A 121,896-nucleotide genomic window follows, 5' to 3' on the forward strand; every position below is an offset into this window, starting at 1 on the left:
ATGAAGCATTAACAAACATTGTCAATATACACGACACTGACAAGCCAACATCGATGTAACCACATGAGTCGGCGTTGTGTCGGACACAGGATATGCCTTCAATGTGAAGTGTCTATGCTATACATAATCCATTAAAACTACTGAATATAAATTTTTCCAAAATACCTGCAAGTGTCTTTGACTTCAATCTCTTGACTTTAGGATCAAGATCAGCAGGCTCAGCAAATTCCTCCTACCAAACCGAAAAATTAAGACTAAAATTAAATCACTTAAATTTGAAATGCATAGGGCCAGTTTGGATGAACTTATTTGAGCTTATCTACTGACATAAGTTTTCGGAGACTGTTTGGCAGAATTTATAAAAAATAAATAAATAAAAAAAACAGCTTATTACATTTTATATGAGCTTTTGTCAGCTTATGAAAACAACTTATAGCATATACAAAAAAAAATTAATAATTTTATCTGATGTTATAAAAAAAGCTTATTACATTTTCTAAGTGCTTATCATGATAAGTGATTGTGATATAAGCTGCAAAAAAGTTGTGTTTCCAAATAGGACCTAAAAATATTACAGAGAAATGGAATCACTTATTTCTCCAATTCAATTCAGCAACATTGAACACTGACACACACACTCTATCTTAAACTCGAACAAATTTGGATAAAAAAGTTCAAAACTTTCAATACCAAATTCATAAAACCACTTCAATTTTTCAATTGAAAACTCACAAATGATAAATTCATCGCGGAATTTAAATATAAAATAGTAAAATTTCATCATGGGAAGTGAAATTGCAAAACTCACATCATCAGAGAACCAATCTTCATCATCATCATCATCATCTTCATCTTCATCATCATCTTCGTCGTCCATTTCATCATTTTCTTCATCGGAATCGTACGGCGAGAGGGTTTTTCCATAAATTGATTTTCTGTTGGTTTTAAGAATTTTGGGATTGGAATGAGAGGAAAGAACAATGAATTTGGTTCGTCGCAAAAACGAAGAAGCAAAATGATAATTTGAGGAAGAAGTTGGAACGAAAAGCATAGGATTGTAAGGGTAAAGAGATGAAAATGTAGCCATTTTTGAAATTTGAAAGAAGAGAGAATCTACTGAAAAACCCTAATTATGTAATCCATAGAATAGAATCTAGAAATCTAGAATCTAGAAATCTAGAAATTGTTACAACCAGAGGTTTATTTTCTTTCAATTTTGACTTGGATTTGAATTTTCTTATAAAGAAACCTTGCTAAACGGCGTCGTTGTAAAGTGGATAGTGGTACTATTGACTATTTGAGACATTATTTTTTAGATAAAGTGATAAATGCACCGAAAAATTTGAGATCCAAAGTTCAAACTCGGGTCACGATATTCGGTCTAATAATTTTGACATTTTTTGTAAGTTGAACTTCTTATGGGATGATACGTTCAAAATTTTTTTTCCCTACACATTCATCCCATTAAGTTATGACTTAAACTTTCAAAAGATTTTGTCTTTCGTGTAAAAAGTGTAAAACAAAATTAAATAAAAAATAAAAAATTTTAAGAGGTTTGATCAATTGGTATTGAGACAGATTTTGGATTGAAAGTCGATATTATATAGATCATTAATGTCAAATTTTTAAAAAATTGAAAATTATTTGATGTGTCATTGAGACCCATCAAATACCGTTAATCTTTATAGGTCTCAATGACATATCAAACGATTTTTTCAATTTTTTTAAAAATTGATATGGATGATCTATATGATACAAACTTTCAATCCAATGGTGGATTTTGCAAAATTCGTATTCGTTAGAGTGATATCACGAACTTGTGCACCATACAACACTTAATATGGTTATGCATGTTAGACAAAACCTTTTTTCATACGCTTTAGTCGGAAATTGAACCCATAATTAAATTGTTAAGGGGTCTAAATATCTATAATTTAATTTGTGTCACACTATGTCAAGGGAAGTAAATGTAGAAAATTTGTAAACTCTAAAGTTTTAACTATTTTTTGTTGTAAATTGGGTATTCACTACGCGCAACTGCAAAAATTAATCCCTCGAGTTTTGTGAGATCCAAATGGATGGTAAATTCTCCCTAAGAGTTTTAACGATACTACATGCCCAAGGCATAGATCAAACCTAGTACATTGTGATTAAACTAGAAGAGATTCACGTCATCTCAATTAAGTGCTCTCGATAAAGTTTTCACTATTTTGGAGTAATATTGAGACAAATTTTGAATACATACGATCTATAACCTTTTTATTAATGTCATTAAGCGGAAGTGAATATAGATAATTTTAAAAGTGATTTTTAAACTCTAATCTAAATTTTTTTATGAAGAAATTATTTTTTGACCAAAAATAAATCATATTCATTCATTCAAATTAATACTCTCTTTGACCTAAATTATAAATAAATATTGACTTTTTAGATTTATTGAATATTTGATATTTTTAACCTATATTAAATAACCCTTACCAAAAACCTATATTAAATATCAGATAGATAGATCAGTTATATAATAAATCTAAAAAAAAAATTATTTACTTATAATTTAAAGGTCGGAGATTACTGTAACCAAAAAAAAAAAGGTCGGAGATTACTAAAAACAAAATCTAAATTATGGCATATGAATATTTAAATATTTTTTAAGCAATTATTTAAATATTTTAGGAATTATCTACAAAAGTTAAGTATACCGTTAATGCACTGAAATTAATCTAAATTAAAATTATTTTTATATTTGAATTTCTTACAAATATAAATTTTACCTTAGTTATTGATAATTTGCTTAGTCCCTATAATTTTTTTGTTTTTTTTTTTAAAACTATAAATTTTTTGTTAGGGACTATATATTATTCAGCATTTGATTTCCATTCATCCAATATTAACTAATTTCAATGTGAACAAATTTTACAAAGACTAAAAAATTTACCATGACTAAAAATAAAATAATTTTTTTTAGGAGGCAAGAAACAAAATTTGATATAATACAAAAGAAAATAATTATAGTGTGTGGTGGCGTGAGGATGTGACCATGTGGGCTGAAAAAGCCCACGTAGCATTTTCATAACATTTTGGTTATTGTTGTGAGTTTTGTGAGCTGAAAAGGGGTTTGAATGTCAGTTGTTTGTTAAGTTATTATGGAAGCATTAGTTTGTTGTTCTCTACCTTCCTTGACTACTGCAAAAGCTAGAAACATAGTTACACATAATTGTTGTTCCTTAACATTGACTAAAACCTCTAATTTTTGGGTTAAGAATCCAAAAATAACAAGAAGAAGCACAAGAACAAGGGTAGGTGTTGTGTCTATGAATGATGTCACCACAGTAGTACTTGACCCAGCTCCAGCTGAAATCACATGGCAAATTGTTGTTGGGACTATAGGTAATTAATATCTCTCAAATAGTTTTGTGTTCACTTAATTTATTTATTCGTTTAACCTTTCCATTTGCCAAAGTAATCGACTCTGGTAATCCTGAGTTTGACCGTTTATTGAAGTATAGTTAAAAATTGTTTCAGTCAGAATTTGACTTTTTATTTTGTGTGAATTTTGTAGCTGGGATTACACCTTTTGTGGTGGCAGGGATTGAATTTAGTAAGAGAATTGTAAGTCATTTTTTCAGAAGATTAATGATTAGTTCATAAATTATGAATCTCATTCTTATGTGTTCTTTTGTCTTCATTTTGAATATTTGTTACACAGATAGCTCAAAAAAAATGTGAGACATGTGGAGGTTCAGGACTTGTTTTTGTAGAAAAGAATTATTTTCGTTGCCCAGAATGTGGTATGTTATGTTTATTGCATCCTAATCATCCTAATTACTGTATAAGTTATACTTATTATGTGATATTGATTAATTATATTACCTCATAAGTAATTCTTCATATGCTATCTATTTTAGGTGGATTTCTTCCTTGGCAGTCCTGGAAAAGATTCTTCTCTGGTTAATGTATATTATACAACATTGTACAAATAGTACTTTGCAATTGCTTTTTTAGCACAAAATCTATGTGTAAAGATATTAGTACAAACTTTATTAGGAACATCATACACACCATGGGATAATTGAAATTTTATTTGATACATTTATTTCAGTAGTACTAGCTACAAAACTTAAATACTTTGTGAACATGTTTGTTCAAGAAATTGTTATCAAAGACGACGACGAGTAATAGGAATCAAGCATAGGTCATGTTTTCTTCCTACGGTCATTCCAAATGACTCGGTCATATTTAGTTCTTCATTCTTGATTTCGTTGGGCAGTTTCCAATCAAAATGGTAAAGTAACTTAGCAAGTGGTAACTCAACATTGGGTAAGGCAAATGCGATACCTGGACACATTCTCCTTCCGGCACCAAATGGTATTAATTCAAAATCAGTGCCTTTGAAATCAATTAGGCTATCCACAAACCTCTCAGGTTTAAAGCTCTTAGGTTCAGCCCAATATTTTGGATCTCTTCCAATGGCGTAAGCATTGATAAGAACCCTCGTCTTAGATGGGATATCATACCCATTGATTTCGCATCTCTCCCTACTTTCTCTTGGAACTAACAATGGTGCAATAGGATGTAACCTCAATGTTTCTTTGATCACAGACTTTAAGTATATCAATCGGTGCAACTCTGTCTCGTCGACATACCCATTTTTATCAAACACTCTTCTTACTTCAGCTTGTGCTTTTTCCATTATATTTGGATTCTTTACCATCTCAGACATCACCCATAACACCGCATTTGACGATGTTTCAGTACCAGCACTAAACATGTCCTGCAAATATAGATTAACATTATCTATTGTATAAACCAACATGCATTCTCTCCCATAGAATAATACTATTATTAGTCAAATTGATAAACTAGTCTTTAAATTATGAAATAAATTAATATGTCAACATGTTTGATTGTAGACTAACCTGAATGATTGATTTCAAATTATCATCAGTCAAGGGAAGTTGTGACTGATCATTTTCCTGTTGAATCTTGAGAAGAACATCAACTAGATCAAGATCTTCATCCTTGTTTGCTTCCTTGTGAACACTTTTGTGATCGTCGATGATGTCTTGCAATATCATATCGATCTCTCTATGAACCTTTTCAATCTTGGTCTTCGTCCTATTCACCCTTTGAAGTATTTTAACTGAAGGGTACAAATCAGCAATACAAAATCCTCCCAACAAACGTGCTATTTCCTGTATTGCTAATTTGAACGATCGTTGGTGTTTGCTCTTTTTACCAAAAGCCGCACGCATTGTTATCCCATATGTCATTGACAAAATCTTATCAGTAAGATTAACTACAGATCCTTCACTTGCAAAGATTGATTTAACAAGATTTGAAACCTCTTCTTCTCTTATGTACCTAAATGATTGAACACGCTTTACACTTAATAGCTCTATAACACATATCTTTCGTATTTGCCTCCAATGTTCTCCATATGGAGAGAATATAATATCAGTATTGTTGTAACTCCATATTGTAGACAAAAGAAGGTTTGGCCTATCACAAAAGGTAAGGTCATGTGTTTTCATAATCTCTTTGGCCATTTCTGGTGAACTAACTATTATGTATGGTACTTCTCCTAGTTTTATATGCATTAATGGTCCATATTTTTCTGCCAAATTTTTCAAGGAATGATGAGGAAGTGAGCGGCTGATAATCTGGTGTATGTTTCCTATGAGGGGCAGTGTCCATGGTCCTGGTGGTAAATTGGTTATGGAATTTTTAGAAGTACTCCATTTTTTAACTATTATGAATAGCATAAAGAGGAAGAGAAAAGTTGCCATGAAAGTAAAATTAGAAAAATGGCTTTGAAGCTCCATGGTTGGTGCTTGGTCTAGATGAAGGATTTCTATACAAAAGACTCAATACAAGTGCAATATTAACACAACAAAAGACAGCCACACGTTCCTAAAAATATAGATAATAAATTGTTTTTCCCCTCCACAAACCACATGTTCAATTTCCTTTCTTTTTTTAACCAAAGAAAGCATAACAGTGGGCTATGCCTTACAATATATAAACAAAAACAAGAGAGAGAAAAGTAGGACGGGCACAAGAACCAAAACCTCCTTAAAAATTGATAAACTTATAGTTATGTAAACCAAATTTGTTCCTAAAGAAATTATCTTTGATCTCGGTAAATCAAACCAAATAGTAGGGTTAACCAAATTCAAACCTATTCTTGCTAAACTATCAGCACAACTATTACCCTCTTTAAAAATATGTGATACAATAACATTCATATTTCGAAGAAGACCATTGCAATTGGACCACCTGTTCCTAAGCTTCCAAGAGATGAATCTATTTCCATCCATAAATGATGCCAATGAAATCTGTGTGCAATTTCGATTGCAGCCATTGCACCACAAAGCACTGCATTAAATGAAGATCCTTGACCAGTATTATGAGCAAAACCACAAACTCAATCTGCCAAATTGATCCTGAAAATACCACCACAAGAAGAAGATACTAAGATAGCAGCACCATCAGTATTGCACTTGATCCATCCGACTCATATCAAGGAAGTCATTTGGTGTTCTCCTTCAGTCGGATAGATCAATTTCCTTTTATTATTAGGCTAAATTGTCGTTTTGGTCCCTCACGTTTTTTAATTGTGCGATTTTGGTCCCCCTAGTTTCAAACGAGCGATTTTGGTCCCCCACGTTTCTTAATTGTACGATTTTGGTCCTCATAGTTTCAATCGAGTGATTTTGGTCCCCCACATTTGCCCCCTTTTACATTTCTTGGTCCCTGTTGACTATTTTGACCAAAAAAATTGTCGACATTGATTTTTTTGACACATGTGTTAATTATATTTGACAACTTATAATTTTTTTTAATATGTTTTTTTTTATAAAAAAAAAACAAGGAAGGGTCACCCGAGTCTGTTGAAACTAGCTGCGACCTGCATACAATGTTCCTTGCCATGCCAGATGCAAGAGCTATTTTCATTAAATTGGCAGATCGATTACATAATATGATGACGCTAGATGCATTGCCAGTTGCCAAGCAGTAGAGGTTTGCAAATGAGACTTTGAAGATTTTTGTATCTTTGGCCAATCGCTTAGAAATATCTAATTGAAGGAACAATTTGAAAACTTATGTTTTAAGCATCTCAACCTAGTGCAACACAAGGAGCTTTCGTCGAAGCTTCTGCAATTGAGAGATTAGAGCAAAGATGATGACATTTTTTAAAAAAATTCACATGACCTTTACTTGGTTTTTTTTTTCAAAAAAAAAACAATAAAAAAGAAATTATAGGTTTTCCAATATAATTTAAACACGTGTCAAAAAATTCAATGTCAACAGTTTTTTGTCAAAATGGTTAACAGGACCAAAAAATGCAAAGGGGGGCAAATCTGGGGGACTAAAATCGCTCGTTTGAAACTAGGGGGACCAAAATCGCACAATTATGAAACATGGAGACCAAAATCGCTTGTTTGAAACTAGGGCGACCAAAATCGCACAATTATGAAACATGGGGACCAAAATCGCTCGTTTGAAACTAGGGGGACCAAAATCGCACAATTATGAAACGTGGGGGACTAAAACTGCAATTTAGCCTTATTATTATTCTATCTAGCTTTAATTATAAGCAAATATTAAATCGAAAAAAAATTTCTTATAATTAAAGTCGACGATGGAGGAAGTGTTATTTTGAAAACACAAAGCTATTTAAATTTTGTGTTAAGAATATTGATAATTAGCTAGAGTATCAATTACTCCATTCGTACAAAATTATAAGTTATTTTGAGAAAAAATTGTACCAAATTATAAATCACTTTACATTACTAATGAAGTATTTAATGTTATTTTTTCCATTATACCGTTAACTATTTATTACTCTATCTTCTTTCAATTCTTCAATGTATCTTTCATATACCATTAATGAATGACAATTTTGTAAACTAACTCATAATTATTTTTTTTCATACAACATTAATTACATTTTTTTTTAAGGAGAATGTTAACATGTGCCCTTAAGGCACATGTTAAGGAAACAAAAATAGAAACCATTAAATGCTAATTTGTGCTTTTTAACATTTGAAGCATTAAATTTCTAGCATCATTAAATGTTGAGTTTCTATATTTGGATATCTTAACATGTGCCCTTAAGGCACATGTTAACAAGATCCTTTTTTTAATTTGTTTAATTTGGCCAAAATGGAGGAAGTAGTTAATTAGTCTTTCTATTAGTTTGTTAGGAGTGTTAATGAGTGTTTCACTCAACACTCTTTTTAACACTCACATTCACATTTAATATGAATATGATCTATGTTGAAACACTCTCTAACACTCCTTTATGAGGGACCTTGTTTGTATAATATGAATGATCTATGTTGATTTCAAAACTCTCTAACACCACTTTATGAGAAACCTATTTCATTTTAACACTACATTATGAGGGACCTATTTCTAAAGTAAATGATCCACATCGATTTCAAAACTCTCTCTAGCACTACTTTTTGAGGAACCTACTTCAAAAGTGAATAACTCACATTAATTTCAACTAATTAAGTAAGTGTTAGAGACAGAGAGAGTCTTGAAAATAGAATATTTGTCTAGATAATTTAGATATTTAGGTTAGATGTAGAATTTAATTATATTTTGGACTTTTATTTTGAATTATATATAATATATTCTACAATAATTAGGATTTTTACAGCCAAGTAATTTTTAATTATTTTGAATATTAATTTCAAACATTTTGTGAAGTCTAGCAAATTAAGAAAAAAATAAATAAATGTGAAAATATTGAATTTTGTTGATATTAGTATTGATGTTAATTCTTTTTAATTGGATAATTCTCGTAGTTTTTATTCTTTCTTGATTTATAGATCAACAGAAAAAATTGTTGAAGAACACTGACACGTACTCAAAAAGTTACATAAGATTAATCTAAAAAAGAAGTGAAATCTGACAGCATTCATTTCATTACATTATATATAATGCAACATGTTGCAAACTTACAACTTATTTCACACCAACTTCGATTCAACAAAACAAAAGAAAATCCACAAATCACACAATTTTTATTTAAAGTAGAAATACAATGCATAGAAGACTAAAATTGATGCTCAAATTGGCACGGGATCAACAAGCAAAGCTTTGATGAATTTTTTCATTTCTCCTTCAGGATGTGTAAAATTATCTTTATCTTTATAAACCACATCCATAAAACGTGAGAGGTTGAGAATTCGGGTAAGAAACGGCATTGGAACTTCATATGGCCTAAGACATTCCTTATTCATATCTTTCCAAGCATCGGAAATTCTCTTTCGGCCTTCTTGAATGGCAGCTTCCCTTGAGATATTATATTGCTTCATGTAGCATTCCAAGAATGAGGAAATATGTTCTCTTTTCTGTTCAAACTATATACACAAATAATAATAAATCAAGTAAATGCTTGCATCATCTGAATTAAAACAAGGGCTGAATGTGTTTTTCTAGTATCTCTAAACATATCAATTTTTATTTTTAGTCTCTCTAAAATTTTCTTTTGAATTGGTCCTTCTAAATGTTTAATTTTAGTCTCTACCATTATACAAAAGTTCATGAAGTATTTATGATGACAGTCAATTATATGATATTTTTAATAGTAATTTAGGTAGTTTTAATAGCAGTTGAAGCCCAAAAACAAGCAAATACCTGGAAAAGTGAAGTTATTTGGCCCAGAAGCAAGAAAAGTGGAAAAGGAAACAAAAAAGGTCAAAAACGTAATAAACAGCGCGCACCATATCGTACCCACAATATGAGAACATTGAGAAGACGGTTAAATTGAAGAAAATCTGCAACAAATCTTTTCCATCGTACCACGATGACTTGTCATCGTGGCACGATGATGACTTCAAAAGAACGCAGAAACTCCTGAGAAGATCTTCCATCGTACCACAATATGATCCATCGTGGCCACGATGAGGCGAAAATACACGTCATCGTGGCCACGATGGGTGCGATGGACGCGCAGAAAAGCCCAGAACCCGACTAAAAAATTATAAATAGAGCATTCTTCCTCCAATATTATTCATTCCAAAAAATATTGAGAATATTCAATATTCACTCTAGAGTTAGGAGAACTCTAAGGAGGAGGCCAAGGAACTCCAAGGTCAATAAGGTTCTTTTCTTTCGGTCTTTGTAATTTATTTTTCCTAGGTTAGGTGGAGTCGAGGAACCCCCTTATGAATGCTTGGTTTTGTATAATTTGGGTATAAATTCAATTGTTTCTACTTTCAAACTCTTTTATTTTCTGGTTTTATATTTATTTTAATACTGATCACATTAGAATAAAATCTAAGGACCTAGTGGATATCGCATAGGAAACGAAACTAGTAATCCCGAACGAAGGACGGTGTGCTATGCCCAAGATGAGACCATTAAATTCAGTATCTGGGGTCTTAATATAGGTTTAGAACGAACGATAATTTCTACCTAAGGCAGAGTTAGGACTAGTTAGAGGCACACGTGACAGCTTGTGACACGTGGAGCCACTAAGGTAATGATACCAACGTTTGTAACAAAAAAGTGGAACCTGGGGCGATGATACTTAAACATAGTAAGGGTAACCATTAACTAGGCTCTGAGCAGTTTGTAATAGAAATAGGGAACGAGTGCTTCTGAACCTATTTTTAATAGTCTAAGTCCTGATAGAGGGAAACAAAGGAATAACCACCAAGCAGGAGTAAGGGAGGGATCCGACCACATTTAACCACCCCGTGTGGTCACACACACAATATTTATGTTTCTGTCATTTAATTTATGTCTTTAATTTCCTGTGATTTACTATTACCCGCAAAGATACCTTTCAAACAAACAAAGCGAAGGCAGCTACCCATATTCCTAAGCGAAACTAATAATTTGGCACAATCCTTGTGGAGAACGATAAACTTATCACTTTATTACTTGGTAACGATTATGTGCACTTGCAGAACCACCGTCAATTTACTTAAAATAATTAAATATCATAAAAAATATTATTATTTTAATAACTGGTCCTTCTAAATGTTTAATTTTAGTCTCTACCTTTATACAAAAGTTCATGAAGTATTTACTTAAAATAATCAAATATCATAAAAATATTATTAGTTTAATAATTGGTCCTTCTAAATGTTTAATTTTAGTCTCTACCTTTATACAAAAGTTCATGAAGTATTTACTTAAAATAATTAAATATCATAAAAATATTATTAGTTTAATAATTTAATTATTTATTTTTCAAAATAAAGATTAAATATATTTAGAGACTATAATTGAAAATTGAGAATTTAGAACCAAAGTTCGAAATTTGTTTTTGAAAAAACTAAAAATTAATATATTTAAAGCAACTAAAAACATATTCACAGTAACTCTTAAAATAAATATATTCTTAATTTCAAAAAAAAAGAAATTCTTGGAATTATACTCCCTCCGTCCTAAAATATAAGCAAAAATTGGTCAATGAAAGTTGATGTATTTGGTTTAAAATTTAGTCCAGATACATTCACTTTTGTTGACCTTCTTTTGCTTATATTTTGGGACGGAGTAGTATATGTATACCTCGTTGGATACAATGTCATCCATTAGCCTACAAAGGACAATAGCTGCATTAATAATTTTTGGCTCATTTGATACCCACTTGAAAATTTCCTCAGTAGCTATGTCTCCCATACCAATGTAACAAGTTGTTGTCGCAAGTGCATAACCAGATGACTCTGTTGATACACGAATGTATTCTTCTAATGTCGGTTTATAATTATTGTTTAACCACCTTGCCTCGGTCATATATGCTTGAACATATTTTATGAACTGCCAACAAAATAAAATATAATAAGAATTTTTTTTTAAGTAGCTTAGTTGGTTAGAATTCACCTTTAAGATAAATAAATAGAGTATTAGAAATTTGAATTATAACTTCTACATATAAAATGTGATATCTATAACTAAAGTAAACTCACGGAACCAAACATAATAAGAAATTTTATCTATGCCCTCGGTATAATTGGATCATTGAATTGATGTTAAGGGATATAAAACTTTTTTTGTATACCGAAACACTTTGTTGTATACCGGAACACTTTTTTGTATACCGGAATACTTTGAAAAGTGTTCTGGTATACAACAAAACACGTTTATATATACCGGAAAGCTTTGTTATATGCCGAAACACCTTTTGTATACCGGAACACTTATAAAAGTGTTCCGGTATACCACACAACCGTTTCTGGAAAATTGTAATACCGGAACGATTTTGAAAATTGTTCCGGTAATAAACTGGAAATTTAACAAACCGGAACACTTTGAAAAAGATTTCCGGTAAATTCGACAAACCTGAAAAAAAAACGTACCGGAACACTGGGTGATGGGTGTAAACAGTCTACCAAAAAAGTTACAAACTAACAAAGTGAAAAATAATAAAATATATTTAAATTTGATAAGGGTATAATGGGAATATTGGAAAAAATATTGGGGTAGATAGAAGATTGTTGGGGTAGAAAAAAAAAATTCTAAAACTTTTCATCAATTTGTAGACGTTCTACATAAATCAGACGTTATGCTTAATCAAATTAATTAAATTGATATCTTTGTTCAAAATAGCTGGCTAAATTAAATTAAAAAATATAGAATATAAGCAAATTGTAACTCATCCTTGTTAATTAAATAATATATATTTCATAATAAAATAAAAGACGAAAACTCATACTTCTTTTACGTAGTATTTTAGAGCATATATTCTTCCTTCCTTTTTCATTTCCTTCTCTATTTCTTCGTAAAGATCTAAGATTATTCTATAGAGAAACTTCATGTAATTCGGAAGATTATCCATGCAGCTAACATCCCACCTGAAAATCACTTTCGTTAAAAATTAGAGTAAAACATATATATATATATATATATATATATGTATGATGTGTTAACTCAAACCTTTCAATTGCTTTCGTAAAAAGTTCTAATTCATCGATTGTTCCGTATGCATCATATGTATCATCGATCATAGTTATTATGACAACTAATTTTGTCATAAATTTTCTTGCCATAGAAAATTTGGGCTCAAAATATACCCCCAAACCCCAAAAGCAACTTTCCACAATTCTATGTCGTGCAAATGGTAATTTACCGGGCACATCCAATGCCTTCCACCATCTATAAAGACCAAAAACAAAAATATTAAATACAAAGTTGGAAATCATATTAATTGCTATATCCGTTCTTTTTTATTAGAGACAAGTTATTTTTTAGATATTAATTGAATAATTGATATATTTGGTCTATAATATAGAACAAATACATAATTGAATTATAGACCAAATTATCTGGTCAATAAATAACTAAAAAATGACTTGTCTCTTATAAAAAAAAAAACAGAGGTAGTATTGTTTTTTTTACTTTTCTAGTGTTGATTGAAGTCCTTACTTGCAAAAGTTACCAAATTCCTTTTGATGTAGACTTTGGAGCATATTGAAATCTAATTTTGCAAGATTGAGTAAATTTTTATTATGGGAAGGATCTTGCTCGTATATGGAAATGTAGCTCCGTGCCTCCAACCTAGGATAGTTCTTATGGAGAGTTTGCCTTAAGCTATGTTTGACTTGTATTGCATGAGGATGGCTTAATTGCTTGGCAATGGACTCAAGGTGAGTTGTAGTGAAAGCCAATGCCACTTCCAAAATGTCTTCTCCCTTAATCATTAAATGTGTGGCTTCATACAATCTTAACATTCCATCAACATCACTTGTAAGTTTTTCACTAAAGTTTCCTTGCTCATCCTTGAATTTGTTGAATACATCTAGTATTTTTATCAATCAACCACAATATTGAAGAAATCGTCAGAGACAATACAATTTAAAAAACTAAATAAAGGGGTTAAAGTTTAAAAGAGAAAATAAATAATGCATTGGTGATTGGTGGTTTAAGTAGTAGAATGAGTTAAAAAATTTTGAAAGATTCATAAGTTAAAAATATTACCTGAAACAAATTATACCACATCTTATATATTAATATTTGTATTTTATTTATTAATGAAAAATATTGTCAAATAAATTATGAAAATAGTGGAGAAAGTCAAAATGTAACACTTAAAATGAAACGGAAAAAGTAACAATATGTTAAAAAGTTTTACAAAGATATCTAATTAAATATCACAATTGCATCATATCATAAAAAATATCTAAAAGAAGAGATTATTTTTTTAGATATTCATCTAATTAAATGAAGAGATATGATTAAACGTTTGTAATATAAAAATTATTTATATTATATTGATGGATACAACTAGTTTCTAATATAAAATTAAGTACTAATGTTTGTAGCTTATTATTATTATTATTATTATTATTATTATTATTATTATTATTATTATTATTATTATTATTATTATTATTATTATTATTATCATCACAATTGTATTAAGAGTAAGATGAATTGAAGTTTAGTAGAAAAATAAACCGCCGTAAATAAGTTGAAGACATACTTGGTGAAACATGAATTCCTTGTTGCCTCAACAACCTAAATAGTGTAGCAATAGTGCCAAGGTTGTCTTCAATAGTTATCTCTCCATTTTCAACATAATTATTATGAATATGTTGCAAAATTTCTTCAATCTCATGTTCAAAATGATAGCTCACACCAGAGCGGCATATTGAATCAATCAAGTAGATTTTTACCAAAGGGTTCTCTGTCTTTGAGACAAGCATGTTCTTCACATCATTTTTTAGTGTCTCAATTTGTGCTACCATATTTTGATCAAATTCCTGCAGGGTATTGAACAAAAACTTATTCCAGTAATCAAAATAGATGCCCTTGATTTTAAAGGGTGCATTATCTAGTACGGGTCTCAAAAAATGAGTTTAAAGATAAACTCTTATTATTTTAATATATTTTAATAAAATTTTATATATCTTTTAATAAAATAATAAAATTTTATGAAAGGGAATAGCTCAACTAGTTTGAGCGACGGGTTAAAAAAATTAATAGATCATGGTCCAGTTTTGATAAAGAAAAAAAATACTGACATTAACAATTAATTAATAAATTTGACCATTTTTAAAATTAAATACTTCCTTCATCTCAAATTATAAGACAAACAAAAATCAAAACATAATAATTTGAAGTTCATTTTTTTCTTCTTGAAATTAGTTGCATAAGAATATGTAAATTATATATGCAACTTTTATAATTTAGGTTAAGAAAATGATTTTTTTTCTTTTATATTTTAGGATAGAGAGTACTAACATAACAACTAATTTAAAAAAAAAAAAAAAAAAACCAACCTGACAATTAATAAAGTTTATTATTTTACATTGGTCAAGACTTTTTTTTTTTTGATAATGACATTGGTCAACACTTTATTTAGAACCTCTTTGGTGGTTCATATTTAATACATTAGGTTCACTTATATATTCTGGTATTCATTGCATGCATGACCATGAGGAACAATAAAACGCACCAAGTAGCAACATAAATAATCAATATTTCGTACCATAGATTCTGAAGTATATTGAAGGAAATAATCTCCCCAAACGCTAGGTTGAAAATCTGCAACATTTCTATGCAAGTCAGATTTGGTGGCCTCATGATTTAAGCAAGCTACAGCAGACATAGTTAAATATTAATATCACTGTCTCTTTTCCTTCAACTTGATTCAAAGGTTGAGTTGGGAAAGATGTCTAAATATGTAACATATTTATAGTAAATCTTTAATGATTTTTTTTTTTCAAAAATCAAAATATTTTATAATAAAATCAGTCAAGGAGCCAGCCAAATGACAAAGATGCAAAGATGCAATTACAACTAAAGTTTATAAAGCACGCAGTACGATACAATGAATGTAGTTCAAATGGTAGCTACAAAGAATATTATTAGAGTGGTCGGAGTTCGAATCCCGGATTCCACATTTCTCTATATTTAAATGTGTGAGAGTTTAGTCACTAGACTACTTACAAAAAAAAAAGTTTATAAAGGATGCATGTGTTAAATATGGTTGGATCTTAACCCCAAAAGCTAGCTCAACAGAGCCCAAAAATCTAAGTGATGTGAGACTTCAAACAAACTTCAACGACACAAACACATATTCAACAACATGTGGTGTCTCTGTCTGGATGTATTGGTTCTATTGCGTGGTAGTATTTTTTTTTTTGGTAGCTGCTTTAAGTGGTTTTCGTTGTTTGTTGCTTTTCGGAGTCCTTTTGGTGTTTCTTATGTATTTTGTTATTGAGTATATCTGATACTCATACTCTGTATTTTGACCGTTTTAGCTGTTATATATATTTATCTATTTATCATTAGAAAAAAGTTTATAAAGGGATTTGGCAAATTTTACGCTCTTAATAAATCTTTAAGACAGAATAATTTGCATATACAATTATCCCGCCTAAATTAACCTCATTTATTAGACCTTTTGTTTAGATATGTGTCAGTGAGCAAATATAATTTTTCTACATAAAATGTAACCCAAAAAAAAAAACTACCTAATTACATACTTCCTTCTTCTCAAAATAAATAACTCAAATCAAATTAAAAAAAAAATTCTAAAATACTTAACATATTCAACTTTTAATACAACTAGAATTTTGACTCATGTGGTGCATGAGTGTAATTAACTGTAATATGTAACGATAAAAAATAAAATATAAAAATTTTAAGAGCATCTTCAATAAGAGTATCATAGAGAATTTCATAGACTAATTATTCTATATTTGTTTATGTGCTTATTTTATATTTTATATTTTTTTAAAATAATTTTGGAACCCGTCGTTTTGTTTACTTATTTAAAAAATTTGCTGATAATTAAAGGTTAAAAAAAATTAACGACACAATCGACATAAACTTAAGTAGACGGTCATAAATAAATAAAAATTGTGATTAATTTTGTCGTTCAAATTTATTGAAAACTGAATTAACATATTATGATTCCTAACTTCTATCACAATTGAAGCACTTGTTTTAGTGGTTGAAACTTGAAAGACTTTATTGTAAGTAAGGGATGCAGATTCGATTTTCATCGTAGACAAATTTGTATTGCTTTAATATAAAGCTGCAATAAAAAAAAGAAAAAATGAGAGGGAAAAGAATTATGTTTAAGGTTTGCTTATGTTAGCAAGCTTATAATATAAAAGAGATAAGAGATTATCGGTTTTTACTTGTTTAAATTGTGCAATGAAAATTGATGGTGCTTAATTGTCGTATGAAATTTTTCCTATGAAAATTGATGGTGCTTAACACTTTGTGGACATAATTAAATCACAATTGGTCTACTTGCTATAGTGATTGAAATGTTGTATTGCAATGAGAGGTTGCGGGTTCGAATCCTAGTCAAGACAAAATTGTATTTCTTTTAATAAAAAACTGCAATATAAAAGTGGAGGGAAAACAAATTAGGTTTAGGTTTGCTGTATACAAGCTTATATTATAAGAGATATTTTACAATTTTTTTTTTACAACTTTTAATCATTACTACTTTCATAATTTTTAAGTAAGTCATCTATACTTTTAAAGGGACAATTAAATATTTTTAAAGGGCAATTAAGTAAAAGTCATAATTTCCTCTTTTTAATTATTGCATTTTTCTTAAACCGTATGAAATGGGGGGTAAGGTCTAGTCCCCCAATGTACATTTTTATTTATTTATATTATTATGAGCTATATGTATACGATGTGAATGTTAAAATCACTACAAGAAAACATCAATTTATCGACGAATTCAATTAATATTTATTGGCGGTTAAAACACTCTATAAGTTTCTGACGGCCTAAGTCCCCAATAAATGGAACAAACCCTCAAAAACTTCAAAGATGATAATTAAGGGACAGTCTTTAAACTTACCGGCAGCTTCAGCCGTGGCAAACTTGCAGAACAATTAGTGACGGTCTAAGCCGCCACAAACTGTAAGGATACTAGCGGCCACAGCCGTGTATAACTTGAAGGGAATTAAAAAAATATATCCATTTATCTTTCATTCACTCACGTGACTCCATCCTCAATTCATATTGTTATTTACCCATTCTCTCTCTTCTTTCATTCTCTATTTCTCTTTCTAAAAGAACATGATAAGTCATCTTCCTCACCCAAAAAATCAAGCTACCATAGATTTCTCAAGATTATATAATCAGTCATTTTTACCCAAATAGATTACAATAGTTTCATCTTCTCATTTTTCTCTATGTTTCTATCTAAATAGATGTTTAAAAGGAGCTGGCTTGAAAATATGGGTCACTCTCCTCTTCTTTGAATCTAACTTCTTTACCACAAAACTCCATTTTCGGTCAACAACTTTGAGGCATGAGTTAACCATCAGATCAGTAACCTTGCTCCCATATACTTTCTTTTAAACCTATTTGTTACATGTTTTCGGCAACTTCTCCAGTTCTGAGAGGAAATAAAAATCGAAATGATGGAGAAGCTCAAGATGTTCAAGAAGCTCATAAGAGGAATTTGAACATGTTGTTCAAGAACTTGTAGTTAGTTGCTCAAGATGTTAGAAATTGAACTCATTTGCATTTTTTCTATTAAAAAAAGAAGACTGAATAAAAAATAAAAAATAAAAAAGAAAGTAAAAGAATCATGTGCTCCTTGGTATCCGGACTGCACACTGCACAACACAACTGTACAACACTTGGACCGCCAATAAGTCTTAAGGCTTGATATGACCGTTGCTTGCTTAGTGGCAGTCCTAGCTGCTAATAAATGTCGTCACGTAATTTTCTGGCGGTTTTAGCCGCCACAACGTTTATCAACGCCTCATTTCTTGGCGTTTTGAGGCGTTAGTAAATAGAAAGAAAGTGGCGGTTTTTGCCACTTATAGAGAGTTTTTGACCCTCAATAAATTGCTGATTTCTTGTAGTGAATGATCCAACCTAGTTGGATGTCTACTCACTCTTTGATGCCGAGATGTTTTTAGCTTATCAAAAAACAAAACCGTATGAAATGATTAAATAAATCATTTAAAATGGAACAAAGGGAGTATTATAGTTTGCAAAAAATTCAAGTGATTGTGTCTATTACGGTTTTGGAATATCCAATTTTTTATCTCATGTTGGTCATATTGTAGTAATTTTAACCATTTATTTACTTTTTTCTCTCTTTTCTTAATTTTTTTTATAAGCAAAATGAAATATATTAAATAAAAATGAAAAGATACAAATACTGGGGGGGACATTAAACCTGACGCAGCTACAACTCAAACAGGAATACATCGCGATCATACAAACCAGGTAAAAATAGCCCTAATCAAACCTAACAAAATTAGCACTCATCACGAGCACAACCCAGCGAACCCGCGTATGGGCGCGAAATTAAGTTGCAAAAAAAGATGAAGAGTGAGAATTAGCAAGGATAAAAACGGTTCAAGACTGGCGAATGGACCAACCGCCAACACGGAAAAAGATCCATGTACCAACAACCCCCTAAACAAGCAACAGGCATAAAAGCTCTTTCGAGCAAAGCAATCCAAACAAAGCCAAATAAGAAAGCGGTACTAGAGGGAGGTATACATGATGCCTTGAGACCTGCAGATCTCAACAAACCTGGAATAATCAGAGAATCGAAAGGCACAAGAACACCACAACCACCAAAAACCAAGAACCGACGTGCTTGAACCCAGATCGAGGGATGAGTCCAACATGTTAGAAACCACACAACCCTTACGGGTAAATAGAAATGGATCCCAAACGATTTATGAAACCAAGAGGCCAACGCACCCACCCAATCTCTGATCAAGCATAAAATAGATAAAACATAACAACAAACGGTAAGAAAACATAACAGTAGAAACACAAGGAGATCGGTACCACCACAAAGAACCACTGGCCGCCACCGCAAGGGTGGCAGTAATGGCTGAAACAGAACCTGTCCAAAAGAAGCAGCAGGAAAAAAAGGAAAAACAAACCGACCAACCTAGATCTGTAGAGCAAACAAAACAACAAAATCCCAACTCTGAACGGCGAAGCAAGAATCACCACCACTCACCGAGCCGCCGCAAAACAAAAAGAAGATGAGGATGATGGCCACGAACTGAGAGAGAACACCACGAACACAAGCTCCAATGCCGATCTGGCCTGAGGTGGTGCGGAGGGCAAGCGCCACTCAACACACCACCATGATACACCTAAAAATGTGCTATTTATTTAGTTAAATTATTATTATATTTTATATGTTTTTATTTCAATTTCGAAGTTTTACTATATAAATAGTTACTTATTCCTTGTATTTTAAATAAACAGATAAAAAGTGTACGAGTTGAAGAAAGGAGCGAAAATGGACTGAAAATGAGCAAAAATGGACAAAAAAAGGCAACACAAGTGCAATCAAGCCACACAAGTGCAGCCCAAGCAACACGTGCAGCCCAGCCCAGCAGCAACGCAGGTGGCGCTCTCCAGCAAGGGCTCAGTGGCGGTCGCCACAAGGCCAATCATGGCCGTCCCTCAAATTCCAATTGTGTGGCGTTCGCCACACTTAATTTTGTCCCACATCGGCCAAATCAAGTGGTTTACCCACTTGTTTTACACTATAAATATGTGTCCTTTCTTACACTTTTAAAGACACACCAATTTGTAACAGTTGAGGAAGAGAATTGAGACTTAGATTTATTCTTAGTTTCTTCTCTTAGTTTAAATTTTTATTGATTTGCGCTGTCGGTGTCCGTACTCAAAGCTTTCTTTTATTAATTCAGGTTCTTTATTTTATTTTATTTTATTTTCTTTTGTTTTATTTTCTTTTCTTTTCTTTATTTTATTTTTCTGTTTTTATTTTATGTCTTTATTTTTATTTATTTATTTTATGTCTTTATTTTTAGTTATGTCTAGCTAAATTTAGCATTGCTAGGATGTGTAGTTAGTAGCTAATAGAGGTTCAGTAGTTGATTCGTGCAAGTAGTTTTCAACCACCAGTTTTAAATAATACATTTTCAAACAATTTGTCATGAGAGTGAGAATTGTTTTAAAGACAATAAACCAACATTAACAAGAGTTGAGGTTTAGGGCCGGATAGTTAAAATTGAGCGTTAGTTCTAAATTCCGCGAGAGCTATTTAGGATTGATGAGTTTTATATTGATTTTCAAAGGTACTTTTATAAGTAAGTGAGCGCGTGAGAGCTGAGCATTTATTTTATCTAAGTATAACGCTAGTCAAGATTTGCGAGAGCTGAGATTAGTGTTTTTAAATCAAATATAATTCTTGAAAACATTTACCTGGCAACTATTTTGTTTTCTTAAGCAGTTTTTAATTTAACGTTGATTATAATTTGTCACGAGAGTGAGAATTAATTAAAGTAAAAATCAATAGAGCGAGAGCGTGGGATTTCTACTAGATAGTAAAAACTGAACATTAACTCTAATCCACAACGAGAGTTGGGATTAGAGTTAATTAAATTATATTGCTTTTCAAAAAATATTTTATTAGCGGATGTGAGAACGAGAGTTAAGCATCACCTTTATATTATATAATGCTAGTCAAGATTTGCGAGAGCTAAGATTAGTATTTTTAAATCTATATAGTTTCGAAAATTTAACAGTTTGCTTAGCACGAATTAAATATTGAACCCCCTGAAGCAACTAATAGCACGTCCTAGTAGTATTTTATTCATATATTAAAAATCTAAAAAATATATTTCTTTAATTTTAATTATTCAAAATTCTTTAAATCATTAGCCTTAGATTTACAAAGCGACACTAGATAACGGTAGGTCGATTATTGGTCCTTTGGGTTCGATAATCTCTTAAAACTACGCGATGCAACTGTATACTTGTAGTTAGGTTGATAAACACGCGATCAAGTTTTTGGCGCCGTTGTCGGGGACCAATTAAGTCGATATCGTAACTCCAATGTTGAACCGTAGAGACTAAGGCACTTTTATTTTAAATTTTAAGTAATGGATCACACATATTTCCTCTACGACTACCACTCCCAATATTATGAGGAACCACAAAATCACCATAAATCTAATCTCGAAATATTAATGGAGGATTTCATTGAGGCACAAACACTCTCTAGGCTAGATTTTAAGATGGCGAGGTTTGTGGAAACACAAACTCTCTTAAATAAAGAAGTCAATGAAGCTTTCATGTAGTTGAACACTAAGGTCAAGTCCCTCGAGGCTGACAACAAGGCAATAGAGACTCAAATCTCCTTGCTTGCACAAACATCTCTAGGATCGTTCACTAAGAGTCATGTAGACGTCATAACAACTAATGAAAGTCAAATTAAAAATCCTAAGGAGAGTGATAATGAAATCAATGAGAAATCTAATGAGAAAAGAGTAGAGATTGCGAAAATTCCACCGACACCGCCTAAAGAGGAGGTTGTCAAAGAGGTAGAGAAGGAAGCAACTTACATTCTTCCTCCTCCTTACAATCCACCGATCCCTTTCACCCAAAGGCTTGTGGAAGCCAAGGTAGAATCCCAATCTAAAAGGGATGTAGAAGAGTTGAAAAACATAAACACTAATGCCCCTTTGTATGAAATCCCGTATAAAAAGAGAAATTTAGAGGACAATAGGGAAATTATTAGTGTTAAAAAGGGGAGAGTAGACTTTGAGGTGGCGAATGAAGAAATTAAACCCAAACCCGAAAAACTGCTAATAAAGATTGATCCAGAACCACCACCACACGTTCAGACCTCTGAACCTCCCTATAGGAAAAAGAAAATAAAAAGTGAAGGGTATGGGAGATGGGTTGATAAGTGGTGATGGAAACCGAAATTTATTAAGAGTTTAATCGGAGATTCATTCTCGAGAAAACCACCCTTAGTGCTTACACTCCTGAACCGTCAAGCTATAGACGTTAAACAAAAGCGCTACGTGGGAGGCAACCCATGACTTTTATCTTTTTCTTTTATTTTTGCTTTCTTTTTCTTTGAATTGTCACTAAACTCGTATGACTACACCTATGCAAATTCAGATCTTAATTTTTAACAAAAAAATGGCGTATTGCGATAACCAAATCGTTCGTATCAAGAGTGAAATCCAGCGACAACGCTTCGAGGACTTGTTCGAACGAGAGATGTCGTTCCAAAATTTCCCTCATAATAACACGATGATTTCTTTAGGTATCGCCGAGAGTGTCAACTTTATGATCAACCAGTTGGGGTGGGACGCCTTGAACCTTTAAACCCTCCCTACTTACCGTAATTTAACCCTCGAGTTCCTAAGCTCTTTCAAAAACTCCCTCAACCATGGATATACCATCCATCGAAGCCAAACTAAGTTTAGACTATTCGGTGTTGACTATACCTACACCCACCGCAACGTTGCTGAATTTATGAAGGTACATAATGGCCTAGATGCTGTAATCAAAACTCAAGAAGATGAATTCATGGACTACGAATTGTGCAACTTTTGGGGAAGTATTTCTGGAGAGCCCAACTCTGACCCGGCTGACCGAAACAACCTAAAGATCCATAATCCCGCCATACGCTACTTTCACATGATATTAGCCCATACCATCTTTGGAAAGCAAGAAAATGACACTACTGTTTCTAAGGATGAATTATTTATCATGTTCATAGCTCTTTCTTCTCGTCTTTTCACAACGATTATGGCAGAGTCTTCCAACTTCGCTCAACCATCGATTCCAAAGTTCGATGGTTATTATGAACATTGGTCAATGCTCATGGAGAATCTTCTCCCATCTAAAGAATATTGGAGTCTCATAGAGAATGGAGTAGTCACGGCTCCGGTGAATGCAACGGTAGAACAACAAAGAACTATGAATGAAAGCAAGCTTTGTGACATGAAGGTAAAGAACTATCTCTTTCAATCCATTGATAGATCTATCTTAGAAACGATTTTGATCAAAGAAACATCAAAAGATATCTGGGATGTAATGCGACGTAAGTGTTTGTTGAGACAAAATCCATTTTAGTGTTTTAATGACAACAAACCTTATGGAATAAATGTTAAGTTTTATGAATGGTGATCTGCTGATGTTTGCACTTGAGTTTTTGTTGAAAGATAGATATTAGCAAAAGTGGACGAGCTAGAAGTCACTCACATCAACAAGTGCATTTATATACTCAAACAATGAAAGATTTGGAGTATCATCAGATAATTACAACAGTAGTATCACAAGCATCAAGAAGATTTTTTAAAGACTGTTGTTTACGAGGATTGATTTAAGGTTCAAGCAAAGAAAGTAAACTTCATGATTAATAGTCTTCATCTTCATCACAATGTTTACAATGAAAATTAAATATTCAAGGAAGATTATGATGATCGTAGTTGAAGAATCATAATGGGAAAACTTGCATCACAAGCTACAAAAGAATATACTATGGATAGATGTTAAAAAAGGATTATAAGCTACAAAAGGATCGATGTTGTGTGACAAAACTCACATTGAGTTTTGTACTACATGCTTTGAGGATTTACTACTGCAATTAACATCAAAGTATCATCCTACCAAAGCTTCTCAAGATGAACAATGTTTGAGAATGATTTTCCATGAGTTTTACAAAGGAGCTTTTGCACAAGGCATAAAGGTTTTAATCATTCTCATTATGAGTACACTCACGCCTGTACTGAAGAATCTCAAAGATACTCAATGAACATACAACAATGTGTGAAAACATCAAAAGAAATTATGGGAAGTTTTGCAACAACAAGATTATATGTCCCACTCCTTAAGAAAAGTGTTGAATATTGTTTCAAGCATGATCCGAGAACATTCTCCAATTCAAGGAATAAACTCTTCCAGGTTAGTACTTCAACACAAGCACTTATTGTGATCTAACAAGTGCTCTTGAGTGATTAATATAGACAGGAATTAAAGCTCATTCATTATATATCACTCTACTTGAAATTGTTGAAAACTGCAAGTTTATGAGAATGATCAGAGAACATTCTCCAGTTTGCACTTTTTCTCACGTGCAAAGCTATACATCAACAATAAGCAGGGCCGGCCCTGTGGGTGTGCAAGGTGAGCCACCGCACAGGGCCTCAAATTGTTTATATCGGTCTATTAAAAAATTTATATATGTAAAAAAAAATAATGACTTTGTTACTACTAAAAATATTTTAGTACTAGAAAAAAAAATTAATAGACACACTCTTAATTTTATAAGTAACTTGCGGTTGATTGTAAAAAAAGAAACTAACATTTCAAGAAAGTTTTTGTTCCCGAAGGAACCGTAAGTTGATAATGATATTAGATTGAAGATGTATTTTAATGTTATTGATTAAAATATGTCGCTTTTAGATGTTATTTACTATGATGACTATTTTTTATGTTATTTACGATTCAAATAGAGAATAACTTTTAAAAAAAATTGTATTTTTTATTAAAAATCTATTTTAAATTTTCAAACAGGGCCTCCAAATACTCGGGACCGGCCCTGACAATAAGCACTTAATTGATATCATCTGAACAAGAGACAAATAAACACTTTTGCAAAGGACTTCATTGAAGAGAATCCCTACAGGATATAAGTCATTTAAGGCAAGGATTAAATGATAGCAAAAGAAAGCTTCCTATTTGGTCATGTTTAAGGAATAAACATGAACATGTCTTTGACAATTTATTTCTCAAGCTCACATGCTCTATTCAAAGATTATTTGAAGACATTTATGGACCAATGAAAAGGAGACAACAAGTTTGAAATGGTACTTCTCAAAGGACTTCATAAAATAAATTCTACTATGTTCTTGATCTACAATGGAGAGCTACTTGTACTTTTGCAAGTACACATGAATAGTAAAAGGATAAGAAGACCTGCTATCATCATATGATCATCATGAATATCTTGAGGCCCACGAAATCAAAACAAGCAAAGCATACCTCTCTATCTGATCTAGGCCAAGAAACAGAAAATACTCTGGGAGAACGATCTAAGAACGTTCCAGAATCAAGCAAATTTCCTACTCTTGATCGAAAGATTCTCTCCAGTTGTATCCAGCTGTTATAATTGATCTCCCAAGGCTTCAACAGTGCTTGTTCGTGGAGAACAAGTTTATACAGCTCAAAGATGCTCAAACTCACGCCCCTCTTGACATCATCATTCTAAGAACATTCTCAAGAAGCATCTTCTCTCTCATCAAATATTATTTGAATAATATTTGATCTGAACTTTGGCAACACTCCAACTTGATTGGAGACCACAAAACAAAGGACAAACAACATCTATAAATAGCACACTTAGGTGCTTTGAAGACTTGAGAGCTCACACTACAACATTCATTCTATACTTGTCTTTTCCGTATAAGGTACCAAACTCTTCTTTCATCACTCATACTCAAGCTCTCCATTCTCATCAGTACTTCTGAGTATTTTAAGTGTTTTGATTTGCTTCTCAAATTAACCTTTGAGTTTTTCAACAAGCAAATATCTCAAGAGTTTCTTTCAGTGTCAAGCCAGATTATAAGCCTAAGACCTGAAAAACAAATATTTTTACCCTCTTTGAAGTTAGGTAGAGATCTAGTTCTCTTGTCTTGGCAACATTTTAAGTGTGGAGTTGCTCCTGGAATTAGCAACGTCTAAGTGTGGGGTGGTATACAAGAGAACTATCACAAAGAAAAAAATAAAATAAAAAGGGACAGAATACATCAAAAGTTCCATAAAAAAATAGTCGCTTCAAAAAAATTAATATAGAAAAGTGATAGAATAAGGACCACACAAAGACACATCCGGTCCAAAAATAAAAAATTTCTCTTGTATCTCATAAAAAAGGTTCTACAAGGTAACATGTTGCACCTAAATAAGGACAAGTAGTCATACTTAACTCCAATTTTTAAACAACCTACTTTCCCAAAAATATCTTACCTTTACCTAAGCCACCTTACAACCCATAAAGACCTTTAAAACTGCGTATTTGTTTTACCTTTGAATCCTTGCAAGCCTATGGTAAAATGGCAGGTCTCACGTTGATTGAGAGATACCCTTTCAATAATGAGCGAAAAATGTGAGAGAGAAAAAGTTGAACTATGGACTCTCGTGGACATCTGTTGTACTTGCTAATATTGACGTATCTTGGACCAAGCGCTGATTGGGCATGATCGTTGCAGTGAAGATCAGTGGCACCATTACCGACTAAATAATAAAGGTTGTGAATTGTCTGTCATCTAAGTTATGTGTTGTTTCGCTGACAATTTTGCTTGGCAGACGTGTTACTCTAGGACGAGCAACAGTTTAAGTGTGGGGTTGTGATGACATCCAATTATATGACGTTTTTAGTAATAGATTAGAGTAGTTTTTCTAGTAAATAAAGACTAAAAGCAAGGAAATATCAGGAAAAGTAAAGACACAGGGACCAGAAGCAAGAAAAGTGGAAAAAACAGCAAAAAAGGACAAAAATGGAATAAAGAAGCGCATCATCGTACCCACGATGAGTCTGGGCGTGGCGCGATAAGAAGAATGATAAAATTGAAGAAAATCTGTTGAAAATCTTTACCATCGTGGCACGATGGCTTGTCATCGTGGCACGATGATGACTTGAAAAATAAGTAGAAAATCCCGAGTAAATCTTCCATCGTACCACGATAGGATCTATTGTAACAACCCAAATTTATTATTCACTATGTAAGTGTTTATTTATTTGGTGATGTGACTTTTAAGTAAGATAGTAACTTTAAGTTATTATCGAGAGATTTAGTTAACACGCGAGTTAGTGAGAGTTAACACGAGTTGGGCCAAGAAATTAGGCTTGAGGCCCAATGGGCCTTGTCTCATGAGTGGGGGCGCTACTTAAGCCCAAGGTAGAGAGAGAAGTTCATTTTTCTTTCTTTTGTGATCAAGAAGCAAGAGAGAAGGAGGAGAGCTTGAGAAGAGAGAAAGCTAGGGCTAGAAGAGGAAAAGCTTGAGATCAAGAGAAGGACTCGAGATTTCGTCGGATTTAAGGTACGAGAGTTAGATTTCATATTCATGAGTGGTCATAAAGAGGGGAGGATATCGATTCCTCCATTCCCAAACTCTTTCACTAATTTTCGTTTTGGGTTGTGGGATTTTCTTAATGAAAGTGAAATATATTGATCATAACATGTTTAATAAACTCTTAACAAGTTGTATGAACGAATTTAATAGGTACAAATGGGAATTTGTGGATGTTTGATCCAAGAACAATGTGTTTAATGAGTTTTGAGTAAAATGCATAGATCTCTTACTTTATGACGTGTGTTGATGTAGATCTGAGAATCAATCCGTCCTTTTGTGTTTATATATATGTTATGTACATGAAAACAAACTTATTTTGGATTTATAACATAAAAAATGAAGTTTTTGGGTCAAAATGAGTGATTATTGATCATTTTTCGTAAAAAAATCAGAAACAACATTTTGCACTACGCCCCCAGCGTGGCCTTTCACGCCCGGCGTAGTTGTTTTTCTGGACATCGCGCGCGGCGTGATCCTTTTCACGTGCGGCGCAATTTCCTGGGCTGGCCATCACGCGCGGCGTGACCCTTTCACGCCCCCAGCGTAGTTCATTTGGAGTTTTATGTTACAATTATATAATTAATGAATTTTTACCATTAATAAGGATATTTAATAAGTATAATTAATCTCCGTTATAGAAAATGTAAATTATCTTGGCTTAAATACAGTTGTGGTCCACCTATTTTAATTTTTTGAAATTTTGGTCTAGCTATTTTAAAATGAGTTTAATTATTGTGCACTGTCGGTGTAAAGATTCGTTACACATACATCCAATAATGTGTTGACATATTATTTATTGAATGTGACACATCATGTATTTTTAAATATCATACATGATGTGTCAGTATATTATTGGATGCATGTCTAAAATAAATTTACATTGACGGTGCATATAAATTAAATTCTTTTAATATCTAACTTTTTTATCCCCTATTTCAATATTTTTTAACTTTTGATCCCCCACTTTAATTTGAAATAAATTTTAATGATGTGGTTAAATCAATTATGATGTGCTCGATACCGATACTCGTTCGATACTAAATTTTAATGATGTGGTTAAATCAATTTTAATGATGTCGCAAAAATTTATCATTAGTCTACTTGTCAGTCTTATCGCTGTGCTGTGAAGACCCGATACTTCAAAAATGGCAAAGTATCATGCCCGATACGTACTCGATACCGATACTCGTTTGATACTTTTCGATACACATATCGGTATCGTGTCATATATATGAGCTTCATAGTCGCTGTGTAATCTTGAAAATGCATGAGATAGTATGGTAAATTATAATATGGAGCACTTCATCAAGTGGTTTATGGCGGATCGGTATTTAAAAAATATTGAAAATATTATCGATAATATACGTTGTTGTTTGAAAGTATGATTTAATGATTATTTTTATTTTTATGATTAAAATAATAACTTTAATTGACACCGGTTTGATTAAAACAACATATAATAAAGATGTGACTCATACTGAATTGACGTTAATAATTTCATTTTTATAACTGTAAAAATGTGAAGGGTCATAACTTTAATTTTTAAAGAAATTATCGACGATCGTTAGAATTTATGATAATTTTAATCATTGGTCCACGGTACATCACTTGTTAAACTGGTGCAGCATAACATTGTGCGAGATAGTATAGGGTATGCAAATTATTATTGTGTAAGTAAAGATAAACCAATCACATTTTGAAGCAAAGTCACACGACACAAGAGAAAAGAGCCAAATCATTATATACCCCCATAAATGAAAAACAATAACATTATTAAAGAGAAATGATGTTTAAACATAAAAAATTTGTTGTCAATTATTTTTATGTTACAATATCTTTTTAAATAATGTACCAAAAAAAAACTTTTATAATCAGCAAGCCAGCTGTATGCGTTTCACAAATCACAACAAATAAATAGTAAGCGAAAATAAAAATAGTACTCCCTGAAAAACAACCCACACAACACAAGTGTCAGCCCCATTTGCACAAGATCACTGTGAAGTGTGAACAAACATCGCAAATTGTCATATCAAAATACACTAGTTGTACTTGTGACACCTCTTATCAAAATACTTATCATTGGTCACCTTGTCGGTCTATTTTTGCTTCTTAGTGTGTCGGTCTATTTTTGCTTCTCATTGTACTGTACTGTACTTGTTGTTGGGTCACGAAGGACAGTCAGGAATCATTTATATTGGGTTTAAGAATAACTTTAGAAGCGAGTTGGACACTACACTCTTACTCAAAACCTATGTTTATGAGTCATCTCACTTATAAAGTGTTCAACCTCCACTTTTCTAAACAATGTGAGATTTAACTCACACTTGCCACAACAATCTATCCCTCAAGTGTGAGTCCATCCATTTTTGGATATGCTCCCCCTCAAACCGAAGCTTCTTCAGCTACACTACACTTGTACCGCCGTTGTCGCTGCTCAACAGGACCCGTCGCCTGAACACCGTTTCCAGGAAGACTTTCGATACAAGGAGCCGGTCAAATCCTTCGTCGAACCATCGACTCTGATATAACTGTTGGTTCATCACGAGGGGACAGCCGAAAGATCATCCACATTGGGTTCAAGAACAACTCTACAAGTGTGTTGGACACCACACTCTTATCCAAAACCTTAAGGTGTTAAGTTTATGGATTATCTCACTTATAAAGTGTTCAACCTTCACTTTTCTAAGCAATGTGAGACTTAACTCACACTTATTACAACACTTGTGATCATCTTGTTGGCTAAATTTATAAGATGTCAAATACAATTTTAATATTTTTATGTTAAAAAATAACATATTTCTTTTAAAGTCGTCATCAAACTTTTATGCGTTTTAAATTAATTTTTTTTAATGACAAATATTATTATATATAAATAAAACCAAAAAATTATAAAAGAACCTTTAGAAAAACAAAATGTACCAAAAATACATTCACAAGAATCTAACTATCTTTAAACAACCCACACATGTGTCAGCTCCACTTGCACAAAACCACTGTTTAAATACATGACTCATAAGCACACACAAGTTGTAGTTGTGATCCACGGAAGCAGATTTCCTGTTGTAATATTCCACAAAGTTTTCACGCAGTTTTAATTGTGAATCGTCCGATATGTTATGTATGGTTGTGATTATTTTGTTGGATTTTATAGCTGATTTGATCAGATCCATCCGATCAAGAAGCAATGACTGAGATTGAAACTGCGTGAAACTGTGTGATTTTATTACTGTAGCAAATCCGGATCCGTGATCCACCATTATTTTTGGTCTTAGTGTACTGTAATTCTAATCTTCTTGTTGGAAATTTTACTTTTCGCGCCCCAGACATCTATGAGCGATTTCCGATATTACGAAATTACCTTTCTCGCTATTTAGAAAACGAGTGTGTAAATATCAAAAATTGGAAGGGAAAGAGTTCGCTTTCTAGATAGCAAACTGCAAACTGAGTTCGCTTTTTAGGATACAAACCTTATAAAAATCAAATTTTTTTTGTTATCTTCATCTTTCTCTGATAGCAAACTGAGTTCACTTTCTAGAAAGCGAGTGTATAAAATAACAATTCATTAACCGAGTTCTCTTTCGTTTCACCATAAATGATATTATTGTAGTGATGATTTTTCCATCACCTTTTCAAATTATTTTCTATCATTCCCTTAATTTGTGCTTCAGTTAGTTAATTAATCATTAACAGCCCAACAATTATCATTATAGCCATTACTAAAATCAAGTAAGAAAAAAGTTGTTATTTAAATTCCTATTAATTATTTTATTTATTTAGCAACAATTGCCATGCAAGCTGTTTGAATACATGACTCATAAGCACACGCAAGCTGTAGTTGTGATCCACCATTATTTTTGCTCCTTAGTGTACTGTACTTGTGATCTATTTGATGGTCTTATTATACTGTAGATTCTAAACAAGGACAACTTGTGATGAGTAGTTGCACGTAAATTTCCTTATCGGTGTTGGATTTCTCGGTTGGTGCAATGGAAAATAATTATTCATTGTGTGCGGATATGAAATAAAATGAAATTGTACAAAAATATAAAAAAAAAATAAAATGAATAAGTAGTCATAATTATGTAAAGTTTCTCCGGTGTAATCCTCACCGTTCAATTTTTTTTTTGTTAGTGGTTTAATTAAAATAAAGTAAAATCGGAAGGTTGAGATCCACACTTTATTCTCTGCAGTGGAATTGTTAGAGTTGTTAAATGGGCTAACCCGGCCGAATCCGACCTGGCCCGGTGGTCTAGACTTTAAATGTGGCCGGTCTGGCCCGGCCCAATTATTTTTGGGCAACACATTAAAGAAAAAGTTTCGACTGTTCGCTTTTTCCTTGCTGCGACGTCAGTAAAATCTGGTCAATAAATTATTTTACCCAATGATCGAAAACGGATTCTCCCAAAATCAATCTTTTTGGTGAAACTCATTAAGAACTTGAGCACAATGAGTTAGTTGGATCAAGGAGTTTTATGTTACAATGATATAATTAATGAATTTTTTTTTTCTCATTACTTTTAATTTTGCATTCTTCTGTAATAAAAAAAAGGTCAGGGCATTTAAATGTGTAAAATTAAGGAATATTGAATTATTATTTATATATTTTTATTTATATATTAATTTAAATATATATTTAATAAAAAATGATTCGATCTGATTAAATCTCGATCCGGTTCTAATTATCTTATGTTAACATAATTGAGACACCTTATATGTTACCTCAGTATCCTTCCATTGTATCATAAAAGACAAAATGTGAATAGTTGTACTTGTGATCCACCATAATTCAATTTTATCGTACCTCTTTCATAAAAATTTGTCATTACTTGTCGGTCTTATCGCTGTGTAATCTTGAAAATGCATAATAGTATAATAGTATGATAAATTTTAATATGGATCACTTCATTAAGTAGTTTATGGTGAATTAGTATTTAAAAAATATTTAAAATACTATCGATAATATACGTTATTATTTGAAAGTATGATTTAATGATTATTTTGATTTTTATGATTAAATTAATAATTTAATTAACACCGATTTGATTAAAATAATATATAATAAAAATGTCACTCGTACTAAATTGACGTTAATAATGTCATTTTTCTAACCGTAAAAATGTAAAGGTAGTAATTTATATCGATAAAAATATTAAGCTTAAATAGTTAAATGGTCCCTTAAAGACATTTTAGGTTTCACAATGATCCCTTAAAAAAAAGGTCTGAATTGGTCTCTTATTGATATCACCGTTACTCACATACGTCCCTTCCATTAATTTTTAAACAAAAACATTAACTTAAAAAAAAATATATCTTCATCGTCCTCTCTCTCTTTCTCTCACCCAGAACAAACAACTTACCAAAATCTCACCCAGAACAAACAATTTGACCAAAAAAAAAACCTAATCCCATTGTGCTGTTATTTTGACTTGAATCTGATTTTATATAGGATAAAAAGAGTTTTACACATAATTTGATTTGGTTGCACATGATGTGGTGTTGTTGTCCTAAAATCCAGCGGTTTGAATTGCGACCTTATCACCGGCGGCGGTTGCAAAAATGAGTTCATGAACGACGATTGTGACAATTGTGGTGGTGCTTTTAATGAAAGTAGTGGTGCCGGAAGTGAACGTGGAGATTGAGCTATTCCCCCTGGTCCTTATTATAAGAAAAAAAATTACTTTTTAGATTCATAGAATGTTCAATGTATCTAGTAAAAAATATGGACCAAATACATTGAACATTCTATAAATCTAAAAAGTTAACTTCTTCTTAAAATAAGGACCAGAGGGAGTATAAGCCAATTAGGTGGTTCCGGTGCGGAACTGTTGCAGCAACTGTTTTAATGGGTCTTCTTCAGCTCCTTAATTGGGATCTATTTTTGTTTCGATTTTTGCAATTTTGAGTTTTGTTTTCTTCCTTTTTCTGGGTTTGTTTCAATTTTTCTGGATTTGGATGAATAAGTTGATGAAGATGAACAGGGAGGAGAGGGAAGAAGATGAAAAAATGGAAGAAAAAATTAGTTGTTGATGGTGTATTGCTAAATGTGGTAGACATACAAAATCCAATGGTTACATTTTTGACAAAAGAATTAAATGATTAAGATTAAAAAATGTATTGAGGTATACGATGGACTACCTATAATGTTGGTCTACCTAATACATTTGGAGTTAAAAAAATTAACGGAAAGAACCTATGTGGATAACGGTGATATCAACAAGAGACTAATCCAAACATTTTTTTTCTTTAAAAGACCATTATAAAACCTAAAATATTTTTAAGGAATCATTTAACTAAGCCAAAATATTAACTCCCTCAAAAACAACCCACACAACAAAATTGTCATCCCCATTTGCACAAAATCACTGGCAAATTGTCATAACCACACACTAGTTGTACTTGTGACACCTCTTATCACAATACTTATCACTGGTCACCTTGTCGGTCTATTTTTGCTTCTTAGTGTAATGTACTGTAGTTGTGATCTTCTTGTTGGTCTTATCATAGATTCTAACAAGGATGGGTTAGAATGTTACATGTATAATTCAACCGGTTAAGTTACTTAAACAAATTATCAAAGAGTTAGACATTCAAAGTTAAGTCCTTAAAAAAACATTATATTGTAATATATTAACAATTTGACATTTAAAAAAATTATTCATCTCGTGGTGCAATGGAAAAAATTATTCATCTCATTGATCTCGCAATTTTTTTTTTTAATCTTTTGGTTCTTAGGAGAAGGGGATCTAGTAGTTTAGAGTTCGGCTGCGAAGTAAGTAAAACTTGGTCAATAAATTATTTTACCCAATGATCGAACACGGATTCTCCCAAAATCAATTTTTTTGGTTAAACTCATTAAGAACTTGAGCACAATGAGTTAGTTGGATCACGGAGTTTTATGTTACAATGATATAATTAATGAATTTTTACCATTAATAAGGATATTTAATAAGTATAATTAATCTCCGTTACAGAAAATGTAAATTATCTTGGCTTACGGTTGTGGTCCACCTATTTTTAATTTTTTAAAGTTTTGGTCTAGCTATTTTAATATCTAACTTTTTGGTCCCCTATTTCAATATTTTTTAACTTTTGATCCCCCGCTTTTTTTTTATAGGTAAGATTTGAATTATAAGGAGTACAAGAGGTACTCAACCCTTACAATTCATGAACAACCTCCTTAGCTACAAAGAAAACAACCTAAGGGATTGTTACACCAGTCAGGAAAAGCCAAATTAACAGTGCTCCCTAAACGACCTATGAACCAAAGCCAAGCGATATACATAATTTGGTTCACTAGAGAGGAAACATTAAAAAAATCACTTCTAAATAAAATATTATTACGTGTACGCCAAATGCTCCATGTTATTGTTAACCAAATAATGTGCCAGATCTTTTTGCTAGTATTTCCGTGTAATGAGTCTCCATGTTGCTATATATTTAATTAAAAATGATTAAATCCGATTGAACTCCGATCCGACAAATTGAACGTTAAACGGATAACCTCGCCCGTTCAATAACCGGTTCAATAACCGGTCCGGTTCTGATTATCTTAATAGACACATTAAATGTCATCTCTGTATCCTTCCATTGCATCATAAAAGACAAAATGTGAATAGTTGTACTTGTGATCCACCATAATTCAATTTTATCAAACTTCTTGTCGCAAAAATTTATCATTAGTCTACTTGTCGGTCTTATCGCTGTGCTGTGAAGACCCGATACTTCAAAAAATGGCAAAGTAACGTGTCCGATACGTACTCGATACTGATACCCGTTCGATACTTTTCGATACACGTATCGGAAGAGTATCGGCAATTAATATTATTTTTTTATAAAAAAAATATAACTGATACGTGTCAGATACTTTTCCGATACGCGTATCAGGAAAGTATATAGCAATTAATGATCTTTGTTTATATATTGTGCACTTATATATTTAATGTTTAAATAACGTATCCCGGACGTATTGTATCGGAAATTTTGAAAATTTTCTCATATCACCGTATCGGTATCGTGTCACATATATGAGCTTCATAGTCGCTGTGTAATCTTGAAAATGCATGAGATAGTATGGTAAATTGTAATATGGAGCACTTCATCAAGTGGTTTATGGTGAATCAGTATTTAAAAAAATATTGAAAATATTATCGATAATATACGTTGTTGTTTGAAAGTATGATTTAATGATTATTTTTATTTTTATGATTAAAATAATGACTTTAATTGACACCGGTTTGATTAAAACAATATATAATAAAGATGTGACTCGTACTTAATTGACGTTAATAATTTCATTTTTATAATAGTAAAAATGCGAAGGGTCACCTTGTCAAAAAAAAAATGCGAAGGGTCATAACTTTATTTTTTAAAGAAATTATCAACGATCATTAGAATTTATCATAATTTTAATCATTGGTCCACGGTAGATCACTTGTTAAACTGGTGCAGCGTAACATTGTGAGAGATAGTATAGGGTATGCAAATTATTATTGTCTAAGTAAAGATAAACCAATCACATTTTGAAGCAAAGACACGACACAAGAGAAAAGAGCCAAATCATTATATACCCCCATAAATGAAAAACAATAACATTATTAAAGAGAAATGATGTTTAAACATAAAAAATTTGTTGTCAATTTTTTTTATGTTACAATATCTTTTAAAATAATGTACCAAAAAAAAACTTTTATAATCAGCAAGCCAGCTGTATGCGTTTCACAACAACTAAATAGCAAGGGAAGATAAAAATAGTACTCCCTGAAAAACAACTCACACAACACAAGTGTCAGCCCCATTTGCACAAGATCACTGTGAAGTGTGAACAAACATCGCAAAATGTCATATCAAAATACACTAGTTGTACTTGTGACACCTCTTATCAAAATACTTATCATTGGTCACCTTGTCGGTCTATTTTTGCTTCTTAGTGTGTCGGTCTATTTTTGCTTCTTAGTGTAATGTACTGTAGTTATTGTTGGGTCACCAAGGGGTGTCGGGGATCATCTATATTAGTTTCAAGAATAATTCTACTAGTGAGTTGGAGACTACAGTTTTACCCAAAACCTTAAGGTGTTATGTTTATGGGTCATCTCGCTTATATAGTGTTCAACCTCTACTTTTCTAAACAATGTGAGACTTAACTCACACTTGCCACAAAAATCTATCCCTCAAGTGTAAGTCCATCCATTCTTGGATATGCTCCCCCTCAAACGGAAGCTTCTTCAGCTACACTACACTTGTACCGCCGTTGTCGCTGCTCAACAAGACCCGTCGCCTGAACACCGTTTCCAGGAAGACTTTCGATACAAGGAGCCGGTCAAATCCTTCGTCGAACCATCGACTCTGATACAACTGTTGGTTCATCACGAGGGGACAGCCGAAAGATCATCCACATTGGGTTCAAGAACAACTCTACAAGTGTGTTGGACACCACACTCTTATCCAAAACCTTAAGGTGTTAAGTTTATGGATTCTCTCACTTATAAAGTGTTCAACCTTCACTTTTCTAAACAATGTGAGACTTAACTCACACTTATTACAACACTTGTGATCATCTTGTTGGCTAAATTTATAAGATCTCAAATACAATTTTAATATTTTTATGTTAAAAAATAACATATTTCTTTTAAAGTCGTCATCAAACTTTTATGCGTTTTACATTAATTTTTTTTAATAACAAATATTATTATATATAAATAAAACCAAAAAATTATAAAAGAACCTTTAGAAAAACAAAATGTACCAAAAATACATTCACAAGAATCTAACTATCTTTAAAATAATATATAAAAACAAACAAGCAAATAGTACCTCCAATTCAAGGATAGATGAAAATAGTAACTCCCTGAAAAACAACCCACACATGTGTCAGCTCCACTTGCACAAAACCACTGTTTGAATACATGACTCATAAGCACACACAAGTTGTAGTTGTGATCCACCATTATTTTTGCTCCTAAGTGTACTGTACTTGTAATCTATTTGATGATCTTATTATATTGTAGATTCTAAACAAGGACAACTTGTGATGAGTAGTTGCACGTAAATTTCCTTATCGGTGTTGGATTTCTCGGTTGGTGCAATGAAAAATAATTATTCATTGTGTGCGGATATGAAATAAAATGAAATTGTACAAAAATATAAAAAAAAATAAAATGAATAAGTAGTCATAATTATGTAAAGTTTCTCCGGTGTAATCCTCACCGTTCAAATTTTTTTGTTTGTTAGTGGTTTAATTAAAATAAAGTAAAATCAGAAGGTTGAGATCCACACTTTATTCTCTGCAGTGGAATTGTTAGAGTTGTCAAATGGGCTAACCCGGCCGAATCCAACCTGGCCCGGTGGTCTAGACTTTAAATGTGGCCGGTCTGGCCCGGCCCAATTATTTTTGGGCAACACATTAAAGAAAAAGTTTCGACTGTTCACTTTTTCCTTGCTGCGACGTAAGTAAAATCTGGTCAATAAGTTATTTTACCCAATGATCGAAAACGGATTCTCCCAAAATCAATCTTTTTGATGAAACTCATTAAGAACTTGAGCCCAATGAGTTAGTTGGATCACGGAGTTTTATGTTACAATATAATTAATGAATTTTTTTTTCTCATTACTTTTAATTTTGCATTCTTCTGTAATAAAGAAAAGTCAGGACATTTAAATGTGTAAAATTAAGGAATATTGAATCATTATTTATATATTAATTAAAATATATAATTAATTAAAAACGATTCGATCTGATTAAATCTCGATCCGGTTCTAATTATCTTATGTTAACATAATTGAGACACCTTATATGTCACCTCAGTATCCTTCCATTGTATCATAAAAGACAAAATGTGAATAGTTGTACTTGTGATCCACCATAATTCAATTTTATCGTACCTCTTTCATAAAAATTTGTCATTACTTGTCGGTCTTATCGCTGTGTAATCTTGAAAATGCATAATAGTATAATAGTATGATAAATTTTAATATGGATCACTTCATCAAGTAGTTTATGGTGGATTAGTATTTAAAAAATATTTAAAATACTATCGATAATATACGTTATTATTTGAAAGTATGATTTAATGATTATTTTCATTTTTATGATTAAATTAATAATTTAATTGACACCGATTTGATTAAAATAACATATAATAAAAATGTCACTCGTACTAAATTGACGTTAATAATGTCATTTTTCTAACCGTAAAAATGTAAAGGTAGTAATTTATATCGATAAAAATATTAAGCTTAAATAGTTAAATGGTCCCTTAAAGACATTTTAGGTTTCATAATGATCCCTTAAAAAAAAGATCTGAATTGGTCTCTTATTAATATCACCGTTACTCACATATGTCCCTTCCATTAATTTTTAGACAAAAACATTAACTTAAAAAAAATAAATATCTTCATCGTCCTCTTTCTCTCACCCAGAACAAACAACTTACCAAAATCTCACCCAGAACAAACAATTTGACCAAAAAAAAAACCTAATCCCATTGTGCTGTTATTTTGACTTGAATCTGATTTTATATAGGATAAAAAGAGTTTTACACATAATTTGATTTGGTTGTACATGATGTGGTGTTGTTGTCCTAAAATCCAGCTGTTTGAATTGCGACCTTATCACCGGTGGCGGTTGCAAAAATGAGTTCATGAACGACGATTGTGACAATTGTGGTGGTGCTTTTAATGAAAGTAGTGGTGCCGGAAGTGAACGTGGAGATTGAGCTATTCCCCTAGTCCTTATTATAAGAAAAAAAATTACTTTTTAGATTCATAGAATGTTCAATGTAACCTTTACCAAAAAAAAAAAAAAGAATGATCAATGTATCTAGTAAAAAATATGGACCAGATACATTGAACATTCTATGAATCTAAAAAATTAACTTCTTCTTATAATAAGGACCAGAAGGAGTATAAGCCAATTAGGTGGTTCCGGTGGCGGAACTGTTGCAGCAACTGTTTTAATGGGTCTTCTTCAGCTCCTTGGGATCTATTTTTGTTTCGATTTTTGCAATTTTGAGTTTTGTTTTCTTCCTTTTTCTGGGTTTGTTTCAATTTTTCTGGATTTGGATGAATAAGTTGATGAAGATGAACAGGGAGGAGAGGGAAGAAGATGAAAAAATGGAAGAAAAAATTAGTTGTTGATGGTGTATTGCTAAATGTGGTAGACATACAAAATGCAATGGTTACATTTTTGACAAAAGAATTAAATGGTTAAGATTAAAAAATGTATTGAGGTATACGGTGGACTACCTATAATGTTGGTCTACCTAATACATTTGGAGTTAAAAAAATTAACGGAAAGGACCTATGTGGATAACGGTGATATCAATAAGAGACTAATCCAAACATTTTTTTTCTTTAAAAGACCATTATAAAACCTAAAATATTTTTAAGGGACCATTTAACTAAGCCAAAATATTAACTCCCTCAAAAACAACCCACACAACAAAATTGTCATCCCCATTTGCACAAAATCACTGGCAAATTGTCATAAGCACACAGTAGTTGTACTTGTGACACCTCTTATCACAATACTCATCACTGGTCACCTTGTCGGTCTATTTTTGCTTCTTAGTGTAATGTACTGTACTTGTGATCTTCCTGTTGGTCTTATCATAGATTCTAACATGCATGGGTTAGAATGTTACATGTATAATTCAACCGGTTAAGTTAGTTGAACAAATAATCAAAGAGTTAGACATTCAAAGTTAAGTCCTTAAAAAAACATTATATTGTAATATATTAACAATTTGACATTTAAAAAAATTATTCATCTCGTGGTGCAATGGAAAAAATTATTCATCTCATTGATCTCGCAATTTTTTTTTTTAATCTTTTGGTTCTTAGGGGAAGGGGATTTAGTAGTTCAGAGTTCGGCTGCGAAGTAAGTAAAACCTGGTCAATAAATTATTTTACCCAATGATCGAACACAGATTCTCCCAAAATCAATTTTTTTGGTTAAACTCATTAAGAACTTGAGCACAATGAGTTAGTTGGATCACGGAGTTTTATGTTACAATGATATAATTAATGAATTTTTACCATTAATAAGGATATTTAATAAGTATAATTAATCTCCGTTACAGAAAATGTAAATTATCTGGGCTTAAATATGGTTGTGGTCCACCTATTTTTAATTTTTTGAAGTTTTGGTCTAGCTATTTTAATATATAACTTTTTGGTCCCCTATTTCAATATTTTTTAACTTTTGATCCCCCGTTTTTTTTTTATAGGCAAGATTTGAATTATAAGGAGTACAAGAGGTACTCAACCCTTACAATTCATGAACAACCTCCTTAGCTACAAAGAAAACAGCCTAAGGGATTGTTACACCAGTCAGGAAAAGCCAAATTAACAGTGCTCCCTAAACGACCTATGAACCAAAGCCAAGCGATATACATAATTTGGTTCACTAGAGAGGAAACATTAAAAAAATCACTTTTAAATAAAATATTATTACGTGTACGCCAAATGCTCCATATTGTTGTCAACCAAATAATGTGTCAGATCTTTTTGCTAGTATTTCCGTGTAATGAGTCTCCATGTTGCTATATATTTAATTAAAAACGATTAAATCCGATTGAACTCCGATCCGACAAATTGATCGTTAAACGAATAAGCTCGCCCGTTCAATAATCGGTCCGGTTCTGATTATCTTAATATCATCGTAGTTGAGACACATTAAATGTCATCTCTGTATCCTTCCATTGCATCATAAAAGACAAAATGTGAATAGTTGTACTTGTGATCCACCATAATTCAATTTTATCAAACTTCTTGTCGCAAAAATTTATCATTAGTCTTCTTGTCGGTCCTATCGCTGTGCTGTGTAGACCCGATAATTCAAAAATGGCAAAGTAACGTGTTTGATACGTACTCTATACTGATACTCGTTCGATACTTTTCGATACACGTATTGGAAGAGTATCGACAATTAATATTATTTTTTTTAAAAAAAATATAACTGATACGTGTCAGATACTTTTCCGATACGCGTATCAGGAAAGTATATAGCAATTAATGATCTTCGTTTATATATTGTGCATTTATATATTTAATTTTTAAATAACGTATCCCGGACGTATTGTATCGGAAATTTTGAAAATTTTCTCATATCACCGTATCAGTATCGTGTCACATATATGAGCTTCATAGTCGCTGTGTAATCTTGAAAATGCATGAGATAGTATGGTAAATTGTAATATGGAGCACTTCATCAAATGGTTTATGGTGAATCAGTATTTAAAAAAATATTGAAAATATTATCGATAATATACGTTGTTGTTTGAAAGTATGATTTAATGATTTTTTTATTTTTATGATTAAAATAATGACTTTAATTGACACCGGTTTGATTAAAACAACATATAATAAAGATGTGACTCCTGACCAAAAAAAAAAAAAAAAGATGTGACTCGTACTTAATTGACGTTAATAATTTCATTTTTATAACGGTAAAAATGCGAAGGGTCATAACTTTATTTTTTAAAGAAATTATCAACGATCGTTAGAATTTTTGATAATTTTAATCATTGGTCTACGATAGATCACTTGTTAAAGTGGTGCAACGTAATATCGTGCGAGATAGTATAGGGTATGCAAATTATTATTCTGTAAGTAAAGATAAACCAATCACATTTTGAAGCAAAGTCACACGACACAAGAGAAAAGAGCCAAATCATTATATACCCCCATAAATGAAAAACAATAACATTATTAAAGAGAAATGATGTTTATATTGGGGAGTCCGGGGGAGCTCGAGAGAAACAATGAGCCAATGCTTCAGGACCACACAAGAGAGGGAGACGCCACATCCCAACCCAAAACCTTAAGGTATTAAGTTAATGGGTCACCTCTCATAAATCCAACATTCTTCCCACACATAGTCGATGTGGGACTTAAACACTCACACTTGAAACCCAACATTCTCCCCCAAGTGTGAGTTTCCCCACATACTATAGTTGATCCAAACCAGGATCCCCTCCTGCTCCCCCACCAAGCCGAACCTAGGCTCTGATACCACTGTTAGGGAGTCCGGGGAAGCTCGGGAGAAACGATGGGCCAATGCTCCAGGACCACACAAGAGAGGGAGACGCCACATCCCAACCCAAAATCTTAAGGTATTAAGTTAATGGGTCACCTCTCTTATAGATCCAACATTCTTCCCACACATAGTCGATGTGGAACTTAAACACTCACACTTGAAACCCAACAGTTTAAACATAAAAAATTTGTTGTCAATTTTTTTTATGTTACAATATCTTTTAAAATAATGTACCAAAAAAAAAACTTTTATAATCAGCAAGCCAGCTGTATGCGTTTCACAACAACTAAATAGTAAGGGAAGATAAAAATAGTACTCCCTGAAAAACAACCCACACAACACAAGTGTCAGAAACAACATATAGTTGTACTTGTGACACCTCTTATCAAAATACTTATCATTGGTCACCTTGTCGGTCTATTTTTGCTTCTTAGTGTGTCGGTCTATTTTTGCTTCTCATTGTACTGTACTGTACTTGTTGTTGGGTCACGAAGGACAGTCAGGAATCATTTATATTGGGTTCAAGAATAACTTTACAAGCGAGTTGGACACCACACTCTTACTCAAAACTTATGTTTATGGGTCCTCTCACTTATAAAGTGTTTAACCTTCACTTTTCTAAACAATGTGAGACTTAACTCACACTTGCCACAACAATCTATCCCTCAAGTGTGAGTCCATCCATTCTTGGATATGCTCCCCCTCAAACGGAAGCTTCTTCAGCTACACTACACTTGTACCGCTGTTGTCGCTGCTCAACGGGACCCACCGCCTGAACACCGTTGCCAGGAAGACTTTCGATACAATGAGCCAGTCGAATCCTTCGTCGAACCATCGACTCTGATACAATTGTTGGGTCATCGCGAGGGTGCAGCTGAAAGATCATTCATATTGGGTCCAAAAACAACTCTACAAGTGAGGTTGACACCACACTCTTATCAAAAACCTTAAGGTGTAATGTTTATGGGTCCTGTCACTTATAAAGTATTCAACCTCCACTTTTCTAAACAATGTGTGACTTAACTCACACTTGCCACAACACTTGTGATCATCTTGTTGGCTAAATTTATAAGATGTCAAATACAATTTTAATATTTTTATGTTAAAAAATAACATATTTCTTTTAAAGTCGTCATCAAACTTTTATGCGTTTTACATTAATTTTTTTTAATGACAAATATTATTATATATAAATAAAACCAAAAAATTATAAAAGAACCTTTAGAAAACCAAAATGTACCAAAAATACATTCACAAGAATCTAACTATCTTTAAAATAATATATAAAAACAAACAAGCAAATAGTACCTCCAATTCAAGGATAGATGAAAATAGTAACTCCCTGAAAAACAACCCACACATGTGTCAGCTCCACTTGCACAAAACCACTGTTTAAATACATGACTCATAAGCACACACAAGTTGTAGTTGTGATCCACGGAAGCAGATTCCCTGTTGTAATATTCCACAAAGTTTTCACGCAGTTTTAATTGTGGATCGTTCGATATGTTATGTATGGTTGTGATTATTTTGTTGGATTTTATAGCTGATTTGATCAGATCCGTCTGATCAAGAAGCAATGACTGAGATTGAAACTGCGTGAAACTGTGTGATTTTATTACTGTAGCAAATCCGGGTCCGTGATCCACCATTATTTTTGGTCTTAGTGTACTGTAATTCTAATCTTCTTGTTGGAAATTTTACTTTTCGCGCCCCAGACATCTATGAGCGATCTCCGATATTACGAAATTACCTTTCTCGCTATTTAGAAAACGAGTGTGTAAATATCAAAAATTGGAAGGGAAAGAGTTCGCTTTCTAGATAGCAAACTGCAAACTGAGTTCGCTTTCTAAGATGCAAACCTTATAAAAATCAAATTTTTTTGTTATCTTCATCTTTCTCTGATAGCAAACTGAATTCACTTTCTAGAAAGCGAGTGTATAAAATAACAATTCATTAACCGAGTTCTCTTTCGTTTCACTATAAATGATATTATTGTAGTGATGATTTTTCCATCACCTTTTCAAATTATTTTCTATCATTCCCTTAATTTGTGCTTCAGTTAGTTAATTAATCATTAACAGCCCAACAATTTTCATTATAGCCATTACTAAAATCAAGTAAGAAAAAAGTTGTTATTTAAATTCCTATTAATTATTTTATTTATTTAGCAACAATTGCCATGCAAGCTGTTTGAATACATGACTCATAAGCACACGCAAGCTGTAGTTGTGATCCACCATTATTTTTGCTCCTTAGGGTCTGTTTGGTTCGGGGGTTTTGGAGGCGAGGGGAGGGGAGGTGAGGGGATATTTTAAATTAATTGTGTTTGGTTCAATTTTTAGGAGGGGAGGGGAGGTGAGAGGAGGTGAGCAAAATACCTCCAAATCCCAATTTTTGCTTCCCCCCAAATTGGGGGAATTTGGAGGGGAGGGGAGGGAAGGGAAGGAGAAAGATATCATTACCATTTAATTATTTTGACATAATTGTCTTCATAATTATTTTAAGGGTAAATAGTGTCATACCCCCCTGCAAAATAGGCGAGTTTTGCGTTACCCCCCTGGCTCAACAAGTGGGCATATGACATGGACGAATCTTGACGTGGCATGACACGTGGAAATTAATTTATTTTTTATTTATTTTTAATTGCCAACTCAGTAATTATTTATTTTTTAATTAAAAAAAAATGAAAAAAACTTTTTTTTTTAAATGAACTTTTTTTTTTACGGTAACTTTTTTTTTAAAGAAATTTTTTTTTTTTAAAGAAACTTTTTTTTAAAGAAGCTTTTTTTTTTAAAGAAATTTTTTTATTTAAAGAAACTTTTTTTTTCGTTCCGTTCATATGCAGCGATTGTTCTTCGTTTTCAATTTCAATTTGAGGTTAGGGCAAAGCGATTGTTCTTGCGTTACTATGTGATTGCAGTTTTTTTTTTTGGTTACTCTATTATTATTATTATTATTATTAGTTTTTTGGTTACTATTATTATTATTAGTTTTTTTTTCATCTTCGTTTTTTTTTTTGGTTACTCTATTATTAGTTATTATATATATATAAGAATTTTTTTTATATATATATAATAACAACTTTTAGTCAAAAAAAAAAACTTTCTTTTAAGTAAGTTCATAAAAATATAACAACTTTTAAGTTTTTTTTTTTTCATTTTTTTAATTAAAAACCCACATTAATTAATGAGTTGGCAATTAAAAATAAATAAAAAATAAATTAATTTCCACGTGTCATGCCACGTCAAGATTCTTCCATGTCATATGCCCACTTGTTGAGCCAGGGGGGTAACGCAAGGAATCTTGACATTGCAGGGGGTAATCTCAAAAAAATATTTTGTAGGGGGGTAACGCAAAACTCGTCTATTTTGCAGGGGGGTATGACACTATTTACCCTTATTTTAAAATGCCAAAATTATCCATTTTTTAGTTCTAATTTTTTTTCCAAACTTTTTTTTTATTGTTACGCATGTCTTTTTATATTCATAAACGGTTGTGCTAATTTTTTTTTGTATTACATTGTTATCTTGTAAAGTTCATATAATTTTTTGAATCAACGTTGTTATTTTATTTTATAGAAAATCAACGTGGTTACTTACTTTTTACCTGCATCATATTAGTTAGTATTTATATGCACTATTATATTTTTTAAAATATCATTAAGTTTGTTACGTTATAACTTATAATATACAAGAGTTTTTTTTTTTTTTTTTTACAATATTAGTATTAGTACAAGATCTTTATACTTATAAATAAATATTACTATTTTGTACAATATTAGTATCAGTACAAGGTTTTTTTTGTTAATAATTATCAAAAAATTCTTTTAAATATATTTATAGGTAATTTAAACTTATAAATATTATTTTTGGGTTAGATCAATCATAAAAATTGAGAAAATATTGTGGATATATAGGTTAATTCGCACCAAGTAGCTATAAAATTGTCAGACTACATGAAAATTATAAGGATAAAAAAGTAAATTAGTTTTAAAATCTCTCCCCTCCCCCTCTTGAACCAAACATATATCTAATTAAAATCTCTCACCTCCCCTCCCCTTCCTTCTTTTGAACCAAACATATGTGTAAGTACAAATTTCACCTCCCCTCCCCTCACCTCCCTTCCCCTTCATTAAAATACCTCCCCTCCCCTCCAGGGACGGATCCAAGAATCTATAAAACGGGGGGCCGGAATAATTAAATAATAAATATTAAATAAATCATAATCATAATTATAATAGTACTTAAATATATTCAATAAAAAATACATTACATTGTTTATCTAAATTGTACACGATATTGCTCTATATCATAAAATTCATCAACAACTGAATCTGTATTAATTAGTTTGAAATTCATTTTCTATCTTGTTTCTCAACCTAATTTTCACAATCTTCATAGCAGAAAATAATCTCTCACTTATAGCAAACAATCAGAACTAACTTAATCGAATTTCGACTTTAATAGTGTCTAATACATATTATCAAAATATTTTAAAGTAGTAAATTGTTACAATTACTATGTTGTGGGTGCATGATTTGCGTCAATCAGTCGTTACTAATCTTTTAACACATCTCTCAAATATTAATTTATGTGTACATATATATCAGGAACAAGTATATGAAAGAAAAAAAAATATGACAAGAGGGGGGGGCCTCAGCCCCTACTTGCCCCCCCTTATGTCCGTCCCTGCTCCCCTCCCCCTATGTTGAACCAAACAGACCCTTAGTGTACTGTACTTGTGATCTATTTGATGGTCTTATTATACTGTAGATTCTAAACAAGGACAACTTGTGATGAGTAGTTGCACGTAAATTTCCTTATCGGTGTTGGATTTCTCGGTTGGTGCAATGGAAAATAATTATTCATTGTGTGCGGATATGAAATAAAATGAAATTGTACAAAAATATAAAAATAAATAAAATGAATAAGTAGTCATAATTATGTAAAGTTTCTCCGGTGTAATCCTCACCGTTCATTTTTTTTGTTTGTTAGTGGTTTAAGTAAAAAAAGTAAAATCGGAAGGTTGAGATCCACACTTTATTCTCTGCAGTGGAATTGTTAGAGTTGTCAAATGGGCTAACCCGACCTAATCCGACTTGGCCCGGTGGTCTAGACTTTATATGTGGCCAGTCTGGCCCGACCCAATTATTTTTGGGCAACACATTAAAGAAAAAGTTTCGACTGTTCGCTTTTTCCTTGACAGGTACAACAAAAGAATGGCTACAGTGCTTACCCAGTAGAACCATCCAGACGTGGAAGGAGCTGGAAGACAAATTTCTAGAATGATTCTTCACTCACAACCAGTTCCAGAAGAGAAAGGCAGATATCATGAACTTTAAGCAACATGACAACGAAACACTAGGAGAGGCCTATGAGCGCTTCAACCTACTGAAAAGAAAGTGCCCTAACCATAGGCTCAACCTTATGGAGTTGATGCAAATCTTCACCGGGGGAATGCACATACAACACAGGATGCACCTTGACGCCTCAGCTGGAGAATCGATCAATGCAAAGACCGCAGAAGAAGTTAAGGAGTGCATTGAACAAATGTGCCAGAACAAATACAACATGAGCAACGAGCGAACTTCTAAACCTGCTGGAATGCTGCAACTCGACAAAGAAACTGCCTATCAGAAAGAGATAGACCTATTAAAAAGGAAGCTGGAAAAGGCCACCCTAGGAGCCGAGGTGAAGAAGGTCCAAGAAACCTGTGACTTTTGTCCTCTCATCTGTCACATTAAACACTCCTCATTATTGGCCATTGGATCTAATTTGAAGGTTTAGATAGAAAGTCCCACACAAAATCTATTGCACCTAATTTTTTTCATACGTGTCTTCTTCCTCGTTACATGGTAATCCCTTTTCTTCACCGTTCTCTATCGTAAATGCAACGAGATACGTCTGCTACTTGATTCTTCCCAGTTCTTTCTCACAATAATATGGGCAAATTCATTGGGAACTTTCAAGCGAGAGAAATTTTAAAATGAGAGGGTGAGAGGGTTAAATATTAGCCATTAGATTAAATACATGGTTGTGATTAGATTTCAAAATTAATGATTCACATGAGACTTAATTTACACATTCAGAAACCAAACACATTTCTCTCTCTTCCCTAATCCTAAGCCTAATAATTCATATTAAAATGTTAAAAAGATATTCACCAGGATTCAAACTCGTGACCTTTTAGTTAAATTTCTTTAAAAAAAATACTCACCAGGATCCTAAGCCATATCAATTATGTTGAAATAATTTTGTAACCAACATCATTTAAATGCACACTTTTTAAACTTAACACGTTTTATTTTTCTTTCTAAAAACAAAAACCACTTTTTTTCATCTACAAAATCAAATATGTTACTGCGTTTTTTAACCCTTTTTTTTATAGAAAACCCGATTTTTTTTACCCGTTTTATACATATTCATTTTTTTATTAAATATAAATCATCAATTAAAAACACATCAATATATAGTCTTAAATCATCTACCTTTCATCTATATATAGATGAAACTGGAAATGTGGTTTACAATGAAGTTTTCCATAATGTTTAGTAGTTAATTTGTAAATTATTTATCTATATCTATCATTGTACTGAATATTACGGAGTATTATTTTTGTCATCACTATATTTTGAGTTGTTTTTATTTATTCTTTTTGCAATTATTATTATATATTTTTTAATATCATATATGGTGTACAAAACCCGTGCGATAGCACGGGTCGGTGACTAGTAAATATAAAAACGAGAACAGTACAAGAGAAAGTTCAAAACAATAAAGAGGTACCAGAAGTACACTCCATCAGAAGCTAACAATCTCTATGGTAAAATACAAAAATAAATAGGCAAAAAAAATAAAATTGCAAACATGAGGACATACCACCATCAAAATTAGATCCCCTCAAAGACACCATGAGAACAAGAAAATCCCTCAGGAAGAGAGAGCCAAGGATTAACCACTGGTAGGACAGAGTCAAAGAGGACCTTCAATCTTCCTGACCCAACGAGACCCAACATGACAACCCAGCAAATTCTATCGGTTCCAGCATAAAGTAGGGTGGATACCCAACTCATAAAAGGAACAGGGGGAGTCGGGGTTTTTTTTCCTAGAAACCATTTCCAAGATAAAAGTTTCACCCTATCTACCAGACACTCAACTGAAAAGTCCCGTTCCGAAAAGAAGACGTCATTTCGAGATTTCCAAATAGTCCACACAATAGTATGCCAAATTAACAACCACCCCAATCTATCTTTTCTACCCACACCCATGCCAAAGAAAGCCTAAAACACCACGAGAAGGCATAAGCTCCACGCCCAACCTTGAAGAATACTATACCAGATTGGTGAGATTTGGTTGCAAGAACCGAATAAGTGATCAGCTGATTCAAGTTCTGAACCACATAACACACATAGAAGCACTAGCATCCCCAATGACGCCCTACTTCTAGAGATTTTGACGAGTTGGTAACCTATCCTGCAGGAATTGCCAAGAAAAGACATATACTTTTGGAGGGGCACACGTTTTCCACACTACCAAACAAAACATATTGTTAGGGATTGTTGTAGGTTTTGCCCCCCCTCCCTCCCCCTTCCTCCTAAACCTAGTTTATTTTTTTTTTGTTCATCCATCAAGGAGGGGTGGTTTTGACTCAAAATCACCCCTCTAAATTGTTTTTTCCTTTCCTTTTTATTTAATTTAGTGATTTTGACGTATACTTAGTTTTTCTCTTGCTGATTTTGAGCACTTCAAGTTTGTCATATTTCTAGGCTATTCCCAGTTTTAGCGTTTTGAATCGTATTATTCGATTTATTTTATCAATCTGAATTAATGTTGTTTTTAGTCAAAAATAAATAAATAAATGAGAAAATGAATACAAAGATAGATTTAAAATATAGAGAGGTAGAAGATATATATCTTTTATATTATAAGTTTGTATACGCAAGCAAACCCTAAACCCTAATTTGTTTTCGAATTATCTTGCAATTTTTATTAAAAAATAATACAATTTTGTCTTGATTATGATTTGAACCTGCAACCCTTCAGTGCAAGACAATATTTCCAACCACTATGACAAGTATACCAATTGTGATTAAAATTATGTGCAATAATTGATAAACACCATCAATTTTAAAAGTATATCATATCAAATTTATTGTTGACTATATTATTCATCGCGAAATATTTTTATGTCTTTCCCGATCAATGATTTTTTTCTACCGGATCATAAATTTACAGAATAATTATCATGTGAGATTTGGAAAGTTATTATCACGTGTGATTTGGAAAGTTATATATATATATATATATATATATATATTCTCATACTATAATACCTTCAACAATATTGAAATCTATTATAAAAAAAAAAAAATCTTTCACATTTCAATGTCTCATGTTAACAACTTCACCACAATTCGATTTAATTTAGGTGTGTATAAACTTTAATTCTGTTTTGTGATTTATTATCTTTATTCCTGAAATCGATATTGTTTTAAAACTTTATGCTAACTTTATATATATATATATATATATATATATATATATATACTTTGAATCCCGATCACTTATCTGATCGGGAGAAGTTGGTTAATGAATTGCAAATTAGATGTCGGACCTACTGCGTTGAGTTTTGCGTAACCGAAGTTAGTATATTTCCAAATTTTTTAATAGATTGTTTTTTACACCAAATTCTCAATTATTTATATTTAATTTTATTTTATATGTTATTTCTATTAAAATTATGATACCGAGTATTGATATTAGGATTTTCACACACGACACAATTTTGCATTTAGTGACAAGTCACAATGATCGTGTTAGAGCAAATTTCTATACATCTGGTAGTGGAAGCGACAAGTCACAATGTTTTGATGAAATAAAGATGTATTATGACTGTAGATATTTGTCGGCATGTGAAGTTGCTTGGAGGATATTTTCTTTTGATATACACTATAGAGAGCCTATGGTTGAGCGACTTAATTATCATCTTGAAGATGAGCACACTTTTTTATTTGAAGATAACGAGCGTATTGAAGACGTTCTAAACAAACCAAAGAGTCGCACATCAAAATTTTTGGCATGGATGGATGCAAACAAGAAATTTCCAAAGGCAAAAAATTTAATATATAGTCAATTCTCAACTAAGTTTGTGTGGAAAGAAAATTTGCAACAGTGGGCTCCAAGACAAAAATGTTTTTCAATTGGAAGAGTTCACTTTGCACCACCTGGTGTAGGTGAAAGATTTTATTCGAGGACATTGTTAAACTACGTCAAAGGTCCTTACTTCTTTTGATGAATTAAAAACAGTGGATAATTTCAAATATGATAGTTTCAAGGAAGCCTGTTTTGCAAGGGGTTTGCTGGATGATGATAAGGAGTATATAGAGGCAATAAAAGAGACAAGCTACTAGGGTTCAGAGAATTTTTTAAGGATAATGTTTGCAACATTATTGGTGTCAGATCAGCTGACCAGCCAGAAATAGTTTGGACAAGTACTTCACATCTTTTGATTGATGACATTTTGCACAAACAGAGATACTTGCTTGGTGCTTCAGGTATAAAATATTTTCACCTATTTCTATAAAACCATACTTATTAGTTGTTTATTTTTTTACTCATGTAACTTTGCTTATATCACTTTTTAAATTATTTATTATGCAGTTTATTAAATTGTAGTTTTTTAAAATTGGAAAAAGAATTTTGTCAAAAAAAAAATGGAAAAAGAATTGATATTTTTATAAATACCCTTTATTTCTTTATTTTTACGTTAATTTATCCAAACATAAATCAATTCTGTTTAACTCATTTTTAACCAAAATCAAATCTATCAAACTCAATTATGCTAAATCAATTTTTATTGCAATACAACCAAACACAACCATAGTCATGTCACTAATCACATTCATTATTTTGATTTTAACATTGCAGATTTAATATTAACCGATGATCAATTGATACAATATGCACTAGCAGATTTTGAGATGATGTTACGTAGTTGTGGGAAGAGTTTAAAAGATTATCCTCCAATGCCTAGAGCAGACACATCATTAGTTCCTGATATACAAAATAGTTTAATACACGACGAATTGAATTATAACAGACAATCATTAGCTGAGGAACATGTTAGATTGATGTCAACTATGACTTCAAAGCAACGTAAAGTATATGACACAATCATGACAAGAGTTAACGAAAACAAACCTGGTGAGTTTTTTCTTTATGGTTATGGCGGTACAGGGAAGACATTTATCTGAAGGGTCATGTCAGTCGCATTACGCTCAAAATGTGAGATAGTTTTAACAGTTGCCTAAAGTGGGATCGCTGCATTGCTTATACCTGGCGGTAGAACAGCACATTCAAGGTTTTGTATTCCTCTAAATGTTGACGAGTTTTCAACATGTACCATAGTTCCTAAAAGCTCTTTGGCGCTATTAATACAAAAAGCAAAGCTCATTATATGGGATGAAGCACCAATGATGCACAAAGACTGTTTCGAAGAGGTTGATCGAACTTTAAAAGATAATCTCAAGTCTGTTGATGAAAAAAATAAACACATTCCCTTCGGTGGAAAAGTTGTTGTTTTTGTCGGAGATTTTAGACAAATTATACCAGTAATACACAAAGGTACAAGGCCAAAAGTTGTCATGCTACTATTAATTCTTCAGTTCTTTGGATTTTTTTTGAAGTTTTAACATTGAGTAAAAACATGAGGCTTCTCGGTGGTGCTTCGAATGCAGACGTTGAACAAAGAAGATTGTTTACTGAATGGGTTTTGGGTGTTGGAGATGGAGAAATTGGAGATGACAACGACGATGATTTAGAACTTGACATTCCATCAGATTTATTGATTCCAAATTCAGGTGATCCTCTTGCTTCTATCGTTGAAAGCACTTATCCCAAACTTTTACAAAACATGAACGATATAACGTATTTCCAAAATAGAGCTATACTAGCTCCTAAAAATTCAATAGTCGACACAATAAATGATTATATGTTGGATTTAATTCCTGGTGAAGAAAAAATATATTTGAGTTATGATACTCCACTCATACAAAATGTAGACGGTCAAACAGCGGATGATGTTCATACTCCCGAATTTTTGAACACGATTTCTACGTCGGGACTTCCAAATCACAAGTTGAGACTTAAAGTTGGAGTTCCAATTATGCTATTAAGGAATTTGAATCAAAAATTAGGATTATGCAATGGAACAAGACTTATTATTACGAGATTGGGAAAACGTGCTCTTGAAGGAAAAATTAATTCAGGAAGTAATATTGGTGATCAGGTTTTCATACCTAGATTTTCTCTAACACCATCTGACGTGAGAATTCCTTTTAAATCTCAACGGAGACAATTTCCTATAATGATTTCTTTTGCGACGACTATTAATAAGAGTCAGAGACAATCTTTAAAGCATGTTGCACTACTAGAAAATTCGCTTTTAGAGACCGATTTAGCGACCGAAATAATTCAGTCTCTATAGAGACCGAATTAGAGACCAAATTCCGAGTGTGAAAGTCAAAAAGCAAATCGGTCGCTACATCGGTCACTAAGTGACTATAGAGACTGAATTGGAGACCGATTTATTAGCGACCGTAAATTCCGTCGCTATTGTTTTAATTTTTTTAATATATGCTATTATTTTGTTAAATAATTTTCATAATTCAATATTTTTCTTAAAACGACATTCGTATGCCAAAACCTTCGGTTTCTTTTTACGCGAACCTAGAAACCTTTTCTTCTTCAATCTCAAATTCTCCCACACCCAAAACCTATCACCCAATCAAAAACCCTTACTCTTTTCTTCCATAGTCACTCAATCTCACTCATTGAAACCCTAAAACCCAGAAGCTCAACTCGTTTAAACCAGAACCCAGAACTCGTTAAAACCCTAAAACCATCTGCCCCATCGTTCTAGAGTTCGTTGAACCCAGAAACTCTTCATCGTGTTTGCATCGTTCACCATTATTCATCGCAATTGAACCTCGTCTCGGTCATAAGGTATTTGGATTTCTCTTATTCTTCTTTGATTTCTATTTTTAAATTTGCACTCTAAGATTTCGGATTTCTTTTGCATTAAAAGATGACGTTCTTTGTGTTCTATGATTTCTAAACTTATGCATTTGGGGAACTTTTCTAATTTGTTCAAGTATCCGTTCTTTGGAATGGAAATAGACCACTCACATTCAACAACGTGATTTATGTTATGTATCATTTCAATTATTATTAATAATGTGAAGGTATAAATTTACACGTGTATTCATAATGTTGAAATTATATTGCAGCTGTGGTGGTGGATTGAATGGAAAAAAAAAATTGAAAATTATTCTTCTGTAATTGCCTGCAACAACTTTAAAGTCTTAAACAAAGAAAGTGATTTGTTTTACCTTGTGTACCTACATATTTTTTTTTAATTAAGTCATTTATATCCTCGTCATCTTTTGGGTAATTCTTTCTACTTTCTCTGATTAACACATCAAACTAATTCTTTTCATAGATATATGAATTAAAGAATCTGATTGTTAAAGGAAGATTAGTTAAAATGAGTTAAATAACTAGGTTTTGGATAAAATGTAGTGAATCTATGGTAAAAGTGAAATGGGATGTGAAATCTGTAAGATTGTTTGTGGTTTTGTTCCAAAGGTAGATAGGTTGGTAATATGAGGCTCTACCAATACTAACATTCATGAGCTTAAATGTGAGTTGTAATGTACATATCTAGAAAACTTGCGTTTATGAAATTGTATCTATGCTAAATAACAGGTATCAGCCATACTACAAAACAAGAAATTTGAGTTTCTATTTTTCCTGTTATCAATTGTAGGAATGCAAGCTTTCAATTTTTGTGCTTTTCTAATGTCTTGAAAATAAAATTCCATTGAAAGATGGTGAATTGGAGAGTTCACACTTCACACATAATGGGCTAATAAGAGGGATTATATCAAATCTTGTCCAATTCACGTCCACATACCTTCGAGTTCAACAATTGTCCTAATCCCTTTGATTTTGACACTCAATCGCTGCTTCTAATAGAGAGACCGCGACGAATCCTAATCTCACGATTCAACTTCCAATCGTAGCAATTGTGAGACCACAATGAACCCTAATCTCACTCCTCAGTGTAAGGTTCTATTTTTTGCTTTCTTCTTCTTTTTCCAATTTGAATATCTTATATATCTTTTCTTTAATTTCAGGATTTCTGCAAAATCTCTTCAATCCATCTCTGTAAGTTTGCAATTTTATTTTGTTTTTGGGTCTTCTCCATTCTATTATGTTCATCTTGCGATTTTGTTGTGACTTCACAGTTCTAGTTTTATTTATTTATTTGGATTTTGTTTATGTGGCTTCTATTTGTTTTATTTTTCCTTTTACTATTAAGTTTCATAAGTTTATTTCTAATTTCATGTTGATTTCATTTTGCACGAGTTCACAATTGTAGTTTCTAGTTTCTTTTCTGGTTTCTGATTTCATTTCGTTCACACTTCTCAGTTTGCAATTTCTTGTTTTGTCCATTTGAGTTTGCAATTGCACCGAAGGTGGAGGATAATATCGGCGCTGTTCCACATGGACTTTCAATAGATTCAAATGTGGTTAAGAGGTGGCTATGAATTACAATTCACGATCCTCTCATTCGATATCTGTTTCTATGTTTTTATGTTTTGATTTGTGATTTTGTTGTGTGAATGAAGGGAATTGGAATCGTTCATTCGTTCTCGAAGAGATTGCATCGGAGTAACACAAAGAAGTTTGAGTTTCAAGCGGAAGTGTCAAGACTTATTTCAAATGCTTCTAGTGTAAGCTTATTCTTGTTTTTGAATTGGATAATCGTTGCATTTTGATTTTTATACAAGAAATAGAACTTTGTATTGATCAGAAATGAGTTCTATATTGTAGGCATTGGACAAGATTAGGTTCCTTTCCCTCACTGACAAGGAGATTTTAGGTGAAGGTGACAACGCCAAGCTTGAAATCCAGGTTATCATTTCTAAATATTTAATTTAAGCATCTATTTATATCATTAGATTAGTTAATTAGTTTATTTTCCTATATTTGTTTTGTTAATTTATGATGAATACCTAAGAAAGGGTTATAGTTAATTGTTTTTTTAGTGGTTTATTTCGTATAATTAAACCGTGTTACGTACTGTTACAGATTAAGTTAGATAAAGAAAAGAAAATTCTATATATTTGAGACAAAGGTATTGGTATGACAAAGGAGGATTTAGTAAAGAATTTGGGTACCATAGCAAAGTCTGGAACTTCAGTTATGTATATATAACTTTTGGGAGTTTGCTGTAATGATTGCTGCCAGTAATTTAGTGTGGAAGATTTTATATGGAACTATGTTTGCTTGCAGTCTTTGTTGAGAAAATGCAGACAAGTGGTGATCTCAATTTAATTGGAAAATTTGGAGTTGTGGATTCTTCTTTGTCTATCTTGTGGCTGACTATGTTGAAGTTATTTAATCCCAATTTACCGATTTTGGAACTATGTAATGATTGTTTGACTTTCAGGTTTGATGGGAATCAAAAGCTGATGGAGCATTTTGCAGTTATTTGACGTTCCGTTTAGTTTAGGTTGAAGATTTCGTTAATGCATCTGAAAAGTATATCTCTGTTTATATATGTGCCTTTTCTATAATTTTAAACCATTTGTGATGCGATATAAAATGAAGGACATTGCCAATAGTAGAAGCTATCTAATGTAATTATCTATTAGAAGTCATCAAATTACTTCCAAATTTGTGGGCTTTCATTGTAATTGCTTCATATACTTGTTGGAATGTCCATGTTTTTACATAAAACATATAACGGTTCATTGTAGAAGTCACTTCCACATACTTGTCATTGTCATATACTAGCTTGTTAGGATTACTTTCTCTGATGTTCAACTGTCTTCATTATTCGTTGTTCAATCTGAAGCTGGAGCATTTCTATTCTTGCAGGTCAGCATGACGCTGAATATTATAAAAATAAGTGGTTTCTTATTTGGTATTTTTGCAACTAATAAAGTTTCATTGCAAATGCCTATTATTTCTTATTTGGTATTTATGCATTGTGTCTTGGTAGGGATTGAAAGATGGTACTAAGAAATAGAGTATGAGAGAATTAGTGAGAAGAAAGTTTTGTCTACTTCTACTAAGGTATGATTGAGTGATTATATATATATATATAATCTGTTTTATGATTAAGATATGAGACTATTAACTTTACAATTTACAGCATGTACTATTAAAATGTGCTTATTATAGAAATACATTTGTTCCATGCTTTTTTGAATCTAAAATGTGCTTATTATAGAAATTGACCATAGTTTTTTTTATAATCAAATGGGACACTGACTAGGTGCTATATTCGTTAATAGTGTAAGACTATATAAAGATCCACACAAATTTAAGCCTTTCATTCGATACTTGATTAATTTCTTTGCACCGCTGAATTTTGTGTAGGGCTTATTTCTTTAGATTAAATTTGTTTGTAGGGATTTTATTAATGTGTATAAATGTTTTTATCTGATAAATTTCTTCCAATTTGCAGATTTTACAAGTTGAATGAAGGAATGCTCTTTCTTTGATATAATTTGACCTGCTCAAAATTCTTCTTTTAATGGAAATGGACACAAGATAGAGGAAGTGGGATATTATGTGTTGTTATATCTCTTAGTATTGTTATATCTTAGTATTTTAGAGGCATATTGGCTGTATGTTCTAGTTTTTGTATTGTTATATCTTGGTTATCTTTTTGATTGATTATATATATGTATTTTTGGATAAATAGTTGTAATACTTAAATATAATTGATATATTGTCATATTGTTGTGTGCATGTTTAATTGTTTGGTGTGTATGAAATAGCTTTAGAGATATTAAATTAAATTCAAAATTTGCTTTCATGTGATTGTAAATTAATAATATTAATAATTACATCAAAAAAAAATTAATAATATTAATAATTTTAAAAGAATCATTAGAGACTGAAATAGAGACCGATTTTTTCAGAAAGCGTCGCTAATTCAGTCGCAATGAATAAAGTAACTAAGTTCAAATCGGTCACTAAATCAGTCGCTACATTCAGTCACTAAATCAGTCGCTGTAGTGTTGAATAATGCGTCGCAATGAGCCTCACAAACTCAGTCTCTAAGTCAGTCTCTAAGTTCGGTCACTATTTCGGTCTCTAAAATCGGTCGCTAATCCGGTCGCTAATCCGGTCGCTACCAAATTAGTCGCTGGGTTGGTCACAACTGAATAGCGACCAGGGTCTTTGATGCTGATTTTAGATGGTCGCTAAATCGGTCGCTAATGGATTTAGAGACCGATTTTGATGAAAATCGGTCTCTAAATCGGTCGCTAAAGGCGAGTTTTCTAGTAGTGTTGGGATATATCTTCCGTCGCCAGTGTTTACACATGGTTAGTTGTATGTTGTAATTTCAAGAGTTACTTCTAGAAAAGGATTAAAAATATTGATCATCGATGACGACGGTGAAGATACGACTAAGACTTCGAATGTGGTCTATAAGGAAGTCTTCCGTAATATAATATAATTTTCTTTGTATGAATATTTTTCCAAAATTATTGTTGAACTATCGTTTAATGTTACTCAACTTTTTCCATATACCTTACATTATTGGAATTATCATATCTTATTTAATCATTATATATCCCACAGCTAATCAGACCTGTGCACCACACGGGTCGATGTTCTGGTATATATATATATATATATATATATATATATATATATATATATATATATATATGGTTCCTATCAACTGTCTTATCGTGAGAATGCATATTATCCTGCGAGTCTTTTGCAAAGATACTTTCACATAGGCATTCTTCTTTAGTTCCTTTTGGATCAAGCTATCATTATGGAACTTCACAACCCTTTCTCTAATACTAGTACCATCATGGCCTCCTTTCTCTTCCTCTTGGTGCTTTACAAAATAGTTAAAAGTTGGAGTTGTAACAATTCCAGTATCAATTTACCACCAGGACCATGGAAATTGCCACTCATAGGAAATATACATCATGTTATTAGCACCTTACTACCCCATCGATGCTTAAAAAAATTAGCAGAGAAATATGGACCCTTAATGCACCTAAAACTAGGAGAAGTATCATACATAATAGTTAGTTCACCAGAAATGGCCAAAGAGATTATGAAAACAAATGACCATACCTTTTGTGATAGGCCAAACCTTCTTTTGTCAACAATATGGAGTTACAATGCTTCAGATATCGCCTTCTCTCCATATGGAGAACACTGGAGGCAACTACGAAAGATATGTGTAATAGAGCTATTAAGTCCAAAGTGTGTCCAATCATTTAGGTCCACAAGAGAAGAAGAGGTTTCAAATCTTGTTGAATCAATATCTGTAAGTGAAGGATCCGTTGTTAATCTCACAGAAAAGATTATGTCAATGACATGTGCAATAACAGCGCGGGCAGCTTTTGGGAAAAAGAACAAACACCAACAAGTGTTCAAATCGAGAATGGGGGAAGCATTGAGTATGTTGGGAGGATTTTGTATTGCTGATTTGTATCCTTCTATTCAATTGCTTAAGAGGTTAAGTAGGGCGAAGACTAAACTTGAAAAACTTCAAAGAGAGGTTGATATGATATTGCAAGACATCATTGATGAACACAAAAGCAATCCAATAGAAGCAACAAAGGATGATGATCTAGTAGATGTTCTTATCAAACTTCAAAAAGAAAAGACTCACTCGCAACATCCCTTGACTGATGAAAATATAAAATCAGTCATCCAGGTTAGTCTAAAACCATTATATTAATACACTTATTTTCGCAATTTAAAGACTAATTTATAATTTTGCATATGTTTAAAAGTAACATTTGATGAAGAGAAATATTAAGAAGAAGAAGAAGAAAAGGAACATTATCTTGACTAATCATAGTATTTTAATTTGCAGGACATGTTCACCGGTGGTACTGAGACAGCGGCAACGGTTGCGTTGTGGGGGATATCTGAGATGGTAAAGAACACTAATGTTATGGAAGAAGCACAAGTTGAGGTAAGGAGAGTGTTTGATAGAAAGGGGTATGTGGATGAGACAGAGTTGCACCATTTAGTATACTTAAAGTCTGTCATCAAAGAAACATTGAGACTGCATCCTCCGGCACCATTGTTGGCTCCAAGAGAAAATAGAGAGATGTGCCAAATAAATAAGTATGATATTCCTGCTAAAACAAGGGTCGTTATTAATGCTTGGGCCATCGGGAGAGATCCAAGGTATTGGGTTGAAGCTGAGACTTTCAAACCTAATAGATTTCTTAATAGTGCGATTGACTTCAAAGGTACAAACTTTGAATACATACCATTTGGTGCTGGAAGGAGGATGTGTCCGGGCATTTCATTTAGCTTACCCATTATTGATTTGCTTCTTGCTCAATTACTTTACCACTTTGATTGGAAACTTCCCAATGGAGTTAAGAATGAAGAACTTGATATGACTGAGTCATTTGGGATTACAGCGGGTAGAAAAAATGACCTATTATTAATTCCTATTACTCGTCGTATTTGATTTATATATTTCCTAAGAAACATGTTCACAAAGTACTTAATTTTTGTTTCAGAAATTTCAACGCTTAATAACAAGTGAACAATGAATGTAATGACGAAAGCAATTATTATTGTATGTGTTCTTGATAAAAACTGTATTAAAATGATATTCAATATTCTTGTTGGTGGTATTCTAGAGGTGGTATATATTATAAATTATATTGTTGCATAATTTAGAGTAGGATAATATTTTTGGGACTGAATATTCATGTATATTTCTTATTTTAAATGCATCTCATACACATGAATATATATAGCATAAGTAGTGATGGTTACAACTATCAAAGAGTCACCACTACTAAATGCTTAATCAATGATTAAACACTCCACTAAGCACTAAGTGCTTCCACTAATAACAATGACATTAGATAATTTCCACTACTTTATCATAGTCCACTAACATAAAATCAAATCAGCATATTAACTAACATACTCCCCTTAATGTGCTGCTCTTTAACTCCCATTGCTTCTCTAAGTTGCTGAAATCTTCCTCTTAGTAGTGCTTTAGTAAAGATGTCTGCAAGTTGCTCTTGTGAACTGCAGAAAATCAACTGCACATCTCCTTCTTCAATCACACTTCGAATGAAGTGATGCTTATGTTAATGTGTCTGGTCCGGCTATGAAAAACAGGATTATTTGCCATGGCAATAGCTGATTTGTTGTCACAATGAAGCTGGAGACTTCCCTCTTGCTTCTCTCCAATATCTTCCAATATTCTTCTCAACCAAAGTGATTGTTGTGTAGCCAAACCAGCCGCTAAATACTCAACTTCAGCTGAAGATTGCGCCACAGTATCTTACTTCTTCGAGAAAGTAGAGTCCACTACAACATTTTAGGTCTACCGCAACGCCTAAATTTTGGGATGTAGAAAAACCGTTCTCATAGAGGGTCAAAGGCAACGGTTTTGGCAAACCATTGTGGTAGTATATATATTTTTTGCCAATTTTATACAACAGTGGAAAACTGTTCCCATAGATGAAACGAGAACGGTTTTATGTTTAACTTCTACAACAACGGCTAAAAACTGTTCTGATATAATTTTAATTATTATAATCAAAATATATAATTAAATCCATTTTTTTAGATCGAATAATATACTCATAAAACGTTTCCATTGTATCAAACTAAAAACATAAAATAAAAGGTTTTTCTCCCAAAAAAAAATGTTGAATGACGTCATTTGGGATTACTTCTTGCTCAATTACTTTACCACTTTGATTGGAAGCTTCCCAATGGAGTTAAGATGAAGAACTTGATATGACTAAGTCATTTGGGATTGCAGCGAGTAGAAAAAATGACCTATTATTAATTCCTATTACTCGTCGTATTTGATTTATATATTTCCTAAGAAGAATAATGCTAGCAACACACTCTTTAACAAACACACTCCAACACACTCTCTTTTATTGGTTGAAATTCACATGGGTCCCATAAAAAAATGTGGACCCATGTAACTTTTATGGGACCCATATAAATTTTAACTAATAGAAGAGAGTGTATTAGAGTGTGTTTGTTAAAGAGTGTGCTGCTATCACTCCTCTTCCTAAGAAACATGTTCACAAAGTACTTAATTTTTGTTTTAGAAATTTCAACGCTTAATAACAAGTGAACAATGAATGTAATGAAGAAAGCAAATATTATTGTACATGTTCTTAATAAAAACTGTATTGGTAACTTTACATATAAGTTTACTATAATGTGCAAATATTTGTGTACGTATATTATAGATGTACCTTGTAATGTTTATAAATAAGTATTACTTAAGGTATGACTTTGAGTACCAACATTTTCTTAATGCACTTGCAACTCAGCAACTTGTTCATTAACATGTAGTCTTATACTATACCAATTACTCTTTTGACTCTACAAGTAAATTAAAATGATATTCAATCTCTTGTCACGCTACTCCCTAATAGATAAAAGTCTACAACAACTAATCCACTTGGATTGGCTTAATAGTAGCAGGTTTCAAGTTCGACTTTTCTTGGTGCAATTTTGATGGAATATCCATACAGAGCTTTGCTCTAGTTTTAAAGTGAACTGTGGAATTGGAACTCTTAGATTAGTCAGTCCTTAATCTTGAAAATTACTTTAGCCTGCCCTGAATTGTTTTAGGCCCCCAAAAACTTCAAAATACCCTCAATTCCAATTCGTATCCTAGGATCCGGAAAAAACCAGTTTCAGAACTTAGATTCCGAAATGTTGGTTTATGAACAAGACGGAACCCACACACGTAAACAGTGTTAGAACAAAAAGTAAAATAGAATTAAAAAAAGAAAAATAAAATCGGATCCTAGAATCCGAAATGTTAAATTCCCTGACTCCCCCTGTTCCTTTTATGAGTGGGGTATCCACACCCTACTTTATGCTGGAACCAATAGAATTTGCTGGGTTGTCATGTTGGGTCTCGTTGGATCAGGAAGATTGGAGGTCCTCTTTGACTTTGCCCTACCAGTGGTTAATCCTTTGCTCTCTCTTCTTGAGGGGTTTTCTTGTTCTCATGGTGTCTTTAAGGGGATCTAGTTTTGATGGTGGTATGCCCTCTTGTTTGTAATTTTTTTTCTTTTTTTCCTATTTGTTTTTGTATTTTACCATAGAGATTGTTAGATTTTGATGAAGTGTACTCCTGATACCTCTTTATTTTTTTGAACTTTCTCTTGTATTGTTCTCGTTTTTATATTTACTAGTCATCGACCCATGCTATCGCACGGGTTTTATATACCAGCATATATGATATTAAAAAAATATATAATAATAATTGTAAAAAGAATAAATAAAAATAACTCAAAATATAGTGATGATAAAAATAATACTCCGTAAGTACAATGATAGATATAGATAAATAATTTACAAATTAACTACCAAATATTATGGAAAACTTCATTGTAAACCACATGAAAGGTAGATGATTTAAGACTATATATTGATGTGTTTTTAATTGATGATTTTTATTTAATAAAACGGGGAAAAAAATCGGGTTTTCTATAAAAAAAAGTTTAAAAAAATGCAGTAACATATTTGATTTTGTAGATGAAAAAAAAAGTGGTTTTTATTTTTAGAAAGAAAAATAAAACGTTTTAAGTTTAAAAAGTGTGCATTTAAAAGATGTTGGTTACAAAATTATTTCAAGATAATTGATATGGCTGAGGATCCTGGTGAGTACTTTTTTAAAGAAATATAACTAAAAGGTCATCGGTTCGAATCCTGATGAGTATTTTTTTAACATTTTAATATGAATTATTAGGTATATATTATATTTTTTCCATTCAAAAAAAATGTTTTGTTTGGTATACCACTTCACTTCTCATTCTTGAAATTTATCCTTTTAACCAATTTATTTTCTTAGTCAAGGCAGTCCAACAGATGAATTCCCCCTTGAGCGGGGCCTAAGAAAGGGTGATCCACTTCCCCTTTCCTTTTTTTGTTGGCCCTAGAGGGTTTGAACGTTTTGATGGAGGCCATGGTTGAACGTAACTTATTTTCGGGGTATAGTATAGGTGACCGTGACCCGATTTTGATTTCTCATATTCGGTTTGCTGACGATACACTTTTGTTGGGGGTTAAAAGTTGGGCGAATGTCCGTGCTCTTCGGGTTGTTCTTGTGTTGTTTGAGACTATGTCGCGTTTGAAGGTAAACTTCAATAAAAGTGTGCTGGTTGAGTTAATATCCATGATTCCTGGTTATGCGAGGTTGCGTCGGCTCTCGGCTGTAAAGTGGGAAAGATCCATTTCCTTTATCTAGGCCTTCCTATTGGGGGCGATCCGGAGCGTTTGGGTTTTTGGGATCCTGTGTTGGTTCGTTTAAAGAATAGATTGTCTGGGTGAAGAGTCGCTTTCTTTCTTTTGGCGGTCGACTGATTCTGCTAAAATTCGTGTTGACCTCTCTGTCTGTCTATGCTTTTTCCTTCTTCATATCTGGCAAGGATTTTTTTTTTGAAAATGTCAAAGATAACAAAACATATTTGGCATCTGGCTTGGTATTGACGACATTATTTTAGTTGAGTGAAGGGAGAAAGAGAAAGAAAGAAAGAACGATGAAGTGAGAGAGACAGAGGAAGCAGAAACGCGCTTTCAGTGAGGGAAGAGAGAGAAATGTGTTTGGTTTCTGATTGAGTAAATTAAGTCTCATGTGAATCATTAATTTTGAAATCTAATCACAACCATGTATTTAATCTAATGGCTAATATTTAACCCTCTCACCCTCTCATTTTAAAATTTCTCTCACTTGAAAGTTTACCTCCGTCCCAAAATATAAGTAAAAGTAGGTCAAAGAAACTTAATGTATTTGGTTAAAGATTTAGACCAAATACATTCACTTTTGTTGACCTACTTTTGCTTATATTTTGAGACGGAGGGAGTATATATATATATATATATATATATATATATATATATATATATATATATATATATATATATATAAAGTGAGAGGAGTGTTTAATGTGAGAGATGAGAGGACTAATTATTGGCCATTGGATCTAATTTGACGGTTTAGATAGAAAGTCCCCCACAAAATTTATTGCACCTGATTTTTTTCATACGCGTCTTCTTCCTCATTACCTGGTAATCCCTTTTCTTCATCGTTCTCTATCGTAAATGCAACCAGGCAGTTTGCTACTTGATTCTTCCCAGTTCTTTCTCACAATAATCTTGGCAAATTCATATTAGACTAACATCTTGAAACATTATTGTAATGGCTACTTGATTTTTCACGATTCTTTCAATATATATCCTATTATTTTTTTCAACTCTAGATCTGGCTAAAATTTACTCAAATTCTAGAAAGCCATGGCTTTTTCAACTCTAGATTTCCAAACCTTATTCGTTTTCAAAGAATAAAAACATAGCCTAAAATGCAATCGAGTTTTTTCGGTCCAAACTCATTTATGTTGGCGCAGCAAACACAATTACACAGCACACACACACAATGCTCATAGGTGCGCAGGCTTGAGCATAAGCACAAGCACAGTTTCTGCAAACTGTGATGAAAATGATGGAAACTGTTTTGATGATTTGTGAGGAAGAAGATAATGAAAGGCTTAGGCAAAAATCAAAGTTTTATTCATCCTCAAAGGGGCCAAGTAAAAGTTGTTTTACAAATGATACACACTAGTGACCACTGGCCATAAATTCCACCTTTAAGGTGGATATCTGGATGACCAGGGTTCGAACCTCGACACCCTGCATCACTTCCAACTGAAATTACTGTCAATGGCTATCATCATCTCTAATGACTGTTGTCACCTGCTGGCGCAAACGGTTATAATAATCTCCCCCTATATAAAGGCAAACTTTGGCGATAAGACACACAATATCAATCACTTTTTACTTTCACTCCTCCTTGATGACATATTGAATCATCTAGTTCTTCGTTGAGTAGAACAATGGCGCCGTATGTGGAGAGACTCTTCTTTGAATCTTCTTGAACCTCTCTCCTCTCTCTCTCTCTCTAATGTTCTCACGGTTTAACTTCATCTTCGATGGCTGGTTCTATTGAATCTCTCTAGTGGTTTTAATGATAACAAAGTATTAAAAGAAGGCTTAATTAGTCTATTGGTCCCTTAAAGACATTTTAGGTTTCACAATTGTCCCTTAAAGAAAAAAAGGCTCGGATTGATCCCTTAAAGAAAAAAAGGTCCGGATTGGTCCCTTAAAGACATATATGTTTGTCATATTGGTCCTTTCCGTTAAATTTTAACTCCAATTATAACAAAAAATTCCAATGGTTAAACTTTTAAAAATTAATAAGGTTTTTGGTGGACCACTTACACTTAATGACATTCACAATCCAGTCAACTAAAACTAACATTTTTTGTAAAAAATTGACGGAAATGACCAATTGAGAAACTGATGTGTCTTTAAGGGACCAATCCATACCTTTTTTTTTTAAGGGACCATTGTGAAACCTAAAATGTCTTTAAGGGACCAAAAGACTAATTAAGCCTTAAAAGAACAATTGGTGTTACTAATTTTTGATTAAAGTGTGCGAGATTGAAAGATAAAATTAATAACCACTTGAACGTATTTAAGAGAAGCTGAAAAACAAACTCTGAGAAGCAGACTCTAAAGACGTGCAGAGGTTGCAAGCTTCAAAAGCTGAAAAGCGTCAGAAGCAGTGAACATCAGACTCTGAGTCACTACAGTCCTAGAAGATCAGACTTTGGTCACTCAGAGGTTCACTTCATAGTTGACAAAAAGGAAAGAATAAAGTACAATGTCACTATCATAGCAGTTGTCCTTTTGTCATAAATGTGAAGACATTATCCTCTTCGTTAAAGCATTGAAGTGGTTATTACCCAGATTGCAACTGTTTTTGCAGAAAGCAAGATACAAGTTTCAACAAGCTTTTCAATGGTCATCTTCAACAGATATATTTCTACTGCCTATATATTAAGCAATCTTTTTGAAGAATATCATCAGGACTTACAGAATCTGAAGTGCTAAAACTTTGCCAAAATTAAAGCTGTCAAAAACACTTGGAAATTCTTACAAACTTTGTATCTTAGAATTTAAGTGTTAAGTCTTGTATTTGTTTTGTATTTTGTGAACACTCTGATGGTATATCAAGTGTTTAATCCCAAACTTTCTTAAATTTGTTTTAAGTTAGTTTAAAAAATCTCTTGCAAGTGTGTTTGAGCAAGGAAATCCTAAACAAGTGTGTTTGAGCAATTGTATTCTTTTGAGACTTATAGCGCACTCCCTTAAAAGTGCAATTACCAGATAGTATGACCGCAATTACCCAAATAGTGATATTGAATGAGTTCAAAACAACTTAATTGTTTTTTCTCATAAAAAATCCAAACTTATTTTATTTTCTCGTTATTACTATTCTCGTTAATATAATTTTTGTTGCTATTAAAATCGATATGAAATCCTCCCAATTTATTGTCTTTAATCCAATGTCGATTTTAAATGCATTGTTGAAATTGGAAATTTATGTGGAGACGAACTTATTATTATTATTATTATTATTATTATTATTATTATTATTATTATTATTATTATTATTATTATTATTATTATTATTACTTGAAATTAGTTTTGTACGGTTGCTAAAATATCCATCAAGCACAAAGGCGTAACATCAGGTGCGTTAAATAACAAAAACAAAAATAAATAAAAATAAAATTGAAACCTTATAAATATTTTATCATAATTAAGATATAGGGCTTGTTTGTTTCAGATTTTTTACAAAAAAAAATCTATTTTTTTTATCTTACTTGTGTTTGTTTAATATTTTTTCAAAAATCATTTTAGTAGAAAAAAAATCATTTTTTTCATCAAAATGAGAATATATTTTCAATAGTTTTTATCAAAATCCATTTTTTTTTATCATTCATCATTCCTCACCATCTTAAAAAAATAGATTTTAATGATTGTAAACAAACGACAAATAGGTTTAGATTTTTTTCAAAATCTCCACAAAAAAAATGATTTTCTTAAAAATGTTTTTTTTCAAAAAAAAATCATTCTTCTTAAATCTCAAACAAACATGTCCATTGTAACGACCCAAATTTATTATTCACTATGTAAGTGTTTAATTATTTGGTGACGTGGTTTTTAAGTAAGATAGTAACTTTAAGTTATTTATCGAGAGTTTTAGTTAACGCGCGAGTTAGTGAGAGTTATCGCGAGTTGGGCCAAGCTATTGGGCTTGAGGCCCAATGGGCCTTGGACTTAAGGTGGGGGGCGCTATATGAGGCCCTTAGAGAGAGAAAGAATTCATTTTTCTTGTTTTTGAGAGAAGTAGAGAGAAGGGAGAGCAAGAGGAGAGCTATAGGGCAAGAGCTTGGAGGAGGGATTCGAGGAGCAATCGTTGAGCTTTCGTCGGATTAAAGTAAGAGAGTAGATTTCATATTCGTGGGTGATACGAGGAAGGGGAGAATGTCGATTTCTCCTCACCCGAACTTCCTCCACCCCATTTTTGTTTTAGTTGTGAATGGATTTTCTTAATGGAAATCGATTCTAAGGTTCATAACATGTTTAACATGCTCTTATCATGATGTATGAACGAATCTAATGGATAAAAACGGGATTTATAGATGATTAAACTCAAGAACATTGTGTTCTTGAGTGTTTTGAGTAAAAGTGTTAAATCTCTACTTTTTCGTAGTAAAAATGGTAGATCGGTGAAATGGACCGTCCTTTTGTGTTTAGATATGTTTGTTGCACTTGAATACAAACTCATTTGGGGTTTATAACATGAAAAATGAGATTTTTGGGTGATTTGGTGTGGAAAACATAGGTTTTGAGCTTTCCTATCAGGAGACGCTCGCTAGGCCTTCGCTCAGCGAACGTGTGGCGAACAGCTCGCCACAGCTCGCTACGAGCAGGTGATCCACTGGTGTGGTTCGCTGAAGCTCGCTGAGCCTTCGCTCAGCGAACAGCACTGTGACAGCAACTTTTTGTTAATTGTTTTAAGTGCATTTGGGCACTTGTAACATGTGATTAGGGTATTCTAACATACAATTAGGTGTTTATAACCATGATTAATTGTATTGTGATGATAATTGTTGATTATATGTGTGGAATATAAATGTTGTAGATTGTGTTGATGATGTTTGTTTAAATATCAAAGAAGTATATTAAGGTGTTAATCAACTTAATAAAGAAGGATATTAGAGTATGTTATTCTAATAAAGAAGTATATCGAATTATGTTATTCAATAAAGACGTATATTAAGGTATAGTGTTATCTTAATAAAGACGAAATGTCGGATAGTGTTCCACATTATAAACGACGAGCAAAATGCTAATTGTGTGAGTGTTAATTCATGAATTACATACATGCATTCATGAATTGTTGATGTATATTGGATATTCCAATAAAGACGAATATCGGATTATATTTATCCGATAAAGATGAATATTTGAGGTGAGATACTCTAATAAAGACGATGGTACCACATGCATTAGATATGTCTAGGGGACATAGCATGAAGATTGTGGCATTAGATTGCATTAAGATATGTGTACATTATTTGATATTTGATATGTGACACATATGTTTGGAATTTGTGATAATTGTCTATGTGTGTTAGACTTGGTGTATATGTTGATTGTCCGATGATTTTAAATGTAATTGGCTTCAATATCTTGTGAATTATGATTGATATTTGGTTATAACCTTTCGTAGCTTATAATTGAATTAGATTAATGATGTATGCTTATAAATGAAGAATATGCATGATATATGAATATGCATGATTTGTGATGAAGTGTTTAAGTACCATTTACTCTCTTTTATGTGTTATGTGCTGGACCGTTGGGGGTCCAGATTCACAGGTTTTTGTGGTTATCGATGTCGAGTCGTCGGTGTAGCTCTGCTCTGATTGTGACACGGGAAAAGGTTGTATTTAGACTATAGAGTCTTTATAGCTTTCGATATTTATTTGTAAAACTATACATTTTGATAAAGAGGATTATCTTGTATAAACACTGTTTTTACTAATTAATTACATTAGTATTATTTTGATTTAAGAATGTAATACTCGAACCACAACTTTTATAATATCAAACATTACTTTCCGTTGCGTATTTTGAAATTTTTTTTACTAAAGGTAGAAATATATAAATAATGGGTTTGGGTGTTACATCCATATTTCAGACTTTTTGGTAGTGCAAGAGTTCATTCCTCCCTACATGGCGTTTGTATATTCTCTTGGTGATACTTATAGAATAAGTGGTTCCACACTAACAAGTCTACATTTTTTGTAAATGCACCTATAAATCATTGGATACAAGTTTTCAACTCGTGGACAATCAATATCAAATTTACATCGAAGTTGTGCTGCAATAATAAAAGAATAAAATAATAATGTTATTAAAACGAGATAAAAGATTGTGTATCAACTACAAAATAAAGAAAGAAATTTGAAAGCGGAAAAAATGTCTTACCATCAACCTTCTTTGCAACAATAAATAGAGAAAGAAATAAAATCATAGTATAAACAAACATGAGAGTTTTAACCATATTTTTTTTGTCTTTGCATGAAACAAATAGAATATGATTTTATCACTTTATAGTGTATAAGCTCATGCAATGATAAAAACAATCAAATATTTTTAACACTTGAAGATCAATGTTTTGTGTTTTGCCCTTTACCACACTTAGTAAATCACATAGTAAATGTCTCTTTAATAGATCAAGGTGTTGTTTATCTCCCTTTAGCGCAGTCAGTAAAGGGGTAACATAAAAAACTCAGTAATTATTAGAACACGTTATTTCTTTAAAGAACTTTTCAACCTTTCATGATAGAAAGGGGAAACAAAGTTTTAAAAATTGATGCAAGTTATTTGTAAAGAATAATGCATAATCACCATATAACTTAGTTATGCATATGTTGAACGTATAGGAATTTTTTGTTTTTTTTTTTGTATAAATATACTTTGATTGTAGGGAATGAGTATCAAATTTTTTTAGTTGCGTGATTTCTTCTACTTCTCATTCTCGTCAATTTTTTTATTCACATTGATATACAAAATATATTAGAATTTCTGCATCTACACTCTCATTGATAGTTTTGCAAATTATTAATTTTATTCATCCCCAAAATAATATGATACTGAATACTAACAAATAGTTTTCTAAATGATTCTTTTTTCTTTTTTTTTTATTTTATTTTTTAAAAAATATGTTATTATGATTTGCTGACATTTCAACTATGTTGCCATTCTAATAAGGCCAATTCTAACATACACAAGTGTCTTTTATGGTGCACAAATTCATGATATCATTATAACAAATATGAATTTTACAAAATTTACTGTTAAATTGATAGTTTATATCATATAGATCATCTATGTCAAATTTTAAAAAAATTGAAAATCATATGATATGTCATTGATACCCATAAAGATTAACGGTTTATGAGTGGTGATTCCACTTTATCAAGGTACACAATATTCATCCCAATTTCCATAGCATTTCACATCTTTCAAATACTGGTTTGAGCGTCAAAGTGCTAACATTCTTGCAGGTACATTTCCCCTTGGTGCCTGAGTTCAAAGCCACCGCATCATTCACCTGCCTTGTCATTGGAGCTATATTCGTTCTGCCCATCCAGAGCATTTTATGTTGGGTGATGATCGATGGTTAATTTGTCATGTGCGTCTCTAAGAGAAAGGCTTTTCCAGATCAAGGATTGTATTTTTGTCCAAGATGCAACAAACATGTGAATGTTACTCCAATGTTTTTTAATTTATTATCTATAACAATATATAAAAAGAATACTTGAGTTTGAGATGAATTTTTCATTATTCCATAATTGCACTTAACTTCCTCTATGACTTTTTTATCATTCCATAATTGTCATTAACTTCCTCTAACTACCTCTCTTTTCTTTTATTTTTTTTATGGTTTTTTCATCTATACTATATATATTTATAGGGTCATGCTAAACAGTGCCCCTGGGGCACTAGTTAAGCATACTAAAAAAGGAAACAAATGATAAAGTTAATGATGACAGAGAATAACTTTTCACATCATTAAAACATTGAATGCATAATTTACGAGATAAAACTTCTATATTTGTATCCTTAACTAGTGCCCCGGGGGCACTGTTTAGCATTTTCCATATTTATATTTATACCATATACCATATATAAAGAGAATACATGAGTTTTGGTGTGAATTTTTCATAATACTAACAAATCCCTTGATTTTTTTAGTAGCAACAAAAATGTTTTATTGACAAACTCACCATAATATAAGACACAATTTTTTTTTGTAGTAAAATTTTGTTATTAACAAACTCACCATAATATAAGACATTTTTTTTGAACATAAGTTAGATACAGGCAGGCGCAGAACGCGCTTGCCTGACCAGCTAGTTAATTATAAATGGTGTACAAGAGCAAGTTATTTTCTCCTTACTTATATCGATATTAAGTGAAGGTGTACCAATATATTTTTTTACTTTATAATGCAAATCTATCACTTTGTTAAAAAAATGTCAATCTGTCGCTATTATTTTGAATGGATTCCTATCTTTTGTTTAATTTTTTTATTACAACTACACAATATTATCAAAGTTTTAAGAATCAGACCGAGTGTCGAACCAATGTGACTTCCAAGTCATGGTTTAACTAGTTGGACTGGTTTTAACCGTTATTGAATCGGTTCATGAATTGTATACTAAATGAATATTTAGTGCTAATATTTACAAATAATTGATTTAAAGTCATAAAAAATAAATTAAAATACACAAAAGTATTATGATAAATACATTAAATTCACAACTAAGATCAATCTTCATGAGATAAAAGAAGGGCGAAATAGGGTTTTTTTTTTGGTAAAAAATTGTGGGGTGAAAAATGTTGGCCAAGTAAAATTGAAACCAGCTATGATCAAATTTTTCTCGATTTTGAAGACCTCTAATTTTTTAAAGTTGTTCAAACCAATTATCCATCCAATCGGTTGATCCCTCCGATCAATTTTTAAAGCATTGAATATTACTATTAATTTTATAGTTTTTTTTTTTTTTTGTACTTTTAGACCTGATAGCTATCCCAAAATGCTATCAAGACAATTATGAATAGAGCTAATATGAATATGTTTATGGGTTATAATTCTGTCAAGTATGCTTCTTTGACAAGTTGAATTTTCTTTAAGTAGAACTGTCAAAACAGGCTACTCGGCCCTAAACAGACCGGTGCAGACAGTCTTTGGGCTTTATTGGGACGGACTGAAAAAGCCATATTAAAATAAGGGCTCTAAAACACTACCCAGCTCTGTACGGGCTGCGGTCTTGACGGACCGCCCATATTACAAAAAAATTGACATTTTTTTTAAGAATAATGTAAAATAGCTTACCAAAATAAAATTTTAAATTGGTTTACAAGACTATGAAGGAAGAAGCACATGAGGTGGGTGATTAAAAGAAATTGTGAAAAATGCAAATGGATGTGAAACTATAGAATAAGATTTTGAATGTGAAATAAGATATTTTGAAGTTTGACGAAGAAATATAAAATAGATATAATTTAGTGTAGGGATTTAGGTGTTAACCAATGAAACTATTATATTAAGCTAAAATCAAATTAAACTAAAAATCTAATTCAACTTTCATTTAAACAAATTCTAAAAATTAAACTACTCCTTTCAATTGGAAAAAAATTTATTTTCATAAACAAAAAATCTCGCTAAAAAAAATACTAATATTCTACACATATTTGATATATTAATCCATCAATATCTATAATTTTTAGAAGGAAAATGTTTAAACTTACTAAAGTTACCATTAACGAAAGGCTAGAATACACGTTCTCCCTTTCCTGATCAATGAAACAAGGTAGTAGTCATACTTATCACAACCCTTATTAATGCAGAATGTTCAAGTTTGCCTTCAAAGCACTGTTGGTACTCTAAGGCCTTCCACGTGGCCTTCTCAACATTGAGAAATTCTCACAAACTCTCCGCAATTAAAGTTGGATTTCTAAGTTTTTCATAGGGAGTGTCCCACTTTGGACGTGGCCCCACTCCCTAAGTAGCCCCTATTTAGTTTTTTAATTTTCGTTTACAATAATTGCTTCTAAAGGTGGAGTATTAATGAGGAAGAAACAAATTCATTAAATTTTTTTAACTTTTGCACATAACTGTATTTGTTCAAATTTCTCTTAGACGCTCCTCCCCCATAAAAACAAAACTTGGAGGGTAAGTAGAAGGACAATTTGGTCTTATTAGAACAATTTTTCAACATTATATATCCCTTCTCTTCATTCATCTTCCTTCACCACTAAACAACCATCCCATGTCCAATCTTCATTTCCTTTTTATTTGTTTGCATTGATTTATTGAGCCTGAAAATGGTAAAATCATTTAATTAGATCCCCATCCACAATCAATCTTTTAGTGAACCATGAATATATGAACAAAGCATCAGGCAAAGAACAATTACTTGGTGTAATTTAATATGTTACTTTGTTTGAGATTTATGTTTAGTAACTATTTTTGTTTTGATTTTTTTATAGGTGAGCCTCACTTCTTTCAAGGATCTTACTTGTGTTTCACAAAGGTAAAGAAATGTTTCCTATCAAATTTAATTTGGTATTACATGAATATGTCATTAGTAAAAGAATTTGAAGTCATACCAAAAGAATTGTGGTGCAATCTATTAACAATTACTTTGCTGCAAATAGACAATGAAAACAAAGTTTATAGAAGTTTCTAATTAATTATTATTTGTTCCTTAGAGACATTGACATACACATCAAGAATGTTAACAATGAAGGTGTGAAAACACAAGAAGGGGGGTTGAATTGTGTTTTAGCCAAGTTAAAACTTTTTCAAAGTTCTTAACTCAACTACAACAGCAGCGGATAGATAACACAATATAACAAGATAAGGGAGAGAGAAATCACACAAGCAATTTATACTGGTTCCTCTCACAAAACGAGAGTAGTCCAGTCCCCTTGCACTTCCAAGGGATTTCACTATAATCACACAAGATTACAAATGCTCAAGCACACAAGCAAGAGACTTCACAACTATGCTCAAGCACACAAGCTTAAGACTTCTCACTTAAGCACACAAGCTTAAGACTTCTCAAAAAAACAGAGATAATAAAGTTGTTGAATGAATACAACTGCTCTTAAAAGAACCTTAATAAACAAATACAGTGATTACAAAGTATTTGGACTAAGAGTTAAAAACACTAGTTCAGAGATTCAGAGCTTGTATTCGCAAATCAGAATTTGTTCGAGCGCGTGTAATAATAGTTCAATTTTGCAACTTGATTCTTCTAGTATATATAGGACTGATAAAGAGTCGTTGCAAAGATGACCGTTGATGAAGATATCCTTTTGTCTTCAAACAACTTGTCTTGATGCAGTTTGGTCGTTTCCAAAACAGAGTAAGAGTTTCAGTAACTTTGACCATGTGCAGAGAAGACTTTCCTTATTCAGCTAATAAGCCTGATAACCCACGTTCTCCATTGTGGACAGACAAAATGTAAGTAGTTGTTTCTGATCAAGGTTGAGAGGTCCTTTTCTTCATAGGTAAGAGAGTTGACCTTCAAATTCGAATCTTCACACCATTCAAAATATACCTCAGAGTTGATTCACTTCAGACTATAGTAAGTTCTGATGTCTTCATCCTCTGATGTAAGTAACTTCTGAAGATTCTTATCTTCTGAGTTCTTGCGAACTTCTGAGGACTTGTCTTCAGAGCTTTCTTCAGAGCTTGTCTGAAGCTAAGTTCTGCACACTTAAAATAAATTTTTAGTCCTTCCAATTATATATTAATACTTTGTTATCATCAAAACCTTAATAGATTTAGGGGCAGACATTTTTAAATTAATTTTGTTCCAACAAACAAAGTGGAAACTAAGTTTATAGAAGTTTCTAATTAATTATTATTTGTTCCATAGATGCAAGTATTTGCTTCTACATTCATAAATAAATAGAACATCTTAAGATTAAAATTTCTGTATTAAAATAATTCATGTAAAGAAAAAATTTGAACTATCTTAACCTAAGATTAAATTTTATGCAAAGATTAAAATGGACTAGAACTATATTTCTTAGTATAGATAACTAATCTATCGATACTCATATGATATTTTATGAACATTAATAATATATAACTATTATTTTAGGACCTAAAATTTAACCTATTAATATACATCTGATATTTTATGGGTATAAATAATATATAAGTAATATTATAGGATCTCAAAATTTTGAGTTGAGGCCCTCAAAATTTTGAGGCCCGATGTCGTCGCACTTCCCGCACATGTGTGCAGGCCGACTCTGGCTATAGGTCAAAAGTCAATTATGATGACCATCGAAGTTCTGGAGACTAGTGTGCTTATGAGAAGAGTTAACAAAAGTTAAAGTTCTGAGGAAGACACTTCAAGAGAATCAGCAACTTCTACATCTGAAGAACAAGTTCTGAAGACTGGTTAAGTAGAAGACAAGTTCTGAAGCTGAAACAAAATCCTGAAGTGACAGTGAGAAGTACTGTATTTCTCTGAAGAGTCTGCTCATAAGACGGACACATTTGTCCTCTTGCTCAAGAATTTCAACATCCTTGACCTGCTCCAAGCATTTTGTCTCCGTTGCATTAAATGCACACAACAAGCATGCTCACAATCAACGATGTTCAAAGAGTTCATTTCCAAGAAAGCTACAACGGATCATTCATAGTACTGCAAATAATATGTTTATTAAGTAGATGGCTTGATCAAAAGAAGAAAGGTTTTCAACTTTCAAGTTAGCTTGCAACGGATCTTAGTAATTATATATAGTGAATAAATTCTAATGTGGCCTTAGTTAACAGGTGAACCACTATAAAATCTTTGTGTCATTCTTTCTCTATTCCTTTATACTTGTCTTTCATTCAAACTAAAGATAAAACAATTAAATAATTAAACTAATAATATTTTAAAGTCTTGAAAGTGATGTCATAAAAAGTCTTTTAGAACATGATATGCAAAACTTTTGTAAAAAATAGGGACTAAAATATAAAACTAAAAATTTAGAGGACCAAAGTTCAAAGAAAATTTTATGGGACTAAATATGAAAGTTGGTATAATTAGAAAGACTAAAAATATATTTAATCATATTATCAAACTATTATATTAAAGTCGTGTTAATATTTGCTCTTAGGACATTTATGATAATGTACATAAATATAAAATTTTGCATTTAATAATATAAAAAATTTAATGTTTAAAAAGTTGAAAGCACAAGTTTCAAACAAATGTTCTACATTTGCTTTCTTAACATGTGGTAGAAATTCAGGAAGAATTGTGGTTATGCGGTGAAAAATCCAAGCAAATTCTTTTTCTTGACTGATGAGAAAATATACTTAAATACAACAAATACTGAATGTGTAGAACCACTGAAGCAAAAGCTGCACTAATAAAACTCTTTTACGATTGTTTCAAATCTTTCCTCACTCTGCTATTAAAATAATGCAATGATGTTACCAAAATTACAAGAGCTGATAAGAAAGCTATAAGAAACGTAACGGTAGAGACAAGATCAGAATGTGCCTTTTTTCCGGATGGAATTCTCCAAACAAGACCAACATTATACAGATTGCCATCATCATTTTTCAATTTGAACAAGCAATTGCTGTTTTGCGCCTTTTCCTTTGTGCTGCAGCGCAATAACATATCCGGTGCACCAAATTCAACTATTGAGTAACCACTTTCATTCAGAGGCTGCAAAAGAAGAGTGAAAAAAAGGGAATGAGGCATACTGCAATGTACTTGGTAGATTTTTAAAAATTGATTTATATCAACATGACTTTTTAATAACGCTTAGACACTAAAATATTAAGCGGTGCAATTTGCAGATAATCATATCATGATCTCTAGATGAAGTAATTATCATAAGGTGATGAGTTGAATTGCCAACATAGTCGCTGAAATTATAAGTGTCTGCAATTTTGCCTATGAAAGTAACAAAATTTCAAAACAACTGCTAAAATGAAAAATATTCAATCATAGTAGTCTATTCGAGACAATTCTAGGCATTAACTTAACCGACCTAGAAGGACTAATGTTACCGGAGATTTTCAATTTCACGAGTTACTTGTAAATTTTGTTAATTTCATAGACCAAATCGACTAATTGTTGCAACTTTAGGGAATAAAATGGTGATTTATTCTTAGATGATAGTGCGTTCAAATTGTACATATCTACTACCTTTGCAGAACATTAGATTAAAAAAATGTAACGGGCAGGCTTAGCTAAAAATGGCTTTAAGAAAAAAATTGAAGTATAACAGCCTTACTTGATATCGTGCATGCAAAGGAAACTCTATGCTGAAATCAGTTGGCTGTAGCAATGTAGTTGGATCAACATCTAAGTGGATTTCAACAGCAGAACGATTTGACAAGAACGAAGGCAGCTCCAGATTTGTATCGCCAAACACAGCTATATCATTGAACACTGCAATAAAAATGTGTTATGGTTTGGAAGAAATACGGAGATGTTCTTTAATGTAAAAATCGGAAACTTCTTTTCCACTTCCTACTTTATTTTTAATCAGAAAAGCAGATTAATAGTACTTACCACCACGTTGAGCAAGATGTTGTAATTCAAATGGATCAGCAAAAACTCCAGAAGGCAATCTTTCAATAACTATGAATTCACATGAGTAGCTTAAAAGTTCAGACAAAGACTTCAACTGTTGGGTTTGTAATTTTATTAGTGTAGAGACACGGCGATGAGAACCTTCACCAACAAGATCACGTCTTAGAACTGACAATCTTAACACCGAATTATGGTTTTCTGGAAGCACTTCACACAGACTAGAAGTGACTTCTTGAGAAATGAAATTTTCAAAATCTGAATCATGTAAGCTTGTATATCTGTCATAATAAGACTGCATCAGATATTGCTTCGTAGGAGAAAAAGCTTTATCATTTCTACTAATAGAGCTTGGATTTGGGGAATCAACCACCTGAAATGAAAATGAAAGATATTATTCAACAAGTTTAAACAGGACAAAAAAAAGAAGGGGGGGGGGGGGGGGGGGGGGGACTTTATATGGAAGTACTTCTGTTATGAGAACGGTCAAATTAAACATGAAATTATTTATGCTACGATTAGGCAAGAATGCAATATTATCCAAAGGTATCAAAGAGCACTGGCATCCAAACGTTCATCCTTATTTTTTTATTTTTTATATAAAGGCTAGTGCAGTGCAAAGGTATCAAAGAGCACTGGCATCCAAACGTTCATCCTTATGTGGATTTGCACAGAACTAAGGATCTATATATAGGTATGGTCTATCGAACAATGCAAAATATAAAGCTGAAATTTTATTTTCTTGAGACGAAAAACAAACTGTAGGATGCAATGTCCCTCCAAAAGCAACGCAAACAATACAGCAAGGTTGTCAGACCTGTTAATATCTAAATTGATTATTTATGTCCTACTCCCAACTAGTTTATAGATGAGAATATCAAACTATGATACGCGCAATCAGTATATAATATAATGTATGGTGCTGCTAGCTAGCTGCAATCTTAGGTACATTTAATGTATTTGACAAGTTCAACACAACAGATTCAAGGACTAGCAAAAAAACAACCAATCACCAGTATACCCTTCAATCATATAAGAAAATATATAGCTTTACAAAATATAGCTTTACAAAATTGCAAGCAGGGGTGAATAAAATATAAAACTGATTTGTCCCCGTGAGCTTAGCTCAGTTGGCAGGGACATCACATATATTATGCAGGAGCCGGGGTTCGAACCCCGGACACTCCACTTATTCACCTTTAAGGTGGAATTTCTAGCCACTAGGCTACTAGACCAAAAAAAGAATATAAAACTGAAAGATCTCTTTTGGTTATGCGTATTAGAATGTAGTATAGAGTTTAGTAATAGCCAAACAAGGCCTTAATAGTAACTGCATCTGTAACTAACTGTGCAGACTGAGCACAATTGAGTAGGGATAGATATACTTTCCCCCGAGTTCATTATGTAATCAAGATCCATTTCATCAAACAGAATAACAGTTTCACTCTCTCTATGATACCTTCACTTTCTATTAATGTGAGTGTAAAAAAGAAGAATGAAGGGGGGCATTGGGGAGTGTTATGAGCTGGGAACAATAAGCCAAGAAAAATAATCAGTTAAATGAAGGGAGTCATGCGAACATGGTCTAGTACAGTGGCAAAAAAGAGAACATGTGTAAGAAACCAGCTAACTAGAACAATGGGAATGCAGAAAATGAATATTCAAGACTCACATAATAAAGTATGCACACACCATCAATGATTTACAAATGGAATTGTAACATACATTGCATATACCAATAATTTACAAAAAATATGCACACCATCAATAAGAGTAACCAAGCCTTTTCTTTGTCTTGTATAACGCATCATTCTTAGTGCGACATTAGGTTTATTTTTTGGTTGGCTTAAAAAGTATGCACAACAATGTTTGTTTGTTTAGTGTTTGGGAATGGTCACTACTGCGATACTTCTTATACCCTTCCCTTGATGATATTTCCCCTACCACAGTCCACAACCATGAATCACATGTTTAGTGTCCTTTCCATCTTTGCAAACACTAAAATTTGTGTGACTTACTATGGGGAAAATTGATGAGCAACATGAATGGTACATTAGTTGTGGTGCTAGACCTATGCTCATTTTGAAAGAAGTCATTTCAACAAGAATAACAAAAGTTCATCACGCAGAGAAGTGTTGTAGTTTGACATTCGAAGGGTTCTACAGATTCATTATTCCTTTTGTTGAAACACATGTCAATTGATAGGATACATTACAAACATTAACAGTAACGACATTAACAGCAACGACAGAAATGAATGTTTCAAAATAAGGATTCTAAGTAACAAGGAACTTGCACATTATGCTTCAGGAAATGAGATCCATGTGCTGTTATTTTAGCAGTTTCAGGACACTTACCGAAACCCAAAATGTTAAGAAGTAATTCTATCTTTTGTTTTCTACTTTTTTTGAGTATAATTGTAGCATTGTTCAGATAAACTTTCTTTGTAAATATAATTGAAAACCTAGGTATCAAACACAGCACATATGATCAATCATCCACAAACAAATATTTTACTAACCTGACTTGATGCTGAATCACCGATCGAACAATTTCCAGTTGACCATATAAATGAACTCCTGACTAACAAATAGATGCAGAGTTGAATAAATCGCCTAGTTATCATTTAGAATCTGTAAAAACAGATTAACAGCAACAAAAGATCAAACATACATGAAATATCTCAATGATTAAATCAAACCCTATTTTTGTCACACATCTTAGATGGTAACATAGCAAGAGCGAAAACATATATATAATATTTTGACCTATAGCCAGAGCCGGCCTGCACACATGTGCGGGAAGTGCAACGGCATCGGGCCTCAAAATTTTGAGGGCCTCAACTCAAAATTTTGAGATCCTATAATATTACTTATATATTATTTATACCCATAAAATATCAGATGTATATTAATAGGTTAAATTTTAGGTCCTAAAATAATAGTTATATATTATTAATGTTCATAAAATATCATATGAGTATCGATAGATTAGTTATCTATACTCAGAAATATAGTTCTAGTCCATTTTAATCTTTGCATAAAATTTAATCTTAGGTTAAGATGTATTAAAATATGACCTTAACTAAAAAAAGAATTCAAATGTATGCCAAATTTTTTTTTTTTCCAGGATTGGAGTAAAAGATGTTTACCTGCAAAGGAAGGAAGGAGCAATAGGATTTAAGAAGAGCATTCACTACCAATGGAGCCTACACCACCAACAAAGGAAAGTGAGTTTATTGAGCAAATATATATTCGCACAAAAATTAAACTCTTTACCCCTCACTCACTTGACATCCTAATAGAAGATAGAACATGAGTTTAAACAAAAGATAACAATACAAAAATTTTCAATTTATGCTACAGGTTGATTTTCAGATTCAAACAATGAAAGTGAAAGACACAAGAGAAGCAATTTAAAGAGTTTGTATATTTGGTTTCGGAGACAAGGAAATGAACCACAAAATAAGCTAATAAAGAGGTTATATATATATATATATATATATATATATATATATATATATATATATATATATATATATATATATATATATATATATATATATATATATATATATATATATATATATATATATATATATATATATATATATTTATATAATAGATTAACATGTCATCCAAGTGTGATTTGTTTTGTATTGACTAATTCTGATAAACTAACAAAGTGAATTTTTATTGATACAAGGTGAAAGCTTCCACCATTACCAGCTGTAGCAGTACAGACTAGAGGTCTGCATGTTTCATTGGAGTTTAAGAAATTATATGACTCAGGTTATTCACTAGAAAGGGGAATGTTTGTATTGATACACTTACAATACCGAAAACACAATAATAACTACTATAATAAAAACACATTACAACACATTCAAAAACCTGAAACCAAAAACACGATACTATTATTCTTTTTGGACAACTATTTGCCAAAATAAACTATAAGAAAACACCATCAAATCAGTCCAATAGAATACAAACAATAATAGCTGCCCCAACTTACCAATGGATTATGTTGATCAATATCGAATCTATTGATAGTAGTAGTATATTATCTTATCAAAGGAATCTAGATTCGGTCAAATTTAATTAGTACTTATGTTAAAACAGTTATTGTTGCAGAAATGAGAGAAAAAAAAACATCAGATCAGCTCTGAGGAATCATGATGCCCTCTCACAAACGTGCTTTTTCAACTGTCCTAGCATAATGTCATGCATATTTTCAATTCTAATAAGCTATTGCACCCTTAAAGGATTTGCTGGTTTGGTATATATTTAATGACAAGCACGAATCACACATGCAGAGACTGCTGTAAGATCAGTGGAATAAATTTCTTAAGAAACTCAAGAGCTACATAACTTGAAATCTGCTTTTAAACACAATTTCTATCCATTTTTTTTTTTGAAAGGCTAAATATATATTGATTAGATCCCACAAGCACAAGTAGTACTTTTGGGATTAGAAAGAAACAAGGAGGCAGCAGCCCAGTGCGATACAAAACCAGCAAAGTAACATAAAGGCCCTACACAAACAAAACAAACCTTCCTAGGAAGCAGCAAAATAATAGCTAAAACAATTTACACCAGAAAAACTAACACAGGAGACTAATAACTCAAAACAACGAAGAGGAAAAGACAAGGCAGAAGCCAGAAGCCTAAACACCAACCCCCAGCACATCAAAATCTCACTGTCACCGATGATTTTAAGTATTTAAATTCGACATCAACGTCTTTAAGCTTATAAAAAATTTGTAGACACAAACTTTATTTTATTAAGAAACTCTATGACTTATCTAAATTGTGCTAAAATTCAAAACCAATGCTGCTTCTATCTCCAAGAAAAACAAACACAAATAAAACAAGTAATGAGGAGTGGGGATTACCATAATAATCATTGATTCAAAGATTAAAAATAAGACACAAGCAGAAACTAAAAACCATAATAATCAATCTAATAATTCATTAATTCAAAGATCAAAATAAGACACAAACAGAAACACACGAAATTCTTCTTCAAAAAAAAGAAACACATGAAATCGATACATAGAGATAGGTGTTATACCAGATAGATGCTTGAAAGGATGACTTTGGCAGCATAACCAGTCAAGTACTTGATAGTAGGAACAACAGCACGGATTATGGTATCATCAGTGATGTTCGAGTTATCATCCAAAGGAACGTTTAGATCAACGAAAAAGCTTTTTCCCTTCAAATCAGAAATGATTTCACCCAAAAATAAAGAATAAGCAGCCTAATTAGATGGAATAATATCACTTAAGGGAAAGATCTAAGAGCTGAAACAATAAAACAATACAAAAAAGACATGCAGAACATTCGACATAAATAAAAGGGAAAAAAGGTTAGATCCTTACATGTATTTTCAGAGGAGAAGGAAAGTATGAAATTGATTTTGTTGCAATAGAAAGATAGCTATGGTAGAGGAGATCAAGAAAACGAGGCCGATCTTGATGTTGATTGCGGCGAAAAAGCGGCGGCGGTTGTAGGTGAGAAGAACGGCGTGCCTTTCAGTTTTTTGATGGTTTCTCTCCCAACCCCGCTCAATTCTTTTCTACCCTGAATTTTCGTTTTTGTCCTTAGGGTACTGCGGTTTATATGAACCGAAATAATATGACATGCTAATAAATTTCGGTAATCACTTACCGAAATCTAGGACATTTAGGTTCGCAGATACCGAAACAATTATTTCGGTAAACTGCTACCGAAAATGGCCTAATTCCAGCGACCAACGTACCAAAATCTATGACATTTCGGTTCGCAGGTACCGAACAAGCTGACGTTCGTTTTCTGTGTACCGAAAACGCTAATGTTCGGTTCGCAGTTACTAAAATGGTCTAATATTTGGCTTCGGTGAATATAAACCAAAGTTTTTTGACAAAAATGTTTCAAAAAATTGGATTTTTGGGGGGTATAAAAGAAATGAGGGGGGTCGGGAGATAAATGATCCAGTTTTTTAGGGTTTGAGAATGAAGGAAATGAGTGTTGGTATGCTTGCTGGGTTAATGATAGAGTTTGGGCTTGGCCCATATGTTTGTTTTGTGCAATGTTGTCCTCCTAAAAGAGAAGTGCTAATAGCAGTATATTTAAAGTTGTATTTTTATTGAATTAGTTTATTTTTAAGTTTATAAAAATAGTTTATGCAAATAAATAAAATTTTATGTTAATTTATAAGTTTTCACAAACAAAAATTGTATTATTTTTGTAAGCTGTTATACAATAAATTATCTTGAAAAATTTATAATAATACATAAAAACTTTTTTATTTACATAAATTGTTTTGCATAAGCTCAAAAATAAGTCAATCTAAACGGACTCTTAATAAAATAATTTGAAACCTTGAGCTTATATCTTTTAATTTTAAAAATTCTTACACATTAAAACATATTTTCCACGTAATTGTTCTAACTGATATAAATTTTCAAATAACTATCATATACGTGATAAATGGATAAATTGTCATTGATAGAAATTTTAAAACAATTATTATATAATGATGGCAGTTTTTTTATATCCATATGTGTGACTAAACGGTGACGGAATTTGTAACCAAAAAAAAGGGTAACGGAAAGAATAAGAGCTTTTTTGGTTTGTTAATTTGTTAATGTGGTAGAGAAAGAAAATAGTAAAAATAGATGAGATATATGTGTAATGGGTGCCTTAGTGGCATGCTTTTTTTAAAATGAATAATTTAAATCCAATAATTATCTAATTGAAAGATTAAAATCCAAAGAATTATCTATAAGCAACAAAATTTATTTATTTTTATTTCGCTGCCTTAGATGTATAGATAGATACCACTTACAACTCATACACAACTATTAAAGGATATTTTTGTTAGATTAAAAAAAATTATTGACTTCAATAATAAAGAGATTGATTTTGTTATTTTATAGAAAATAATAATTTATTATGTATTTTTTTACTGTAATAAAAGATTTTAAAATAACATATAACCTTTACTTTGTTTGAATATGATCTCCACCGTTCAACACTTATTATCCAATTATGTGTCATATATAAGTTGAATTTTTTTTAATTTAATTATTGAATTTGTATAAACATTTTTAATTAATCAGTTTTTTTTACTCAAATTATTAATTGGATTACTACGTTTTTTTTATATAGAATAAATAGACTGTTTTTAAGACAGTTTAGTTGATAACTATTAAGAAATTATATAGTGAAAGAATTAATCATATAATGTACAAAATGTGGGATGACAATTTAACTCATACCCAGTGGACACTCTAAAAAATACTCATAATGGGTAGGGTAAAATTCCGCATTTTGAGTACGGGCACGGATATGAGTAATTACCCGCAAAAAATATGCAAAGAGAATTGCATGTATTGTAGATCGTCTCCATGAGCATAACTGTGTTGGCAGGAATATTGCATGTAATATGAAAAGAGAATGTATAAGGGATATGGTTGGTGAAAATGCGTACGGCCATGCGAGTCTCTTGATATATACCTTCATCTTCTTTAGTTTATGTGGATCAAGCAACCATCATGGAACTTTACAACCCTTTTTCTAATATCATCTTCATCACAACCATTTTTCTCTTTCTCTTGTTACTCAAAATAGTTAAAAGATGGAGTTGTAACAATTCCACTATGAATTTACCACCAGGACCATGGACACTACCCTTCATAGGAAACATACATCAAATTATCACCACCTCACTCCCTCATCATTGCTTCAAAAAATTGGCAGAGAAATATGGACCTTTAATGCACCTAAAATTAGGAGAAGTATCATACCTAATAGCTACTTCACCAACAATGGCTAAAGAGATTATGAAAACACATGACCTAAGTTTTTGTGATAGGCCAAACCTTGTTTTGTCAACAATATGGAGTTACAACAATACTGATATTATATTCTCTCCATATGGAGAACATTGGAGGCAAATACGAAAGATATGTGTTGTACAACTATTAAGTGCAAAGCGTGTCCAATCATTTAGGTCCATAAGAGAAGAAGAGGTGTCGAATCTTGTTAAATCAATATCTGCAAATGAAGGATCAGTTGTTAATCTCACTCAGAAGATTTATTCAATGACATATGGGATAACAATGCGTGCGGCTTTTGGTAAAAAGAGCAAACACCAACAAGCGTTCAAATCAGCAATAGAGGAAACAGTGAGTTTGTTGGGTGGATTTTGTATTGTTGATTTGTATCCTTCTATTAAAATGCTCCGAACGATGAGTAGGGCAAAGATCAAACTTGAAAAAATTCATAGAGAGGTTGATATGATTACGCAAGACATCATCGACGATCATAGAAGAGTTCACAATGAAGAAAGCAAGGATGAAGATATAGTAGATGCTCTTCTCAAGATTCAACGGGAAAATGATCACTCACAACATCCATTAACTGATGATAATATAAAAGTAATCATTCAGGTTAGTCTTGTTTATAAATTTGCATATGTTTCAAAATATGATTTCCAAAATGGAATCTTAACTAATCATAGTATTTTGGAGAGTACATGAAATTAGTAAAAGTAATTATGGTTTTATATGGAAGAAAATGCATGCTCGTATCTTTTACAAGTAAAAGGAAGGTTGAGTTGCTCACAATCAAGTATTTTGATGATGTGGCACTCTACAAGAAAAGTTTACAATCTCTATTAAAAAACCTTTTCATCATCTCCTTTAATTAAATCATTTTAATTTTAATTATCAATATATCAAATTATCAAGTTTACAATCTCTATTAAAAAACCTTTTCATCATCTCCTTTGATTAAATCATTTTAATTTTAATTATCTTTAATTAAATCATTTTAATTTTAATTATCAATATATCAAATTATCACTATATAACTTCTTAAAAGGGACCAACTAACTAAAATGGACCAACTAATATATAAGATTTATATAACCACAAAATATTCATGACTATTGGAATTCTTTCAATACTAATACTAATAAAAAAAAGGAATCATTATATTTCAAGCAAGTGAGTCACTTTGATATTCCAAACCTCTTTGATCAATCCCTTAAAGAGCTGAATTTAATAAAAAAAAAAACGTATGTCTCTCTTCATTGCAAGTTAATTGGTTCCTAAATGAATTAAAAGGGACCAATATAACCACAAAATATATTCTTTCAATACTAAGAAATAAAAAAGTGGTATGTGCTATGTATTATGATAGGTTTTTCTTTCAAATTCTTTAATTAAATCATTTTAATTTTAATCTTTTACAAGTAAAAGGAATGTTGAGTTGCTTACAATCAAGTACTTTGATGATGTGGCACTCTACAAGAAAAGTTTACAATCTCTATTAAAAAACCTTTTCATCATCTCCTTTAATTAAATCATTTTAATTTTAATTATCAATATATCAAATTATCAAGTTTACAATCTCTATTAAAAAACCTTTTCATCATCTCCTTTGATTAAATCATTTTAATTTTAATTATCTTTAATTAAATCATTTTAATTTTAATTATCAATATATCAAATTATCACTATATAACTTCTTAAAAGGGACCAACTAACTAAAATGAAAAATTATTAAATTAAAATGGACCAACTAATATATAAGATTTATATAACCACAAAATATTCATGACTATTGGAATTCTTTCAATACTAATACTAATAAAAAAAAGGAATCATTATATTTCAAGCAAGTGAGTCACTTTGATATTCCAAACCTCTTTGATCAATCCCTTAAAGAGCTGAATTTAATAAAAAAAAAACGTATGTCTCTCTTCATTGCAAGTTAATTGGTTCCTAAATGAATTAAAAGGGACCAATATAACCACAAAATATATTCTTTCAATACTAAGAAAAAAAAAAGTGGTATGTGCTATGTATTATGATAGGTTTTTCTTTCAAATTCTAGAGCTAGAAAGTGGTATGAGCTAGAAAAACACTTTACTATAAAATGAGAAAGTTTAGTGACTAATAGGTTCACTCTCACTCTTTATAACCACCACCCCACATTCTTTTTCTACTTATTATTTCTAAATCTTAATAATTGATATTTTCACTCAATCTTTGAGCGTATTTCTACCATGGTGCTATGTATTGATATCTAACAATATTCATTTGTACTAATGTTTAGTTTTTGTTCTTCATGTGTAGGTTGAAAGAAATAATTTTTCACTACAATAGAATGTTAATGGATGAAAAAGCCGGTATACTCAATTACTCTTATCAAATTATATTGTTCATTTAAAAGTTATCTTTAAAATATATTTTTTATCATAACAATGATTGTAAGTAAACAATCTTATTTTTCTCATTTATTTATTGATATTGGTTGTTCATTTGTTATCGAGAACATAGAACGTTATATTATTTTAGTCTACTTACTTCAGATCCATGTGATAGAACCAGAGGAAGAAAAAGGTATTTACTAATTTATAAATTTTTTGTTTGAGTCATCATTTACTTTCTCCAAAATAACTCTTAGGTACGTATTCTTCAACTTTTAATAATGTCTTATGTTCTTTTCTTACTTTCCATGTATGCCTTCACTAATTTATTGATTTCTATGGCAGAATATTGACTAAAGTATCTATTGATTTTCATGCATCCTTACGAGAAATTTGTAAAACAAATAGTCACTCATATAAGAATATCTTATCATCTATTGTATATTCAGTTTCACCCTTTTATTATTTATCCATTTTGTATTTCATATTATTCATATATGTTAATCCATATTTTTTATGGTTGGATATCTATTATATTGATCGGCCAAATTATATCTTGAAAATTGACATAACATCTTTTATCTTCTTTTATTAAAAGGAAGCTTGAATTGCTTTTAGGCCTTCTTTGTGATGATGTGGCACCTCTAAGAGAATTTCTTACAAAAGAATATATCAATAATGAAAAATGAAAAATTTAATTAAAAGTGACCAACTAATATTATAAGACCTACAAATTTATATCTCGGTTATGGTTTAGAGAGAGACATAAATGATACTATGACCATCAAATTCTCATGATTGTTGGAATTCTAAAATGAAATTCTCACAAGAAGATATATCAACAAACAATGATGTATTCTTATATTATTTGTCTCAGCTTTCTACTAAATTTGGACTTATAATGATAAATGATAGTATATAATGTAATTGAGAAAAAACTGAATTGCGCCATATTGACATTTTTGCGTCCAACTTTACTAAAAAATTCTCTGATAAAAAAAAATATCTTCTTTAGATTTTTTTTTAATAATATGCAATTTTACTAAAGTTATTGTATAGCTATGAATATAATTTTATATTTGATACCGGACTTTTTAGAAAAAAGAATTGATAAATACGAGAACAATAACATGTTTATTATTGGTCCATAGAAGAAAGAATAATTGAAATCAGTTATGAGATTTATTTTATGCTTAATTGCAAATAATTGGAAACACCAATTAATAGTGTGACTTTTGATTATCTGCAAAAGAAACAGCACACTAAAATGAAAAGAATTAAACTTCAGGTGTTATTGTGGTTTTTGCATAAAGAGATCTAATTTCTTATGCTATAAATTAACATTTGCATAGTTAATTTGTAAAAATATAATGCAATGATAACTAAACACTCATTACAATTAAATCTTATGACTGTTGGAATGCTTCTCAATGTAACCATGATCCTTATATAACTAATATCTATTCACATGTATCACATACTTTTTGTTTAGTCATGCTCTCTCATTTTTTGTATTTAAATTATTTTGTATGTTTTCTATGTATAGATATTTTAGCAAATTATGTCTATATATATAAATGTTATTCTATTTTCAATATCCATTTTTCATCTTTTTAAGGGCTGAAGTTTAAAGATTGCTTTATGCAATAAATGTGGTCATTGCAATGTGATGATTGTGGAGCACGTCCATTTGATCGGAAGTTTTCCTTCTATTTAAACCATGGATTTGGTATGTTTTGTAAAAAAAAAAAATGTATGTCTCAACTACATTTGAAATAATTTGAATGTATATGACCTATGCAAAAGTTTAGAAGTTAAAGGTTATAATTTATTTTACGACATATCTATAAGCGAACTTTAAATTGCTCTTATGTCTCATATTTTCTTATTCTTTTTTGACCAATAATACATCGAAGATGAGTTAAATATACTATTTTAATATCTATCATTTAACTATATGATATTATTATATTTATAACAATTATTATTTTTCATTTATAAAAATATTTTAATTATATATTTAATCGAACCCGTGCAACGCACGGGTTTACCCCTAGTTTAGATAATAGCTACATCTAGGGTCTGTTTGTTTAAACTTTAAAAAAAATGATTTTTTTTAAAAAAATCTAGAGATTATTTTGTAGAGATTTTGAAGAAAATCTAAAGCTATTTTTCGTTTGTTTACAATCACAAAAATTTATTTTTTTAGAAAATGGTTTTAAAAAAAATAGATTTTGAAGAAAGTTATTAAAAATAGTTTTTCATTTTAAAGAAAAAATGATTTTTTTACTAAAATGATTTTTGGAAAAAAAAATGATTTTTGAAAAAATCTGAAACAAATACAAGTAAAATAAAAAAATGATTTTTTTTTAAAAAAATCTGAAATAAACGGAACCTATTGTCTGTTAATCCATTTGCAGGATATGTTTGGTGCTGGTAGCGATACATCGTCTGGGATTGTTTTATGGGGGGATGTCAGAGATTATAGAGAACCCAAAGGTGATGGAAGAAGCACAAATTGAGATAAGAAGAGTGTTTGATAGAAAAGGGTATGTGGATGAGACAGAGATGCACCAGTTGATATACTTAAAGTCCATCATCAAAGAAACACTGAGATTACACCATCTTGTACCATTGTTAATACCAAGAGAATGTAGGGAGAAATGTCAAATCAATGGGTATGATATTCCGGTTAAGACAAGGGTTGCCGTCAATGTTTGGGCAATTTTACGAGATGAAAGGTACTGGGTTGAAGCTGAGAGTTTTAAACCCGAGAGGTTTATTAATAACCCAATCGATTTTAAAGGAACGGATTTTGAATACACGTCATTTGGTGCTGGAAGGAGGATATATATGTCCGGGCATTACATATGCCTTACCTAACATTGAACTGCCTCTAGCAAAATTGCTTTACCATTTTGATTGGAAGCTTCCTAACAAAATGAAAAATGAAGATTTGGATATGACTGAATCATTTGGAATTACTATAACAAGAAAAAATGACTTGTGTTTGATTCCTATTATTCATCGCCCTTAATATATATGTATTGGCTATGTAAAATAGTTCATAAAGCGTTTAATTTCCTTCTACTATCTTTAAGCAATGGGACAATGATTGTGATAATAAAGGTAGAAATGAACATTCCTTTCTCCCAAGAAGTGTGTATGAAAAGAGCCGTAAAAAGGATCTTAAGGGGTCTGCCCTTAAAGAATCGGCTCCTTAAGACCCTTTTTACAGCTCTATTATGATGTCCCTAATGTTGTGGTTGGCAATAATCATTTAAAATAAATTAAATACATGTTGTTTGCATTTGTGAATGATAGTTGTAACACACATATAATTTGTGCTAAAATGCAGTTGTAAGGACTCTAAGTGATCCATTTTACATAGATATTTACTCCAAAAAAAATTAGAGAAATAATAATTTTAGCAATAATTTCTTTTACGCATAATAATAAAGCAATAATCATACCAAAAAAATAAAAATAAAATAAAGCAATAATAAGCACCGGTTATTGTTACAACTTATAATATTTATGGTCATAATTGTTAAGTATTGAACTCTTCTCTTATGTGGAGAAAAGACTCAAATGATATTTTAGTTTATCATGTGTCTCAGTGAAAAGAGCTTATTTTACTTTAGAGCTTGGTCATAATCCTTTTACATATGATATTAGAGAAATGAATTATAAAGTTAAAGACTTATTTATTACTTAAGAACTTAAAGACCTGTCTGTTACAAACGTAAAACTTAATATATATATTACTTAAAAAACTTAAATATCTATCTGTTACAAACATAGAACTTAAAATCTCTGAATGCATTTGTCCAACTATGTATTATTAGTCCATTAAATATTATTATATATTTTCTTGTTAATATATGTTATATTTTAACCTCTTCAAAAAAAAAAAATGAAGCTCTATGATTTGGGTTTGATTACTGGTTCTATTTGTTGTGTCTCCACTGCTAAAGAAATAATTTGGAACGCAAACTTTGTTCATGGGATCTCAAGTTTCTATTTTACGTTTTTAGCATTTGTGGCTTTTGGACTTAAATTGTGAAGGTAAGAGCTTGTTTATTAGTTATTGATGCTTTGTTCAAATTTTGGGAAACTATTGGTTTCTTTTGGATGCCTCGTTTCATTCTTTGTCTATTAATATCAAGCATTTGCAAATTTGGTTCTTTTGCCAAATTGTTGACTTTAAACTAAAAAGAAGAAGGCACATATTGCAGTAGATACGAATTCTCTTGGTGGGGTTTAAAATTATGTTTGTGCTTATGGTTGTTGTTTGGTTTGACGGCGTCTTTTCTTTTCTTTTTTGTTTTTATTTTTGGCTTTCATCATTAGTTTAATCTAGTTCGGGGGTCAGTTCTAGCGTGGTTCCAACCCCCTCTCAATCGCAGTTGCGAGGGATCGAACCGTGGTCCTCCCTACCAACTAAAGATTGATGTCGTTTCTTTTATTTTTTTGCATTATAGTTTAGTTTGATTCGTTTTAGTTCGCATTGATTCTTCAATTTATCTTGGATTGGTTGCAATTGGATTTGTTTGAATTGGATAATTTAGTTAGTTAAAAGGTGTTCAAAATGTTGGTAAGAAAAAAAAGTAGTTTATTACTTTTAAGGTTAATTTTGTAAGTTTAAAGTTTAGTAAATTTTAGCTTGTGGAAGGGTAGTAATTGAACAATATGTTTTGAGTTTTTATAATTAAGTAGGTTGTTTGTTTTTTGTTTGACAAACTTCATGTGTGAATTTCAGTGAAAGTGTTAGATAATAAGACTTTTGTTATTGGACTTCTATGTTAGTAGTTTAGTCCATTTGATATTATTATATATTTTCTTGTAACATGTAGACAAGTTATGCCATTGTAATTCTGTGAAATTCTAGTCTGCTTAATTTGTTCCTCTCACTTGTATTATATCTCTATTTTATTTCTTCGTCAAGTAGCATAGTGACTATAAATTTCACCTTAAGTGGAGTGTCAGAGGTTCGAATCTCGATTCCTGCACATATAGTGTGATATCCCTACCAACTGAGTTAAGTTTACGGAGATGTTTTAGAAAATAAAAACACATGATTCATATTTAATTTTCTTACGACTTAAATAGTGATATAATTAATCACCATTCAATTTCATATACATATTTATTTCTCGTTTTAATCAAACTAACACCAATTAAAGCATTTTTTAATTTTAAAAATTATTAAGATAATTAACCTCTAAGATAAGACATTTTTCATCGTTAATATTTTAAATATTTCTATTGACATAGTCCGCTGTAAACTATGTCCATATTAGAATTTATTTTAAGTTTTTTTTATAAACAATTTGTTTTAATTAATCTTCGAAGAATGAAGTTTTTTCATTGCAGTCGAGAATCTCAATTCTTGTTCTCATTTATCTATAAGCATTTGTGTTTTATTGTATTTTGAGTATATTTCATGCATCTTGTTTTCATCTATAAGCATTTGTGTTTTATTGTGTGGACTATCTAGTTGCTAGCAGCCTAGCACGGTTTATTTTATTTTTTTTGAACAAAGCACAATGTAAGTGACTGACTTACTAATTTTATATAGGATTTCAGTCTTCAATTTCAGCCATTTATTTTTAAAAATTACATATCTATGTACCATTCGTTATTTATTTTTTGACACAATCTACAATTCATTATTGACTTCACCATCATCATAATAAAAAAGTACTATTCCACCGCATTGATGAGTTCGATTAAACACGGATGGATGGTTTGATTGGATTTGGTGGAATCATTAGAGGGAGTCAAGGGGAATGGTTAAGTGGATTTGCTAAATAATTTGTTGGTTATCGTAATGCATATTTAGCGGAGTCATGGGAAGTCTTTGAAGGGCACGCTTATGCTAGACTACTAAACTTTACTCATGTGGAGTTGAACGTGGATTCTATTGTGGTCGCTAAAGTTATTACTACAAATGGTGGTGGTAGTATGAATTGAATGGGAGGTCGCTTGTTGAGAAGATTCAAAGATTGTTAGCTTTATATTGGGGGGGGGGGGGGGGGGGGGGGGGGTCGGTTCAACAGACTTATTGAGAGGCTAATCAGTGCGCAAATGTTGTGATATTAAGCATTTATTAGTAGTGGATGTTTTAGGGATCGTTACCCCTCACTTAATTTCAGTGTAATTGAGGGAAAGTCATGGTAACTTAATTATCATTTTTTTTCATCTTTATATGTCACAAAACACTAATAAAATAATCAAGACCTAAGTCACCCTAAGCTTCCCATTTCTAAAGTGAGTGACCTTATTAACCAAAAACGTTGAGTTCAAATCATTAGTGAATTTATTTTGGAATGAATCGTTTGAAAGAACCCATATTTAATTTTTGCTGAAATTTTTTTTAGTTAGATTTTATTTACTTCATAAATAAACTCTAAATTACTAAAACTCATGTTAATAAATAAAATAAAGCCACCTATTCCTTTCCGGTCAATGAGCTTACATTTCATTTTATGTAGTATTTGATTTTATTTTATATAGTGGCTTCGTTCCAATTTATAATTAAAAAAATCATTTTTTCTTGTCTAATTTATAAGTAAAAGCAATTAATTTTTATCATATATTCATATTTTAAATTTACTTTCAATTATTCTTATGAAATTTAATGAAAATTGCAATTAATTTACTCTCTTCTTTTCTCCATAATCAGTAACCAATAAAAATTATTTTTATATCTTCCAATTGTTTTGAACAAATTTTTATATGATCCCATGAAACTTATTTCAAAGAAAATACAAATAGTCATACTTCAAAGCATGATTTTATTTTATTTTATTTTATTTTTTTGTCACCACCACCTGTATCCGACCCATTGGTCCGCCTAATCTGGTTCGGAGGTCAATTCTGGTGTCAAGTGGTTTCTGCCTCCTCCCAATCACAGTTGTAGGAGATCGAACTGTGATATTCTCAATCAAGTAAGTGGTGAACTTAACACATCCCCATACTATTTTCGTCTTGTCAAAATGTTCAATCACAACATTATATATTAAACTTACAATTTTATGAAACAATTTACTCATTTTTTCATTCATTAATTGTAGAAATAATTCATACAATATTACATTATTTCAATTTAAAACATACACGCATACTTTCAATTCAACAAATTAAAACAAAACATATTCCTCCACACATGACAATTTTTTATTTAAAATAGAAATACGACACACAAAAACACTAAAATTGAAGCTCAAAGTGGCACCGGATCAACAAGCAAAGCTTTAATGAATGTCTTCATTTCACCTTCAGGATGTGTGAAATTATCTTTATCTTTATAAACTACATCCATAAAACGAGAGAGATTTAGTATGATCGTTAGAATAGGTATTGGAACTTGAGTTGGCCTAAGACATTCCTCATTTAAATCTTTCCAAGCATCAGCAATTCTTTTGCGACCTTCTTGAATAGCAGCTTCTCTAGATATATTATATTTCTTCATATAGCATTCCAAGAATGAAGAAATATGATCTCTTTTCTGTTCAAACTTTATGCAACGAATAACAAAATTTATATATGTAAGTGCATACGTCATTTGACTTAAAACAAATACTACTACATATTACAAACAAATTTCTTATTTAGGTATATATATATACCTCGTTGGAAACAAGGTCATCCATTAGCCGACAAATGACAATGGCAGCATTAATAGCTTTTGGCTCACTAGATACCCACTTGAAGACATCCTCAGTAGCTATGTCTCCCATACCAATGTAACAAGTTGTTGTCACAATTGCATAACCAGATGATTCTGTTGATACCCGAATGTACTCTTCTAATGTCGGTTTATAATTATTGTTTAACCACCTTGCCTCGGTCATATATGCTTGAACATATTTTATGAACTGCCGCCATAATATGCATATATATAATTAGCTAGTTTTCTTTATATTAATAATAATAATTAATAAATAATAAAATGATAAAGAAATGTACTTCTTTTGCGTAGTAGTTTGGAGCATATTCTCTTCCTTCCTTTCTCATTTCGTGCTTTACTTCTTCGTAAAGATCAAAGATTAGTTTGTAGAGAAACTTCATGTAATCTGGAAGGTTATCCGTACAGTTAATATCCCACCTGAAAATAATTTTCATTAATATTATTTTTATTATATATATTATAATAGTGTCGAACATAGATATCGTGGTGTCAATTGATCATGTGTGTGGGTGGGGGGAGGGAGGGATCCTTTTCAGTACTCTGCCATCATCTCAATCGTCCATGTTCTTTTAATTAATTTATTTTTTGTGCATTTTCAGTCGTTGGATGAAAAGCACAAGTGATGGCTGAATACATGGAGCAGGAGAAGGTCCAATTGTGTGTGTGTGTGTGAGAGAGAGAGAGAGAGAGATGTGCTAAGTGACCTTTCAATTGCTTTAGTAAAAAGTTCCAATTCATCAATTTTTCCATATGCATCATATGTATCATCGATACATGTTATTATGATCACTAATTTTGTCAAAATACTTCTTGCCGCAGAATATCGGGGCTCAAAATATGCCCCCATAGCCCAAAAGCAACTTTCCTCTATTCTCTCTCGTGCATATGGTAGTTTGCTGGGCACATCCAACTCCTTCCACCATCTATAAAGATAAAAATATATAAATACAAGGACTAGAAATCATACATTATTAATTATTGTTTGCTTTTTGTTACAAAGGATACGTAAGAATGAAGTACTTACTTGCAAGAGTTACCAAATTCCTTTTGATGTAAGTTTTGGAGCATATTAAAATCTAGTTTTGCCAAAATGAGTAAATTTTCATTATGAGAACGATCTTGCTCATACATGGAAATGTAGTGTCGTGCCTCAATTCTAGGCACGTTCTTGTAGAGAGCCTGTCTTAAGCTATGTTTGACTTGTATTGCATGAGGGTGGCTCGATTGGTTGGCAATGAACTCAAGGTTCGTAGTAGTGAAAGCCAAAGCCTCTTCCAAAATGTTCTCTCCGTGAATCATGGTATGTGTGGCTTCATACAAGCTTAGCATCCCCTCAACATCTCTAATAAGTTTTTCACTAAAATATCCTTGCTCATCCTTCAATTTGTTGAATACATCTATAAAATTTATCAACCACAATATTGAACAAACAGTACTTACCAAATGAAATTTTAAAAATTTAAATAAATATAGAAATAAAAGTTCGCAGCGTAAGAAAATGAATAATGATATGTCAACACAAAAGTCGACGAATCAAGATCCTCTCCATCTTAACTCGAAATTTACATAGACTAGAATGGTTGCATGGGCCACATAATTATCTAAGGTGTCGATGGTAGAAGTTGAGAATTCTGTGATTGAATTGCAACCAAGGCTGGTCCAAAAGCAGGGCAGCCCTGGGCCACCAAATTTTGGGGTCTCAATATTTTTTCCAGGCACATCTAATAAACAAAAGGTCAAGTATATGTACTAAGAATTTGGATCACCAAATGAAGCTTGGATTTTAGCCGCCAATAAATTTAAAACAAAGTGGCGGTTTTACTCACTTAGTGAGCACTTTTGACCGCCAATATATTTGCGGGATTACAAATTATAGCACATATCTAAAAAATTAAGAAAACAAATTGTGGGAGGTAAAACGACAACAAACAAGATGCCTAAAATAAAAAAATAAAAAATACCTATATATATACACACATCATAATTGTTGTTAAAGTAATTAATATCTTGAAAATGCTAACTATTGTATCAGAGGTATACTAGTTAACGAAACTAAATATAGTAAAAGTATGTTAAAATCTATGTAGTTAACTTCTTAAAAGTGTAAAAAATTAGTTTTTTAATACAAATTATTCTCTTTTTTTTTCGTTTTCTTAATTAGTGCTCCAGGAGCACTAGTTAGCATGACTCTATTTTTTAATACACTCTTTTTTATTGGTCAAATTTAAAATGGAGCTCACCAAATTAATATGAGACTTACATAATATGGCGTAACTCATGTGAATTTTAATTAATAAAAGAGCTAGAGTGTATTAAAAAGTGTATTAGAGAATGTGATGTTAGCGGTATTCCTCGAAAATGAAATCGACTTAAATAAGTTATTGAAGGCATACTTGGTGAAACGTAAAGCCCTTGTTGCCTCAACAACCTAAATAGCACACCAAGAGAGCAAAGATTGTCTTCAATAGTTATCTCTCCATTTTCAACATAATTATTATGAATATGTTGCAAAATTTCTTCAATTTCATGTTCAAAATGATAGCTCACACCCATGCGGCATATTGAATCAATCAAGTGGACTTTTATCAACGGTTTCTCGGTTTTTGAGACAAGCATGTTCCTTACATCGCTTTTTAGTGTCTCTATTTGTGCTACCATTGTTTGATCAAGTTCCTGCATGGTATTGACCAAAGACTTATTGAAATTGTCAAAAGATACCATTAATTCTAAAATAAGAAAGCCACAAGTACATAGCAATATATAAGTTTATATTAAAAAGATTTTCCATGTAAAATTTTAAAAAATATTTAAAATTATTTTATATATTATTGAGATCTATATATCAAGATTAATAATATTTAATAAAACACTTTTAAACTCCTAATATTTGTAGGTCTCAATAATATATCCCACAATGAATTATATATATGGAAAGCAACCAAATTAAAATTACACTATGTAACATTGAAGTGATATTACACCGCTCAATAATACTTTAACGAATACAAATTTTACAAAATTCACCGTTGACGAATATAACTTTATATTATATGGATAATCATGTTTAACTGTAAAGAAAACTAAAATCATTTGATGTGTTATTACAACCCACCAAAATTAACAATTTATGTATTTTTATTGAAGAACATTAACTTTAACGATCTCAAAAAAAAATCACTTGGGTTGGTGCATTCGTATTGGCTTGGGACCTGGGAGTGTACTCCTCTTGAGGTCTGAGGTTCGATTCTCTCTGGTGCCAATTTGAGTGGGCTAATTTAATTTCTTCAATAAAAAAAACGATCTCAAAAACATTTGATAGGTTATATAGACACATACCATAGATTGTGAAGCATATTGAAGGAAATAATCTTCCCAAATGTTAGGGTGAAAATCTGCAACATTTCTATGCAAGTCAGATTTAGCATCAAGCTGGTATAAGTAAGGTACGGTCGACATACTTAAATACCAATGGATTTATCATTTTCTCTACGATCTAGATTTATAGTAAGTTTTTAAGCCCACAAGATGCAACGTGACCCACTTGGCGCTAATTGCACATCCTATTTTATATAGTAAGTTTAAGTTTTAACTCTAACATGATCTAGATCTAGATTGATTGATTGATTGATTGATTTATAATAAGGTCTTGTCTAATATAAAAAGTGGCTTAATGGAAAAAGATCGTTACCTTTTGCTATAAAGGACAAATAATTTTGAAAAGAATCTTCTACTAAAGGACAAAGAAAAAGTAGAAAATGGTTTTCTAATTTGAGAGGAAGTATCAGCCGCCATTAAGAAATATTTTTCAATTTTAAATGCAATAATAATTATGTAACTGCCGATAATAATTAGTGAGCTTAGCTCAGTGGGGACATTGTACTTGTTAGGAATGGTTAGCTTGTGCCTTAAGAAATGGCTGCAGCCTGAGCCAAGCCATGCCTGCTGGCCTGCAGATGGGCGCGCGCGTGCCAAGCCTGGCCTGCCTTGCCTTGCCTGCAGGCTTGCATAGCCAACTGGTTGGCTTGAGCTGCAAGCTAGTGTACTTTGCCTATAAAAGGCTTTATGATCAATGGAATAAACGAGCTGATTACCCCTAAAAACAACAATTGGTATCAGGTTCTCTCCTCTAGGGACCTGAAGAGAGAGAAATTGCAATTTCCTAACCAAATCAGTTACAACCGTTTTTTGCAACCGTTTTCCGTTAGATCATCTTCGTTCTTCCTCGTTCTTTCTCATCTGAAGCCTCTTCTCCTCATCAATGGCGGAAGCAACGAAGTATAATCACACAAAAGTTCCTAAATTTGATGGCTATTACGAGCATTGGGCAATGCTAATGGAAAATCTCATACGATCGAAGGAACTTTGGAGCTTAATTGAACCAGGCATCACGGTGGCGCCACCTGATGCAACAGCGGAGCAATTGCAAGCAATTGAAGCACTCAAATTGAAAGACTTGAAGGTAAAGAACTACCTCTTTCAATCTATTGATCGTTCCATTATGGAAACGATTCTTGTTCGAACCACATCCAAAGATATTTGGGATGCTATGAAACGCAAGTATCAAGGTTCTACGAAGGTGAAACGAGCTCATCTTCAAGCATTGAAGCGTGAATTTGAGGTTCTTGAAATGAAGGATAATGAATCAGTGGAACAGTATTTCTCAAGAACTCTTGCAATTGCAAATCGCATGAGTGCACAAGGTCAAACTCTGCAAGAAGTTGAAGTTGTTGAAAAGATCTTGCGATCTATGTCCTCAAAATTCAATTATGTGGTTTGCTCCATAGAGGAATCCAATGATGTTACAACTATGTCCATTGATAGCTTGCAGAGTAGTTTGATTGTGCAAGAACAAAGAATGAAGAGACAGATTGAACTTCCAGATGAACAGGCTTTGAAGGTCTCAAATCCTGAGAAAGGTTATGGTAGAGGGAGAGGAAGAAACAATGGTGGTAGAGGTCGTGGCAGAGGAAGGCAAAACAAAGAGTTTGTTGAATGCTTCAAATGCCACAAGCTTGGACATTATCAGAGTGAATGCCCTGAGTATGAAGGTAATGTTCATTATGCTGAATATAATGGTGAAGAAGAAATGCTGCTTATGTCTAGAACTAGTCAAGAATCAAAGGTTAATGCAATTGAACCTTGGTATCTTGACTCTGGCTGTAGTAATCACATGATAGGTCATCAAGATTGGTTTATTGATTTTGATGATAGCTATAGAGATTCAGTCAAACTTGGAGATGATTCAAGAATGGCTGTGATGGGAAAAGGTAGTGTTAGATTGAAGATTAATGATCTGGTCCATGTGATTACCAATGTATACTTTGTTCCTGGTTTAAAAACCAATCTTATTAGCATAGGACAATTGCAGCAGAAAAGAGTCACAGTTATCTTCAAAGATGATGTTTGCAAGATTTATCATGAAGAAAAGGGCTTGTTGTTCTCTACTGCTATGTCTAGCAATAGAATGTATGTGATTTCTGCAACTGTTATCAACTCTAGATGCTTGTTGTCTGCAAAACAAGAGTCAACTGTGCTGTGGCATGGAAGATATGGTCACCTACATTTCAAGGGATTGAATACCCTATCTAAGAAGCAAATGGTTAGGGGACTACCAGAGCTTGAAGAAATAGAAGATAATTGTGTTGATTGCTTGGCTGGTAAGCAATCCAGAGACTCTATCCCAAAACAAGCTAATTGGAGAGCTTCTGCAAAGCTTGAACTGGTTCATTCAGATATCTGTGGCCCTATTACTCCTCAGTCAAATGGAGGAAGCAGGTACTTCATGACATTCACAGATGATTTCAGTAGAAAGACCTGGATTTATGTGTTAAAAGAAAAGTCTCTTGCATTTGAATGTTTTCAATCTTTTAAGGCCCTTGTTGAGAAAGAAGCTAAGTGTGCTATACAATGTCTTAGGACAGATAGAGGTGGTGAATACACCTCTAAAGCCTTTAGTGACTATTGTAGTAAGGAAGGGATTAAGAGACAATTAACTGCAGCTTATACTCCTCAGCAGAATGGAGTTTCTGAGAGAAAAAATAGAACATTATTGAACATTGTAAGAAGTATGATTCATGCTAAGAATGTGCCTAAAAGATTTTGGCCTGAGGCAGTGAAATGGGCAACATATGTGATGAATAGGAGTCCTACACTCAGTGTGAAAGATATGACACCAGAGGAAGCATGGAGTGGGAGGAAACCATCTGTGAAGCACTTTAAAGTCTTTGGATGTGTGGCTCATGTTCATATTCATGACAGTCAAAGAAAGAAGTTGGATGACAAGAGCAAAAAGTGTGTTTTGCTTGGTGTTAGTGAAGAATCTAAAGCATACAAGCTTTATGACCCTATTGAAAATAAGATCATAATCAGTAGAGATGTAATCTTTGAAGAATCAAAGAGCTGGAATTGGAGCAAGCCAAAGAAGCCAGCTAAAACTGGTAATGAATGGGAAGAGATTGATTCAGCAGATGGAAGTAATGATGAGGAACCAGCTTTGTACTGATGAACAGGCTACAACTGTCAACAATGAAAATGTGGTTAATGAGACATCTAGTGATAGTGAAGCTGAGAGAAGTTCACCACTTGGTCCAAGAATAAGAAAACCATCTGTAAGATTGAATGATTATGTAATTGGTCAAGCTGCAGAAGTTGATGAAGATGAGTTGGAACTGCACAATCTTGCAGTGATCAACACTAACAATGATCCAATTTCATACAGTGAAGCAGTGAAACATGAAGTTTGGAGACAAGCAATGGATGTTGAGATGGAGTCAATCAAGAGTAATGACACTTGGGAGCTCACTACTCTACCAGCTGGTTGTAACTCCATTGGTGTGAAATGGATATATAAAACAAAGTTTAATGAAAAGGGAGAAGTAGATAAGTACAAGGCAAGATTAGTGGCTAAAGGCTACACACAGAAGCATGGCATAGACTATCATGAAGTTTTTGCACCAGTGGCAAGATGGGACACTATCAGATCCATTCTAGCAGTTGCAGCTAATAATGGATGGAAGATATTCCAACTGGATGTTAAATCTGCTTTCTTACATGGTGAATTGACAGAAAATATCTATGTAAGTCAGCCATTAGGGTATATCAGCAAAGATAAGTCCATGGTGTATAGATTGAAGAAGGCCTTGTATGGACTAAAGCAAGCTCCAAGGGCTTGGTATAGTAAAATTGAATCTTACTTCAGTGCAGAGAAGTTTGAAAAATGTCCATATGAGCATACCCTATTTGTCAAGTATAGTATGAAGAATGAAATCTTGTTGGTAAGTTTGTATGTAGATGATTTGATCTACACTGGAAACAATCAAGGAATGATGGATGAATTTAAGTCATCTATGAAGAAGAAGTTTGCTATGACTGATTTAGGAAAGATGAGATTCTTCCTTGGTGTGGAAGTTATTCAAAGTAGCAATGGAATCTTCATTACTCAGCAGAAGTATGCAGCAGAAGTTTTGTCAAGGTTTGGCATGGAACACTGTAATCAAGTAAGCAGCCCTATAGTCCCTGGTTGCAAGCTTGTTAGAGATGAAACTGAGCAAGGAACAGATGTAACTGTCTATAAGCAAATGGTAGGGTGTCTAATGTATCTTCTTGCCACAAGGCCTGACTTGGCCTATTCAGTTTGTTTGGTGGCAAGATTCATGGAAAGGCCAACTGAGATGCATGTCATTGCTGTGAAGAGAATCATGAGATATCTGAAAGGTACTTTAGGGTTTGGAATTTTGTACAAGACTAAATCCAATACAGGTTTGTGCTTGAAAGGGTGGTGTGACTCAGATTATGCTGGGGATTTGGATGATAGGAAAAGCACTACTGGTTTTGTGTTCATGTTGGGAGGTGGTGCTATTTCTTGGTCTTCAAAAAAACAGCCTATTGTGACTTTGTCAACCACTGAAGCAGAATATGTGTCAGCTGCAGCTTGTGCTTGTCAAGGAATTTGGTTGAAGAATGTGCTGAATTACTTAAAGATGAAGCAGTCTGAATGCACTTTGATCTATTGTGACAACAGCTCCTCAATTAAACTTTCAAAGAATCCAATTATGCATGGTAGATCAAAGCACATTGATGTTAGGTTTCATTTCCTTAGAGATCTCACTAAGGATGGATCTATTGAGTTGGTTCACTGCAGAAGTGAAGAGCAGCTAGCAGACCTGCTCACTAAGCCCTTGAAGTTGGAGTCCTTTTGCAAGTTAAGGGAGGGCTTAGGCATGTGTGATGTTAATAGCTTAGTGTATTGAACATTTGGTTTTGTTTTGCTGTGTTTGTTTAGTGTTTGTATATGTTCAATTAAGGGAGGGTATGTTAGGAATGGTTAGCTTGTGCCTTAAGAAATGGCTGCAGCCTGAGCCAAGCCATGCCTGCTGGCCTGCAGATGGGCGCGCGCGTGCCAAGCCTGGCCTGCCTTGCCTTGCCTGCAGGCTTGCATAGCCAACTGGTTGGCTTGAGCTGCAAGCTAGTGTACTTTGCCTATAAAAGGCTTTATGATCAATGGAATAAACGAGCTGATTACCCCTAAAAACAACAGTACTGGGGTTCGAATTCTGAATGATTCACTTATTCACCTTTCATTTAAGGCGAAATTTTTTGCCACTAAACTTTAAACAAAAAACAAATGTACCTGCCATTTAAGAAACAAGCAAATAATGTAGAGGGTTCAGCAACTGTATGAATTAAAATAATTCATAAAAAGTTTAACAAAAATACTATGTATTACTATTAGGACACTATTTAGCCATGACATTCTTTTAAAATATAATAAGGGTTTGTCTAACATGTGCAATATTGCACATGTTAAAGTAACTAAAAATAGTAACTATTTAATGAAAAACAGCAATCATTTATTAAAAAATTAAATATTTAATATGAAATTCACAAGTTACAATACAAACTTACTATTTTAAATTTATTAACATGTGCAAAGTTGCACATGATAGATAAACTCATATAATAATTCATGCTAATCCTTTAACGAACTAAGCTAATCCTTTTATAGGAGCATCCATATGGGGAATTTTTTATTTTTTTTGACAACCAATTTTTTTTTTGACCCTACCATATATATGGTGAATATTAATGTTTTGTCACCTTCTTTTTTTTGTCACCTATTTAGCATCAAGTTAAATACACTCTCCACTTTTTGTGGATCACCTAATAAAAAATTATTGAATTAATGTGGCTGCTCAAGAAACAATGTTACTGAATTAATGTGGCTGCTCAAGCATACTAATCCTTTAAAATACCATGAGTTTAATAATTTAATTAGTTTTTTTACAGTAATTTAACTAGTTAATCTTTATTAATTTATCTATAATTTTAAATTAAAAACTAAATTGTTAAAATAAATATTTAATAGTTATTAAACTAATGATATTTTAAAATTTTCATAATCATATTTCATTAAAAAAAATCCTTTCGAACATTATATGCAATTTGTATAAAAAAAATATATAGAATTGAAAACAAAAAATTTAAATGGACCAAAATAAAAATAAAAAAAATAGAAAAACTAAAAATCAAAACTAATATATTTAGAGCGATTAAAAACATACTTAACTCATTGTAAAATAGAAAAATCACAACTACTTAGCAATATATACACACACTGTTTACTTACCATAGATTGTGAGGCATATTGAAGGAAATAATCTTCCCAAATGTTAGGTTGAAAATCTGCAACAATTCTATGCAAGTCAGATTTGGCATACTTAAACATCAATTAATGGATTTATCAATTTCTCTCTTCCTTCAACTCTAAGGGCTTCTTTGGTGCGCATGATAGCATAGTGATAAGATAGGATATAAAACAAGATAAGGATAGGATAGGATAACGGCAGGATAACAGTTATACTCAGTTATCATATCCTATGTTTGGTGCACACAGGATAATAAACATGATAACTATTATATTTTGTTTTTAATACATACTTCCTCATAATAATATGATAAGATATATAACATATTTAATTGACAAAATTACTCTTGTAAAACAATTGTTATTTTTTTAAAACTATTTTGTAATACTTTGAATTTTATAAATAAAAAATATAAATAAGTAATCAAATAACTTTATATAATTTAAAATAAAAATCATGAGAAAATAATCAAGTTTAATTTTTTATATGAATCATGATCAAATAAATAACTCAATAATATATACATGTTAGATAAACCAAATAAATATATGATATATCTCATACGTAAATAATAAAACTACTATTGCAACAGAATTATATTTAATTTTTTATAAAATTTAAATTAATATCCCTATTTGACAATTTTTTAATAATCATTTTACTTTAAAATATTGTAATTTTAGTAAAATTTTGATTTTTTAGAATATATCAATTACAAAATTACCCCTGTGAGAAAATCACATATATATTTAAAAATTAATTATTTTATTATTTATATTTTATTAATTTTATTTTATGTATTTTAAAATATATTTTATAAAATAAATCAGTAATTTTTTTTCTTCTTATCATATCCTGCTGGTAACCCAGCTCAAATTCAGGATAAAAATTATAACTAGAGAGACATGATAGGATAAGCTCCAAGATTAACTTATCATATCCTGCTGTATCACCAAATACTGAATTGCGGCAGGATAAGATTCAGTTATCATATCCTGTCTCTTATTCTGTGCACCAAACGAGTCCTAAAGATTTTTAGTTGGCAATGTCTAAATGTAGATATTTATAGTAACCTTTAACGAAATAAACTGATTCAAATTATGTTTCTTACTTTTTTCTATTTTCTAACGGCAAATATATTATTATTATTATTATTATTATTATTATTATTATTATTATATTAATAATCAAATTATGTTCCATACTAAGAGCATCAATATGGTTGTGATTTGTGAATGTTTCATCACCAATTTTTTGTGTGGACCCACTAAATAAAATTATTAATATAATCATTATATAATTTTTTGGGGGTCATTTGCAATTATTTTTAGTTAACACTCAATTAAGTATCTATACTCAAAGTTATGTCATAATATTTTTGTATTAATATTTAAATGAATTTTTCTTACTGTACCCAACCAAAATCCAAAATAGCTAAGAATACACCTTGTTTATTTATTATTATTTTTTTACGAGTAATATTAAGAAATTATAAACTGAGTGACATTTACATGCAATCATGACCTATTTAAAGACTCAAACTGTGGCTGCTCTAAATGGGCTGACTAAATGTTCCACTTTATAAGTCGGTTTTGTAAGGATGAGTTAGACCTAATACTCAATTCTAAGAGTAACCATTGATCCACTTTGTTTTTTATTATTAAAATATGGAGCTTCCATAGAAATGCTATTATAATGGGAACCAATTACAAGAGGTTAGTTGATGTTTAATTATATATATTAGAAGTTCTTATAATTATTTCAACCGTAAAAATTAATTAAATAATTGCGGCAGTTGTAATGCTGACAGCAACAACTATAAACTGCCGCTAAATATAAATTGCCGTTAGATGCTCTTCTGATACCTATTCTAACTCTTGGTTCTAACCGTCGCGAAATGCTTACGATACTTAAAATTGCGGCAGAAAATGCTTTTAACGATGGTTTTAACCGCCGCAATTAGCAAATGCAACTGCAACAATTTACTCTATTTGTTTTAGTGTGTCTTACACACTAGAGAAGTTATGTTAGCTAGTGTACTTCTCATACGTCTTTGTTTTCCTACACTTTTTGTTGTACTTCCCCCTTTTTTTTTAAGTGTTGTTTTAGATCATTATGCACTATTCACAAAATATACTTTGACCATAAATTTTTATTAATATATAAAATCAAATGTTAGTAAATAAGATATTGTTCAATTTAATTATCTCGACGAATATTTCAAAATATAAAATTTTCATTTTTTTTTATGACAGATAATTAAAGATATTAATGATCAAAATTATGCATTGACATGTGTGTAGTGGTCAAAAAAGACACTTAAAAAGGAATGAAATAAGTCTTTTTCGTTTTTATATTTATATAATATAATATATTTTCCATTAAAAAAAGATGTTTTTCTCTTGTTTTTTCTGTGTCATCAATTTTAGGGTTAAATATGTTTTTGAACCTTATAAAATGGTGATTTTCTAAGTTTAGTCCTTACTTAATTTTTATTAAATTTTTATTCTCTAGAAAATTATTCAACACTCAACCTTTTGGTCCTTATTGTTAAGTCGGCATGTATTAATTTTTCAATGATTTTTTTTTGCAGATATGTTTAGAACATCAAAAAAAGAGTTCAAAATTTGATTTGTATGTCACATTTTTGTTACTTTTATCTTAAACTTTTATCATTTAAAAAATTTATATTTAATTTTTATCATGATTTTTGTTAATTCTTATCCACAAAAAAAAGCTTAAAGTTTAATTACTAGATTACTTTTAATCCTTTTGCAGGACATATTCACTGCTGGTAGCGAAGCATTTTCAGGGATTGTTTTATGGGCGATGTCTGAGATGTTAAAGTTTGGCATCAATATTTTTATATATTTTGTCTCCGTGATCATAGCTCAATTGGTAGTGATATTAAATTTTTAACTATTAAACTATTTGAATAAAAAATTAAAATGATTAAAAGTTGTTCACTAATACATTACAAAAAATCCGCACTTTACATATCCACAAGATAGAACTTTCCTCTTTTTTTTCCTAAAATGAAAAAGGGGATAAATGAATATTGGTGCTAGACATTTAATTAGCCGCCATAATTTGACCAAAAATTGTATTAGGCGCCGTTAGATGAGATAACATTGTATTAGGCGCCATAATTTTGTTTCGTGGTGTCTCCAGTTTGGTATAAGCGTGCCTTTATTGGTTAGGTTGGGAGTTTGTGTCTTCGAGAGACTTTTTGGGTCATTTCGAGAGTTTTGTGGGGTTGGGGTGGATATGGAGTATTTTTTTTCTTTGGTTTAGCATGTTCTTGTGTGATCCATTTGGAAGTCCCGCAACGATGTGATTTTCTCCGGGATGCCCTTCTCAACGGATGATCTGGTGGATAGGACTAAACGCTCCTCTTGAATTTGGTTCTCTTATAAGACCTCGGGCCACCCTTGCTCCTTATATGAGTGAGTGGGTGGAACCCTCCTTGTGCTAGATTAGATAGAGGGGGTAATTATGGATTTCCCTGTCAGATTCTGTTTTGGTTGGTTCGGCTCTTTCTCCCTATCTTTCTATTAGAGTTGGAATTTTCATTCATGTCAGGTGGAGTGTGTTGTGGTGCTTTTTGGTGGTGTGCGAGTGTTTTTGGTGTGTTTGCCTTAGTGGCTTGGGTTTACTTTTACTATGTTGTTTGTTTCCTCCTTCTTTTTCTTCTTATTGTTTTTTTAGGAGTATTTCTTATACTTTGATATTTCTGTATTTGACTGGATTTTCATTTCTTATTATATATATTTTATTTGCCATTAAAATAAATATTGGCGATACCAAACATTGTATTAGGCTCCTAATATAGACCGGACCCATTACCACAAATTTGTCCTTTTGCCAAATTCTATTGAGACAGCTTACAAATGGAGTATGAAATTACATAAGTATAATATAACGTTGTCGAGACAGCTTATAAGTGGAGTATGAAATTCACATTAGATTTTTTAAAATTAGACAATCAAAGATTCCCCCAAGGCTATATAAAGAAGAAAAACTAAAACTAAACCAAAAATTACAAACACACTACACTACATCTTTAATTCATATCTATAGTTAAGCAAGTTCTTATGGAACTTCACAACCTTCTTTCTTATACCACCTTCATTTCCTCCTTTCTCTTTCTCTTTGTGCTACTCAAAATAGTTAAGAGATGGAGTTGTAACAATTCTGCTGTCAATTTACCACCAGGACCATGGACACTACCCTTCATAGGAAATATACATCAAATTATCACCAACTCACTGCCTCATCACTGCTTCAAAAATTTGGCTGATAAATATGGACCCTTAATGCACCTAAAACTAGGAGAGGTATCATGCATTATAGTTAGTTCACCAGAAATTGCCAAAGAAATTTTGAAAACACAAGACCACACCTTTTGTAATAGACCAAACCTTCTTTTGTCAACAATACTTACTTACAATGCTACAGATATTTCCTTCTCCGCATATGGAGAACATTGGAGGCAATTGCGAAAAATATGTGTTTTAGAGCTATTAAATGCAAAGCGTGTCCAATCATTTAGGTCCATAAGAGAAGAAGAGGTTTCGATACTAGTTAAATCGATATCTGCTAGCGAAGCTTCAGTTGTTAATCTCAGTGATAAGATTTTCTCAATGACATGTGGGATAACGACGCGAGCAGCTTTTGGGAAAAAGAGTAGACACATTGAAGAGTTCAAATCAGCAATGGATCAATCAATAGGACTATTAGGAGGATTTTTTATTGCTGATTTGTATCCTTCTATTAAAATGCTTCAAAGGGTGAGTTCAGCAAAGACTAAAATGGAAAAACTTCAAAGAGATTCTGATATGATATTGCAAGACATTATCAATGATCACAGAAGTAGTCACAGAGAAGAAAACAAGGATGAAGATCTAGTTGATGTTCTTTTGAAGATTCAACGAGAAAATGTTCACTCACAACACCCGTTGACTGATAACAGTATTAAAGCAGTCATTCAGGTTAGTCTACAACCAAACACGTTAAATGCATGATGGTTTATACAAAAAATAATGTTATATATGGTTAATCCTTTTGCAGGACATATTCACTGCTGGTAGCGAAGCATCGTCGGGGATTGTTTTATGGGCAATGTCTGAGATGGTAAAGAATCCAAAGGTAATGGAAGTAGCACAAGCTGAGGTAAGAAGCGTATTCGATAAAAAGGGGTATGTGGATGAGACAGAGTTGCACCAATTGATATACTTTAAGTCTGTCATCAAAGAAACATTAAGGATGCATCCTTCTATACCATTGTTGCTTCCAAGAGAAAGTAGGAAGCAATGCCAAATCAATGGTTATGATATCCCAAGTAAGACAAGGGTCGCTGTCAACGTATGGGCGATTGGAAGAGATCCAAGGTATTGGGTTGAAGCTGAGAGTTTTAAACCCGAGAGGTTTATTAATAACCCAATTGATTTCAAAGGTACGAACTTTCAGTACATACCATTTGGTGGAGGGAGGAGGATGTGTCCGGGCGTTGTGTTTGCCTTGCCTAATGTTGAGTTGCCTCTTGCTGAGTTACTTTACCACTTTGATTGGAAGCTTCCAAATGAAATGAAGATCGAAGAATTGGACATGACCGAGTCATTTGGGATTACGGCCGGAAGAAAAAAAGACTTATGCTTGATTCCTATTACTCGTCGTCTTTGATATGTTACATATGTATTGCCTAAGAAAAAAAGTTTGTATTCTCAGTTTTTACTTGTAAGTTATAGCAATTGGACAATATATAATTGTCATATTTCCCTAATAAAGTTTGTATTCTCAATTTTTATAAAGGAAGAAATCCACTTGAAATATATAGCATATGAGAATTGTGAGGTAATCCATTTAACACAAGTAACATATACCTAAAGAAATGGATAAACAAAAATTCAATAAGTATTTGTATAGAAGGGTAACACTTACTAAAGAAATGGATATCACTTACCCCTTTCAAAAAAATATACAACACTACTAAAGTTTGGTGGAGTCTCATCTATTTTGTAGCATCCTAAAATCAACAAAATATGTAAAATTATCTCATCATTTGTACAACTTAAAATAAATGAATAACTATTATTTTTAGTTGCATCATTTAAAATCATATAATGGTACCCACAATTTAAGATAGATAGATGTAAGCATGGAAAAAGAGTGCATAGGAATATTCATAAGGAAAATACTCATAAAAATTCACATTGAATAAATATAAATTGATAAAAGAATAATGAAAATAGTACCATAATGATTTTTAAATAGAGCAATTTTGGACATTAATTAACTAACCAACTACCTATATTCTACCTACCACAAAGAATAAACGTTTTGATGGATACGTAAACACCTACCAATTGACATCTCTTTATTTTTCTGGTTCTATTTTCTTTGTTTTAGTGTTCATAATTATTAGTAATTCACAATAATCAATGTATGAGACTAATTATAATTTTTATTTTTTACCAAAAAATAATTAAGGAAAATTTGTTTCTAAGGTGAAACACTAAGAAAGCCACTTTTTAAGATTTTACACAAGCGCTATTCGAGAGAGAATAGTTTACTCGAGAAACAAAACACAAAAAAAATGCAAAAAAAAATTCAAATATTTATCAAAGTCTAGGAGAAAAATTCCCACTCTATATGTTGATTAGTACTTCCTCAAAATTGGCCACTTGGAAGGCTTGATGTAGGGGCTATTGACCATTGACGAGTCCGATACTTAAAGTCGCGGATGGTAGAGGTGAAATTACTCAAAAATTACTCGTTTTACAATTTTCGTGTGAAATAAATTTGGGCCAATTTCATTTATGGGCCTCAATGATTTGGCCCGTTGTTATTTGCCAAAAACAATAAAACAAAGATGCAAAGTTTATTTAAGGTAACTTAACTCGTTGTTTCGATCAAAAAAGAAAAAACAAACTCGTTGCCACTTGCAAAAACGTAGGGATGTTCGCGGTGCGGTCGGTTTGGTTCGGTTTTAAGCATAAAAGTCATCTTAATCGCAAGATAAAAATGTATGCGGTTTGGTTTGATTCGGTTAATTTTTAAAAAGTCATCCAAACCAAACCAAACCAATGCGGTTAGGATTGGTTCGGTTTGTGCGATTTATCATGATATAAAAAATATGACAATATTTTCAACTTGTTACAAAATAAACATAGGAATTTTTAATTTATTTTATTGTTTACATGATACAATATGCATATACATAAATTGCATATACGTAGTAACTTATTTTTAATACCAACAATATAAATAATATGTTTTGACAGCCCATTATTTTATGGACTCAATTTGGGTTGATTGCTAATAGTTGATAGAGCTAAGTATTGCGGTTTGGTTCGGTTTGGTTCGATTTTGTGAAATGAAAATCGCAAACCAAATCAAACCATGCAGTTTAGAAGAAAAATTATCTGTGCGGTTAAAACTAAATGCGATTTTTTGCGGTTTCGATTTGAATTAGTTGGGATTGCGGTTTTACTTTTGGATTGGTCAGTATTTTGAGGTAACTCTGAACATCCCAATTGCAAAAACGAACTCGTTGTTTCGATCAAAAAATTGAACTTCTGAACATCCCAAATTGCAAAATAGTAGCAAGAGATGGATCCAAAATTGAGCGAAGTTTCACAGCTCTTTGATCGATTTAAGGCTGCGTTTCTCAGAAACGACTTTGATTCAGCTTCAAATCTCCTTTCTCAGCTTAAGGTAGCTCTAACCCTACAAAACCCTACTTTATAATTGTTACCCTAATTTCAATAATTGCTTTTTACACTTTCTTTACTTTACTTTATATGATGGGGATTTAAATTTGGTTGTTTTTGTCAAGTTAAATTTGGTGTGGGTTAATTCAGTGTGAGATCGTTATTGTAATGTTGTTGTTGATTTAATTAGTTAACTTTCAACCTTATGGAAAAATCATGTACCATGGGTTTTGAGAAACTGGGGTTTGTTCTAGGATTTGAATTTTAAAGTATATAACCTAATCTATGAAGCACGGACACCCCTCAGATCAGGCGTGCCACCGACACGACACTAATACTTATAATCATGTCATTTTCTCAAATTATTATCGGTGTGTCTGTGTTTGGTATATGTGTCTGTGTCCATGCTTCATAGAACCTAATAGCGTAGAAAGGAACATATTTTAGAGGGAAATTGGATGGTCAATTTGTGAGTTTTTAATCATGTTGATAGTGAAGAATTGAAGGAATTATACAGTTGCTTGTGTAACAAGCCAACTATCAAGTAGGGTTAGTTAGTGACTGTTACAAGTAGTTAGAGGCAGTTATAACCTCTTAGAGTTAGTTATTAGCTTTACACACTTGTATATAAACATATCCATAGCTATTGTAATGATTTGAACCGTCATGCTTTGAGGTAAAGGTACAAAACCGTCATGGTTTGAAAACATGGTATGTGTTGTTAGTTATTTGGTTTTTTTTATCACTTCAAGCAGTTTAGTTCATAGCTCTGATTTATATTTACCCGGTTTGGATTTTGCTTATGGGAACTTTTTATTTATATTATGGCCCTTTTCGGATTGGTATTTTTTTAGCATATAACCTAAAAAGGAACATATTTTAGAGGGATGTTGGATGGTCTATTTGTGAGTTCTCTTTCGATGGTAGAAAGGGGAAGTCTTGCTTTAAAAACATGGTGTGTCGTGTTAGTTGTTTGGATTATATGATTACTCCCAGCAGCTTAAATTCTTCCCACTGATTCATATATAGACCCTGTTAGGATTTAGTTTCTAGCTTATGGGAACTTTTTTCATTAAAATAATATGTATGAATCATGATTCTTTGCTTGTGAAAAAGTTAATTACAATTTATACGAGAAACTGTTGTTCTAAAAACTCAATTAGTTTACGATTCAGTAACATTTCTTTTTCTACAATTGGTTGTTGCAAATTTGTCTAAATTGGGTCATAGTTTCTAACTTAGAACATAATTGCAGCTGATTATATTTTGTTCTTTGATATGTAACTTTTGAGTGACCTTTTTAACTTGCAGGTGTTACTTACAGGGTTCAGAAGCCTTCCACCCTTGTTTGCAGATACACCTAATGCAGTTCAGGAGTTAACAATAGCAAGTAATATTCTTCATTCCAATCAGTTGCTCCGGTCTTCTTCCTATTTTTGATCATTCTCCTGCATTGTTTTCTTACCATACCTGTATCTTTTGTTAGTAATAAAAGAAGATCCCATTAAAATATCATATGAGTGAATCTTAAATTAGGTTGATATCGTAAATGAAATTTTAATGGATTCGCTTGGCTATGAGCTCTATGTTATATAAATTAGAACTACTCTTCCACGGCTCCTGTTTGTTCTTCAAACCATGGTTAATAACATAACTTTGCTATCTGGTTGGTTGTAGTCGACTTAGAATTACAAGTTAAGTTTTGTCTTACTGCATGACAAATACTAGGAGACAAATAAGGATATAATAGTGTTTTATATTTAAAATTTGTAACTGTTAGAGGCTTCAACAAAATAAAGTTATGAGCCATTTGTCTATCAATTTTACAAAGTTAAATACTAAAACTGCTCTCCCGTAACTGAATCATATTAATTATAATAATGAATAACATAATATCTACTTAAGAAGAAGAAATTGTTAGCTATGGGTTCTTTTGATAAAATGCATTTTTCCTCATGTTGGTTGTTGAAATTTTCAGGGGATATATACGAGCATGCTGTTCTCCTTAGCGTAAAAATCGAGGATCAAGATGCCTTTGAAAGGGATTTCTTCCAGCTGAAACCTTATTATACGGATGCCCGGTAACTAATTCTTGCCCCTTTTTTTACAAGTACATAATATACGTTTCTAATCTCGGACAACTGAAGCTGGAACCAAAACTGTATACGTTTCCTGATGTCTTAACAATTACATTAGAGTATATGCCAAGAAACATAGTAGTATTTATATCAAAGTGCGATTCTTATCCAACTCATATGCTTTCTTGTTGAGCTATGATAATTTATTGGACATTTTTCTGTGTTGCAGTAATCGTCTTCCGCAATCTCCTCAGGAGTACCCAATACTTGGTCTCAACCTTTTGAGACTACTTGTGCAAAACAGGATTGCTGAATTCCATACTGAGTTGGAATTGCTTTTATCCGCTGCTCTAGAGAATCCTTGTATTAAGCATGCTGTGGAACTCGAGCAATCTTTTATGGAAGGGGCTTACAACCGAGTTTTGAGTGCTCGACAGACCGTCCCACATGAAACATATGTGTATTTCATGGATCTTTTGGCAAAGACCATCAGGTAATAGTTGTTATTATTTTTTCTTATAGCCTACCAGATGATTGAGCTCAACTTCTAAAATGAAACTCCGTCTATATTTCCTCTGAAGTTGGACTTTGTTAGCTTGTTTTTTTATCTCCTCTGAACTAATTTTGATACAACAACTATTATATTTTGAGTTATTTTATTTATGGTATGCTGATTCTATTCTTTCTGGTTCCTGCAATGGAAATTTGGCATAAGCACAACCATTTCTGTAATCTTGAAGCTTTACACTTTCCCCGTATGTTATTTTTCTGTTTTTTAAACATCTATATCAATTAGCTAATAAGTCTGTCTCTTTAAACATTCAGAGATGAGATAGCAGGATGCAGTGAGAAGGCATATGACTATCTTTCAATTAATGACGCTAAGCGGATGTTGTTGTTCTCCTCAGACCATGAGCTCTTGGAATATATTAAAGAGGTGAGAAATATCACGATTCTTGGTGTAACTAATGAAAGCATGAAAAGAAAGACACGTTAATCTTGACTATATGACTGTAGATTGATGTTATATGTTAAATAATTAGGATTAATTTCTCTCATGAATGTATGATTTTATCTTATATGTTTCATGTTTCCAATAAATATTGCTCTTTTTATGCCTCGATGCCCCCTAATATCGTTGCATGATATTGTTTGTTCTCGTTTTAAAATCAGTATCTATTGATTGCAGGAGCACTCTGAATGGGAAGTTAAAAACGGAGCTGTTTATTTTCAAAAGACAAAAGAATTGGCTCCTTGCAAAGAAATACCCTCTCTGCAACTCATCAACCAAACACTTAGCTATGCTAGGGAATTAGAGAGGATTGTCTGAGAAGGACTTGATCCTAAACCTCTAACTATCCTAGCTAGGTTCTAGGTTAGGTGGAAGTGAAAAGACTAAAGGGAGATGCAGATTACAGCATTGTGGAAAACTGGACATATTAAAAAATAGTTGAGCAGGTCATTCATTGGGGATCCGGCGTAACGACCTTCCTGTTTTTCAAAATTACTAATCATGTGCTTTGATTGTTTAATTATAGTTCGATTTGGAACTATAGAATGATTTTAACTCTGTATTTTGGTTCTTTTTTTTTAATCACTGTAGATATGTGGTGCCGCAAGGCCAATCAAATTTTTTGAAGCCAATTGCAGCCAATCATTACATTTGGTAACTTCGAGCAAAAAAATAATGGATAGTTAATAAGCTAATTTATATTGAATGAACTTTATAAAAGAAAAATTAGTTATTTGAATTTGTAGTGTTTGAACTCGTCAGATGAAATAAAGCCCTTAGCATTTCGGTCAAAGTTGACAAAAATGTTGATACAAACACACTATTTCCTGCTGAGAAAATAAATAATTGCAGTGTTCCTGAACTTCTTCGATATCATATATAACAAAACATAATAATATCAGGACATTGAAAGATAACAAGTTCTTATTAATAGATGATGCAAATTTTGCACTTCCTTCTCCATGGATAAGCTCGAAATTGGGAGAATAAGCTCGAAATTGGGAGAACAACGATGGAGAGAAGGAGAAATTTGGAATTGATTGATCCAAGGTATTTCGTTGATGTTGGGAGTTTTAAATCTGAGAGGTTTGTTAATAGTTCGATTGATTTCAAAGGCACGGACTTTGGATACATACCATTTGGTGCGGGAAGAAGAATGTGTCAAGGCATTGTATTTGGCTTGCCTAACTTTGAATACATACCATATGGTAAAAATATATAGATTGTATAAATAGTACATATAGTTAAATTTTGTCACTTATTGACCCAAAAAAATTATTGAAAAATATGTATTTGATGTCACAATATGTATTCATGTATATGACTTTTCTCTTTAAGTCAAAAAAAAAATGTATATTACTTTTCTATTAATGTGAATTGTGTACCATCCTAGAACAAGACACAAAATGATAAGATCAGTATAATAAGTGATAAAGATTAAAGAATTCATTAACACATGACTGCATTGTCATGCGAATCTTTTGTATAGATACCTTCATCTTGTATTTCTTCTTTAGTTTTTCTGGATCAAGCTACCATCATGGAACTTCACAGCCCTTTTTCTAATATCATCTTTATCATAACCATTTTTCTCTTTCTCTTGTTGCTACTCAAAATAGCTAAAAGATGGAGTTGTAACAATTCCACTCTGAATTTACCACCAGGACCATGGACACTACCCTTCATAGGAAACATACATCAAATTATCACCACCTCACTCCCTCATCATTGCTTCAAAAAATTGGCAGAGAAATATGGACCTTTAATGCACCTAAAATTAGGAGAAGTATCATACCTAATAGCTACTTCACCAACAATGGCTAAAGAGATTATGAAAACACATGACCTAAGTTTTTGTGATAGGCCAAACCTTCTTTTGTCAACAATATGGAGTTACAACAATACTGATATTATATTCTCTCCGTATGGAGAACATTGGAGGCAAATACGAAAGATGTGTGTTTTACAACTATTAAGTGCAAAGCGTGTCCAATCATTTAGATCAATAAGAGAAGAAGAGGTGTCGGATCTTGTTAAATCAATATCTGCAAATGAAGGATCAGTTGTTAATCTCACTCAGAAGATTTATTCATTGACATATGGTATAGTGGCGCGAGCGTGTTTTGGGAAAAGAAATAAATACCAGCAAGAGTTCAAATCAGCAATAGAGGAAACAATTAATTTGTTGGGTGGATTTTGTATTGCTGATTTGTATCCTTCTATTAAAATACTTCAAAGGGTGAATTGGACGAAGACTAAAATCGAAAAGGTTCATAGAGAAATCGATATGATAATGCAAGACATCATCGACGATCACAAAAGTATTTCCAAGGAAGCAAACAAGGATGAAGATCTAGTTGATGTTCTTCTCAAGATTCAACAAGAAAGTGATCAGTCAGAACATCCCTTGACCGATGATGATCTCAAACCAATCATTCAGGTTAGTCTACAACCAAACATGTTAACACATTAATTTATGATAAATTCTTCGGTGCAGATTACGATTTAAAGTCTTGTTTATCAAATTTTGGAGAGTACATCAAATTTATAAACTTTTTTTGTTGTGTTGTATGGAATAAAATGCATGATGAAATTAGATAATAGATAGTGTCATTGTGAATCCATTTTCAGGACATGTTTGGTGCTGGTAGTGAAACATCATCAGGGATTGTTTTATGGGGGATGTCACAAATTATAAAGAATCCAAAGGTAATGGAAAAAGCACAAGCTGAGGTAAGAAGAGTGTTTGATAAAAAGGGGTATGTTGATGAGACAGAGTTGCACCAATTGATATACTTAAAGTCTGTCATCAAAGAGACGCTGAGATTGCATCCTGTTGTACCATTGTTGCTTCCAAGAGAAAATAGGGAGAAATGCCAAATCAATGGGTACGATATTCCAGTTAAGACAAGGGTTGCCGTCAATGTTTGGGCGATTGGACGAGATCAAAAGTATTGGGTTGAAGCCGAGAGTTTTAAACCCGAGAGATTTATTAATAACCCAATTGATTTTAAAGGTACGGACTTTGAATACACGCCATTTGGTGCTGGAAGAAGAATGTGTCCGGGCATTGCATTTGCCATGCCCAACCTTGAACTGCCTCTAGCTCAGTTACTTTACCATTTTGATTGGAAGCTTCCCAACAAAATGAAGAATGAAGAGTTGGATATGACTGAGTCATTTGGAATTACACTACGAAGAAAAAATGACTTATGTGTGATTCCTATCATTCGTCGTCCTTAATATATTTTTTGCCTATAAAAAATATTTCCAAAGTGTTTAATTTTGTTCTACTATTTTTCAGCAATTGGACAATGATTGTGCTAAATGTAGAAAGCAACATTCCTTTCTCCCAAGGAAGTGTATGATATTGCTTTAAAAAAAAAAGAAGTCTTTATTTTTTGGTAGAAAAAAAAAAGTTTTATTTTGTATTTGTATTTATTGTGTATGTTGTAGAAAAAAGAAGTCTTTATTGTGAATAATATTTGTATTTGTGTTTTATTTTTTGGACTAGCCAGTTGCTAGCACAGATTATTATGCACCATAATAAAATAAAAAAAAAAAAGAAAAAAAAAAAGAAAGAAATAGTAGAAGTTTAACATGTACCCTTAAAATACATTATCCTTAGTAAAATCCAAAAAATCATTATTTGGTCATATGATGCATAACCAAATTGATGTCATTTGACACTTAAAGAAGAACCAAGTACAAGAGAATAACTGGGAGAGAAAATCCAAATTTTAGTTATGAAGAGTACTAATTAAATATTTCTTTTTTAATCATGTAGGTAAAGTGGTTAGAATTTCATATTTTTAAATGTCAATAAGAGGAGTGTTCGAGGTTTAAGTCGCGACTACTATATATAAAATGTAATGTTTCTATCAACTGTGCTAAGTATTTTATCACTTTGTGAAATAAAAAATTAAGTATTTCATCACAGATTTAGATGCACACTAGTGATCGACGTTGATTAAATAAAAATTAAGTTTAAATGCACTTTTTTCCTGTTATTTTTACAAAAATAAAGTTTTGCTTCCTCTATTTAAAATTTTATTTTATTTATTTAA

General features: G+C 31.9%; 10 protein-coding genes, 2 long non-coding RNA genes and 2 pseudogenes across 21 annotated transcripts in view; 9 read left to right on the top strand and 5 right to left on the bottom strand.

The window, feature by feature from the left end:
• The window catches only part of LOC123919448 (transcription termination factor MTERF9, chloroplastic), a 3,308-nt gene extending 2,010 nt beyond the window's left edge, over positions 1-1,298 (bottom strand). Inside the window, exons 1-2 of the mRNA XM_045971367.1 lie at positions 809-1,298; positions 166-232 (exon numbers count right to left, since the gene is read on the bottom strand). Coding sequence (XP_045827323.1) covers positions 166-232; positions 809-1,087 — 346 coding nt within the window. The 5' untranslated portion in view covers positions 1,088-1,298. The remainder of the gene's footprint in view (positions 1-165; positions 233-808) is intronic.
• Positions 1,299-3,046: 1,748 nt separating this feature from the next.
• LOC123919451 lies at positions 3,047-4,087 on the top strand. Its single transcript, XM_045971373.1, has 4 exons — positions 3,047-3,387; positions 3,560-3,609; positions 3,707-3,788; positions 3,906-4,087. The coding sequence occupies exons 1-4, from the start codon at positions 3,144-3,146 to the stop codon at positions 3,950-3,952; spliced, it is 423 nt and encodes a 140-aa protein (XP_045827329.1). The 5' UTR covers positions 3,047-3,143; the 3' UTR covers positions 3,953-4,087.
• On the bottom strand, positions 4,062-6,034 carry LOC123919443 (cytochrome P450 71D10-like). Its single transcript, XM_045971362.1, has 2 exons — positions 4,917-6,034; positions 4,062-4,771 (listed from the first exon to the last, which is right to left on the bottom strand). Exons 1-2 carry the CDS (start codon positions 5,820-5,822, stop codon positions 4,157-4,159), a joined length of 1,521 nt encoding a protein of 506 aa, XP_045827318.1. The 5' UTR covers positions 5,823-6,034; the 3' UTR covers positions 4,062-4,156.
• A 2,841-nt stretch (positions 6,035-8,875) lies between these two features.
• Positions 8,876-15,630, bottom strand: LOC123919442 (probable terpene synthase 2). The gene is made up of 7 exons (XM_045971361.1): positions 15,455-15,630; positions 14,447-14,726; positions 13,390-13,762; positions 12,901-13,119; positions 12,680-12,818; positions 11,536-11,784; positions 8,876-9,374 (listed from the first exon to the last, which is right to left on the bottom strand). The coding sequence occupies exons 1-7, from the start codon at positions 15,572-15,574 to the stop codon at positions 9,081-9,083; spliced, it is 1,674 nt and encodes a 557-aa protein (XP_045827317.1). The 5' UTR covers positions 15,575-15,630; the 3' UTR covers positions 8,876-9,080.
• A 35,974-nt stretch (positions 15,631-51,604) lies between these two features.
• Positions 51,605-59,392, top strand: LOC123920680 (annotated as a pseudogene).
• Positions 54,529-58,639, top strand: LOC123919452. 4 transcript variants are annotated; one of them, XR_006813213.1, is made up of 8 exons: positions 54,529-54,867; positions 55,691-55,987; positions 56,061-56,091; positions 56,356-56,464; positions 56,556-56,660; positions 56,761-57,810; positions 57,935-58,008; positions 58,403-58,639. It is a non-coding gene; the product is annotated as an uncharacterized LOC123919452 (long non-coding RNA). The 4 variants fall into 4 exon arrangements; XR_006813212.1 differs by having other exon boundaries at positions 56,761-58,008; XR_006813215.1 differs by having other exon boundaries at positions 56,385-56,464; positions 56,761-58,008.
• Positions 59,393-59,624: 232 nt separating the features above from the next.
• LOC123919444 (cytochrome P450 71D10-like) lies at positions 59,625-61,521 on the top strand. Its single transcript, XM_045971363.1, has 2 exons — positions 59,625-60,631; positions 60,794-61,521. Exons 1-2 carry the CDS (start codon positions 59,732-59,734, stop codon positions 61,403-61,405), a joined length of 1,512 nt encoding a protein of 503 aa, XP_045827319.1. The 5' UTR covers positions 59,625-59,731; the 3' UTR covers positions 61,406-61,521.
• Positions 61,522-74,964: 13,443 nt separating this feature from the next.
• LOC123919453 lies at positions 74,965-77,738 on the top strand. Its single transcript, XR_006813216.1, has 2 exons — positions 74,965-75,458; positions 77,112-77,738. It is a non-coding gene; the product is annotated as an uncharacterized LOC123919453 (long non-coding RNA).
• Positions 77,739-78,198: 460 nt separating this feature from the next.
• Positions 78,199-85,078, bottom strand: LOC123919449 (phosphatidylinositol-glycan biosynthesis class X protein-like). Of its 6 annotated transcripts, none has more exons than XM_045971368.1 (7): positions 84,868-85,078; positions 84,558-84,701; positions 82,636-82,692; positions 82,006-82,117; positions 79,467-79,857; positions 79,186-79,343; positions 78,199-78,611 (listed from the first exon to the last, which is right to left on the bottom strand). In XM_045971368.1, exons 4-7 carry the CDS (start codon positions 82,108-82,110, stop codon positions 78,318-78,320), a joined length of 948 nt encoding a protein of 315 aa, XP_045827324.1. In that variant the 5' UTR covers positions 82,111-82,117; positions 82,636-82,692; positions 84,558-84,701; positions 84,868-85,078; the 3' UTR covers positions 78,199-78,317. The 6 variants fall into 6 exon arrangements, 5 of the variants coding, with proteins under 5 accessions (XP_045827324.1, XP_045827327.1, XP_045827328.1 ...); XM_045971371.1 differs by having other exon boundaries at positions 82,636-82,693; positions 84,563-84,605; positions 84,868-85,063; XM_045971372.1 differs by having other exon boundaries at positions 84,558-84,605; positions 84,868-85,063.
• A 1,946-nt stretch (positions 85,079-87,024) lies between these two features.
• On the top strand, positions 87,025-92,724 carry LOC123919446 (annotated as a pseudogene).
• A 3,999-nt stretch (positions 92,725-96,723) lies between these two features.
• On the bottom strand, positions 96,724-100,851 carry LOC123919441 (probable terpene synthase 2). 2 transcript variants are annotated; one of them, XM_045971359.1, is made up of 7 exons: positions 100,720-100,847; positions 99,777-100,056; positions 98,408-98,780; positions 98,088-98,306; positions 97,662-97,800; positions 97,322-97,570; positions 96,724-97,209 (listed from the first exon to the last, which is right to left on the bottom strand). In XM_045971359.1, exons 1-7 carry the CDS (start codon positions 100,837-100,839, stop codon positions 96,916-96,918), a joined length of 1,674 nt encoding a protein of 557 aa, XP_045827315.1. In that variant the 5' UTR covers positions 100,840-100,847; the 3' UTR covers positions 96,724-96,915. The 2 variants fall into 2 exon arrangements, with proteins under 2 accessions (XP_045827315.1, XP_045827314.1); XM_045971358.1 differs by having other exon boundaries at positions 96,765-97,209; positions 99,777-100,077; positions 100,720-100,851.
• A 10,145-nt stretch (positions 100,852-110,996) lies between these two features.
• Positions 110,997-112,759, top strand: LOC123919445 (cytochrome P450 71D10-like). The gene is made up of 2 exons (XM_045971365.1): positions 110,997-112,018; positions 112,098-112,759. Exons 1-2 carry the CDS (start codon positions 111,122-111,124, stop codon positions 112,707-112,709), a joined length of 1,509 nt encoding a protein of 502 aa, XP_045827321.1. The 5' UTR covers positions 110,997-111,121; the 3' UTR covers positions 112,710-112,759.
• Positions 112,760-114,523: 1,764 nt separating this feature from the next.
• Positions 114,524-118,471, top strand: LOC123921938 (26S proteasome non-ATPase regulatory subunit 8 homolog A-like). Its single transcript, XM_045974677.1, has 6 exons — positions 114,524-114,743; positions 116,051-116,129; positions 116,718-116,820; positions 117,047-117,310; positions 117,643-117,754; positions 118,007-118,471. Exons 1-6 carry the CDS (start codon positions 114,639-114,641, stop codon positions 118,145-118,147), a joined length of 804 nt encoding a protein of 267 aa, XP_045830633.1. The 5' UTR covers positions 114,524-114,638; the 3' UTR covers positions 118,148-118,471.
• Positions 118,472-119,242: 771 nt separating this feature from the next.
• LOC123923130 (cytochrome P450 71D10-like) lies at positions 119,243-121,330 on the top strand. Its single transcript, XM_045975786.1, has 2 exons — positions 119,243-120,269; positions 120,461-121,330. The coding sequence occupies exons 1-2, from the start codon at positions 119,370-119,372 to the stop codon at positions 121,070-121,072; spliced, it is 1,512 nt and encodes a 503-aa protein (XP_045831742.1). The 5' UTR covers positions 119,243-119,369; the 3' UTR covers positions 121,073-121,330.
• Positions 121,331-121,896: the final 566 nt, after the last annotated feature.

The sequence above is a fragment of the Trifolium pratense genome, linkage group LG4 (genome assembly GCF_020283565.1).
Source record: "Trifolium pratense cultivar HEN17-A07 linkage group LG4, ARS_RC_1.1, whole genome shotgun sequence".
Classification (NCBI taxonomy): domain Eukaryota; kingdom Viridiplantae; phylum Streptophyta; class Magnoliopsida; order Fabales; family Fabaceae; genus Trifolium; species Trifolium pratense.

Bases quoted from the DNA above. Each gene is read 5' to 3' on its own strand.
- LOC123919451 (XM_045971373.1), top strand. From the start codon at position 3,144: ATGGAAGCATTAGTTTGTTGTTCTCTACCTTCCTTGACTACTGCAAAA. The intron at 3,610-3,706 runs GTAAGTCATTTT...TTTGTTACACAG, and splicing joins TTGAATTTAGTAAGAGAATT to ATAGCTCAAAAAAAATGTGA. The intron at 3,789-3,905 runs GTATGTTATGTT...TATCTATTTTAG, and splicing joins TTTTCGTTGCCCAGAATGTG to GTGGATTTCTTCCTTGGCAG.
- LOC123919443 (XM_045971362.1), bottom strand. From the start codon at position 5,822: ATGGAGCTTCAAAGCCATTTTTCTAATTTTACTTTCATGGCAACTTTT. The intron at 4,772-4,916 runs GTTAGTCTACAA...CTATATTTGCAG, and splicing joins ATTTGAAATCAATCATTCAG to GACATGTTTAGTGCTGGTAC.
- LOC123919442 (XM_045971361.1), bottom strand. From the start codon at position 15,574: ATGTCTGCTGTAGCTTGCTTAAATCATGAGGCCACCAAATCTGACTTG. The intron at 13,763-14,446 runs GTATGTCTTCAA...TAAAAATACTAG, and splicing joins AGGAATTCATGTTTCACCAA to ATGTATTCAACAAATTCAAG. The intron at 11,785-12,679 runs GTATGAGTTTTC...TTTTGTTGGCAG, and splicing joins TAAAATACTACGTAAAAGAA to TTCATAAAATATGTTCAAGC.
- LOC123919444 (XM_045971363.1), top strand. From the start codon at position 59,732: ATGGAACTTCACAACCCTTTCTCTAATACTAGTACCATCATGGCCTCC. The intron at 60,632-60,793 runs GTTAGTCTAAAA...TTTAATTTGCAG, and splicing joins ATATAAAATCAGTCATCCAG to GACATGTTCACCGGTGGTAC.
- LOC123919449 (XM_045971368.1), bottom strand. From the start codon at position 82,110: ATGATAACTAGGCGATTTATTCAACTCTGCATCTATTTGTTAGTCAGG. The intron at 79,858-82,005 runs GTTAGTAAAATA...TTTTCATTTCAG, and splicing joins GTGATTCAGCATCAAGTCAG to GTGGTTGATTCCCCAAATCC. The intron at 78,612-79,185 runs GTAAGGCTGTTA...CTTCTTTTGCAG, and splicing joins CTTTGCATGCACGATATCAA to CCTCTGAATGAAAGTGGTTA.
- LOC123919441 (XM_045971358.1), bottom strand. From the start codon at position 100,839: ATGTCGACCGTACCTTACTTATACCAGCTTGATGCTAAATCTGACTTG. The intron at 98,307-98,407 runs GTAAGTACTTCA...TTATCTTTATAG, and splicing joins GAATTTGGTAACTCTTGCAA to ATGGTGGAAGGAGTTGGATG. The intron at 97,210-97,321 runs GTATATATATAT...CGTTGCATAAAG, and splicing joins ATGACCTTGTTTCCAACGAG to TTTGAACAGAAAAGAGATCA.
- LOC123919445 (XM_045971365.1), top strand. From the start codon at position 111,122: ATGGAACTTCACAACCTTCTTTCTTATACCACCTTCATTTCCTCCTTT. The intron at 112,019-112,097 runs GTTAGTCTACAA...ATCCTTTTGCAG, and splicing joins GTATTAAAGCAGTCATTCAG to GACATATTCACTGCTGGTAG.
- LOC123921938 (XM_045974677.1), top strand. From the start codon at position 114,639: ATGGATCCAAAATTGAGCGAAGTTTCACAGCTCTTTGATCGATTTAAG. The intron at 116,821-117,046 runs GTAACTAATTCT...TCTGTGTTGCAG, and splicing joins CCTTATTATACGGATGCCCG to TAATCGTCTTCCGCAATCTC. The intron at 117,311-117,642 runs GTAATAGTTGTT...TTAAACATTCAG, and splicing joins CTTTTGGCAAAGACCATCAG to AGATGAGATAGCAGGATGCA.
- LOC123923130 (XM_045975786.1), top strand. From the start codon at position 119,370: ATGGAACTTCACAGCCCTTTTTCTAATATCATCTTTATCATAACCATT. The intron at 120,270-120,460 runs GTTAGTCTACAA...ATCCATTTTCAG, and splicing joins ATCTCAAACCAATCATTCAG to GACATGTTTGGTGCTGGTAG.